We start from the raw sequence: 144,179 nt of genomic DNA, 5'->3' as shown, positions 1-144,179 counted from the left end.
TACAGTAAAAGGGAATAATTATACCTGACTTCCAATCCTCCAGGACTCTACCTTGCTCCCATGCCAATCTGCACATCTTCCATATCCATTCTACTACTATCTCTCCTTGATCATATCACCACACACTCCATCAATTCCTTGGCCTAACCTTATTTTGACTTTCTTCATTGCTTCCACTACCTTCATCCAACTGATCTGTTCCTCACTTCTCACCTCCCTCCTTCTCCCAGCCATTCCCAAGCCACTTATATTCGCGTTAATTTTATTTTCTCTGTTTAATAGTTCCTTAAAGCGTCCTTTCCATCTGTTCACTTTTTCTCCCTTCTCCACAGGCAATGTATCATTTTTATATTTTACTTCCCTGCTAAGTAGGGAAGAGTAAAAGCAGAGGATGCAAGTATGTTAAGATGGATGCAGTAAGGAAGAGATGGGAGGAGTATTTTGAAAGACTGTTAAATGTAGAGGAGGAAAGGGAGGCTGAGATTGCGGCAGATGGAAGGGTGCAAGGAATAAATGTGTTGGGAGACTTGAATATTTCCTTGATCATGATGGAGGAAGTGCAGGATGCAGTAAAGGAGATGAAAACAGAGAAAGCTGCAGGTATGGACTGGTGTGCTGTGGAATGCCTGAGAGATGGTGGAGTGACTACTGTTGACTGATTAGTAGGATTGTTGAATGTGTGTTTTGTGAGAGGTATGGTGCCAGTTGACTGGGCAAGTGTTTGTGTGGTCCCGTTGTATACAGGTAAGGGTGATGTACTAGCTTCAGGGGTATAAGTCTGTTGAGTGTTATAGGTAAGGTGTATGGTAGAGTATTAACCCAAGGTGTCCTGACGACGTATAGATACGTTGCCATGTTTTGTCACAGTGACACCCAACAACGTATCCATACGTTTTGCAATTGCAAGGTCCATCATTTGCACATTTTTCAAGTTTCACGGGTGATTTTTGGTAGGCATATGTGGGAGACCCTCCTCTAGCCAACACCAGGTGGGGATAATGATTTTCTCGGCAACTCACCTGTTAACAGTGACCTGGCCAGTAAACACATGTCACACCATGGTCTCTCCAATGACGAAATTCAAGGCAAAAATGATTCCTGAGGTGGAGAACAAAGGAAGAAACAAGCCAGAGGAGGAAAGAAGCAGAAGTGATGAGGCGGTAATGTCGTAAAAGAAGGTGCTATATGTTGATGTGTTTGGTGGGAGAACAACGCTTGTATTGCCTATATTATTGTCTGAAAACCAATACACTCTTGTAGTACACATAAATTCGTACCAAATAATTAAATATCTAACCAACTGTGAAGGGTTTGGAATAGTTACCCCTCCCATAGAAACCTTTTCTCTGGAGCTTGGCCTGAGAGAACACAGTACCAAGGTGAAGGCACCATAATTCTAAACTCAACTGAGCACTTTCTCTCTGAATTTTTGATGTTTCTCATAAAAAGCAGAGGTTTTAGCCCCCCAAAAGAAACTTTTTGAAAATCTGCCGGGATTGGGGGGGGGTTATTGGTGAAAAATTTGCTGGGATGCAACGGGTTAATTAACCCTTTAACCGCGGGCATTGTTTTGACCCAACAGGCCGCCCCCCCCGTGGGGGTTCCAGCCAAAATGTAAACAAACTTTAAACCTTTATAACTCTGCACAGAATAAAGCTAGAACGAAAAATTAGGTATGATTAGAGAGTACTAACCTTCAGCTTTGCAATGATGTAGCTTCCATGATTTCGTTTACTATCACTGGACGGGCAGTGCCATTAGAAGTGACCGATCTAAAATCACTATTTTTCGCCCCACACACCATTACCAAATGCCCACCACACTCTGATAATAATACTATAAACATATATGAACACTGCACATACAATAAACACCCACTCCGTGTTCACAGAGGCAGGTAAAAGGCACTGTAATTGCCTGCACTTCACTGCCACATGAGCGCCATTGTCACTCACAAAGCTGGACATATAGTGATGCGTGTTTGGGCAGGGGTGGGGGGGAGCCCGGGAGGTTGGAAGTGAGGGCCTTGGGGGTGGGAGGAGAAAGGTGGGGGTCGGTTGGAGTGAAAGAACTTAATAGCTACTCTCCCTTGAATCAATTGGCGCCCGGAAAAAACGCGCGGTATTCAAAATATCCACAAACATTCCAGAATGACACCCGCAGTTTGGTCCAGTTTTTGCGATGTCATTCTGGAATGACACCCACGGTTAAGGGGTTAAGAGAGTTAGAGAGGGTACAGAGTGTGTGATTGGTGATGAGCAGTGTGGCTTTAGGAGAGGGAGGGGATGCATGGATCAGGTGTTTGCTGTGACACAGGTGTGTGAAAAGTATTTAGCAACAGGTAAGGATGTGTTTGGGAGTTCATGGATTTAGAGAAAGCATATGACAGAATTAATATGGAGGCTTTCTGGATAGTTTTAAGATTGTATGGACTTGATGGTAGGTTGCTAAAAGGAGTGAAAAGTTTTTATGTAAATAGTAGAGCGTGTGTAAGAGTGGGAATACTGTAAGTGATTGGTTTCCCTTGAGAGTGGGGCTGTGGCAGGGATATGTGATGTCGCCTTGGTTGTTTAACCTGCCCCATCCCAACTTTTTCTGGGCAGTGGTACGCCCCAGTCTCGACATTTTTGGACCTTTTTTTTTTGGCTCAAACATCCGCTTTTGGTGAGAAACATCGAAAATTCATAGAGAAATCGCTCACCCGAGCATTAAAATACTCGATCCAGGTACGAGTTCCTCTTTACCTGACTGGGTTTTCTAACAGGCTGGCACCAAAGAAAATGAGTTCTATGGGAGGGAAATTATTTTTGATTACTCATTATATAAATTAAATTGCCAAAACATTACCAAATATATCTGTGTAGTTTATCATTCCCCCAATGCTTCTTCGGAACCCAGTGTATTTGATTGCATATCCACTCAGTTGAGTAACCTTGACCTTGCCCTTGGCAATGAAATTACCATTTTGGGTGATTTTAACATACACAATGTTGAATGGTTATTGCATTCTGTCCGGACTGATGATGCTGGTCTAGAATGCGAGCTGTTTGCAGAAGCGTTTAATCTCACCCAGTTGGTAAAGCAACCAACCAGAATACCTGATAATCCTGACCATAATGCCCATCTCTTGGATTTATTCTTGACAAATAATCCAGATCAATACAGGATAGAGGTACTGTCACCACTTGGATCCTCTGACCACAATCTCATCAAAGCCTCATTAGTTAACCCTCCTACACCTCCCCATTCCGAACCTGTCAGGGTGACCCGATGGCATTTTGACAGGGCAGACTGGGATGGATTTAGAAATTATCTTGCTGATGTTCCATGGCAGTCTTTCTTCTCTAGTGATCCCAATACTACCCAGTCCCACATTTGCGACTTAATACTAGCTGGTATGGATTTATTCATACCAAGTCAACAGTTCACTAAAAGATCAAACTCTCCAAAATGGTTTGATGGCAATTGTGCCAGAGCAACAGCCCAAAAGTCATTAGCATATAACTCTTACTTAAAATCAAAAACATCTGAATCACTCTCCCAATTTAAAATAGCTAGAAATCATGCAAAAGCTGTATTAAATCTATCTAAATCAAACTTTCTTCAAAAGCAAGCATCAAAACTACTTAACAACCCTAATGACAATAGAATATTCTGGTCAACTCTTAATTCTTTCAATAATAACTTTAACAAGTCATCTTCCATTCCCCCACTAAAATCTTCAGATGGCAATATTACAAATGACCCACGTGGGAAAGCAGATATCTTTGCTAATACCTTTGCAAGAAACTCTACCATAGATGATACCAGCCAGAATGTCTCAATACTGGAACTTGATTCTCCCGAAATTGCCCCACTTAAAATACAGACAAGATTCGTAAAATCCATCCTAGACAATTTACCTACCAACAAAGCTCCAGGCCCAGATGGAATTCCTCCAATTGTTTTGAAAAAGTGTTCCCCTGAACTTGCCTCTGTCCTAGCCAAATTATTCATACTATGCATACGTACTTCTTTATTCCCAAATTCATGGAAAGAAGCCAATATCCACCCAGTTCCGAAGAAAGGAATTTCGTCTGACCCCTCCAATTACAGACCAATAGCTGTCACATCTTCTCTTGGTAAGGTATTTGAAACTTTAATTAATAAGCATATTGTTAAACATCTTGAATCCAACAACTTAATTAGTGATAGACAATACGGTTTTCGCTACGAAAGATCCACCATTGACATACTCAATCTCTTAACTCATACCATCCATCAATCAATTGATCTTTTTGGAGAAACTCATGCAGTAGCTCTTGATATCTCTAAAGCTTTCGACAGAGTATGGCACTGTTCCCTGCTGTCCAAACTCCCTTGCTATGGACTAACGTCTTTTGTTCCTTTGATTTCTTTTTATCTTAGTGACAGGAAAATAAGAGTAAAAGTAGATGATGTATATTCGAATTTCCACTCAATTAACGCCGGCGTGCCGCAGGGATCAGTTCTGGCACCAACCCTATTTCTGGTTCATATTAATGATCTCTTATCTGTCACTCACAATCCGGTTCACTCATATGCAGATGACTCAACACTACATAGTTCATTCACACTCAGACATCCATTTACAAAGTCTAATATCTCTACCTCTCAACTCAGTACAGCCATCTCCATAAATCAAGATCTATCTACAATCAGTGAATGGGGACAAAACAACCTTGTCTCTTTTAATGCTAGTAAAACTAAATATATACAGTTTACTAATAGACAGATATTGCCAGATTCGTACATTACCTTCAGTGCTACTAATATTCCCATCTCCAAAAGTATTGAAATTCTTGGTGTCTCACATAACAGTGCCCTCAGCTGGACCTCTCATGTCAGATCACTTGCTAAGGCCGCCTCAAAGAAATTTGGATTATTGTACAGGGTCCGTAACTTCTTCGCCGATGAGCAGTTGGCTATAATTTATAAGAGTCATGTGCGCTCCCAGCTTGAATATTGCTCACCCTTGTGGAATGGTTGTGGAGAGGTTGCATTGAGACAACTGGACAAAATTAAGAATGAAGCTGTTAGAATCATTAACAACCCTGCCATTACATATAAACTACCTCCCCTGCAAGTAAGAAGGAATGTTGCCTCCCTTGCATTATTCTACAGATATTTTTTTGGCAAGTGCTCAGACGAGGTTGCGTCCATGGTGCCACCTTTCCATGCCTTCCCTCGTGCTACACGGGCATCTGGTAGCACTCATGACTGGAATGTCACTCAACCATATTGCAGAACTTCTGCCTATCAGAATTCGTTCATTCTCCGAACTGCATCTCTCTGGATCTCGCTTCCCCAGAGTTGTTTTCCTCCAAATTTCAACCCACAACTGTTCAAATCTAACTGTTACAGATATTTTATGAATAGAGGACACCAGTAGTCTGGTGTATGGATTATTTTTTTTTCCCCCATTTGTTTTTCCTTCCTCCGTTCTGTTATTAAAAAAAAAAAAAACGTATCCACTCATGAACAGTATTTATTTATTTATTTGGTACGAATTTATATGTAGTACAAGAGTATAATGGTTATCAAACAGTAATATAGGCAATATAAGCATTGTTTCACTCACTAACTCATCACCATTCATGACCTTTTTTTCCCACAGTACCTGATCATCATTTCTGACTGTTTCTTCCTCTAATGCTCAGTAAACTTTGTCCTCCACATTGTCATCGATTGGGGAATCACTCTGGCCTTGAATGTCTTTATTGGACAGGTCACTGGTAACAGGTGAATTGCCGAGACAATGGTGTGCATGGGGGGGGATAGGTTATGTGGTGTAAGACATTGTCCCTGCTTGGCATCTTGTAGAGGAGCAGAGGAAGTTGTCCCATGTATATGTGCCAAAAATCACTTGCGAAATCACTCGCGAAAATTGAAAATTGTGCAAATTAGGGACCTTGCAATGTTGCCGCGTTAATTTGTCTCCGGGATATGAGTGCACATCATATGAGGACGTGAATTCACGTCTCCGAGACGCGGCAGGTTAATATTTATATGGACGGTGTTGTAAGGAAGGTGAATGCAAGAATGTTAGGTGGAGGTCTGAGTCTGGTGAATGCTGATGGAAGAAAGTGGAATCTGAAGCAGCTGCTGTTTGCAGATGATACTGCACTGATGGCTGATTCAGAGGAGAGATTGAGACAGTTGGTAGAGGAGTTTGGAAGGGTGTGTGAAAGGCGACAGTTGAAAGTATATGAGAAAAAGAGTAAAGTGATAAAGTGTACAAGGTTGGTAGATGGTAGGAGGATGAAGATAGTTTTGAACGGTGAGTTGCTTGAGGAGGTAGAGTGTTTTTAGTATTTAGGGTCACATGTTGCTGTGGATGGAAGAATAGATGCAGAAGTAAAGTTTAGAATGAATGAAGTAGGAAAGATGCTGGGAGGAATGAAAAACGTGTTTTGCTGTTGTTCGCTTTGAATGGATGTAAAAAGAAAGCTGTATGAGGGTGTTGTGGTACCGACTGCATTATGTAGGGCTGAATCATGGAATATGGGTGTAGCAGGGAGGAAAAGTTTGAATGTAATGGAGATGAGGTGTTTGGGAAGTATGTGTGGAGTGACACATATAGATCGAGTGAGGAATGATGAAGTGCGAAGGAGAACTGGAGTTCTGCAGGAGATGACTGATAGAGTTGAGCTGGCTTGTCACTCAGTGTAGAATTACGCGGAACTGAGTGCCACTACACTGAGTGAGTGGATGACAGGCGCCGTATCATATATGTGTGTGTGTATATATATATATATATATATATATATATATATATATATATATATATATATATATATATATATATATATATAAACAGGAGAGTTGAGGCTTGTAGAAGTGGAGAAAGCAGTAAAACAGTTAAAGAATAATAAGGCACCAGGGGAGGATGGTTTATTTCCGGAAATGTTTAAAGTGGAGGGGGATAGATTAATAATGATCTTGACCAAGCTATTCAATAAGATATGGGTGACGGGGTTACTACCATCAGTTTGGAAAAATGGTGTAATTGTTAAAGTTCCGAAGAAGGGAGACCTGAGTGAATGTGGTAATTGGAGGGGAATCTCTTTGTCACCGATAGCTTTGAAAGTTTTCAGTAGTGTGTTGTTAAATAGGTTGGAGCCCGTGGTTGAGGGTATTCTGAGGGATGAACAGGCTGGTTTTAGAAAGGGACGTGGTTGCAATGATCAGATCTTTATAGTCAGGCATTTGATGCAGCAAGTTAATGAAATGAGAGTACCGTTAAGTCTTTGTTTTGTTGATTTTGAAAAGGCTTTTGATAGTGTTTCGAGAGAGACTATGGGGAAGATCATGAGACATTATGGAATACCAGAGGAGTTTGTGAGGGTCATTATGAACATGCATGAGGACACATTTTGTAAAGTGATGGTTGATGGTTGTCTGAGTGATTCGTTTGAAGTCAAGTCCGGAGTAATTCAAGGTGGTGTTCTATCGCCTTTACTATTTATATTGGTCATTGATTACATTATGAAACGCGTTGGAACAGAAACCGGTGTAGGTATACTTTGGGGAGAGAACAGGAAACTTTTGGATTTAGATTATGCAGATGATATAGTTTTGATTTGTGATGGGCCAGAAGGATGCAGAGAGTGTTGGACTGTTTGGTGAGTGAAGGTCGCAAGGTGGGTTTGGTTATTAATTGTGGAAAAACTGAAATAATCAATATGAATATGGAAAATGCGCAGGAATGTGTAATTGGAGGTATGGTTGTAAAGCAAGTTGATAGGTTTAAATATTTAGGTACTTATTTAGCCAAGGATGGTTCTTTGAACTTTGAATTCGAGGAATGGTTAAAGAAGGCTAATCAGGCAATGGGAATGCTTAAAAATATTTGGAATAATAACAATTTTCTGTGCATACAAAAATCAAACTTTATAAGGTAATGGTTAGGAGTATCTTAATTTATGGACACGAGTCTTGGTACAGCACAGTGACTATGGAAAATAAATTCTTGGTGTTTGAAAAAAAAGCACTTAGAAGAATATTAGGAGTTAAGTGGTGGGAAAGGATACCAAATAGTAGAATTAGAGAAATAACGGGAGTGCAGCCGGTCGATGAATATGTTAGGTTCTCACGATGGAAGTGGCTAGGACATGTGTATAGGAGACAGGGAATAGTACGAGGTACACCAGGGTGGGTGGCACTTGGTAGGAGAGGTAGAGGAAGGCCAAAAGAGACGTGGGTGAGGACAATGAGACGGGAAGCTGGAGATGAGTGTTGGGAAGATCTTGAGGAGTTAGCACAAGATAGGATGTGGTGGTGTGAGTTCATCGAGGCCCTATGCATCCCCGAGGGTGCCACAGGAAATTATATATATATATATATATATATATATATATATATATATATCAATCAATCAATCAATCATTTCCTGTGGCACCCTCGGGGATGCATAGGGCCTCGATGAACTCACACCACCACATCCTATCTTGTGCTAACTCCTCAAGATCTCCCCAACACTCATCTCCAGCTTCCCGTCTCATTGTCCTCACCCACGTCTCTTTTGGCCTTCCTCTACCTCTCCTACCAAGTGCCACCCACCCTGGTGTACCTCGTACTATTCCCTGTCTCCTATACACATGTCCTAGCCACTTCCATCGTGAGAATCTAACATATTCATCGATCGGCTGCACTCCCGTTATTTCTCTAATTCTACTATTTGGTATCCTTTCCCACCACTTAACTCCTAATATTCTTCTAAGTGCTTTATTTTCAAACACCAAGAACTTATTTTCCATAGTCACTGTGCTGTACCAAGACTCGTGTCCATAAATTAAGATACTCCTAACCATTACCTTATAAAGTTTGATTTTTGTATGAACAGAAAAATTGTTATTATTCCAAATATTTTTAAGCATTCCCATTGCCTGATTAGCCTTCTTTAACCTTTCCTCGAATTCAAAGTTCAAAGAACCATCCTTGGCTAAATAAGTACCTAAATATTTAAACCTATCAACTTGCTTTACAACCATACCTCCAATTACACATTCCTGCGCATTTTCCATATTCATATTGATTATTTCAGTTTTTCCACAATTAATAACCAAACCCACCTTGCGACCTTCACTCACCAAACAGTCCAACACTCTCTGCATCTCTTCTGGCCCATCACAAATCAAAACTATATCATCTGCATAATCTAAATCCAAAAGTTTCCTGTTCTCTCCCAAAGTATACCTGCACCGGTTTCTGTTCCAACGCGTTTCATAATGTAATCAATGACCAATATAAATAATAAAGGCGATAGAACACCACCTTGAATTACTCCGGACTTGACTTCAAACGAATCACTCAGACAACCATCAACCATCACTTTACAAAATGTGTCCCCATGCATGTTCATAATGACCCTCACAAACTCCTCTGGTATTCCATAATGTCTCATGATCTTCCCCATAGTCTCTCTCGAAACACTATCAAAAGCCTTTTCAAAATCAACAAAACAAAGACTTAACGGTACTCTCATTTCATTAACTTGCTGCATCAAATGCCTAACTATAAAGATATGATCATTGCAACCACGTCCCTTTCTAAAACCAGCCTGTTCATCCCTCAGAATACCCTCAACCACTGGCTCCAACCTATTTAACAACATTCTACTGAAAACTTTCAAAGCTATCGGTGACAAAGAGATTCCCCTCCAATTACCACATTCACTCAGGTCTCCCTTCTTCGGAATTTTAACAATTACACCATTCTTCCAAACTGATGGTAGTAACCCCGTCACCCATATCTTATTGAATAGCTTGGTCAAGATCATTATTAATCTATCCCCCTCCACTTTAAACATTTCCGGAAATAAACCATCCTCCTGGTGCCTTGTTATTCTTTAACTGTTTTACTGCTTTCTCCACTTCTGCAAGCCTCAACTCTCCTGTTTCTATATTTACATCTTCCTGAGCAGACGGTATATCCTCTTCTGGTGGTATTGGTCTATTAAGAACTGTCTCAAAATGCTCTTTCCATCTATTTTTAATATCTCCATCTTTGGTCAATAAATTTCCCTTCCCTGTCTCTAACTGGTATTTCCTTGCGTTTACCTGCATTACCACTCAGTTCTCTAATCGATTCATATGCTATTCTTTGACTCTGTCCATCATTTTTGTTTATTAAGATTTCAGTCTCTGCAACCTTTTCATCCACACATCTTCTTTTATCTCTCCTAGCTAACCTTCTTACTTCTGAATTCAAACTCCAGTACGCAGCTCTTGCTAATTCAATCTCTCGTTCATCAACGCATTGCATCTCACTCCTCAATTTAGCCTCACCTCTCTTTTTTATCATATCCCACGTTTCCTCTGATATCCATTTCTTTCTCCTGAATCTATGTCTCCTTCCAATCGTACATTCAGCAGTCTCATGCAAAACTTTGTTCACATCCTCCCACATCTCATCTACACTTCTCTCCCCTCTTCCAACGTTTCCAACACCAAAACCTATTTCTGCATTCTAATCTGAATTCCTCCTTTTCTTCTCCTTCCCTTCTAAGCTTAACAATATCGTATCTACCAACACCAGATTTTTCCTTCTTCTGATTTTTAAGTTTAAACCTTATTTTTGCAATGCTGAGTTGATGGTCACTACCAATATCCGCTCCCCGTTTAACATGAACATCTAGCAGAGAACTTCTATGCCTCCTACTGATAGCGATGTGATCAATCTGATTTTTATATTTTCCACACGGCAGACACCCAAGTTGTCTTGTGTATATTGCAATGCTGAAAGAGTGTGCCCCGATGACTAAGTCATTTGCTAGACAGAAGCTTCCAAACCTCACTCCGTTTTCACTCATCCTACTGCCAACTCCCATCTTACCCATACATGCCTCAAATCCCTCATTTGAGCAGCCCATTACTGCATTAAAATCTCCAACGCAGATCAAAACATCATGTCTAGGTACCCTTCCTACTCCTTCTTGCAACTTTTCATAAAATGTGTCTTTCCTTTCATCGAGTGCATCATTAGTAGGTGCATAACACACAAACAGACTGATGTTGCCATGATTTGATTTAAACCGTGCGTATAACAATCGCTCATCTATAGGATCCCACTCACATAATGCCTTATTTGCCTTACAACCCAGCAACAATCCTACTCCCTGATAATGCATTCCGTCCTGTCGGCCAGATATCAATAAACGTATACCATCCTCCAAATCCAACTTATCAACTCCAGTTAATCTAGTTTCTGTCAGAGCACAAATATCAAGTCCGTAATTTTGAAAAACCTTCACTAACTCATCGATTTTACCGTCATGATTTAGCGTTCTCACATTCCAGTTACCAATTTTAATTGTATTTTTTGCATTAACAAATGAATTAGATTGTAATTGAGGCAACCGTGAGATTCTTAGCACCCCCTGCCCATTTAAGGGCTGCACGGGACTGGGGGCCATTATTGTTCTTTCAGAGTCCATCAAGGTTTCTTTGGCTAACTTCCTGAACACCTCGCCATTGTGTTGCAGTCGCAGTAGGCAGCTAACTTATATATATATATATATATATATATATATATATATATATATATATTCTTATTATGGGATAGGTTTGGTGATTTCAAGGACAATATTCTTTAGAGTGTTTGAGAGTAAAAGCTGTCTTTCTGGTGGCTTGAAATGTTCTGGGTTAGCCTGACTGGCATCATCTGACGGGTTGTGTAAACAATCAGAGCAAGTCAGGGATTACATAAAGGTTTCCTTTATATGATAATAAACGATGTGGAAATGGGACGCTAAAACCAATATATCATACGTGACTGTTTCCCAGGAATCCATTTACTATGTAATGTAGCAACCATACAACAATTTTGCGCCTGGTGGTCTACTTGGCTAAGGCGCTCCAACCCGATGGTGACTGTGTTTCCGTTTGAGGAGAGTGAGCGTTTATTGTTCAAATATTTTCACTCAGTGGCGTGTGAAGTTCATCACAATTACCATTAATGTTGGAATGAGTAGCCTAGCCCAGGTCCTTACCGTCCTGATGGAGCAAGACAGGCTTCGATGATGATGATGATAGTTATTATTGTCCCATCATATAACAATAAGCATGTCATCCCCAACTTATTTCAATAAAATTTTTTTGTTTCCAATATTGGTATAAATATTTTAACCAATGTAATTACACACCAATGCTGCAGTAACCCGACAAGGGTACGAATACTATTTAAAATATTTTCATGTCCACAGCTCTGTTCCTCCACACAGTTGAACACCCAATCCATCAGCGCCACCTCGACCTTCACACATGTACACACAGACCTTTGTGTGTGTGTGTGTGTGTGTGTGTGTGTGTGTGTGTGTGTGTGTGCATATGAACGGAAAGATCTTTTACATGTTTGATTGGTGGTAAGCGGTGGAGACCATCATCCACTCACTAAATGAAGTGCTGCCAACTTCTTCCTTCACCTTTATTATTTTATGTGTGTCTACCCTCCTCTCCTTCTATATTCCTCACACTTCCTGTCACTTTTTATTATTATTCCTTCCTCTTCAGGTTATTCTACACTTATTGACAAACCTAATGATTTCCTAAAACAAAGGAAACCAGTCACAACGCTGGGTGGTAACCATATAAATAAATAATGGGTTGATGTGAAGCCTACTAGGGTCCCCTCTGCTAACTTGGTGGGGAGTTGCATATGTGCGCTCATCATGGATGCAAACATCCCAATTCTTTCCCGCACCTCACTGTGTCGAGGAGCTGCAAGGGAACTTCGGCCCACTCAACAGAACGGGCCTGCGGGGCAGGTTGCTTGCCTGCGGTTGATGCGTCTTCTCGGCCACACAGACCGGAGAGGTCAACAACAACACAGTGTTTGAGGGACTATCGAATGCGAAGTCACACGAAAACAAAATTAAGTGAAGTGTGGTCACCACCGTTATACAGAGTGGTCAACATTTACCCGAACCACAGAATCACAGGGACGTAACGCTGCAATTGTGAGGTCGCGATATCTCTTGCTTTTTGCTGTAAACCAGTGAATTTATTCCCTAACATGAATGCTACTGTATATTGTTTAGGCTGTTGTAAAACCAGTTTCTGCCATAAAACACATCGACCTTATACTTGTTTTACTCTAACCTGGCCCTAATTTTCGTCATCTTGTAGCTTATTTCTCATAGCTCAAAGGCAGAAGAAGACAATACATCGATTCTACAACCTTTTCAAAGGAATTCTTTGTGATTAGTCTCACTGTCTAGTGTTAATGTATCACAACAACTCAGCATTCAGCACCACTACATGACAACTTTAGGTCAGGTTGGAGTAAACCGAGTATAGTTTATTGTAGCAGGTCGTCGAGATAGTGACTCGCAGTCCAGTAAGGACAGGACAGACTCGATACCCCCCATCTCGTGTGGCCCAACCGTACAGACAGAGAAATAAGTGTCTTCCCAAAGTGTGACGAATACACAGCGGAAAAACGGAACCATCTCCAACACGCACTAGTTATAGCTATGGTTGTCATTGTATTTCACAAGATGTAAATTTTCCTCAGACGTAACTGGGAAGATACTCGTATTTGTTTCTTTGACTATACATATACAACAATTTTATCATCAATCGGCCCAGAAATACAAGTGTTTGGTCGTGACAACGAGCGTTGGTGAGAATACCAGCACTAACAAGAAACAAGAAAAAATATATCTCCCCTTCAGAAAACGCAACACTGCTTCCTAGTACTAACAACAAGCAATATCTCTCTCTCTCTCTCTCTCTCTCTCTCTCTCTCTCTCTCTCTCAGAAAATTTATCTATTTCAGTGTTCCACAGTCACAAGTGTTGAGAGACGGACAGGGATTATAGTGGTTTGTGTGGCTGAGTGTCTTTTATTCTCCTTCCCTTCACACCTTTCTCCTTCACCCTTAAAAATAATATAGTTTCAACCCGCATCATTTTTATTTTCTTCCTGAGGCAACGAGGCGCATTTTTCAGGTTAGGAGAGTCCCCTGGCAGTGACTGGATCCTTCAACGGTGTAATTATTCCCACCTCCAGTTAGAAAAGGTCATCATAAACTGAGAAAGAAACTGCCAAGAATTCGAAATATTTTCATCATCATCATCATCATCATTATCATCATCATCATCCGGATCTCCTTTCCCACCCTAGGGCAGGGGTGAGCAGCAACGTCCGGACAGCCCAAGTTTGCCCAGTCCAATGGGCCACTCATCCATTCACCCATCATTCAAGCCCCCGGAATCCTGGTTCTATCGGATACGCTAAAAGCATTCACCACGCTCTGTAGCTTCACATAATCGTATCTGATAGAGTTAATCCAGACGCTGCCACGTTAAAGAGGGGTGCCAAAATCCCTGATCATGCACTTCTTACAACATTCATCCAGCCAGCTCGAACTTCTGTCAGTTTCCTAGCCTGACCGACTTCCAAACTTTTTTTCCTAACACATTCATCCACCATAATCTCTCCAACTTCTCCTTGGCCTAGCTCGCCTCCCCCCTCCTTCGAATGCGCTCAGATATAACTTTTTCACCACTCTATTGTTATGCATTCTCTCCACATGATCATCCCATCTTAGTACACTCTCTTCAATTCTGGTGTCCACCGACTTCCTCATTCCGCATCTTTCACGAATCACATTATTTCGTATCCCGTCCACACTCTGTACTCCACATACATTCCTCAGCAATCCCATCTCCACTCCTCTTAAACTTGACTTTTCATTTTCATGCCACACCATAGTCTCACATCCATATGTTAAAGTTGGCACTAACGTTCCTTCATGTAGGCCTCGTTCAGCTGCAGCACTCAAGCCACAGTTTTTATGAAGGCCTTCAGTGCACCAGCTACCTTTCTTCCTTGTGTCACTCTACTTTCAACTTCTATTGCACGTTTTCCTCTCTTTTCTACCACTATACCCAGGTATTTGAACTGTCTAACCAACTCCTGTCTCTCTCCATTCATTGTTACATCGAACTGGGAGTCACATTCTCTCTCAAAAAACATCACTTTACTCATTTCTACATTTACTCTCAAGGCACGAAGCTCACAGACATCAGAAAAACTCTACACTAGCCCACCCAGTTCTTGTCCGGTATCTTGCAAGCAGTACTGCATCATCAGCATACAACAAATTTGAGGTGTTTCATCCATCACCAGTCATTATCAACGCCATCTCTCTTTCCATTACTCGTGTTTTTACTTCTCTCATCACCCCATCTATATATATATTGAACAACCATGGGGACATGACACAGCCTTGTCGCACGCCCACACCGATGGTGAACCATTCACTTAGATCCACATTAACCCTTACACATGCTTCATTACCATCATAAAAACTCTTGACGACTCCTACCAGCTTACCTTCTACACCGTACATGCGCAAAACTTTCCACAATCCTACTCTGTTTACTCTGTCATAATAATAATAATAACATTATTAATAATATTATTAATAATAATAATAATAATAATAATAATAATAATTAAAGGGGAACTAAATAAGTGCAACATCCAAACCACCAACTGGTCCAAGGGCTACACATTTGACTTCACTTGCGACCTTGACTTCGACCCAGTAGCGTAGCCAGGTCTATATAACTGGGGGAGAGGGTCATGTGAGGCCAAGCTCTGTTCTTGGGGGAGGGGCACTGTTACACAGTCTTCATATATTAAATAATCCTTAAGTTCAAATTGAATTATTTATTCTTGCTCTACCCTCGACCCTTCCTCCAATTTTAATTAAAATCGGATAAAATGGTTTGAGTTAATCTCTCCTGTGACTTTGATCTTTGACCTATTCCTCTTAAAATCGATTATCTTCATCCTTGGCTTCCCTTAAGTCTTTGCATAAAGATTGTCACAAATCTATGGAGAACTATTTGAGTTATAAGGTCTTGTATTTGACAGTACCTTGACTTTTGAAGGATTGTTCTCGAAATCAAACTCCATCATCCTTGCTTTATCATTAACCCCTTCACAAAATTTGTTCTAAAATAAAATCCTTAACCTGTTGTTGCCATGTGACACTGATCTTTTACCAATTGTTTGCAACAAAATAGGTCAACCCCTTGACTTATCCTCAACCCTTCCACCAAGTTTGATCTAAATTAAGTCAGAGCTATTTTGGATTATTTCCTCTCGCACAGACCCACGCACAGAAACTGATAAAATTATTCACACACACACACACACACACACACACACACACACACACACACACACACACACACACACACACACACACACACACACAGAAACACGTGTACTTGCTGTTAATAAATAATCTTCGCATCTGCGTCTGATGCAAGGGTGGAGTTGATGGTAAATACTACGTTGAAAGGACACGAGAGAAGGGAGAGAGAGGGGGGTATGAGGCAGAGTCGGGGGAGGGGACGGGAGAGAAGGAGAGGAGATGTATGTAACATACATATATATATATATATATATATATATATATATATATATATATATATATATATATAGATATATATATATATATATATATATATATATATATGGGTAAAAGCTGTCTTTCTGGTGGCTTGAAATGTTCTGGGTTAGCCTGACTGGCATCATCTGACTGGTTGTGTAAACAGTCAGAGCAAGTCAGGGATTACACAAAGGTTTTATCTGTATAACAATAAACGATGAAGAAATGGGACGCTAAAACCAATATACTATACGTGACTGTTACCCAGGAATCCATTTACTATGCAAGGTGGCGACCATACAACAATTTTGTGCCTGGTGGTACTTGGGTAAAGCGCTCCATTTCTTATCATTGCTTTCAAACAACAGCAACCTTTGTTCTCTGTTGTACCCGTTCAAGCACTTCATCCTCAGAACTTCCATTCCTTACTCATCACATTACGCAAGTACTTAAATGGACTCTCATTGTAAATTTCCTAATCATCCAACCTCACTTTGCATTCAGTGCCTTTCTATCACAACTTTACTCTTCCCTAACTTCACCCCTAGATTCCGTTTCTTACATATTGTCTCAAACTAATTTACCAAGCCTTGCGGTTCCCCTTCGGCTTCACATAAATAAAGGGTCATCTGTAAGCAGAGGAAGAGGAATTTCCAAACGCTGCTCTCTCTCATTAGGGTCGTGCCAACATCCACTGCCCTACATGTATCTCCTTTACAACCCCATCCATTTAGAGAGTGAATAACCATTGAAACATGATACATTCTTGTTTCAATCACACATTTAAAAAGAAAAATTTACTCAATTCACCAACCACATGCACTGCAACCTTAGCGTCCTCATACATACTCTTCACGGCATTCAGCGTCACATTTACTCCTTATATTCTTAATATTTTTTAAATTCCTTGTCTATCCACTGTCATAAACTTTCTCCAAATCCATGAAGGTCGCATACAATTTCTTTCCCTTCTCTAGAAAGTTTTCCACTAAAGAACTAAGGATGAATATCTGATCTACACAACCTCTTCCCTTCATAAAACCTCCCTGTTTTTCTCAAACTAATTCCCCTGATATTTCACTAATTCTGTCAATAAGGATCCTACCATATACTATGCTCAGGAGACAGACACCTCTATGATTACCACACACTTCTTTTCCCCTCTTTCTCTCCTTCTCCCAGCCATTCCCAAGCCACTTATGTTCGTGTTAATTTTATTTTCTGTGTTTAACACTTCCTTAAAGCGTCCTTTCCATCTGTTCACGTTTTCTCCATTCTCCACAGGCAATGTACCATTTTTATATTTTACTTCCCTACTAAGCAGGGAAGAGTAAAAGCAGAGGATGCAAGTATGTTAAGATGGATGCAGTAAGGAAGAGAATCTTAGTGGCACAGGGGCTTACACGCCATTATGGCCGTTTTTGAGTTAGCTATGGCAACACATTCAGCAAGTCTTCCCCTAGCACGTTGTACATCGTGTGAAAGGAAACTCGACCATCCAGCAGGGCTACAGAGGGTTGAACGTGGTGTATCATGTGCTGTGAAACCTTCCTATCAACTCCAGACCTCAGTCCACATGCGGGCTTAAGCCCGCGAGCCTACCGGCCAATGAGAGGCCTTCTTGCAGCCGCCATTATTTTGATCCCGCTGCTAAACCATTCCTGTGCGTTCTACTGTCCCCGCCACGGCAGTCACACTTCCCCGCCACACGTACAACACTTTCCCAGGATTACTGTCTTATTTTAGTGTTGTTTTGGTGGATAATAATAATCAAAATGGACACCATTAGTTCTGAAAGTGACGTGGATACACCCGAGCAGTCATTGAAACGACAAAGAAAGCCTGAGACATGGGCACAGAACATTGAAAAGAAAAAAGAGACATTGGGCATTCCTACATTAGTAGAAAGACCAAGCAACAGGTTCCTGCTCGTGTTATCGGTTCCCCTTGCCAGTGTAGTGGAAAGTGTTTTAAGAAAGTTGGAAAAGAAAACATTCATCATATCTTTAATAATTTCTGGGGCATGCAAAGCCATGATGTGCAGTCACACTATATTCATAGTAGAGTGAAACTGAAGGAGGTAAAGCGTGGGCGAGTGAAGGGGAGGGAAAGCAGAAGGAAGGCAACAAGAGAATATTCTGTGCTTGTGAGTAATGTGCCCATTGTTGTCTGCAAGCAAGCTTTTTTGAACTTGCATTCTCTTTCCGATAAGCGGGTTAGGAATGTCCTAAAGACGGCAGCAGAGTCAAGCACAGGAACTCTAACACCTGGCCAAAGGGGGAGACATGCACCGAAACACAAGATAAGTGAGGAGGCAGAGAAACTTGTGACCGAAAACATTAAATTGCTACCTACATGCAACTCTCACTATTCAAGAGCAAAGAGCCCAAGAAGAATGTATCTGCCCCTTAGTTCGACTTTCGCAGGTGTCTATGAGGCCTATGTGCAGGATCACAAGTCTAAAAACATGGAAGACCTCATAGTGTCGTCGTTTAAGTTCAAGGATATGTTGCGTTTTTACAACATTGGTGTGGCACCCCTTAGGTCTGACACTTGTAATTACTGCAACGAGTTTAAAGTGAAGATGGATCAACTTGTACCTGGCAAAGACGACGAGGAGATAACTCGACTTAAGCTGGAAAGAGTCCCCCACATTGCCCATGCTAAGGCCTCTCATACCATTATGAAGACTTACAAGAAGGACCAAATCCCAGCTGTTGCCGTCATTCCAATCGACCTGCAACAAACACTGGCCACGTCCCGACTGTCTTCAGGTGTACAGTATTACAAGCGAAAGATGTGGACTTATAACTTTGGGGTGCATGATATCAAGAAACAGAAAGCTTATTTTTATATCTGGAATGAGGCAGAGGGAAAAAGAGGGTCGATTGAGGTGTGCAGTTGCCTTAAATATTACGTGGAAAACTATGTGCCAGAGAGTGTGGGTAAAATCATTATCATCTCAAATAACTGTAGTGGTCAAAATAATGATATTAATATAGTGCTCTCATACCTGAGCTGGGTTCATGGTGGTAGGTTTTCAGCAGTCGAACACTACTTTATGGAGCCAGGACATTCATACTGACCATGTGATCGGGATTTTGGAAACTTTGAAATAAATCTAAAGGGACAAGAAATTTACACCACACCTCACTACATTACTTTCATGAAGGATTGCAGAAAAAATAACCCATTCACTGTGATTTCTATGACTCATGACTCCTTCTTTGACTTTAACATACTTCAGGACAGTGTAACAAAAGCTAGTCAGAAGGGTACTGGGTTCAAGAATGCCAAGAAGTTTGTGGTTAGTAATAATAACATGATGGGGATAGAGGTAGTGGCTGGGTATGGGAGTTATCATGCACCTGTCTTCATGAAACTGCAAAAGGGGCACTCTTCAGTGTATGACCCCTCAAGATTCAACCTTCATGACGTCCAGCTCCCTCTAAAGTATCCAATTGTTGTGCGTCTTGATGAGAATAAGCTTTGGGATGTGAAGGAATTAACCAAGTACATCCCTCAAACACACCTGGGATTCTACAATGACCTTTTTGCTGCACAAAACCACCTGGAGGTGGAGGTTGAGAATGGCAGTGGAGACACTTACACCGACGACGACATCCTCGACTATTAACTCCCCCCCCCCTCCCTCCAAGCATATCTTTTATCCTAGGACTATTCTGTACAATGATGAGGTTTATGAAAATAATCATAATGTCTCATATTCCAGGAAAGAAGCATAAAGTAGTGAACCAATATTAATATTTACAATGTTTACAATAATCATTATTTACAAAAAGAATTCCAAAAATAGGAGTAGTCATCATGAAACTGTAACAGCTTCCTTATTTCTAAGTAATATGTTCTTTTGATTAGGTTACTTGTCCTCCTATATGAGTGTTGAAAATGCACAAACAAATGGGAGGGAAGTTTTTGTGTTTTTATATATAATTTTGAGTTTTTATTTTCATGGGAATGAGAAATATATATATATATATATATATATATATATATATATATATATATATACCATTAAAAAGGACTTTTTAAGCACTTTATTTTCATATATTATTCATTGGGTTTATCATAAAAACAATGCAGTGACCATTGAGCAACTTTAACCTTTAATTAATCAAAACTAATTGCATGGCGCATAAGCCCCTGTGCCACTACACGCCTCATATTTGATGGGAGGAGTATTTTGAAAGACTGTTAAATGTAGAGGAGGAAAGGGAGGCTGAGACTGCGGCAGATGGAAAGGTGCAAGGAATAAATGTGTTGGGAGACTTGAATGTGTCCTTGATCATGATGGAGGAAGTGCAGGATGCAGTAAAGGAGATGAAAACAGAGAAAGCTGCAAGTATGGACTGGTGTGCTGTGGAATGCCTGAGAGATGGTGGAGCAACTACTGTTGACTGATTAGTAGGATTGTTGAATGTGAGGTTTGTGAGAGAGTGCCAGTTGACTGGGCAAGTGTTTGTGCGGTCCTGTTGTATACAGGTAAGGGTGATGTACTAGCTTCAGGGGTATAAGTCTGTTGAGTGTTATATGTAAGGTGTATGGTAGAGTGTTAACCCGAGGCGTCCTGACGACATAAAGATTCGTTGCCACATTTTGTCACAGTGACACCCAACAACATATTCATACGTTTTGCAATTGCAAGATCCATCATTTGCACATTTTTCAAGTTTCACGGATGATTTTTGGTAGGCATATGTGGGAGACCCTCCTCTACCCAATGCCAGGTGGGAATAATGATTTTCTTGGAAACTCACCTGTTAGCAGTGACCTGGCCAGTAAAGACATGTCACACCATGGTCTCTCCAATGGCGAAATTCGAGGCGAAAGTGATTCCTGAGGTGGAGAACAAAGGAAGAAACAAGCCAGAGGAAGAAAGGAGCAGAAGTGATGAGGTGGTAACGTCGTAAAAGAAGGTGCCATATGTTGATGTGTTTGGTGGGAGAACAACGCTTGTATCGCCTATATTATTGTCTGAAAACCAATACACTCTTGTACAACACATAAATTCATACCAAATAATTAAATCAAATGTGAAGGGTTTGGAATAGTTACCCCTCCCATAGGAAACCTTTTCTCTGGAGCTTGGCCTGAGAGAACATGGTACCAAGGTGAAGGTACTGTTACCTGTACCATAATTCTAAACTCAGCTGAACACTTTCTCTCTGAATTTTTGATGTTTCTCATAAAAACAGAGGTTTTAGCCCCCCAAAAGAAACTTTTTGAAAATCTGCCAGGATTGGGGGGGGGAGGTCATTGGTGAAAAATTTGCCAGGATGCAGCGGGTTAATTAAGAAAATTAGAGAGGGTACAGAGTGTGTGATTGGTGATGAGCAGTGTGGCTTTAGGAGAGGGAGGGGATGCATGGATCAGGTGTTTGCTATGACACTGGTGTGTGAAAAGTATTTAGGAAAAGGTAAGGATGTGTTTGGGAGTTCATGGATTTAGGGAAAGTGTATGACAGAATTAATATGGAGGCTTTTTGGATTGATTTAAGATTGTATGGACTTGATGGTAGGTTGCTAAAAGGAGTGGAAAGTTTTCATGTACATTGTAGAGCGTGTGTAAGAGTGGGAATACTGTAAGTGATTGGTTTCCCTTGAGAGTGGCGCTGTGGCAGGGATGTGTGATGTCGCCTTGGTGTTTAATATTTATATGGATGGTGTTGTAAGAGAGGTGAATGCAAGAATGTTAGGTGGAGGTCTGAGTCTGGTGAATGCTGATGGTAGAGAGTGGAATCTGAAGCAGCTGCTGTTTGCAGATGATACTGCACTGATGGCTGATTCAGAGGAGAGATTGAGACAGTTGGTAGAGGAGTTTGGAAGGGTGTGTGAAAGGAGAAAGTTGAAAGTAAATGAGAATAAGAGTAAAGTGATGAAGTGTACAAGGTTGTTAGATGGTAGGAGGATGAATATAGTTTTGAACGGTGAGTTGTTTGAGGAGGCAGAGTGTTTTAAGTATTTAAGGTCACATGTTGCTGTGGATGGAAGAATAGATGCAGAAGTAAAGTTTAGAATGAATGAAGTAGGAAAGGTGCTGGGAGGAATGAAAAACGTGTTTTGCTGTTGTTCGCTTAGAATGGATGTAAACAGAAAGCTGTATGAGGGTGTTGTGGTACCGACTGCGTTACAGGGGGCTGAAACATGGAATATGGGTGTAACAGGGAGGAAAAGTTTGAATGTAATGGAGATGAGGTGTTTGGGAAGCATGTGTGGAGTGACACATAAAGATCGAGTGAGAAATGATGAAGTGCGAAGAACTGGAGTTGTGCAGGAGATGGCTGATAGAGTTGAGCAGAGAGTGTTGCGATGGTTTGGGTTTGGGGAGAGAATGGATAATGAGTGATTGGTGAAAAAGATAACTGGATCTGATATGAGAGGTGTAAGGCTGAGAGGAAGATCACGAGTAGGATGGATGGACAGTGTGAAAAGAGCGCTGCATGCGAGAGGCGTGTCTGTTGAGCAAGGAAGAGTGGCTGTGCATGAGAGAAATGATTGGGGAGAAATTATGAATCAATAAATGATGACAGCCCTGAGGGGATATTCTCCCTCATTTGGTCTGAGCAGTTGATCAGGTCAGGTTGTGGGTAAGGGAATGGGTCTATTATGATGTGGCAGGGGTACACCAGCTCTGCTGTCGGGCCCTGCTGCAGATGTCACAGATTGCAATGTGCAGTTGACCCTCGTGTGGTTTGGCGGGGTGAGGACCTTTGGGGCTAAGATGCGAATGAATGTGTTTAAGTGGATGAGTAAATTGGGAGTGTGTCATCCTGTCTCGGCTACCTCCCTTTCCTTGGGGAAAGCAGCCTAGGTATATAGATAGATAGACTAACTACTAACTTCTTTATCATCGAGTCTAACTCTCATTACCTCTTTCCAAACATTTTCTTTTATTTCCTCCACTTTACACTTAAATTCCTTCCAAATTCCTCATCCACTCTCTTCTTACCCTCTCTTACTAATCGTTTCACCTCACTTCCTCTGTAAATATAACTCTCTCTTTCGTCTCTCAACTTTCTCCATGCCTCTGTTACCCATCCATTCTGTATATTCTTTCTTCCTTTCCGTCACAGTTTCTCTAACCTCTTCATTCCACCATGCTGTTACTTGCACCTCGTTTTCGCCTTCTCATCACCCCACACACAACCTCACATGCTGCACAGATTTCTTCTGTGAATATCTTGCACACATCTTCCTCCTCCCCCATCTGCTCCAGATCATATTTGCCTAAGCGCTCCTCCACTTCTCTCTTATATTCTGTCTTTGTTTCTTCCCCGTGCAATCTTTCTACCTTCCTTGTATGGACCGCTTCCCCCTGTCCTTCCCTCCTCTATTCCTCCATTGCACTTGAAAATTGCCTTTCACCACCACCAAATAGTGGTCAGAAAGCCCACTCTCCCAACCTCTGTATGCTCTTACATCCATTACTTACCTTTTCATTCTGACATCCACACACACATAATCAGTCATTGCCCTCTGTTCATTCAGTTCACCACCCTCCCTTTTCATCACACGCCACGTATACCTGTAGATCATTTGGTGCCTAAAGAGGGTACTGGCTATCACCAACCCCCTCCCCGCATATATCTCCACTAGAGCACTGCCATTCTCATCCATTTCTGCAGGCACAACCCACTCACCAACCACATCATCCACCGTCACATTCCTTACTCTTCCGTTCATATCTCCAGTCAAAACACGTTCTCATTCCCCTTAAACTTTTTCATGCACGCTTCCACATTTCCCCAGAACTCTTCCTTCACTCTGCTTGCACGATCTTGTGTTGGCTCATACACACACACACACACACACAGTCGCTCACGTTTGTATTCCCACTATTCAGTCTTATCCACACAATCCTTGAACCAAATAATTCAAGCTCTCTTAATTCTGTTTCCATCTCTTGCACACAACAATACATAAGTCCTCTTTTCCCATCTCATCCTCAACAACTCCCACACATACTGTATACCCCATCCATACTTCCACTCTCACACTCTTACCTCACAAGTTAGTCACAGTTAATCCACATATGTCCCCTTTTGCGTTCTAATGCACCTCGACATTCTCTCTCTCCTCTCAACTCACCATTCGCACCCATTACATTTCATGTTACAAATCGTACCAAGTCGTCGCTTGTTCTACTGTCTTGATCCGAGGCTTCCTGTTTGCATTATTAATTAGTTGTTTTCGGGGGAGGGGCACTAACTCTCCACCTTCCCATTTGCGGGGGAACACGTGTTGGTTGGTTATAAGGTTACCACCCAGCGCATTAAACGATTTGCTTGTAAACAGGAAATTATTTGGCTTGTCACTCAGTGTACAATTATGCGGAACTGAGTGCTACTACACTGAGTGAGTGGATGACGGCCGCCGTATCATATGTGTGTGTGTATATATATATATATATATATATATATATATATATATATATATATATATATATATATATATATATATATATATATATATATATATATATATATATATGTATATATATTGTTACATAGCCTAAGATTTCATCATCCCTTGTAAAATTCTAACTTTGATACAGTTTTGTTCATGATTGCATCATCCTTTGTATGATCCTAATGTACAGTATGCTGCATGTTTGTTCATGATTCGCCACGTGGCTTCCATAGTGACCAGGCTTGTGTGTTCTACCTCACTCCCCCCTTCTCCCCCTTATAGTAGAGTAAGTCGTTCTTTCTGTTGTTCAGAGCAGGATTGTTAACTCTTCGTCCTCTATGCCTTCATTTGCTCATCCTTCTTACAAGTTGAATCAAGCTCTGCCGGCCTCCTATGTAATGAGCTCAGTCTCTGCATTAGTTGCCACTTAGATCAACTCCTCATTCTGTTCACATCTCTGTCCTCCCCTGTACAGTATATTATTATTTTTGTGAGTGCTCAGGAAGTCTCCAGCCATCTAGCTGCTGTATAATTTGAGTATAAGTGTTATTACCATTTTTCTTGTACTGCATATCCTAAGGCGTTCATTCGTAAGCCTGGTAAAGTTTTTATGATTCATATTGGTTCCATGCTGTCAGCCAGTATTAGTAATATTTTGTATCTGTAATAATATCATATCTTGCTTTAACTGAGCATTATCCGGTTGTCTCATTTTATCAGGGCTGACTTAGATAAATTTGCTCTTACTAATTTTGTGTTAATAGAGGCTATTGCAGTTAATCATAGATGTAATCTGTTTTGTCATTACATTATCCTTATGAGTCCTGAATGTTTAGTTGTTAGTTTGACCATTAAACTTTAACTTGTAATTTTACCTAAGTCTTTTGTTTTGAACCTGGAACTTTGCGGGACAGTAGTGATTTTAGTATTCTCACTTGAAGTGTTCATTATCTCTCTCTGTTCTGTAACATCAATTTGGCGACCTCTTATCAGGATATTCAGGATATTATCATAAGGATATTGCCTGATATTTTGTGACTGTGATTTATTCAGGATGTCTACTATTACTACTCTTGATGAAGCCAGAGATTTTTTGTCAAATGTGCAAACAGTGTGTGATGTAGAAAACAGAACAAAGAATGAACTTAAGCTTGTTGCTCAACAATTGGGAATTGCTGTTCACTCTCATCATTCTAAAGATCAAATTGTTGGCATGATTAATAAAAGCTTGTTTAATGTAACTCCTCCAGATGAGCAAACGCAGATTGAAATAGCTAAGTTTCAGCTAGCCCTGCAGGAGGCTCGTGCTAAGGAGGCTGAGTTTCAGGCACGTACTAAGGAGGCTGAGTCTCAGGCTCGTATTCAGGAGGCACAAATTGAACTTGCTAGGATTCAGGTAGACCATGAGTATCGCATGAAACAAGGTGGAACTGGATCATCTAGCTCTAATGATTTTCTATCTATCTATCTATATACCTAGGCTGCTTCCCCCAAGGAAAGGGAGGAAGCCGAGACAGGACGACACACTCCCCATTTACTCATCCATTCAAACTCATTAATTCGCATCTTAGCCCCAAAGGGGAGAACGGACAGATCCTCACCGCACCACACCACACAAGGGTCAACTGCGCAATGCAATCAGTGACATCAACAGCAGTGCCCGACAGCAGAACTGGTTTACCCCTGCCACATCATAACAGACCCATCCCCTTACCCGCACCTGACGTGACTAGCTGATCAGACCAAAAGAGGGAGAATATCCCCTCAGGGCTGCGTCATCACTTATTCATTCACAATTTCTCTCCATTTATTTCTGTCATGCACAGCCACTCTTCCTCGCTCAACAGACATCCCTCTCGCATCCAGCGCTCTCTTCACATTGTCCATCCATCCTATTCGTGGTCTTCCTCTCAGCCTTACACCTCTCACATCAGATCTAGTTATCTAGTTATCTTTTTGATGTGGCTAAAAATGTTAAACTTGTCCCTCGTTTTAATGAATCTGATTTAACAAAGTATTTTAAGTTGTTTGAGAGGGTAGCTACAGGTTTTAATTGGCCCAAAAAGTATTGGCCAGTACTCCTGCAGAGTGTTCTCACCGGTAAAGCTCAAGTAACTTATGCATCTTTGCCTCAGGATCAATCTGATAATTATGATGTAGTTAAGAGCTTGATTCTTAAGGCCTATGAGCTTGTTCCTGAAACCTATAGAGTAAAATTTAGGACAACTTATAAGCAAGATAAGCAATCCCAAGGTGAGTATGCAAAAATCAAAGAAGATCTGTTAGAGCAGTGGTTAAATTCTAAGAATGTAAATTCTGATTTTGATAAATTAAAGCAGATGATTTTGCTGGAGGACTTCAAAAGGTGTATTAATAAAGATGTAAGCCTATATCTTGATAAGAAAAGAATAGATAATTTGTCTGATGCTGCAGTTTTAGCTGATGAATATGTTCTCACTCACAAGAGATATTCTAAAGAAAAAAGGAAAGCTGAGAGTAAGTACGTTGCCTCTACTCAGAGTACAGGTAACAGGAAAGAGAATAAAGATGATGTTTCTCAGGAAGTAAATACCAGCTCCACCTCTAGATTTCAGAAAAGTAAATGTACTTATTGTAGTAAGCTTGGTCATACTACAGAGAAATATTTCAGGAGACAGTGTGATGTGAACAAAAAGGAGTCTTTAAATATTCAGTTATTTGGTCTAGTGTCCACCCTTGAGAGTTCCCAGAATTCTTTAACCGAGTTAACTGAACCTGCTTTGAGGGGTAAATTAATTCTCATGATGAAGCTCCTCTTTTGAGCAGTAACGTGGGTGACACTCTCAAGAGTTCATGTGCTAATTTCCTGTCTGATGGTTTTGTCAGTTCTCTGGACAGTAATGACAGGAAATCAGTTAAAATATATCGTGATACAGGTGCTTGCCAATCCCTTATGCTGACCAGTGTTCTAGGCTCTAATGTTAATTCCTCTGATGAAACTGCAATCTTACAAGGTTTAGGGAATAAATACATCTCTGTCCCTCTGTGCAGAGTGAATTTAGAGTCTGGTTTTGTTAATGGTTCCGTTATGGTTGGGTTGGTTGATGTCAGGTGTAACTTTCTTACTAGGAAATGATATTGGTGGAAGTCAAGTGTGTCCAGCTCCTCAGTTGTCTAGTGAACCAGTGACTGCGACCCAGGATTGTGATGTCCCTGATGTGTTCTCTGCATGTGCTGTCACTAGGGCTAAGTCTAAAGTTACTGGTGACTTAGAGGATAATGATGATGATGATGTTATCCTAGCTGACACTACTCTTGCTAATTTGGACCACTCACCAGATGAGGCAGTACCCCGAAGTGTTGATAATTTGTCTCGTCAAGAGTTGGTTGAGTTGCAGGTTGCTGACCCTGAGTTAAAAGGTCTAGCTAACTCTGCTTGCAGTGAGGAAGAGTCAGCTGGTGCTTCTACTTGTTATTATATAAAGTCAGGAGTACTTATGAGGAAGTGGAGACCCCCAACAGCATCAGCCGACTGTGATTGGGAGGTTGTACATCAAGTTGTCGTCCCTCGTGTTTGTAGGCAGGATATCATTAGAGTGGCTCATGATTCCAGTTTGGCAGGACACCTTGGAGTGAGGAAGACTGTGGCACGCATTTTGAAACATTTCTACTGGCCAGGTATCTTCAGAGATGTTTCCTGGTATTGCAAGTCTTGTCACACCTGTCAAGTTGTGGGGAAGTGTAATCAGACCGAAAAGGTTGCACCTCTAGTTCCCATTCCTCCTTTTGAGGCGCCATTCACCCGTGTGTTGGTGGATATTGTGGGCCCTCTTCCTAAGACTTCTTCAGGATTTTCTTATGTGTTGACCCTGATTGATATGGCTACTTGTTATCCTGAAGCCATTCCACTTAGAAATATCTCACCAAAGAACGTGGTTAAGGAAATGCTAGGGTTCTTCACCAAGTTTGGTCTGCCCAAGGAGATACAGTCAGACCATGGAAGTAATTTCATGTCAAATGTTTTCAAGCAGTCTCTGAAAGAGTTGGGCATCACCCAGATCACGTCTTCAGCTTACCATCCCCAGACCCAAGGAGCATTGGAGAGATATCATCAAACACTCAAATCGATGCTCAGGAAATACTGTTTGGAACATCAGAAAGATTGGGATAAAGGTCTTCCATTCGTTGTATTTGCCACAGGAGAATCTCCAAATGAATCACTGGGCTTCTCACCCTTTGAACTACTGTTTGGCCATGAAGTAAGAGGACCCCTTAAGCTACTCAAGGAATGCTGGCTGTCGAAGGAAGATGACGTCAACCTGCTGGAGTATGTGATGAAGTTCAAAGAACGGCTGTCCACTGCTTTACAGCTGGCGAGAGAGAATTTAGGAACTGCTCAGGAGAAGATGAAGACTTGGTATGATAAGAAGTCCAGGTAACGCCACTTTCAGCCAAGAGATCAGGTTTTGATTCTGCTACCAGTGCATGGGAAACCTCTTCAAGCCAAGTTTAGTGGTCCTTATTTCGTGGAGAAGAAACTCAGTGATGTCAACTATGTCATCGCCACACCAGATCGTAGAAAGAACAAACAACTTTGTCACATCAACATGCTAAAGTTATATCACAGGCGGGACGAAAATAACCCAGTCTGCACTGTAGCTGTTCCACCCGAGTCTGCAAGTGAAGTTCTCCCATGCAGTATGAGCCTTAGTGATAGTTTGGGGAAGAATCCTGATATCATGAATGATCTCCAGACTAAGCTTTCTCATCTAGCTCCCGAGGAAAAGCAGGAGTTATCGGCATTACTGCAGGAGTACCCGCAAGTGTTCCGTGACACTCCAGGAAGAACCACTGTGTTGATGCACGATGTCTTTGCCAATTAAACTGCCTCCTTACCGTGTGAACCCAGTGAAAATTCCTCTCATCCAGAAGGAGCTTGGCTACCTGTTGGACCACAAGATGATTGAGCCCTGTCAGAGCGAGTGGAGTTCTCCTGTCATTCTAGTCCCTAAGCCAGGTGGGTCACAGCGGCTTTGCATCGACTACAGACGTATTAATCAGATAACCAAAACAGACACTTACCCTCTCCCTCGCGTGGAAGATTGCATAGACAAGATCGGAAAGGCTAGGTACATAAGGAAGTTTGATTTGTTAAAGGGATACTGGCAAGTACCTATGACTGAACGTGCTAGGGAGATCTCATGTTTTGTAACACTAGGAAAGACTTTTGCATGTTCTGTAATGCCATATGGTATGAAGAATGCACCAGTCACTTTTTAGAAGCTCATGAATGTTGTAACAGAGGGTTTGGCAGGGTGTGTTGTTTATATTGATGATGTATTAATCTTCAGTGACAACTGGAAAGATCACCTATACCATGCCAGTAAATTTCTTGAGCGTTTGGTTCAGGCTAATCTTGTAGCTAATTTATCAAAGTGTGAGTTTGGTCAAGCTAAAGTTCAGTACCTTGGGTACATAATTGGTGATGGACACGTTGCACCACCAGGAGCTAAGGTTCAGGTTATAAGTGATCTTCCCAGACCTAAAAGTAGGAAAGAGCTACAAAGATTTTTGGGAATGGTAGGTTATTACAGGAGATTTGTTCTTAACTTTTTAATTCTTGTATCACCACTTACAGACCTACTGAAAAAAGGAGTTAAATTTGTCTGAACCGATAACTGTGATTCCTCTTTCAGTAAACTTAAAGCTATCCTATTAAGTCAGCCAGTGCTCGCTACTCCAAATTTTGCTAAGCCTTTTAAAATGGCTGTTGATGCACGTGATACAGGAGCTGGGGCTGTTTTGCTGCAAGAGGATGACCAGGGTATTGAACACCCTGTATCTTATTACAGTAAGAAGCTCACTCCACCTAAAAGAACTACTCAACTATTGAGAAAGAGCTTTTGGCCTTGATTTTGGGTTTACAGCATTTTTCATTTTATTTGTGTTCTGGTTTTGACCCCATAGTCATTTATACCGATCATAACCCACTGAAATTCCTTAGTAAGTTTAAAGATAAAAATCAGAGATTGACAAGATGGAGTCTACTTCTTCAGGAGTATTCATTAGACATACAACATGTCAAGGGGAAAGAAATATTGCAGATTGCTTATCTAGACTTTAGACAGATTGTTTTTAGAGTAATAAGAAATTTCCTTTGTAAATTTCTTTTTCTTTGTGGGGAGGTCTTACATAGCCTAAGATTTCATCATCCCTTGTATAATTCTAACTTATGATACAGTTTTGTTCATGATTGCATCATCCTTTGTATGATCCTAATGTACAGTATGCTGCATGTTTGTTCACGATTCGCCACGTGGCTTCCATAGTGACCAGGCTTGCGTGTTCTACCTCACTCCCCCCTTCTCTCCCTTATAGCAGAGTAAGTCGTTCTTTTTGTTGTTCAGAGCAGGATTGTTAACTCTTCGTCCTCTATGCCTTCATTTGCGCCTCCTTCTTACAAATTGAATGAAGCTCTGCCGGCCCCCTATATAATGAGCTCAGTCTCTGCATTAGTTGCCACTTAGATCTACCCCTCATTCTGTTCACATCTCTGTCCTCCCCTGTACAATATATTATTATTTTTGTGAGTGCTCAGGAAGTCTCCAGCCATCTAGCTGCTGTATAATTTGAGTATAAGTGTTATTACCATTTTTCTTGTACTCTATAGCCTAAGGCAATAATTCGTAAGCCTGGTAAAGTTTTTATGATTCATATTGGTTCCATACTGTCAGCCAGTATTAGTAATATTTTGTATCTGTAATAATATTAAATCTTGCTTTAACTGAGCATTATCCGGTTTTCTCATTTTATCAGGGCTGACTTAGATAAATTTGCTCTTGTTTATTTCTTGTTAATAGAGGGTATTGCAGTTAACCATATATGTAACCTGTTTTGTCATTACATTATACTTATGAGTCCTGAATGTTTAGTTGTTAGTTTGACCATTAAATTTTAACTTGTCATTTTACCTAAGTCTTTTGTTTTGAACCTGGAACTTTGCAGGACAGTAGTGATTTTAGTATTCTCACTTGAAGTGTTCATTATCTCTTTCTTTTCCGTAACAATATATATATATATATATATATATATATATATATATATATATATATATATATATATATATATATATATATATATATACATTCTTATTATAGGATGGGTTTGGTGATTTCAAGGACGATATTGTATAGAGTGTTTGAGGGTAAAAGTTGTCTTTCTGGTGGCTTGAAATGTTCTGGCTTAGCCTGGCTGGCATCATCTGACGGGTTGTGTAAACCATCAGAGCAAGTCAAGGATTAAGGCCCTCTCCCACTTCGGCGAAAGTGGGGAAGATAAAGTCACAATGTGTCAAAAATCCCTAATCGTGGGTATTCGTCATCAAAATCTTGTCCATTCGTGGCATGGCGCCGATACGTCGCACGAGGTGGAAATTTGTCGTGCGGGACCACGACGTTTTCATGCTGCATGAAAACGTCGTGGCCCTCCACGATTTTGTAAAATTTAGCAGATTAGTTGTAAACAACAAGGCGACGCCTCGGCGACATCGGCGATTACCCTGGGTATAAACCGCGTATGATCGCCCACATCGGTGAGGCATCGGCGGTGAAAAAAAACGTTGAGATGTCATACGGTCATACGGCGAAGCGTCGGCAATGTATCGGCGATGCATCGGTGAGGTTAATACGACATAGCCTATGTAAACCGTACGATATGTACCGGGTTGTGCGACAGTAATATTTCATCTTATGAATGTCGGTGATATATCGCCGACATTTCGTGGATGAACCGTCGATTAATCGCCTTAAATACGCCGATGACGGCGAGGCACCTGCGATGGCCTCGGCGTTTTGTCTGCGAGGTGCGTGCGATGCATTCGCCGACACATCGACGATACATCTTCGACAGCACACCGCCGTTGTACCTTTATCGCCATTGAGTCGCCATAAAAAAAAACGGTAAAATTTGAATTTAGAATAATGCTTGTGCATTACGCCGACATATCAGCGATATGTCGGCTACTAGTCACCAGTTATATCGTATACTCCGCCGAGGTTTCGGCGTTTTGTCGTACTGGTGTCGCAGGTATTACGCCGACACCACGATTCTTGGTCAGAATCGTCGACACATCACCGACTTCAGCCACGATTTTCATCGTGGCTTCATCGTGCCTATTTACGCCGAAGTGGGAGAGGGCCTTTACACAAGGGTTTCCTTTATATGACAATAAACGATGTGGAAATAGGACGCTAAAACCAATATGGCATACGTGACTGTTGCCCAGGAATCCATTTACTCTGTAATGTGGCAACCATACAACAATTTTGCGCCTGGTGGTCCACTTGGCTAAGGCGCTCCAACCCGATGGTGACTGTGTTTCCGTTTGAGGAAAGTGAGCGTTTATTGCTCAAATAGTGTCACTCAGTGGCGTGTGAGGTTGATCACAATTACCATTAATGTCGGAATGAGCAGCCTAGCCCAGGTCCCTACCGTCCTGATGAAGCAAGACAAGCTTCTATGATGATGATGATAGTTATTATTGTCCCATCATATAACAATAAGCATGTCATCCCCTACTTATTTCAATAAAATTTTTTGTTTCCAATACTGGTATAAATATGTTAACCAATGTAATTACACACCAATGCTGCAGTAACCCGACAAGGGTACGAATACTGTTTAAAAATTATTTTCATTCCCACAGCTCTGTTCCTCCACACAGCTAAACATCCAGTACATCAGCGCCACCCCGACCTTCACACATGTACACACAGACCTGTGTGTGTGTGTGTGTGTGTGTGTGTGTGTGTGTGTGTGTGTGTGTGTGTGTGTGTGTGTGTGTGTGTGTGTGTGTGTGTGTGTGTGTGTGTGTGTGTGTGTGTGTGTGTGTGTGTGTGTGCATATGAACGGAAAGATCATTTACATGTTTGATTGGTGGTAGGCGGTGGAGACCATCATCCACTCACTATATAAAGTGCTGGCAACTTCTTCCTTCACGTTTATTATTTTATCTGTGTCTGCCCTCCTCTCCTTCTATATCCCTCACACTTCCTGTCACTTTTTTATTATTATTCTTTCTCTTCAGGTTATTCTACACTTATTGACAAACCTAGTGATATCCTGAAACAAAGGAAACCAGTCACAACGCTGGGTGGTAACCATATAAATAAATAATGGGTTGATGTGGAGCCTACTATGGTCCCCTCTGCTAACTTGGTGGGGAGTTGATTATGTGCGCTCATCAGGGAAGCAAACATCCAAACTCTTTCCCGCACCTCTCTGTGTCGAGGCGCTGCAAGGGAACATCGGCCCACTGAACAGGACGGGCCTGCGGGGCAGGTTGCTTGCCTGCGGTTGATGGGTCTACGCGGCCACACAGACCGGGGAGCTCAACAACAACACAGTGTTTGAAGGACTATCGAATGCGAAGTCACACGAAAACATAATTAAGTGAAGTGTGGTCACCACCGTTATACAGAGTGGTCAACATTTACCCGAACCACAGAATCACAGGGACGTAACGCTGCAATTGTGAGGTCGCGATATCCCTTGCTTTTTGCTGTAAACCAGTGAATTTATTCCCTAACATGAATGCTACTGTATATTGTTTAGGCTGTTGTAAAACCAGTTTCTGCCATAAAACACATCGACCTTATACTTGTTTTACTCTAACCTGGCCCTAATTTTCGTCATCTTGTAGCTTATTTCTCATAGCTCAAAGGCAGAAAAAGACAATACTACGACTGTGCAACCTTTTAATCACTGTCTAGTGTTAATGTATCACAACAACCCGGCATTAAGTCCTTCTACATGGCAACTTTAGGTCAGGTTGGAGAAAAAAGAGTATAGTTTATTGTAGCAGGTCGTCGAGATAGTGACTTGCAGTCCAGTAAGGACAGGACAGACTCAATGCCCCCCATCTAGTATGGCCCAACCGTACAGAGAAATAAGTGTCTTCCCAAAGTGTGACGAATACACAGCGGAAAAACGGAACCATCTCCAACACGCACTAGTTATAGCTATGGTTGTCATTGTATTTCACAAGATGTAAATTTTCCTCTGACGTAACTGGGAAGATACTCGTATTTGTTTCTTTGACTATACATATACAACAATTTTATCATCAATCGGCCCAGAAATACAAGTGTTTGGTCGTGACAACGAGCGTTGGTGAGAATACCAACACTAACAAGAAACAAGAAAAAATATATCTCCCCTTCAGAAAACGCAACACTGCTTCCTAGTACTAACAACAAGCAATCTCTCTCTCTCTCTCTCTCTCTTTCTCTCTCAGAAAATTTATCTATTTCAGTGTTCCACAGTCACAAGTGTTGAGAGACGGACAGGGATTATAGTGGTTTGTGTGGCTGAGTGTCTTTTATTCTCCTTCCCTTCACACCTTTCTCCACCCTTAAAAATAATATAGTTTCAACCCACATCATTTTTATTTTCTTTCTGATGCAACGAGGGGCATTTTTCAGGTTAGGAGAGTCCCCTGGCAGTGAATGGATCCTTCAACGGTGTAATTAATCCCACTTCCAGTTGGAAAAGTTAATCTTAAACTGAAAAAGAAACTGCTAAGAATTCGAAATATTAATCATCATCATCATCATCATCATCATCATCATTATCATCATCACCATCATCATCATCATCATCGTAATCATCATCATCATCATCATCATCCGGACCTCCTTTCCCACCCTAGGGCAGGGGTGAGGAGTAGCAACGTCTGGACAGCCTAAATTTGCCCAGTCCAGTTGGCCACGCTTCCATTCACTCATCATTCAGGCCCCCGAAATCCTGGCTCTATTGGATACATCTAAAAACATTCACCACGCTCTGCAGTTTCACATAATCGTATCCAATAGAGGCAATCCAGACGGTGCCACGTTAAAGAGGGGTGCCAAAATCCCTGATCATGCACTTCTCACAACATTCATCCAGCCAGCTCGATCTCCTGTCAGTTCTCTAGCCTGATTGACTTCCAAACCTCTCTTCCTCGCACATTCATCCACCAGAATCTCTCCACCTTCTCCTTGGCCTACCTCGCCTCCCCCATTTGAATTCGCTCAGATATACCTTTTTCACCACTCTATTGTTATCCATTCTCTCCACATGACCATACAATCTCAGTACACTCTCTTCGATTTTGGTGTCCACCGACTTCCTCACTCCACACCTTTCACGAATCACATTATTTCGTATCCCCTCCACCCTCTGTACTCCACATACATTCCTCAGCAGTCCCATCTCCACTGCTCTTACTCTTGACTTTTCATTTTCATGCCACAGCATAGTCTCACATCCATATGATAACGTTTTTGAGTTATAAGGTCTAGTATTTGACCTTACCTTGACTTTTGAAGGATCGTTCTCGAAATCAAACTCCTTCATCCTTGCTTTATCATTAACCCCTTCACAAAATTTGGTCTAAATCCTTAACCTGTTCTTACCATGTGAGCATGATCTTTTACCAATTGTTTGCAACATAACAGGTCAACCCCTTGACTTATCCTCAACCCTTCCACCAAGTTTGATCTAAATTAAGTCAGAGCTGTTTTAGATTATTTTCTCTCGCACAGACCCACGCACAGAAACTAACTGATTAAATTATTCACACACACACACACACACACACACACACACACACACACACACACACACACACACACACACACACACACTTGTGTTTGCTGTTAATGTATACTCTTCACATCTGCATCTGATGCAAGTGAGGAGTTGATGGTAACTACCGGTGTTGTAGTCAAGGCCAGGCACCTCGAGACCAAGACCAAGACCAAGACCAGACCCTCCGAGACCATGACCAAGACCAAGACCAGACCCTCCGAGACCAAGACCAAGACCAAGACCAGACCCTCCGAGACCAAGACCAAGACCAAGACCAGACCCTCCGAGACCAAGACCAAGACCAGACCCTCCGAGACCAAGACCAAGACCAAGACCAGATCCTCCGAGACCATGACCAAGACCAGATCCTCCTAGACCAAGACCAAGACCAAGAATTTATGTGTCTGCTGACTGAATGAAAAGTAGCTGCAGCCTGCAGGTGCTGCACTGCTGGTCAGTTTTCACGGGCGTCTCAGCCCCTCAAGTGAGTGCACTAGTACCCCAATCACCCAGTTGCAGATTATGTATCGATGTGATACTCAACACCTTTTAAACGAATATAAGGTGATTATCGCACATGGGTTGAATGAGGCCGAGGAGTTTCTGGGAAGACAATTGCTAAGAAGAATGAAAGAGAGAAGAGGGCAATGGGGATTATTCCCAGGGCCAAAACTCAAGAGTATGGAGGGACCAGGGCCCACACTAGGACTGTGACAATTTTGCTCTTTTTCTGGCCCGTGTGAAACGTTTTCCAGGCACCCCAGGGCGCGATCATAGCTCTCTACGGTCCTGCAAACTGATGTTACAGCTTTTGAAAGTTTTTTAAGTTTTTAAACTTTTGAAAGTACGGTTTTGAAGTTACAGTGTATGGTGTTGCATACTTAGTCAGTGCCACCGTACTCGTGGATAGCTGTATCTTCCTCATGCGAAAGTTGGTTTTCGGAAGACTAATTTTCGCACTTCTCTTTGAGCTTTGCCCGTGCCCGAACGTTCCATACACAGCATATTCATCTTTCGTTTCTCGTGAACTGTCGAGGAGAATAATTACACAAGAGCCCGAAGGGGTTTCGGGATACAAAGGTGGGAAGCAAAAAATTTTCATAAATATAAACTATACATTTTACATCCATAAGTGCTCCAAATACTTCTTACGGTCGTTTCCACTATTTACTTAAGAGAACAGTTGTCACTAACTTTCCCCCTTGAAAGGGGCCTTCATTCGAGTCTGCCCACTGCCCTTCTTGCTACTACAGATGATTTATCCGCCCCCAGGTGGCCTCCCCACTTTAGTGGGGCTGGAAACGCCACTGGGCCATATGGCCATCGACCCCCCCTCATAGGTGAATACGTTGTATGAAATACGAGGGTGGCTGTGAAACACTAGAAAATATTCTTATTTCTTCTAAAAAGGCCACAGAAGTCACTGCAGGCCTCCGTGATAGCCATTTGGAAGCTCTGAAGGGTCATAACTAGAAAAGGTTGGAAGCCACTGATGTCTCACTAGGCCCCCATCACTCCAAAATCCGGGCTACGCCCCTGTAAAGGAGGAAATATATTTACAAAATTTAATATATGTGAACAACTGGACATGTAGGTAAAATATTTCTAGTTCCATTGCTTCATTGGCATGAAGTAACAAACTTAGGAAAATGGAAATTTTTGTGGTTACATTTTCCGAGCGAACTAGCTGAACCTGTGGTGTACGTGTATGAAGGATGCGGGGACTGCATACACCATACACGTATATGAAGTACACGGAGGTGAACAGAGCTGCAAACATGCTTATGTGCAAACGGAGATTATCACTGGGAGAATGGCCACGTCATGCATGCTTTCTCAACTCACACACTCTATCGGCGCTCACAGGGCTCAGTTCATGCATCATCACCGTAGTGCTAGCCAGGCAGTATCTATAGACAGTACAATGCTGTATGGAGCACAGAGAATCGAATCAGCCATGATTTTTCTCCATGTATGATCATAAATTCCGACCTTCCCCACGCCGTGATGCACTTTGTAATGTTGGTCTCGACCTGGTCTCAAGCCAAAACTCCGAGACCAGAAGCTTCGAGACCAAGATCAAGACCAAGACCACGTCAAGTGAGACCAAGATCAAGATCAAGACTGCATCAAAATGGTCTCGAGACCAGACTCGAGACAAAGACCTGTCTCCAGACCTACAACACTAGTAATTACTAAGCTAAAGGGACGCGAGGGAAGGGAGAGAGAGGAGTGTTGCTGTTGCGAATATTTTCCCCACAACTCTGGTGGGGAATGGGCAAACAAGAGAGCCCGTCAGGGAAAACTGCAGAGAAAGCCCTCGTAGGAGAGCGTAGCGGGGCTGGCAAATGGCTGACAAGGAGGCAACGAAGGCATGGGAAGGCGCGATGTTCAAACGAGCACACGATCGTTGGTCGAGGAGGGCAGAGCGTGATGGCGAGAGCATGATGGAAGACACAGCGTCGATGTAGGGGGCACCAACGAATCTGCAGATGGAGACCGGCTTGACGCTGCCCTCAAGCCTCTTGCTCCTGGTCGAAAGGGCGATAGAAACTCGCCCAGCTCTCCAGCAACAGCAGGTGGAAGTGAAGAGCGGAGACCCGGTCCCGATCGTCACGAGGGCACAACCCCGGTCCTGGTGGTGGCGGAGGAAGGGTCGTCAGCCGGGTAGTAGAGGGCATAGGAGCCTCGACCTCCTGGTGGACCGACCAGGGCACTCCCTCAGAGACAAGGACAGGCCCGACCCTCGGCTGGTACGGCTGCTGTGGAGAGCTGGTCCCTCCGTGAACGATGGTGATGTTGCCTCGACGAGAGGTGGGCTGCGAGCGAGAGGAGGGTATGAGGCAGTGTAGGAGGTGGGGAGGGAAAGAGAGGAGATGTATGTAATATACATATCTATCTATCTATCTAACTATCTATCTATTGCCAGACGCAATAATCCCGTAAGGGGTGGACACAAACAAGTTCCATCCATGTCGCCCTGTCCCCCACCATTTCGCTGCCCTGCTTCCAGCTCACACCCGTCCCTCATATAGCTCTCCACTCCATCCCTCAATCTCATATTTGGCCTCCCCCTCCCTGTCTCCCCCTCCACCTCACTCACATACACTCTCCTCGTCAGTCTTTCACTCTCCACCCTCTCCAAATGTCCAAACCACCTTAGTGTGTTTCTCCTAACGTTTCCTATCACATCCACATCCACACCACAATGCTCCCTCGCATCCTCATTTGTCAGCCTGTCTCTCCATGGGACTCCACATGCTCCTCTCAAATAACTAATTTCCGCTGCTCTCACTCTTGTGTCCCTCCAACAACGTCCAAGCTTCACTTCCATACATTAGAGTTGGTATCACAATACTGTCATGTAATAACTTTTTCACTTCCATGCTCACTTCCCTGTTTCTTACTACTGTCTTCAAGGAACCGGCAACTTTTTTTTCCCTGTTACACCCTTTCAAGCACTTCACCCTCTAAACTTCCATCCTTACTCATCACACTACACAAGTACTTGAACGCACTCACATTTTCCATTTCCTCCTCATCCAGCCTCACTCTACATTCACTGACTTCATTTCACTCGAACACCGTAATTTTACTCTTCCCTATATTTACCTTTAGATTCCGTTTCTTACACACTCTTATAAACTCATTCACCAAGCCTTGCAGCTCCCCTTCGTCTTCACTTAACAACACAATATCATCGTCAAACAACAGTACAGGTAGTTTCCAAATACTGCCCTCTCTCACTATGGCATCTCCAACATCCACTGCCCTACCTTGTATCTCTTTTATAACCCCATCCGTATACAGATTGAACAACCATAGAGACATGACACATCCTTGTTTCAATCCAACCTTCAGATAGAAAAATTCACTCAATTCACTATCCACACGCACTGCAGCCTTAGCACACTCATACATACTCTTCACGGCCTTCAACAATTTCATATCTACCTCATATACTCTTAATACTTTCCATAATCCTTGCCTATCCACCGTGTCACATGCTTTCTCCAAATCCATGAAGGCCGCATACAACTTCTTTCCCTTCTCTAGAAACTTTTCCACTGAAGATCTAAGGATGAATATCCGATCAACACAACCTCTTCCCTTCCTAAAACCTCCCTGTTCTTCTCCAACTAATGTCTCTGTTATTTCCCTAACTCTGTCAATAAGTATCCTACCATATATTTTTCCCACTACATTATGAAGACGAATTCCCCTACGATTACCACACACTTCTTTTTTCCCTTTTCCTTTGTACGGGGGAATAATTATACCTAACTTCCAGTCCTCCGGGACTCTACCTTCCTCCCAGGCCAATCTGCACATCTTCCACATCCATTCTACTACTATCTCTCCCCCATGCTTCAGCATTTCACCACACACTCCATCAGTTCCTGAGGCTTTCCCCATTTTGACTTTCTTCACTGCTTCCACAACTTCCATCCTACTGATTTCTTCCTATCTACTCACATCCCTCCTTCTCCCAGCCATTTCCCAGCAATACTTTCATTCTCTATGTTCAAAAATTCATTAAAGTGTTCTCTCCATCTGCTCACCTTTTCTCCCTTCTCAACTAGTAATCTACCATGTTTATGTTTCACTCCCCAGCTAACTTCTTTGGCACCCTGTCTAGCTTACTTTACATCTTTCCAGAACATTTTCTTACATTCCCTCCACTTTACACTCAAGTTCCTTCCAAAATCCTCATCCACTGTCTTTTTACTCTCTCTTGATCTATTCACCTCTCTCTTCCTTTCTACATATAACTCTTTCGTCTCTCAACTTCTTCCATGCCTCTGTTTCTCATCCACTCACTATATGCTTTCTTCTTTTGTGCCACGGCCTCTCTCACCTTTTCAGTCCACCAGGCTGTTCCCTGCACCCACTTTCGTCTTCTCTTCACCTCACACACCACCTCAGATGCTGCACAGATTTCTTATGTGAATATCTTGCACACACCCTCCAGTCCCCCATCTGCTCCAATTCACATTTACCCAATCGATCTTCCATTTCCCTCTAATAATCTGACAGTTTTTCATCCTTTTGTAACTTTTCCATTCTCCTTGTATGTACTTCTTCCTCCTGTCCTTCCCTTCTTCTATTTTTCCATTTTATTTGGACTTTAGTTCTGACCACCACCAAGTGGTGGTCCGAAAGTCCATTCCCCCAACCTCTATATATTCCTACATCCATTATACACCTTCTAATCCTTTCATCCACACACACATAATCAATCATTGCCTTCCGTTCACAACCCTCCCTTCTCATCACTCACCATGTATACCTGTGGATCATTTGCTGCCTGAAGAGGGAAGCCATCACCAACCCCCTCCCAGCACAAGTGTCCACTAAAGCACTGCCATTCTCATCCATCTCTGCAGGCACACCCCACTCACCAACTACTCCATCCACCTTCCCATTCCCTAACTTTCCATTCAAATCTCCAATCAAAAACACTCTCTCATTCCTTTCAAACTTTTCCATGCATGCTTCCACATTTGTCCAGAACCCTTCTCTCAATCTGCTTGCACGATCTCGCGTTGGCACATACATACAATTGCCCACATTTGTAGTCCAACTTTCAATCTTACCCACACAATCATTGAGCCAACTGATCCATACTCTCTTATATTTTCCTTCCATCTGTTACTCACAACAATACACACTCCTTCTTTTGCCCTCTCATTCTCACCTACTCCTGCGCATATACCCCTTCCATACTCCCATTCCCTTACATTCTCACTTTCATTTAGTTTCAGTTAACCCACATACATCCACTTTCACACCCTCAAGCACATGAACAATCTCTCTTTCCTTCACCTCATCATTTGCACCTCATTCATTCCAAGTCGCCATCCGAATCGTGTCCTTTATTCGGTCCTTTGTCGTCAACTTTTGGTCAGTCCTGGTCCGAGGCTTCTTGTTCGTATCTTTAGTTATTTGTTTTCCGGGGAGGGGCACTAACCCTCCACCAACCCACTTGTGTCACGTAGGGAACACGTGTTGGTTGGTTATAAGGTTACCACCCAGCGTTGTAAATGTTTTCCCGGTTTACTGGAAATCATTTGGCTTGCCACTCAGTGTAGAGATAACCTAAAAACAAAGTATCACTACACTGAGTTGGTGGATGATGGGTGCCCCCACCTAACACACACACACACACACACACACACACACACACACACACACACACACACACACACACACACACACACACACACACACACACACACACACACACACACACACACACACACACACACACACACACATATATATATATATATATATATATATATATATATATATATATATATATATATATATATATATAGAGAGAGAGAGAGAGAGAGAGAGAGAGAGAGAGAGAGAGAAAAAGAGAGAGACAGAGAGAGAAAGAACGATAGAGTGGAGGGGGGGATTCAGCAGCGGAGGAGGAAAAGGAAGGACGGGAGGGACGCAACGTATGAAGGAAGGAATGGAGAGACGCAGGTGGATGGAAGAGAAGGGAGTAAGGCAAAAGAAAACGTAGACGGGAAAGGTGGGGGGTTGGGTGGAAGGGAGGAGGTGAGGTAAAACTGTGGGAAGGTGGTAAGGGGGTGATGCTGCTGTGGGAAGGAAGTTAGGCGGACGTGTAGGAAGGTGAAGATAGGGAGATGCTGCTGTGGGGAGAAGGTTAGGCAAAACTGGAAATGGATGGGGAAAAGAGAGAAGCTGTAACACAAGATGGACGTGAGATGTGGCAAAATTAGAGGAAGATGGGGAGGGGAGAGACGCTGCCACGTTGTGTGGAAGGAAGGAAGAGAAACATAACTGGAGGAAGGGAGGGTGAGGGTAGATGCCAGTACAATGGAGAGAAGGGATGGGGGGTTGCGGGTGAAGAGAGGAAGGCGAGGAGGGGAGTGAAGGTGGTGTGAGGTTGGAGGGAAGTGGTTGGTGTGGCATGTAAGCAGCAGTGGCCAACTCAGTCAGTCACTGGATCATCCACAGTCTGGTTCCCTCAAGCCAAGTACTCACCTCCACTGCACTTCTCTCTTCAAGTCCTCAGCTCTCAACCAGGTGATGCCTCCACCTGTTGTGTACGTCACATTTCCCTGTGTTACCTATATTGTTTTCCGTCCACAGAAATTGATCATCCGCTGTGGAAGACTCATTCCTCGTTGTCAGTTCTTCTTTCCTCATGTCTAACTCCTAACTTTCATTTTACTGAAGGTATATTACAGTCACAACCAGCACCAGTTCCTTCAGAGTTTATAATTATGATGCAGTGTTAGCTTTGAAAGGAATACAATATCTTCTAGACAACTGATAACATAGTGCAGTGCATATAAGTTGAACTGTTAAATACCGGAAGGCAGCACTACTTAAAGCACACACACACACACACACACACACACACACACACACACACACACACACACACACACACACACACACACACACACACACACACACACACACACACACACACACACACACACACACACATATCTATATCTATATCTATCTATCTATCTATCTATAGTTGTATATATAGTTATTTTCTTATTGATTCATTTATTTATTTATTACTTATTTATGACTCGCGAGGGCGAAGCCCTCGCGAGTCTCTCGTCAAATAGTGGCCTTTTCTCACATACGAGCGGCCCAACCCGACCCGACCGTAACACTTTTGAGAAGCATATATCTCAGCAACCACAGGGCCTGTCACGGCGTGGTTTGCACCATACGATAGTCTCATTCTTTAAGATTTGTTTTTAATGGGTTCATCACACCCCGGTGGAGCACGTGACACGTGACACGCGCCAAGAGCAGTATGTCAAATATCTTCAAACGAGGCCCACAGGTGAGAGAGTTTGTTGTGAGGGCATGAAACTTGGCAGGTAGATAGCTATCAATATACTCTAGGCATCCTCGGGGTGTAAGGCGATATTTCAGTGTTTTCGGATTTAAATGCCCTCATTTGTACCACATCAAGAAAATTTTTTTACTGCTATATATACTGTACGTACATATATATATATATATATATATATATATATATATATATATATATATATATATATATATATATATATCTATATATGACTCTATCGGATACGTTTATGTGAAGCTACAGAACGTGGTGAATGTGTTTGGCTTATCCGATAGAGCCAGGATTCCGGGGGTTTGAATGATGATTATATGGAAGCGTGGCCCATTGGATTGGGCAAATTTGAGCTGTCTGGACATTGCTACTCCTCACCCTGCTCTAGGGTGGGAAAGGAGGTCCGGATGATGATGATATATATATATATATATATATATATATATATATATATATATATATATATATATATATATATATATATATATATTGTTACGGAACAGAGATAATGAACACTTCAAGTGAGAATACTAAAATCACTACTGTCCCGCAAAGTTCCAGGTTCAAAACAAAAGACTTAGGTAAAATTACAAGTTAAAGTTTAATGCTCAAACTAACAACTAAATATTCAGGACTCATAAGGATAATATAATGGCAAAATAGGTTACATATATGGTTAACTGCAATAGCCTCTATTAATACGAATTTATCAAGAGCAAATTTATCTAAGTTAGCCCTGATAAAATGAGAAAACCGGATAATGCTCAGTTAAAGCATGATATAATATTAATACAGATACAAAATATTACTAATAATGGCTGACAGTATGGAACCAATATGAATCATAAAAACTCTACCAGGCCTTACGAATTAACGCCTTAAGCTATACAGGACAAGAAATATGGTAATAACACTTATACTCAAATTATACAGCAGCTAGATGGCTGGAGACTTCCTGAGCACTCACAAAAATAATAATATACTGTACAGGGGAGGACAGAGATGTGAACAGAATGAGGAGTAGATCTAAGTGGCAAATAATGCAGAGACTGAGCTCATTATATAGGGGGCCGGCAGAGATTGATTCAACTTGTAAGAAGGACGCGCAAATGAAGGCACAGAGGACAAAGAGTTGACAATCCTGCTCTGAACAACAGAAAGAACGACTTACTCTACCATAAGGGGGAGAAGGGGGGAGTGAGGTAGAACACGCAAGCCTGGTCACTATGGAAGCCACGTGGCGAATCGTGAACAAACATGCAGCATACTGTACATTAGGATCATACAAAGGATGATGCAATCATGAACAAAACTGTATCATAAGTTAGAATTATACAAGGAATGATGAAATCATAGGCTATGTAACACCTCCCCACAAAGAAAAACGAAATTTACAAAGGAAATTTCTTATTACTCTAAAACAATCTGTCTAAAGTCTAGATAAGCAATCTGCAATAACATTTTCTTTCCCCTTGACATGTTGTATGTCTAATGAATACTCCTGAAGAAGTAGACCCCTTCTTGTCAATTTCTGATTTTTATCTTTAAACTTACTAAGGAATTTCAGTGGGTTATGATCGGTATAAATGACTATGGGGTCAAAACCAGAACAGAAATAAAATGAAAAATGCTATAAACCCAAAATCAAGGCCAAAAGCTCTTTCTCAATAGTTGAGTAGTTCTATTGAGGTGGAGTGAACTTCTTACTGAAATATGATACAGGGTGTTCAATACCCTGATCATCCTCTTGCAGCAAAACAGCCCCAGCTCCTATATCACTTACGTCAACAGCCATCTTAAAAGGCTTAGCAAAATTTGGAGTAGCGAGCACTGGCTGACTTAATAGGATAGCTTTAAGTTTACTGAAAGAGGAGTCACAGTTATCGGTTCAGACAAATTTAACTCCCTTTTTCAGTAGGTCTGTAAGTGGTGATACAAGAATTAAAAAGTTAAGAACAAATCTCCTGTAATAACTTACGATTCCCAAAATTCTTTGTAGCTCTTTCCTACTTTTAGGTCTGGGAAGATCACTTATAACCTGAACCTTAGCTCCTGGTGGTGCAACGTGTCCATCACCAATTACGTACCCAAGGTACTGAACTTTAGCTTGACCAAACTCACACTTTGATAAATTAGCTACAAGATTAGCCTGAACCAAACGCTCAAGAAATTTACTGACATGGTATAGGTGATCTTTCCAGTTGTCACTGAAGATTAATACATCATCAATATAAACAACACACCCTGCCAAACCCTCTGTTACAACATTCATGAGCTTCTGAAAAGTGACTGGTGCACTCTTCATACCATATGGCATTACAGAACATGCAAAAGTCTTTCCTAGTGTTACAAAACATGAGATCTCCCTAGCACGTTCAGTCATAGGTACTTGCCAGTATCCCTTTAACAAATCAAACTTACTTAAGTACCTAGCCTTTCCGATCTTGTCTATGCAATCTTCCACGCGAGGGAGAGGGTAAGTGTCTGTTTTGGTTATCTGATTAACACGTCTGTAGTCGATGCAAAGCCGCTGTGACCCACCTGGCTTAGGGACTAGAATGACAGGAGAACTCCACTCGCTCTGACAGGGCTCAATCATCTTGTGGTCCAACAGGTAGCCAAGCTCCTTCTGGATGAGAGGAACTTTCACTGGGTTCACACGGTAAGGAGGCAGTTTAATTGGCTTTAAGTCTCCAACATCGACATCATGCATCAACACAATGGTTCTTCCTGGAGTGTCACAGAACACTTGCAGGTATTCCTGCAGTAATGCCGAAAACTCCTGCCTTTCCTCGGGAGCTAGATGAGAAAGCTTAGTCTGGAGATCATTCATGATATCAGGATTCTTCCCCAAACTATCACTCAGGCTCATACTGCATGGGAGAGCTTCACTTGCAGACTCGGGTGGAACAGCTACAGTGCAGACTGGGTTATTTTCGTCTCGCCTGTGATGTAACTTTAGCATGTTGATGTGACAAAGTTGCTTGTTCTTTCTACGATCTGGTGTGGCGATGACATAGTTGACATCACTGAGTTTCTTCTCCACGAAATAAGGACCACTAAACTTGGCTTGAAGAGCTTGCCCATGCATTGGTAGCAGAATCAAAACCTGATCTCTTGGCTGAAAGTGGCGTTACCTGGATTTCTTATCATACCAAGTCTTCATCTTCTCCTGAGCAGTTCCTAAATTCTCTCTCGCCAGCTGTAAAGCAGTGGACAGCCGTTCTTTGAACTTCATCACATACTCCAGCAGGTTGACGTCATCTTCCTCCGACAGCCAGCATTCCTTGAGTAGCTTAAGGGGTCCTCTTACTTCATGGCCAAACAGTAGTTCAAAGGGTGAGAAGCCAAGTGATTCATTTGGAGATTCTCTTGCGGCAAATACAACGAATGGAAGACCTTTATCCCAATTTTTCTGATGTTCCAAACAGTATTTCCTGAGCATCAGTTTGAGTGTTTGATGATATCTCTCCAATGCTCCTTGGGTCTGGGGATGGTAAGCTGAAGACGAGATCTGGGTGATGCCCAACTCTTTCAGAGACTGCTTGAAAATATTTGACATGAAATTACTTCCCCGGTCTGACTGTACCTCCTTGGGCAGACCAAACTTGGTGAAGAACCCTAGCATTTCCTTAACCACGTTCTTTGGTGAGATATTTCTAAGTGGAATGACTTCAGGATAATGAGTAGCCATATCAATCAGGGTCAACACATAAGAAAATCCTGAAGAAGTCTTAGGAAGAGGGCCCATATTATCCACCAACACACGGGTGAATGGCGCCTCAAAAGGAGGAATGTTAACTAGAGGTGCGACCTTTTCGGTCTGATTACATTTCCCCACAACTTGACAGGTGTGACAAGACTTACAATACCGGAAACATCTTTGAAGATACCTGGCCAGTAGAAGTGTTTCAAAATGCGTGCCACAGTCTTCCTCACTCCAAGGTGTCCTGCCAAACTGGAATCATGAGCCACTCTAATGATATCCTGCCTACAAACACGAGGGACGACAACTTGATGTACAACCTCCCATTCACAGTCTGCTGAATCTGTTGCGGGTCTCCACTTCCTCATAAGTACTCCTGACTTTATATAATAACAAGTAGAAGCACCAGCTGACTCTTCCTCACTGCAAGCAGAGTTAGCTAGACTTTCAACTCAGGTTCAGCAACCTGCAACTCAACCAACTCTTGACGAGACAAATTATCAACACTACGGGGTACTGCCTCATCTGGTGAGTGGTCCAAATTAGCAAGAAAAGTGTCAGCTAGGATAACATCATCATCATCATTATCCTCTAAGTAACCAGTAACTTTAGACTTAGCCCTAGTGACAGCACATGCAGAGAACACATCAGGGACATCACAGTCCTGGGTCACAGTCACTGGTTCACTAGACAACTGAGCAGCTGGACACACTTGACTTCCACCAATATCATTTCCAAGTAAGAAAGTTACACCTGACATTGGGAGTGTCTCAACCAACCCAACCTTAACGGAACCATTAACAAAACCAGACTCTAAATTCACTTTGCAGAGAGGGACAGAGAAGTATTTATTCCCTACACCTTGTAAGATTACAGTTTCATCAGAGGAATTAACATTAGAGCCTAGAACACTGGTCAGCATAAGGGATTGGCAAGCACCTGTATCACGATATATTTAACTGATTTCCTGTCATTACTGTCCAGAGGACTGACAAAACCATCAGACAGGAAATTAGCACATGAACTCTTGAGAGTGTCACCCACGTTACTGCTCAAAAGAGGAGCTTCATCATGAGAATTTAATTTACCCCTCAAAGCAGGTTCAGTTAACTCGGTTAAAGAATTCTGGGAACTCTCAAGGGTGGACACTAGACCAATTGACTGAATATTTAAAGACTCCTTTTTGTTCACATCATGCTGTCTCCTGAAACATTGATCCGTAGTATGACCAAGCTTACTACAATAAGTACATTTACTTTTCTGAAATCTAGAGGTGGAGCTGGTATTTACTTCCTGAGAAACATCATCTTTATTCTCTTTCCTGTTACCTGTACTCTGAGTAGAGGCAACGTACTTACTCTCAGCTTTCCTTTTTTCTTTAGAATATCTCTTGTGAGTGAAAACATATTCATCAGCTAAAACTGCAGCATCAGACAAATTATCTATTCTTTTCTTATCAAGATATAGGCTTACATCTTTATTAATACACCTTTTGAAGTCCTCCAGCAAAATCATCTGCTTAAATTTATCAAAATCAGAATTTACATTCTTAGAATTTAACCACTGCTCTAACAGATCTTCTTTGATTTTTGCATACTCACCTAGGGATTGTTTATCTTGCTTATAAGTTGTCCTAAATTTTACTCTATAGGTTTCTGGAACAAGCTCATAGGCCTTAAGAATCAAGCTCTTAACTACATCATAATTATCAGATTGATCCTGAGGCAAAGATGCATAAGTTACTTGAGCTTTACCGGTGAGAACACTCTGAAGGAGTACTGGCCAATAATTTTTGGGCCAATTAAAACCTGTAGCTACCCTCTCAAACAACTGAAAATACTTTCTTAAATCAGATTCATTAAAAGGAGGGACAAGTTTAACATTTTTAACCACATCAAAATCATCAGAGCTAGATGATCCAGTTCCACCTTGTTTCATGCGATATTCATGGTCTGCCTGAATCCTGGCAAGTTCAATTTGTGCCTGAGCCTGTGCCTGTGCCTCCTGAATACGAGCCTGAGACTCAGCCTCCTTAGCACGTGCCTGAAACTTAGCCTCCTTAGCACGAGCCTGAAATTCAGCCTCCTTAGCACGAGTCTCCTGCGTGGCTAGCTGAAACTTAGCTATTTCAATCTGCGTTTGCTCATCTGGAGGAGCTACATTAAACAAGCTTTTATTAATCATGCCAACAATTTGATCTTTAGAATGATGAGAGTGAACAGCAATTCCCAATTGTTGAGCAACAAGCTTAAGTTCATTCTTTATTCTGTTTTCTATATCACACACTGTATGCACATTTGACAAAAAATCTTTGGCTTCATCAAGAGTAGTAATAGTAGACATCCTGAATAAATCAGTCACAAAATATCAAGCAATATCCTTATGATAATATCCTGAATATCCTGATAAGAGGTCACCAAATTAATGTTACAGAACAGAGAGAGATAATGAACACTTCAAGTGAGAATACTAAAATCACTACTGTCCTGCAAAGTTCCAGGTTCAAAACAAAAGACTTAGGTAAAATTACAAGTTAAAGTTTAATGCTCAAACTAACAACTAAACATTCAGGACTCATAAGGATAATGTAATGGCAAAACAGGTTACATATATGGTTAACTGCAATAGCCTCTATTAACACGAATTTAGCAAGAGCAAATTTATCTAAGTCAGCCCTGATAAAATGAGAAAACCGGATAATGCTCAGTTAAAGCAAGATATAATAATATTACAGATACAAAATATTACTAATACTGGCTGACAGTATGGAACCAATATGAATCCTAAAAACTTTATCAGGCTTACGAAATAACGCCTTACGCTATACAGTACAAGAAAAATGGTAATAACACTTATACTCAAATTATACAGCAGCTAGATGGCTGGAGACTTCCTGAGCACTCACAAAAATAATAATATACTGTACAGGGGAGGACAGAGATGTGAACAGAATGAGGAATAGATCTAAGTGGCAACTAATGCAGAGACTGAGCTCATTATAAAGGGGGCCGGCAGAGCTTGATTCAACTTGTAAGAAGGATGCGCAAATGAAGGCATAGAGGAAAAAGAGTTGACAATCCTGCTCTGAACAACAGAAAGAACGACTTACTCTACTATAAGGGGGAGAAGGGGGGAGTGAGGTAGAACACACAAGCCTGGTCACTATGGAAGCCACGTGGCGAATCGTGAACAAACATGCAGCATACTGTACATTAGGATCATACAAAGGATGATGCAATCATGAACAAAACTGTATGATAAGTTAGAATTATACAAGGGATGATGAAATCATAGGCTATGTAACAATATATATATATATATATATATATATATATATATATATATATATATATATATATATATTAGGGTGTTTCATATTTTGTGAAGTGCAATAATTTTATCAGCACGGGTTTGCCTTTGAACCTTTCCTATAAAAAGTGCTTCATGCAAAATCTTAGCGAAATCGGACCATGTTAACAGGTCGCACACTTTTGATAGTGAAAGGAGTTTCATGGTTAGGGTAGTAACTTTCCCTTCTGAATAACATGTTGAGTGTTGACGTTATTTTTTTTTTTTCCGATGATGTCTTCCACACGAAGCAAGAACCTTCTCTGGCTCCTGGAGAAGTCACCAAATCCAGGTTTCTTGGGAACTCGCCTGCCCTCGCGGGAAGATGTCCTCCTGGTCTTCCTCCACTACCATCAGGTGCAGAGGGAGACCCTCCCAGAGGCGGCCAAGAGCACCTCTCTCAAGCTGCAGGAAGTGTGGGAGAAAGCAAATCTCCCTGTCAAGGCGGAGAACGTGATCCGTCGTAACATCAGGCACCTTCACAACGAGTACGTGAGCCTCAAGAAGGAAGCCAAGCGGGAGACACCTGCCGCCGTGACAAAGAGGGAGATTTGGAAGGGCGACCTACAAGATGTCTTCGATATCGCAAGTGGTAAGATCGCGGAGACCAATGTCCCAGAAGAAGATTTGGCCTTTCTGGAACTGCAGAGGGAGGACAGACAGTCCTGTTCAATGGGTAGTGTCAATAAACTCCATGCGTCCGCTGTTGCCAAGAAGGCTGACGTAATGAAGAAGGGGCAGATGAGGAAGAGGAAGCAAGAGGCGGAAGTGGAGAAGTTGTTCAAGAAGGTTGCCCTGGAAGAAACTTCCGATTCATCCTCTGTTTTTTCTGAATCATCTGTGTCGGATGAGGACTTCCAAGGCTGCCCTTCTCCCGCAAAAATCCCACGGAGAAGGCCGTCGAAGAACCCAATGACCCCAGGCCTGACCACGACTTGGGACCATGAAAACCTTTCATGTCGCCAAGCTGCTGTGTCCTTCGTTGCTGCAGCCTCAAGCCTGGGGCATGATGTCTCGGAGATCTCCTGCTCTGCCTCCACGGTGCATCGCATGAGGAGAAAGAACAGAGAAACTGAAGCAAAGCGCATTGAAGAAGAAGCCTTCTGTGATCCGCCTTCCCTTGTTCTCCACTGGGATGGCAAACTGATTCAAAGTGCTGCCACATCTCGGATCTCAGAGGAGAGGATTGCTGTTGTGCTTACTGGGACCAACTTCGAGGAGCTTCTTGGAGTACCTATCGCCATTGATGGTAGCGGGAGAGAAATAGCAGCTACTGTCCTTTCGCTGCTGGAAACGTATCAGATTGCTGACAAGATCATCGGTCTCTCATTTGATACGACTGCGTCCAACAGTGGCATGATTAGCGGAGCCTGCACCATAATTGAACAGTCCCTTGGAAGACCTCTTCTTTGGCTGGCATGCCGACATCACATTCACGAGGTGGTACTGAAGAACACCTATGAACTCCTCTTCGGCCCTCCTCCAGGTCCCGAGATTCCCCTCTTCAAGCGATTCCGAGAAAAATGGGACTTCTTGGACAAGACATCCGTCGGTACCCTCAGCGAAGAACAACCCCTGGATGAGTCGAGCGAATCACAGAGGCTGAAGATGATAAATTTCCTCAGGAGAGTCATCCATGACGGAGCACACCCAAGGGAGGACTATCTCGAACTCCTTCAACTCTCTCTTGTCTACCTGGGAGGATGGAGCGGGGATCTGCCTCGATTTAGGGCCCCTGGAGCCTACCATCAAGCAAGATGGATGGCAAAGGCTATTTACATCCTCAAGATTGCCCTGTTTTCGAAACAACTGAAGCTGACGAGGTCGGAAAAATGCGGAGTACGACGACTGGCCTGTTTCATCAGTCTCATTTACGTCAGATTCTGGCATGAGGCAGCTGTCCCAAACTTTGCACCGAAGAATGACCTGGAGTTCTTGGCGATTCTCCAGGTGTTTGTGGATAGAGAACTTGGGTCAGTGGCAGAGAAGGCCCTCCGAAGGCACCTCTGGTACCTCTCAGAGCAAGGAGTGGCCCTAGCATTCTTTGACGAACGAGTGTCTCGCAATGACCAGGCGGCCATGGTCAAGAACCTAAGCCGTCCAGCAACCTCGAAAGCACTCAAGAGACTTCAAAAGAAGAACTTCACTCTCCCTAACTGTCTTTCTGAATTGGTGACAAAGCGAACACTGGAGACCATTGGCGTCTTTGCTGGGAGGATGGTCACTACCAAGAACGTGGAACATGTTTTGCAAGATCCACAAACTCGAGCCACCGTCCGAAGCCTGCAGGTCGCCAATGATGCAGCAGAGAGAGGAGTGGCATTGATACAAAGACTCCAAGCCCGAACCAAAGACGAGCAACAGAAGCAGTTCCTCCTCAAAGTTGTTCATTATGACCGCAAGACCGTCAAGAGAACAAAGGCTGGAGTGACCGCTAAGTTCCCTCCTGCTCCTTGAGCCCCATCCACCAACGATTTGATTGCCCTTCTCTACTTGCAGAATTGTTCTCCATTTCTTTGTTTTGCATTTTTTTCATAAGTTTGTTTGATAATTTTCAGTTCAATAAACGTTCATTGCAAATTTTTTGTCTTCTTCTCCATTTGATTTTTTCGAAGTTTCACTTGAAATGTGGTACTATGTCAAACTGTGCGACCAGTAAATATTGACGAATCAAACCAAATATTTGCATATTTTATTTATGGGTCATAAGAAACAAGGGGACACCCGTGCTGACAACTTTCAACACATTTAATTTTTTTACCCCAGGGAGTGAAACACCCTAATATATATATACACTCTCTCTGTATATATATATATATATGAATAATCAAGCAGCATTCTTTAAAAACCGCCACTAAGGAGAATTTGGATGGGTTCCAATGAATACATTAATGGCATAGGTAATGATATCCCCTATTTGGTCATCTACTATTACAAATTGTAATAACATTGAAGATAATAATAATCATGATGATGATGATGATGATGATGATCATGTACCCTGTGCAGGTGCCACTCGGAGTCCATGATGCGGGTTTTGGCAGGGGTGGCTGTAGTGGTGATCACCCTCATGGCCCTGGTTGTGGGAGACAGCCACTGTAGTGACGATTACATAATTACGGCCATCTTGTCTCTGACTGGCTCAGTTTTAAAGCTTACATTTGGTAAGTATCACTCAACTTCATATTGCCTTTTTGTCCCTGATATGTCTTGTCCTGGACAACATATTCAACAGCCTGTTTCCTGAGGCTCCAGAATCCTCCTACGTGTCACAGCTCCACTTATCATAACTCTTCTCTACTACACTTGTAGTCGTGGGCAAAAATTCGCCTAACTCATTTTTCCTCTTGTACACTGGGCTCTGCTCTCGTGGCTGACATTAAGCGAGAGTGGTTTAGCATGTTCCTCTAGCCATAGATGATTCCCTTTCATATAATACGTCAGAGGAAAGTGAAAGACATGCCTTGCGTGTGAAGCTGATGGAGTGAAACTGTAGGTGAACTTTTGTCCCCAACTGTACAATACTGGGGAAATATATTTAAAAAAAATCGACATGGTTGCGACGACAAGGACAAATAAAGTAATATTTTTCTGCCACCGTTCATCATTATCATCATAATCATAATTATCATCATCATCAGTGTAATTATCATCTTCATCATCATCATCATCATTATTATCCTAAACCTAATTCCCATCTATTATAGTTCACTCACTTTAGCTAGGCTGAGATCTTCGTTCTTTGTGTGTGTCTGTGTCTATTTCTTGAAACCAAATGGCAGAACAAGACAATGCTATGACCTTGCTGCTTTTTTTTTTTTTTTTTTTAGCACTTTTTCGTGACTAGCATCACATATTCTGGTGTTAATCTCTTGCCTTGGCTTAGCATTCAGGATTAAGTAATGCCAGTTTACGATCAGTTAACGTATGCAAAGTATAGATATAGTGAGGTAGGATACAGAGTACAGAGAAACTCAAGAATAAAAAAAAAAAAAAAAAAAAGCAGAACAATGATGCAGCGTGCCCACTGAAATGATCCACATAAGCATAGACACATCATCCTAATCTTTGTTCTAATTCTTTTCGCAATAAAAAAAAAATTCCTTCTCTTTGCTCTTGCGCATCATCACATACGTCTGTGGGACAGAGTCCTTCCGACGACTACCAAGATAAATGTTTCAACCTGATGACATGCTATTACTTTGTGTTCTTGCTTCACAGGGTTATTATATTTAGTTTAGGACAGACTTTTTAGCTGTAGAGATCTGATACAGCCTTCATTTACCCCTTCTGTATAAGGAATCTGACATAAAGTTAATAAAAATTGACTGCAGGGAGCACGAGCAAGGTGTAAAAAGATGTCACCAGACTGAAGTGGTTAAAAGAAAAAGAAGTTGGAACTCAGTGTCATGTGCACCTGCAGATCGACGTCATTCACCCTGTTCAAACCCTTTTTCCACTCTCTGGCTTCCTTCACTTCTATAGCTAGTTTCCTAACACACTCGTTTACCATAGTTATGCATTTCATAGGCACACCACGATTCCTTCTTCCACCAAAGTCACACATATAGGCCTATAACATTTTCACCGCCCAGTTAACGTCCACATCAACAGTCTTCATTACTCCACATCTTCCATGAAAATTTGTTTCTTCCCTATCAGTTCTAGTAACTCACACATATTTCTTTACAGAACCAGTTGCACTGCTCTCATTCTTGGTTTTCTTATACTCGCGCCATACCAAAGCCACACAGTCATGTGTTAATGTGGGCACTGCCACAGCTTCATGCAGTAATCATGCAGTCTCCATATTCAGTGCTCTGTTGCTTATCAAGGCCTCCATAACATCGGCCGCCTTTGTACATTGAGCTACTCTCCATATATTTCTTACACCTTTATCTTTCGTTTTGCGCTGTAGCGAAGTACAGATACTTAAATCCTTCAACCTGTTCAGATTTCTACCCAATCACTAGCACATGACGCTGAGAAATACCTTTTCTCTCAACAGTACCCATCACTCTACTTTTACCTACATTTACTTTCAAACTACACCGCATACAAACAATAAAAAAAAAATCTCTGAGTCAAACTGCAATGACCCTGCTCTTAGCAAGTAACACATTCTTTTTTGTGAACATCAGATCTGGAACACTCTCTCCACATGTGTAGCAAGCAACACATTTTCTTCTGTGAACATCAGACCTGGAACACTCTATCCGCCACTTGTAGTCATCTACTTCTTTCCCTCTCTCTATAGCACTAGTTTTCATGAAAGTCATAACCCCAGCCACGTATAAGTTGAACAATTATAGGGATACCACACACCCTATCTCATTTCAGCACTGATACTGAATCACTGACTCACATATCCTTCTACTCATACTTCATCATCATCATGGAAATTATTTAATTAATATGTTTCTATTTACCAGTCACGGTACTTTAGAACAGACTGTTTATCTTTAATGCCAAACATATCTAGAAATAACACTGCTTAAAGTATTATTACAGACTGATTACTGAGAACATATCCACAGCCATGCATTCGACATACACATGTTCAGTGTTTTATATATATATATATATATATATATATATATATATATATATATATATATATATATATATATATATATATATATATATATATATATATATACACCAGTGGCAGGACACAGTTGATACAAGGCGGATCCCTGGCTTTGGGGAACGCCTCATAGATATACGAGGTACCGTCTTAGATGGCGTGGACCATGGAACCCCCTATAGATATATGGGGCTCCACCCATTATACTGCATTAGGTGTTACAAGAATTACATCTCACTATGCCACCGAAAATGAGTAGGCACTCTCTCTGCAAGTCAGAGACCAGGAAATAAACCAAACAAAAATACATGAAAATCCACACATTCAGTATAAGAAGCCTCGCATAATATGAAAATCTAGAAGCCTAAAGGACAGAATTGTAAAACCTTGGTTGGTATATTGTAGGTCAGAGCGAGAACCAATGAAAAGAAAATTTAATTCCACTCCAAGACAGCAAGAACTTTATCTTACTACAGAGGAAGGCAGAATGAAGGACTTACTAGTGTAGGATTTCTAACAGAACTCATGCTGAGAATACTCTCAAAATCAGCGATGTGACAGACATAATAGCACGGATGGTAATTAAACTAAGCAAAATGTACACCCTGAAAGTTTGTCCATCTATATTTATTGCCAGACGCCTTAATCCCGTACGGGGTGGCCACAAACAAATCGCCTCCACGTCGCCCTGTCCCCCGCCATTTCACTGCCCTGCTCCCAACTCACACCCCCCTCTTATACCTCTCCACTTCATCCCTCCATCTCATCCTCGGCCTCCCCCTCCCTCTCCCCCCTCAACCTCAGTCACATACTCTCTCTTCGTCAGTCTCTCACCCTCCATCCTCTCCACATGGCCCTGAAGGTAATACAGGTATATGTACCCATCCATCAAAGCACAGATGAAGAATCAAGGATATTGTATGACGACATATCCCAGACTATGGAAGAAGAAAAGACCCGTTATACTGTACTGATGGGAGACTTCGAGACCGACGTTAGTAAATCGAAAAAGGAGATGCATATATGAGAAAATTTGGAGTAGGAGAGAGGAATGACAGAAGTCAAATAGTGGTAAATTTTGCTGCATTGTCTAACATGAGAATAATGAATACATTCTTCCATAAAGGAAGAGGAAGAAAATGGACCTGGAGAAGCCCAAATGGACAAACAAAGAACGAAACTGACCTCATCATAGTGGATAAGAAAAACACGATCACGAATGTCAGAGTTATCAGTAAAGTAAATATAGGAAGTGACCGTAGAATGGTAGGCTACACTTTCAAATTCAATTGCAGGAATGGAAGAAAGAAGTTGATTATAAAGAAAAAGATACGTCCAATAAAATTAAAGCCATAACACAGACGCCTTTCAGTTAGAAAAAATTAAATTTCAGGCCCTATGATGAGTGTGACATTGATGAATTGAATACTAGACTAACAAGAGTGTTAAGGGAATCAACGGAGGTAGTAGAGAAGACTCATACAACCAAAGCTAACAAGTATTCAAAAATGACCCTCAAGCTCATGAAAAGAAGAAAGGAGATGAAACTAAAAACAAAGAAAGATGAAACAGAAACTGCAGAATTAAATAAGCTAATAAACAAGAGGCAAAAGAGAGAGAGAGAGAAAAAAAGATCAGATCAAAGAAACCATCAAAAACGGAAAAATTCTGAAAAAGGTTCAAAGCAAAATTGCACTAGGAAAGCAACAATTTATATCACTAAACAACAGAAATGGTAAAGTTATTTAATACAAATAGAAGATGGTGAAAATGAGATGAAGACTTTTACAAAGAACTGTATGCATCAAAGACAATAATACCAATAGATAACTTTTCAGTTGGCACAAATGGAAATACCAGAGTTAAAACCAGACGAAGTAAACATCTCTTAAAAGTATGGAAAGAGGGAAGGCCCGAGGAGATGGAATAGCAGCAGATTTTTAAAAATCGGATGCAGAAGCAGAGGTACAAAACCGGTGCGCCCGCTTATTTACTCAGTGTATAAAGAAGAAAATTCCCCCCGAATGGTGAAATGCAAGTTATTTGCTTTACAAGAAAAGGAACTCAAAATATCTTTGCAATTATCGACATATTAGCTTATTATAACTTGTTTAACCCCTTAACCGCGGGACGTCACTTTCGTGATGCTCGGCCATAATTAATCATACTGCGGGGCGTCACTTTTGTGATTCTGTGTTATTTTGAATTATCCTGGGCTCTCAAGTGGTGGCTTATATCATCTATCAGTACTGCCAATGTCCAACACTAGTCAGCACTCCAAATCTCATCTGTACTCCCATCCATTGTTGACATTTTAGCGATTTTACCCCTTTCGTGACTCCCCTCCCTACCTGCCCTCCATTACCCTGTCCTCTCACCTCCCACGCCGCACTGTGCTACGCAAATTTCCCCCAGATTTTTCCACAGATTTCATCCATTGAAATGAGCCCTATGCCCTATACTTATACAAAATATTATATACCAAAAAAAAATCAGGTAAGTGATAGTGTTATACACCAGGAATTGGCTAATTATCACCTGACAACACCTCACGTGCATTCATTCGCTACATTACCACTGTAATTTCCCCTTTGAATTATGCCTTGTAATCAATGTCTATGATAAAAATATATATCAGAAAGGAAGGGAAAAGCCTAAGTGACATTTACATTCACCTGGAACTGCCTATTTCTTTATGTATTGCCGAGATTTTCTACCTATAAAAAATTAGCATGTAAGTTAGCAGCAGTCAGCCTCAGTGTCATTGGCAACCCTTCCCTTCTCAGATAAGCTGCGGCATTTAGTTCCTTGTCCTTCGCTGTAGTGAAACCATGTCGCACTCAAGCCCCGCCATTCCTGCTGCTTCTGCGCCCATTGCAAAGGGCCCCGTGACCTCTACCCCTAAAAAAAGTAGTGAGGGAAGCAGAAAAGGCCTTAGTGACTCTGCAGTGGCACGTGAACTTGCAGAATTGTCCATGGTGATGATGGACAGTGCTTTTGACGATTCGGGTGAATCGTGTGATGAGCCAGGTGAAGTTATCGTGCCAGAAAGTGCTACAACGAGTGCTTCAGTGTCGGAAGTAGTCTCTAGCTCCAAGGGAAAGGAGTCTTTAGTGCAGCAAGGCAAGGAATTTGGAAAGGGAGTGAAAAGGTGGCGTGTTAGCCCCAGAACAATGCCCCCACGTGACCCAGCCCGCCATGAGTCACGAGTGCATTCACCTCCCCATTCCCCAAGCCCCACTTCACTCATTTCTTCATCATCGTCGGCTGAGTTATCTCCAGAGTCTTCGTCGTCAGAGTCACCACCAGCATCAACAGTGAAGGCAGGCCGTAGAGGAAGAGGTAAATCAAGGACAGTGAAAAGTAGTGTAGTTAGTAGGGTAAGGGCTGCTAGTGCTGTACGGCAACCCAGGGTCAGTGCGAGTGACCTTGAACGAGATAAATCTGGCTCACAGCCAACCTCCACCACCACCACCACCACCACCTGCCCTACACCGCCACGACAGGGAATCCTGGACGCCTTTGCGTGGACGGAAGGGTCAGATTTTGTGCCTGAACATCTCCATTTTGATGAGAGTTCCTCAGGAGTTCAACCTGCCTTCACTATTGACGAAAATGCTGAGTGTGTGGACTACCTTTTGGCCTTCCTAGATGACGAAGTCATGCAGCACGTATGTGATGAGACCAACAGGTATGAATCACAACGTGCTGCAAGTGGTTCAGGTGCAGCCAAGATGCAACAGTGGTCCATGATGGGAGTGCAGGAGCTGTATGTGTTCTTTGCCCTCATGCTTCTCATGCCACACTCCAAGAAGCATGAGTTGGAAGAATACTGGTCCATGGACCCCTTACTACCCTCACCCACCTTCAATAAGTACATGGCCAGAGATCGCTTCCGGAACATCATGGGAAACCTGCACTTTGCCGACAACGATGTACCTTCCCAAACCGACCCACTCTGGAAGATCCGGGAGATTCTGAGCAGAATGAAGGATAAGTTTGTGTCATTCTTCCACCCCTTTCAGAAGGTTGTCATTGACGAATCCTTGGTTTTGTTCAGAGGACGTCTTCAGTTTGTTCAGTACATTCCAAGCAAATGCCATCGCTTTGGAATTAAGTTCTTTGTACTGTGCGACTGTAAGACGGGGTACATCCTTGACTTCGTCATTTATTCAGCCAGCACTGTCGATCTGGATAAAACACACCCCCTTGGCTACTCAGGCTGTGTAGTGAAAGTGCTCCTAGAAAAGTATTTTGGTGGGAATCATATGCTGTATACAGACAACTACTATACAGCACCGAAACTTGCCAAATACCTTTCTGAGCATGGCATTGGCTCCTGCGGCACTGTCAAAAGTAATCGTGCCCACTTCCCCAAATTCACAGAGGCAGGAACCTCGCAGTGAGGAGGCGTGCACCTACGCAAGTCTGAGAAGATGCTAGCAATACGGTGGCATGACAAGAGGGTCATGCACATGCTCACCACCGTACATAAGGGGGAGATGACAGAAGTGGGAAGGTCGACCGTAGGACAGGCGAACCTGTGATGAAACCTGATGCTGTGTTGGACTACATTATCAACATGCGGCTGGTGGACAAGTCCGACATGATGATTGGTGAAATCGACTGCCTCAGGAAGAATACTAGGTGGTACAGGAAAGTTTTTCTGCATCTCATAGATATGACGATGCTGAACGCCTTCATCCTGTACAAGACGAAGGTCAAGCCACCCAAGTCCTTCTCTCTGATGTTGTTCGCCAGGACTTGTGTCCAGCAGCTGCTAGAAAGATATGGTAGGGTGACAGCAGCAACTCCAAGGCGCCATCCAGTAACACATCCCGACCGACTTGAGCAGAGGGCGTATATGGATCGGCACAGACTTGAGCTTATGCCTGCCACAGGGAAAAGGAAGGCTGCAATTCGCAGGTGTCAGGTGTGTGCACATACCACCCGCCGCACACCTGAGCACAAACGCACCTCTTGGCAGTGCGCTGAATGCCAGTTCCCCTCTGTGTTACCTGCTTCTTCGATTACCACAGCCAAAAGCAGTTCTAACAGTGCAAGTGTGAAAGCAGAATAATTTGGAAATAATGTGTAAATAATGTGTAACTAATGTGTAAATAGCAAGTGAAAGCAATGGATGTTCAGTACATATGATTGAACAGTGTATTATAGTTTTATCTTACTGAAAGTGACAGTGAATAACATAGTGTAAGTAAAATAGAAGGGTAAATATTGAAAATAGAATAGAAAATGTAAATAGTAATGTAAGTAATTAGTAATATAAGAATATGAGTACAAATAATTTATGTTATAACAGTGAAAGTGAATCCGTGGCTCTCTACGTATTTTACTGAATGAAAAATTGAATGACTTCAGTGACAATAAACTAATATGACTGAAGGAAACTTATGGAGAAAGACTCCAGATATATATAAGTGTGATATAGTAATAGAAATATAAAGTGTGAAAGGTTTTATGAATAATAAATGACAGAGTACCAAGAGCGTACTACCGCAAGTGCGACGATCAGACGCGCTCGTAATTTCCATTACTTTCACAGTGGTTTTTTTTTGGAGTATGGATCCCAAACTACTTGAAAATCATAGAGTAGTGTTTATAGTGTTTATATCTGGCTGTGGTAATCATATTACGGGTTGTCGGGAAGTGTAAAGTGGAGACTTCCTTACCCAACTTCAGAGGTCTCCACAAGTCCTACGGTAACGGACGAAGGCTCAACAAACATTGCAGGAGAAAGCTGAAGGTATGTGCCATAAGCATATATAATTTTAATATTCTAGGACTAATAACTGATTTTTGGCAAATATTTTTTGAGAGTCTGTCGGAGCCCGAATAACCCCGCGGCACACGCAAAACATTGGTAAACATGCCCGCGGTGTAGGGGTTAAAAACTGTTCACTAAAGTCCATACGAACATAATAACAACAAATTTGGGTGAACAAAATAAATAACCTCGTGAGGAGCCAGGATTCCAAAGTGAGTATTCTATTACTGACCATTTACAAACATTGAATTAGGAAAATGAGAAAACTACAGAATGTAGTAAGCCACTTTGCTTGGGTTTTGTCGAGTATGAGAAGAACGTCGGCTCAGTGTAGCACAAATGAATTGTAAATTCCTTCTTGGAAGAAGGAGTAAATGATAACATTGTAAAAGTTGCTGGAAACAAAATACAAAGAGGGAATTGCTACAGTAGATTACATAACCTCTCAAAAAAATAAGACTGAGAAAGACGTGCATAAGGGAGATGCAGTTTCATCAAAATTATTAACAGCGTGCCTGGAAAGCATTTTCAGAAAGTTAGAATGGAAGAACAAAGCAGTTTACTTAGATGGAGAATACCTAGACTACTTAAGATTTGCAACTTACATTGTCATTATTTCAGAAACAGCAGATACATTGCAAGAAATGTTAGAGATATAGACAAAGAAAGTCAGAAACTATGGTTAAAGATGAAAGCGTTATTAAAATAAGTACTGAAACTCACGCAGAAGTTAATGAGTACAATTATTTGGGGCAAATGCTAAAACTGATGAAAGACGAAAAGAAAAAGACACATTACAATTGGATGGAAAGTTTTCTGTGAACATTGAGACATCATGAAACGGCTTGCCAGTAAGTATGGAACGAAAATGACATAACGAAAGTATAATTCCAGTTATGATGTACGGCTGTGAGGCCTGGAAAGTGCCAAAGTCAGTAAAAAACAATTAATCCTTTCTCAAAGAGCAATAAAAAGGTGAACGGTGGAAACATCTTCCGGCGACAGGAAAATATCACCTTGGGCGAGAAAGCCAACTAAAGCCAAAGACATTACTGAAGTCAAAAGAACAGAATGGAGGTAGGCAGGTCATGGGCAAGAATAAGGGATAATAGATGGAGCAATATGGTGACTGGATGGACTCCGAGAGGCAGCGAGAGTAGCAGAAAAAGGCCAGACAGAAGGTGACGAAATAAGACAGAGAAGTTTGCAGGCAAAACCTGGTAGACACTGGCTAAGTCAGCGAAGTAGTGGAGAAGGTTGAGAGGGGCCTTTGTTCAGCCGCGATCTTGTAATGGCTCTTGATGATGTCGTCTGAATATTTATCTACCTATCTGTCTACATATCTGTCAATCTGTATCCACCTATCTATCTCTCGATCTATCTATGTGTCTGTCTATCTATCCATATATATATATATATGTATATATATATATATATATATGTGTGTGTGTGTGTGTGTGTGTGTGTACAGTATACACTAGCAAAGGTAATCAGCGTTGCGGGCCAAAAAGGCGAACACTCTAATTCTATTGGTTCTGGTTCAATCTTTCTTTGTACTCCAGAAAGACCATATACCTGTTATACTTTTGAAGAAGGACTATAAGTGGTCCAGGAACTTTCTATTTCAGCCTTTGCGGACAAATGCACAGTATTTGTGCGCACTTGTTTACTATTACCAGTCACCTCAAATGACCCCCAACAGGTGATCTCAAATGACCCCCGACCGGTGACCACAAATGACCTCGGAGGTCAACCTCACATAGCCTATGTCTGAACTAGAGGTCATGTGAGTCTCCACTCTGGACTGCCGGGTCCAGTCGTTCGAGCGTGTATTACCGGTGACCTCAAATGAGCCTGACTGGTGACCTCAAATTACCTTGGAGGTCAACCTCACATAACCTATGTCCGAACTGCAAGTAATATGCCAAATATTGGGCTGCTGGATCCAGTCATTTGAGCGTGAATTATCAGTGACCTTGGATCACTTCAGAGGTCAACCTCACAATGCTTATGGCAGAAATGGAGGCCACGTGAGTCTCCATGCCAAATATTGGGCCACAGGGGTACCCGGCGTTGCCCGGGCCAAATAGACGAACACCCTACCGGACCTCAAGTGACCCAGATCTGAATTTTGACTCCCCTAAAACATTCCTTGTGTCACCCTGATTCAGAACGCATATGAGTCTGGGGGTCTCTGGCCCTTGGTTTGGGAGTGATTGAAGGACAAACAAACATACAAACAAACAGTGCAGATATGTATACAGTATACACACACACACACACACACACACATATATATATATATATATATATATATATGTAATGGAGATGAGGTGTCTGAGGAGTATGTGTGGAGTGACGCGTATGGATCAGGTGCGAAATGATGAAGTGCGAAGGAGAACTGGAGTTGTTCGGGAGATGGCTGGTAGAGTTGAGCAGAGGGTGTTGCGATGGTTTGGGCATATGGAGAGAATGGATAATGAGCAATTGGTGAAAAAGATAACTAGATCTGATGTGAGAGGTGTAAGGCTGAGAGGAAGACCACGAATAGGATGCATGGACAGTGTGAAGAGAGCGTTGGATGCGAGAAGGATGTCTGTTGAGCAAGGAAGAGTGGCTGTGCGTGACAGAAATAAATGGAGAGAAACTGTGAATGAATAAGTGATGACGCAGCCCTGAGGGGATATTCTCCCGCATTTGGTCTGATCAGCTAGTCAGGTCAGGTGCGGGTAAGGGGATGGGTCTGTTATGATGTGGCAGGGGTGAACCAGTTTTGCTGTCGGGCTCTGCTGTTGATGTCACTGATTGCATTGCGCAGTTGACCCTTGTGCGGTGTGGTGCAGTGAGGATCTGTCCGTTCTTCCCTTTGGGGCTAAGATGCGAATGAATGTGTTTGAATGGATGAGTAAATGGGGACTGTGTCGTCCTGTCTCGGCTACCTCCCTTTCCTTGGGGGAAGCAGCCTAGGTATATATATATATATATATATATATATATATATATACAGTAATCCCTCTAACATCTGAACGCCCAATATCCGAACATCCTCACTAACCGGACATAATCGTCCCGGGATCCAATATTCCCAAAATGGGCCAAAAACCGCAAAAAATTCGAATAAAATCTGACTTTTTTCCCTCCCGTAATTTGAAATTGCTGCGTGGCACCGATCAGCTGTTACACCGTGGTCCCTTCACCCCTTCCTTCCTCCCCCTCCCCCCTCCCCTGTCAGGGTTGCCATTTGGTATTTTTCATTACCAAGTGTGGGCCAATTTGGTAATGAAAAATTCGTTTGATAATGAATCAGAATAATGCATTACCAAATGGATTTTTCACATGTATGAGGATACACAGGATGGAGATGGTGGATTGTTTGCTCTCTCTGTTTAATCTGCTACCCTACATAGCGTGAAAATAATCAAGATGGTGTTAATTATAAGGAGAGTGATTACATGTATTTCCACTTGTATATATAATTAGTGAAGAATAAATGCTAGCTTTACGAATTTGGTAATGAAAAGTTAAATTTGGTAATGAAAGTTGAGGAGATTGGTAATGTGGCCATTGCGATCTGGCAACTCTGTTACCCCGCCATCATCAACAGTCACAGCCAAACTCCGATCGAGAGCAGATGCTTATAGCAGTGCAAGCTACAGGTGTTTGTTTTTTGTGAATAAACTGCAATACCTCGCCACTAGAACACACGGGAATTTACACTGTTGTGCAGTGTTAAGAAATTAGAATTTAGGGTGCAGAGGATTAACTGTGGACTGCAAACTGACGGTTCAAACCAGTCCAGGAGCCAGGGACTTGTAAGTACCCAGAATGTTTAATATTGTATAAACTCACCTCTAAAACCTCATTTTATGGTTCTTTTGCATTTATTTCAGTCTTTTATGTCCCTTATTGGTGTGATTTGGGTCTTAAATAGGTGCAATGCATGTCCAGAGGGAGTTGTATAGGTGTTTTTCTGAGTTAGGGTCCATAAGTACAAGTCCAGGAGGCTGGGGTCCAATATCCGGACAGGATCACTATCCGGACATGCCTTTGGCTCTATTATGTCGGATATTGGAGGGATTACTGTATATATATATATATATATATATATATATATATATACATATATATATATATATATATATATATATATATATATATATATATATATATATATATATATATATATATATATATATACAGAGGTGGGCGCCCGGTTCACAGAAAGTACCGTCGGTAACAGTAACGGTACTTGGCTAAAATTGCAGTGTCACTACCAGTGCCGGTACAAAAAAAAAGTACTGAGTACCGGCTCGGTACTCGGTACGTGAATATGATTAAACTTGCTCAGTATTGATTTTTTTTTTTTTTATCACACTGAGGACCCACAGACCAGTCCTGTCAACAAAGCCGGACCTGAGGAGAGATGAAAAATGTTGTCAGACAATTGTCATAGTCACATTAACTATGGGGTGATTATAGTATAAGGTTTTGCGACCGTTCAGTCCTTTAATTTCAATACACAGATCACTAAACTTTTACCAGCCACTGTCATTCACATTCTCATACACCTTGTTTAGTGTTTATCATAATAAACACAATTTTATGTCTACATCATGTCATTACATGCACAATAATCTTATTAATAATAACACTGTGCACTTCAGTATTCTTTTCCAGTGTTACCCTTGAGGAAAATGGGCAGTTCAAAATGATAGTCACTGAGTCCCGCCCATTTAGATTTGAGCACGTCCTTCCCCAGTGAAAACAGACGTTCCACAGTGCACTGGATGGTATTAGCGTGTTATAAGTTACAAATAAGTCTCTGGAATCCTTGCAAGGAAAGCAGTCCTTGTTGATTTTATGTTTCTGGGGTTTCTCCAAATATTTCTTTACTAGCTTTATCCCAGTCTTCCTTTTCTTCCTCCCTTTTACACAGAGGGGTTTGAAAAACTCTTCCTTGAGATCCTGCTCGTCATTATCATAAGTGGTGCTGCTCTCCGCGTCCTCTAGCCTGCTCTCCATTGGTGAAACAATCTTCTCCACCCTCCTCCTCATTTTCTTTATGTCTTAGGAGGCAGACTCAGGTAACCACGCCAACCACGATAGCTTGAAATGGGGATGAAAGGCATCAGCAAACAGGCAGACAATGTTCTCGAAACGATCGTCGAACCTGCCTTCCACACCTCAAATCACTGCATTCACTAGAGGCTAGCACACCGTCAGATCGGTGTTTCCCTTCACCTCTTAATTTCTTCAGGCTCATGGTCAGGGTCGGCAGCAGCACTGCCATGTAGGCCTTCTCCTCACTTTTTTTTTTACACGATGCGTGAATATAGATAAATAAAATGTACCGGTACCGAGTACTGACAAAATATGCTTAAAAATGTACAGTTGGTACCAATTTCGGTACATGACGAAAAAGTAAAGTCACTACTGCTACTGGTACTCGAATTGTAACTCGGTAATGTAACTCGTTACTTTTGTATCTTGGTACTGCCCATATATATATATATATATATATATATATATATATATATATATATATATATATATATATATATATATATATATATATATGGAGCCTCTGTGGTACAGTGGTAGAGTGTGCATTTTCATACACGGGTAAGCTAGGGTTTGCGCCCCACCACGGTAATAACCTTTGGGAGTGTTCACCAGCCATGTACTACTTTGGTGGACACAACGGGTGCTGTGGTCGAACCAGTGTCTCCTACTGTAAAGTATGCTTGCACCCACTCGGCTTGCACAGGTCGACTACACTTGGTTCACAGACTACACACATCCAAAGCCACTACAACACTACAAGTACACTTACAAGCACTTCTCACCCTACATACAATCTCTTCCAGACAGCCTAAGCCACTTGGTAGAGATACATTGGCTGTATCATCCCGACTTCGGTTGGGATACTCAAACGGTTGATGATGATGATGATGATGATGATATATATATAGCTAGAGCTGGCTTACAGAGCAAGATTCCGGAGCCACGTACAGGCTCGAGGAGAATCCCTACAGCAGCTGGCTCATGACCGGCAGAGTATGGCATGCAAGGTGTACCCTGGGGCAGCATATAACCTGTTGGCTATTCTTGATAATGCAGAGTTGAAAGTGCAAGTGAAGTAGGCATAACCTAGCAGCATGCAAGAGGCACTAGCCAGGGGTCTAGAATTTGAGTCCGGTCCAGTACATCCACTTCTCAGGCCAGTCATAGTGGGGGATTCAAGGCTTTAGAGGCAGATACAAGAAGCGGAAAAATTTGAAGGAAGTTGCTGGTACTGTGAAAAGCCAGGACATAAGAAAGAGGACTGCAACAAGTGGAAGAGGGAACAGAAGACCAGGGGAGATTGCTGGTTCTGCAGGAAGCCAGGACACAAGAAGGACAATTGTTACAAATGGAAGAAGGTGCAAGAACAGAGCAGTGCAAGGAAATCTACAAGTGTAACAAAAGTGTGTTGGATATGTAGTAAGGTGAGACATTTCACTTCTGAGTGTCCGAAGAAGAAAAAGGAGGATAAGAAAAAGCCTGGAGAAGACCAGAAGGAAGTGGAAAACTAGTGGAGGCTGGTGTTACGGGGCAACCACCAGCCGGTTTTTCCCAAGTAGCCCCACCACCGACAAAATGCAAGAGAACTGCAATCGACAGCGCAAACAGATGGAAGAATAGACAGAAAGAAGTGTTCCCTGGTGACTGATTTGGCCTCATAGCAGATTTTTGTGAGGCCTGATATGTTGCATCATCAATATCTTTTGTGTCATCAGAACAACTGTGTGGCATAACTGGGCACTGTGCAGAACTGAGGGGACTCCTGGACATCCGGGACTGAAATGGCTGAGCTGGAGGCGATGCTTCCAGTCTATGTAGCCGAGATGTAGGATCCTTGCCTTCTTGGTCTGGACTATCTGATGTCCATGGGATGTGAGCTGAACTTCTGCTTCATGAGGCTGAAGGTTCGAGGAAAGCCTGCTCCTGTCACTGCAGCAAGACGTACCAGCTCTGGTGGCGAGGTGAGGGTGCTCCACACTACAGTGATACCCCCAAGGTCAGAACTACTGCTTCAGTGTAAGGTGGGTGGCTTTTTTGACGGTTGTCTAGGGGTAGCGGAGCCTGATATACAGTGCAAGATGAAGGCCATAGTGATGGTGGGTTATAATTTGGTGGAAACAGGTGCAGGTGAAGTGCTGGTTGTGGTGATCAATTTCTCCCATGAACCACAGATCACCAAGGGAGAAATTCTGGGACTGTACCAAGCGATTGTCCCTGAATGGCATCAGAGGAAGGCCTGTAAAATTGTGTTGTCAAAGAAGATGGGTATCTGCCAGACCACTTACAAGACCTATTTTCAAGCAGTTGCCAGTGCCTGGATGGCTCACAAGTGCTGAAGTTCAGGCAGCTGCTGACGAAGCTTGCTGATGTCTTCTCCAGCAAAGACCTAGGCCTGGGTTGTACTGATCTGGTGGAGCATAGTATAGGCACCAGGGATCACCGCCTGATGAAACAGCCAGTGTGGAGGATGGTGCCAGCCCAACGGCAAAAAATGGAGAAGGTAATGGAGAATCTTCAGAGTCAATGAGTGATTAAAAAGTCCAGTAGTCCTTGGGTGTGAGTAGTGGTTCTGGTAAGGAAAATGGATGGCTCAGTAAGGTGCCACGTAGTTTATCCAGCCCTGAACGAAGTGACGGTGAAGGATGCATACACCTTGCCAAGAACTGATGACACCCAGGATGCTCTGTCAGGTGTCAAGTGTTTCTCCATCCTAGACATGAAGGCAGGATATCATCAGGTCAAGGTTGCAGAGAAGGACAAGGAAAAAACAGCCGTTTCGTGCAGGCTGGGTTTATGGCAGTTTAAGGCGATGCCTTTTGGCCTAAGCAATGCTCCAGCTACATTTTACCATCTAATCATGGATTGTGTACTGGAAGGCCTGCACTGGCAGATGGCCCTCATCTATCTGGATGATGTAATTGTGTTTGGACAGACTTTCGACCAGGAATTGGAGAGGTTATCAGAGGTGTTCAACAGGATCTGAGTGGCGCACCTCAAGCTGAACCCCAAGAAGTGCTACTTGTTCCAGTAGGAAGTGAAGTACCTGGGACACATTGTAGGCAAGGGCGGGGTCTGTACTGATCCAGAGAAGGTGGCAGCTGTGAAAAACTGGCCGGTTTCAACTTGTGTGAAGGAGCTATGAAGTTTCCTGGGCATGTTTACCTACTATCGGCGTTTTGTCAAGGACTTTGCAACAATAGCTGCACCTCTGCACAAGCAATCGGGGAAGAGACAGAAGTTTATGTTGACTGCAATGACTCAGAAAGCCTTCGACGAACTCAAGCATGCATTGGCAAGCTCTTCAGTATTGCCGTACCCTGATCAGAGTCAGCCATTTATCTTGGACTGTGATGCTAGAGACCATGGTATTGGTGGAGTCCTGTTGCACAAGAAAGATGACAAGGAGTATGTGGTAGCATATTACAGAAAGAAGCTCAGCCCACCAGAGCAGAACGACTGTGTGACCCATAAGGAGCTATTGGCAGTGATGAAGAGACTTGATTTCTTCCATCCCTACTTGTATGGGTCCTACTTCATCACCAGGACAAACCATGCGGCACTCAAGTGGCTGGGGACGTTAAAAAATCCAGGAGGACAACTGGCATGCTGGAACGGGAACCTGGACCAGCACAATTATGAGGTGCAGCATCATCCTGCGTGGGTACATGGCAATGCTGACAGCCTCAGTTGTCAGCCTTGTGACCCAGAGTGCCGGCAGTGTAGTAAAAAACAAGATCATAGCAATAAATGCACCCGTACCGCTGTGACAGGGCCAGCATCAGAGGCAGAAGACCTGAATAGGATGCAGATGGAGGATGCAGAATTACAGCCAGTACTAGAGTGGCTGCAGCAGAGTACAGAGTGACCATCTTGGGAAGAGGTTTCTAGATTCAGCCCTGCGACAAAGAGCTACTGGAGTTAGTGCGACCTTCATCGTTTGAAGAACGGGCTACTGGATCATCAGTGGGAGACACCTGATGGCCTAGCAAGTACTGGCAAGTGGTCATTCTGAAGAAAATGAGGTCTGGGATCTTGGATGAGCCTCATAACCAGATCACTAGTGGGCACCCAGGAGAGAAGAAAACTCTTAAGTTGGATTCAACAGAGGTTCTACCGGACTGGATGTTGAGGGGTGGTGTCAGGCCTGTGATGTATGTTGTGCCATGAAGGGACCCAAGAGATGTGGTTGAGCCCTCCAGCTGTACCAGATGGGTGCACTGATGGAAAGAGTAGCGGTGGACATTGCTGGACCTCTGCCTCTCACTGAAAGAGGAAACCATTATACTGTATATGTATCACCATGGACTACTTCACAAAGTGGCCAGAAGCCTATGCCATCCCTGGTCAAGAAGCTGCGTCTGTTGCTCAGTTGTTGGTTGACCAGTTCTTCTGTCATTCTGGGATGCCACAAGAGCTACATTCTGACCAGGGTAGAAACTTCGAGTCTGCTGTGTTCCGTGAGTGTTACAAGTTACTGGGAATCAAGAAGACCAGGGTGACCCCACTAAGGCCACAGTCAGATGGGATGGTGGAGAAATTCAACCGGACCCAGGGACAAGAACTGGCTAAGTACTGCATAGAAGGACAAACAAAATGGGACCAGAAATTACCTGCATTGCAAACTAATGTTGGGCCACAAGTTACACTTACCCTTTGACTTGTTAGGGGGAAGACCACCTGGTGAAGAGCTGCTTACAGACACCTCCAGTTATGCAAATCATGTTCAGGAAAGGCTGGGTGAGTTATATCATCAAGTGCAAGGAGCCCTTAAGTTTTGAGGAGAGGTGATGAAGTGCAAGTATGATGCCAAGGCAGAAAAGGTGAGCTTCAAGGATGGTGGCCAAGTTTGGTAATACAATTGTCAGTGGAAGAAGGGACAGTCACTGAAGCTGCAGAACCCATGAGACGGACCTTTCACTGTGTTGGACGTCCTATCAGACGTAATGTACCGGTTTCAGGGAGGGAGAAAACCTTGCCCAAAAGTGGTACATGAGAATCGTCTGTGGCAGCGCCATGGGCCAGGACAGTATAGCTGGGACATCTCTGAGGAATCGTGCTCACCTGTAGCTGAAGATATTGAGGAGGATCAATTAGCTGAAGTACAAGAGGATGGTGACAGTTTCCCTAGAGAAGAAGTGCATCAGGAAGGGGACCAAGTCCTTCCAAGACAAGTGAATGTGTGGAGGTGCAGGGATGTCATCAGAAGCGGCATAGGAGAAGACCTCATAAGTTGAAGGATTATTCTGTGTATAATTAAATGTTTACTTTGAATTAAGGATTATGTTTGCATCCATTGTGTAGTTTTGTCGGGATGACAAAAGAACTAGGGAAGGGGGAGTGTTGAGAAGCAGGATTTTCTAGTAGTTGCTCACTGTTTCTCGTAGTTCTGTTGCAAGTCATACTTGCTAGTTAGCCTGCTGTTTGTGAGTGTAGATATTTTGTAAGTTGTACATTAATTTTTACGTTCTTTTTCCCTATAATGTTTTATTTACGTGGTTGTTTGTTAGATTATGTAATTTAAGTTTGTATGCTAAATAATTTAAAGTGTTATGCAGTGTAAGAAAACTCTGGCATGTTTTGGATGTTTCCGAGTTGGTAACTGTTGTAATCGTTGCTGTCGGGAATACACAAGAACTGTGGAGAAGTGTGGAACACTCTAGAATGTAGGAAGCTTATATAAGGATGGGGAAGAGACTTGAGCAGGATCCTTCAGTTTCAGTTCAGTCTGCATATAGTTCAGTCTCAGTGCAATGCAGTTTGTATATTTTCAGTACTTGTGTAAATAGTGAAGTGTTGCTGGCAAATAATGTGTTATTGCAGTTTGTGTATCTTTGATGCTTTTGAAACGAGTGAAGTTGGAAAGCAGTGTAATTATTTGGAAAATAAAGACAGTGAACTTAAGAGGCCAGTGTTTATTTACAATGCTTCAGTTGGTCTTGTTGCGCACCGAAAGGCTGCCTCTAGGAAGAACAACTCATTGAGTGACGTCCTTCCTATACTGTACTACTGTTGGAGCCTGTAGCAGTATGGAACAGGGACATAACAATGATGTATTTTTAACAAATAATTTATATTTTTCTTTTGAGTAAGTTATGATTCGTAAGCAGATTTCAGCACGTTCATTCTGGCCTTACAAGATCAGTGACCCATTTAATTCATTCTTTGACCAAAGATAGTTGGAATGGAGGGCTGAACTGACGAAAAGCTAAGAAACCCATTCCAACTTCATAAATAATACTCATAACACTTAATGTAACCTATCTATCTATCTATTGCCAGACGCCTCAATCCCGTTTGGGGTGGCCACAAACAAATCGCCTCCAAGTCGCCCTGTCCCCCGCCATTTCACTCCCCTGCTCCCAACTCACACCCCCCTCTCTCATATACCTCTCCACCCCATCTCTCCATCTCATCCTCGGCCTCCCCCTCCCTCTTTCCCCCTCCACCTCACTCACATACACTCTCTTCGTCAGTCTTTCACCCTCCATCCTCTCCACATGGCCAAACCACCTCAGTGTGTTCCTCATAACGCTTCCTATCACATCCACATCAACACCACAACGCTCCTTTATATCCTCATTCGTCAGCCTGTCTCTCCATGTGACTCCACAGGCTCCTCTTAAATAACTCATTTCCACGGCTCTCACTCTTGACTTGTGTCCTTCCAACAATGTCCACGCTTCACTTCCGTACGTTAGAGTTGGTATCACAATACTGTCATGTAGTAACTTTTTCACTTCCATGCTCACTTCCCTGTTTCTTATCACTGCTTTCAAAGAACCAGCAACCTTTCTTCCCTGCTGTACCCTTTCAAGCACTTCACCCTCCAAACCTCCATCCTTACTCATCACACTACCCAAGTACTTAAACGTACTCACATTTTCCAATTCCTCACCATCCAACCTCGCTGTACATTCACTGACTTCACCTCTCTCAAAGACCATCACTTTACTCTTCCCTACATTCATCTTTAGATTCCGTTTCCTACACACTCTCTCAAACTCATCCACCAAGCCTTGCAGCTCTCCTTCGTCTTCACTCAACAACACGGTATCATATGCAAACAACAGTACAGGGAGTTTCCAAACACTATCCTCTCTCACCAGGGCCACTCCAACATCCACTACCCTACCTTGTACCTCTTTTATTACCCCATCCATGTACAGATTGAACAACCATGGAGACATGACACATCCCTGTTTCAACCCAACTTTCAAAGGGAAAAATTCACTTAGTTCACCATCCACACGCACTGCAGCCTTCGCACCATCGTACATACTCTTCACAGCATTCAACAACTTCCCATCTATTCCATATATTCATAACACTTTCCACAATCCTAGTCTATCCACTCTGTCATATGCTTTCTCCAAATCCATGAAAGCCGCATACAACTTCTTTCCCTTCTCTAGAAACTTTTCCACTAAAGATCTGAGAATGAATATCTGATCTACACAACCTCTTCCCTTCCTAAAGCCTCCCTGTTCTTCTCCAACTAATTTCTCTGTTCTTTCTCTAACTCTGTCAATAAGTATCCTACCATACACTTTTCCTATTATACTAAGAAGACAAATGCCCCTATGATTACCACACACTTCTTTTTCCCCTTTTCCTTTGTACAAGGGAATAATTATACCTGACTTTCAATCCTCCGGGACTCTACCTTCCGCCCAGGCCATTACTCTTTATTCAAGATATCTGTATGAGTGACTTGCATAGTTCCGTCAGATGAAAAGAGTACGACTGTATTAAGTAATATTAAGTAATACATTTTTTTGTTACAGCAAACTTATGCGAGACGCGGGAATGTAAGATATGTGTCTCGGACCTGAATCCACTGTTCTTCAGTAACAATACTGCATTGAGAGGTAAGACAGTCGCACCCTTCAGTGCATTATACTTCACCCAACTTAACTACCTGCAGATTTTCCTTATTATTATAGCATACCTAATGCAGCTGAATGGCAGGATACGACAATACCGAGGCCAACACATTATCCATAACACCTCTTTGTGACATGCACCATATTCTAGCGTTAATTTATCTTTACAGCTCGACATCTATGGTTAGGAGATGGTAGTATGGTTAGGAGATGGACCGAGTATAATGAAGTATTGATATTGCAGGTTGTGTCCATTGCTCCTTCTCTATTGATTTTTCTTTCTCTCATCATTTTTCTCATTTCTCCTCATCCCGCATCTCACGTCATCCATCATACTATCATTACCCATAGATGGAAGGGCAATTGGGACAGAGGAGACCAATATTACCCAGGTAGCAATGTTTATTATGCTATTATAACTTTAAATTTATTTTTAAGCCCATTTCAGGTAGCTCAGTGGTAGGAAAAGGCAATATTATGTTCTGCATTCATTCCACGGCACTTCTTTATGACTCTCCATTTTCTAGCATTAGTATAACATAACTCAGTATTCCAGATGGATGAGTGGTAATGTTAGGCCAGGTTAGAGTAAAAGGAGTATAGAAATGGCATTGCCGTAAAAGTGGAACCACCTTTGCTGTCGATGGTGTAAGAACCCTGTTATTTCTCCCAGCATGCACGCGGTTCAGCCCTGCTGTTCCATAACATATCTAGATTTATTCTTGAGGGGAGGTAGTGGCCGAGTCGGTAGAGAAGGGTGTGCTGCCCCAACGGACGAGAATTCGAGCCCCGACTGAGGCTGGGAACAGTTTATAGATTTGAATTTCGTTAAATCATACTTTAGTATCCATCCATAAAATTCGCTGCCATGTCAGGAAAATATCCCCATTAACCCTATCAAGTTTTTGGGCCGGGCAGATTATGTCTGTGCAAGAGTCAGCCACTCACGGTGACCCGTATCTTCGCGGCCTGATATTTTACTTTGATCGCTCTGTGTAAATACACTTTTCATGATAGAATGTTGGTTTTGGTGTCATTTTAAAGCTGAATAGTTGTACTTTATCGCAGTAAGTTAGGCAAAAAGCAAAAAGCAAAAATTTTATACCTTGGCATAGAAAAATATTTGGCAAAAAATAATGAGTAAAGATATATAAATTTGGTTTAAACCATGAAAAAATACAATAAATCAACTTTACAGTGATATATAAATTATGGTAATTTTTGCATTTCATTATGCAGTAAAGCGAAAGGAAAGAGATGGACAATTTTATTTTAGTCTCTGCCGCATATTCGCTTTGCGATGTATTTTTTTGATCGGTCAGTGGAAATACACTTTTTATGACAGGATGCTGGTTGTGGTGTTATTTTGAAGCTGAATAGTTGTACTTTATCGTTGTATGCTCATAAAAGGAAAACAAAGAAAATTAAAAGTCAAAGTGACGAGTTGAAGTTAGGCAAAAACCAAAAATTTTATACCTTGCTGTAGAAAAATATTCACCAAGAATAAAGTTATAAAGAAACAAAGCCATGAGTCAGACCAGCTGTGCAGTACCGCCACACACAGAGCAACCATTCCGTGACAACCTGCTCGAGCTTCTTTGTTATGATACATAAATGCAATTTATGGTGAATATTTTATAAAAGTTTCTTAAAATGACGATTAAAAGAGTCATCCGAATCTCTGAGGTTGGATTTGAAATGACGATCGAAATAGTCATTGGAATCTCAAAGGTTTAATCTCAGTACACCAGCTTTGTCTGAGACAGCCCTAGTATGTATAAGAGATGGACGGTGAGTGTTAGCGCTGATATGGTGACAGGAAGTGATGCATGAGACGTAAGAGAACTGCCGGGTCTCAGAAAACGGGTTTTTAAACCTATGCTCAGAGCTGAACACATAAACATATTGAGCCCTCTTGTACCGAAAGGGTCAGTGAAGTCTACATCTAACTCTATCCTTTTTTTTTTTTTTTTTTTTTTTTTTTATGTGTCCGACTCTGGGCAAAGGCTTCAGGGCCTATATCTCGGGGGCAGTAGCCTATCCCAAGGCCCAGTAGTCCTCCTACACCTCCACATGTCACCACTTCGGCGCTAACACCCACCGTCCATATTGAATACATGCTAGGGCTGTCTCATACAGGACTGGTATATTGGTATTAGCGGGGGTATTTTTACGACATGTCGGCTGCTCGAAAAGCCTCTCCTAAATTGAGTACATCGTATGAAAGCATCAAGAACAAAATATCCTGAACCACGGCAGTGGATCATAATAGGCATCGCCCAGGAATTTGCTGAAAACGCTAATAGAACAGTCACCTAAAGACCATCTTAGACAGCAAACCAATTCTTGAAACAACCTCCAGAGAGTTCCTTGTCACTAGTTTAGGTCAGCCAAACATTGATAATGTGGAAAAGAAGTGTTATAAGAAGTACATTTGAAATTTGCCAGTTTGTTCATAAATTATTATTCATAGTATTGTTTCACAGGTCTACACGAAAATCTGTTCGGTATTTCGGGATAAAAACTAGCCAGTCGTACTTAATGGGGTCATTGCGCGTGTCTGTGACCTATTATATAATACCTAATGGAAAGGTGATCATCCATCTTCCGGATACATAGAGATTCCTCTACGCCATTTCAAGCACGTGAGAAGACATTCAAGTACGGAATTATGCCGTCAAGTATCAAAAGTGCATCACTAGCAGCATGACTATATTAAATTTTATATTGTACTACGTTATTACTAAGTGGAAAACTCTAGCTGGTAGATTACTTTCGCTGGCAATGAAGCACAACTGTGCATCATTAACACGCACCGGTGTGATTTTACACAGTTACATTAACTTTTAACTCAAGGCTTTATTTAGCTTTCTTTAGTTCATCCCTGAAGTTACAGCAGGCTTGTGTGTAGACGTCACGTAAGACAACTGAAAAGCTCAGGTTTGTGCTTTGCGTTCTAACTGGAAGTGATCACGTTGTGATATCGTGACCAGTTCTTAAAGCGGACTAACACCAAACTTGGATCAGTTTTTTCAACGTTATTGGAATTCATGACAGTAACCATCTCACGAATCAACTGAAGGGGAGCGCAGAGGAGGGGGAAGAGGAAGAGATGGAGTAGAGGGACGAGGAAGAGACGGAGGAAGGGTACGAAGACAGCATAGGGGAGGCAAAAGTGTCCCCTACATCGATTATCACGGTAACTAATGTAGTGATGTTGCATGTTCAATTTCACAAAAAATATAAAAAAATACCCACTACTATGGAAAATAGTCGTGCAATGCAAACAACAGCAGATTTTGATTCTGTCTTGTCATTTTGAATATATAGGGCTCCAGATTTTACTCAATGCAACATATTAAAAATTATTTTTGTTTAATCAGTTTGCAAAATATAGAGATTCTGAAATAATCAATGTCCACTCTAAGAGGCCTCACAACTATATTAAACAAAATGAAGACCAGAATTTGAATAACAACCAACAATCAGTGTGTGCAAAAGCCACAACACCACAACAATGAAAATTACTAGAAAAAGCCAAATGTTTAGTGTCATAACATAAAAGCTTTATTGGTAACTGAAACAAGAATTTTGATTGTTTAATTCATAAATGGATTATATAAAAAAAAAAGGTAAGCAAACTAGGTTAAGTAAAAAATGGAAATTTAAAAATGGGGAATTGGGATTGCTAAAAAAAAAAAAAAAGTAAACAAACAAGGAAGGATCACTGAAGAGCATGCAAAACCAGCAGGGATTCAAGTAATGTTGACAATGTAAACCCGCAAATTCCTTTTGACTCTTTACAATTTGTTAAAACCATAGTCAAAAGGAATTTGTGGTTTTAAATTGTCAATTTACTTGAATCCTTGCTGGTTTTGCATGCTCTCCAGCGATCCTTCCTTGTCGGTTTACTATTTTTAGCGATCCCTATTCTCCATTTTTAAAATACTAATTTTTAATTTACCTAGTAAGAGTACGTCAATTGAGTTAAGGTATTCAGCCTTGTGGACTCGCTCCATTAGCTTTACACTCAAGGCATGTTTTTGACTTTCCCCTCTGACATAATTATACTATGAACGAGAATCATCTATGGCCAGAGGAACATGGTAACAGCATAGGAGTAAAGTAAGAAAATGCAGCTTCTTTTGCAGATAATGGATTTTATTTGTCAGTTTAGCATTATTACCTTGAATTATCCGGAAATATCTTTTCAGAGTATTCTCAGATTTAGATATATTTTTTTAATTTATATTTTTCCCATTCAGTCACTGGACGTCTTTTTTCATTGTATTCTGACCAACTCCTGACTATTTTATTCAGCTCAGGATGGACTCTTTACATTGCAGGGGTTAGAAACAGCATCAGTGCAGACATTCAGGACGAGAAGCCTTTACTAAGTTTAATAAAATAATTTGAAGGTTGGGATAGTTAAAAAAAAAAAAAAAAAAAGAGTCACTTGAATTCAGTGATTAAAGATTAACTTTGTGGTAAAATATAAATAGTAAAACTGTGCAGTGAAGTCGATCTGTTTGTAATTATCTGAGCAACCAAACAGCTTTTTCCTGCTGTGTTGTATTCTGAAATTTTTGCTCATAAGACCAGACCAGTTTGTGATAACCACATTTCTCTCCAAATGTGTGTCATTCTGATATTTTTGCATGCAAGACCAGACAGCTGTGTGATATCCACATTACCATCGTGGTGTGCCTCATTTTGAAATTTCAACTTGATGATGCTTTGGTACACGATGGCTTGCTTTGCTCTTTTCACAGGCTTCTTTAGCCAAAGTACTTTGTGTATTACTTCCATCGTTTGGCCCTGTGTTTCTCAAACTTTTCATTTCATTCCCCACTTGTGAGGATCCTAACATCCCCCCTTCAGTTTTGTCTCAAGTCCCTCACAAATGATTACGAAAAAGAAAGTGTTTTGGTCCTCTCCATTTATTTTAATGCTTACAATTCTCAATCAGAATACATATTTGTTACATATCAATAGGATGGATGTCACTGTTTGCTTTCAGTAAGTCGAATGATTCGAGGTTGAGTCACTGACAATGCACATTTCATATATGGGGCCACATCTAACCGGTATTGGATTTTACATTTTATGTGCAAAAGGGAAAAAAAAAACAGATTCACATACATACGTTGTGGAAAATGGCAAAAGGACTGTAAGTGTGATTTCACGGACACACTGATTTGCTACTTACACTAGCCCGTCATGGGTCCCGTAAAATCTTGCCGTGGCCTGCTTGGTGCCATGGTTCCCAGTTTGATAACCAGCGGCTTAGCCCAACCACAGATTTAGCCATTCAGGCAGACATCACGCCAACCTAGGCACATTCAGTGTATTTGATGCACGGGGAAGTTGAGGCACAAAAAGCTAATGTGAAAGAAGAGTTCTGGACAAATGTGGAAGTGTGCATGAAAAAGTTTGAAAGGAATGAGAGAGTATTTTTGATTGGTGATATGAATGGTAAAGAAGGGAATGTGAAGGTGGATGGAGTAGTTGGTGAGTGGGGTGTGCCTGCTGATATAGATGAGAATGGCAGTGCTGTAGTGGACATTTGTGCCGGGAGGGGGTTGGTGATAGCCAATACCCTCTTCAGGCACAAAATGATTCACAGGTATACATGGCGGGTGATGAGAAGGGTGGATGGTGAAATGAATGAAAGGAAGGCAGTGACTGAATATGTGTCCTTGGATGAAAGGATGCGAAAATGTATAATGGATGCAAGAGCATATAAAGGTTGGGGGAGTGGACTTTCTGACCACCACCAGAATAAGGTCCAAGTAAAATGGAGAAATAGAAGAAGGGAAGTACGGAAAGGTTACAAGAGGATGAGAAAAAGGCAGATTATAAGAGAGAAGTGGAGGAATGATTGGGCAAATATGAACTGGAGCAGATGGGGGAGTGGAAGTTGTGTGCAAGATATTCACAGAAGAAATATGTGTAGCATGTGAGGTGGTGTGTGGGGTGAAGAGAAGAATAAAGGGGGTGCAAGGAACAGCATGGTGAAATGAAGAGGTGAGACAGGCTGTGGCACAAAAGAAAAAAGCATATAATAAACGGATGACAAATAGGGGCGTGGAAGAAGTTGGAGACGAAAGAGAGAGTTAAATGTAGAAAGGAAGAGAGAGGTGAAAAGATTAGTAAGAGAGAGTAAGAAGAGAGTGGATGAGTAATTTGGAAGGAATTTGAGTGTCAAGTGAAGGGAATGTAAGAAAATGTTCTGGAAAGAGGTAAAGAAAGACAGACAGAGTGGCAATGAAGTTAGTAGGGGAGTGAAAGATAAAAACGGTAAATTACTAGTTGAGAAGGGAGAAAAAGTGAGCAGATGAAGAGAACACTTTAATGAATTGTTGAACATAGAGAATGAAAGTTATGCGAGTATAAGTGGCTGGGGAATGGCTGGGAGAAGGAGGGAGGTGAGAAGACAGGAAGACATCAGTAGGATGGAAGTTGTGGAAGCAATGAAGAAAGTCAAACTGGGGAAAGCCCCAGGAATTGATGGAGTGTGTGGTAAGATTCTGAAGCATGGGGGAGCAATAGTAGTAGAATGGATGTGGAAGATGTCCAGATTGGCCTAGGAGGAAGGGAGATTCCCGGAGGAATGGAAGTCAGGTATAATTATTCCCTTGTAAAAAGGGAAAGGGGAAAAAGAAGTGTGTGGTAATTGTAGGGGCATTTGTCTTCTTATTGTAATAGGAAAAGTATTCGGCAGGATACTTATTGACAGAGTTAGGGAAATAACAGAGGAATTAGTTGCTGAAGAACAGGGAGGATTTAGGAAGGGAAGAGATCATGTAGATGAGATATTCATTCTTAGATCTTTAGCGGAAAAGTTTCTAGAGAAGGGAAAGAAGTTGTATGCGGCCTTCATGGATTTGGAGAAAGCATATGACAGGTGAATAGACAAGGGTTGTGGAAAGTATTAAGAATATATGGAGAATGTGGGAAGTTGCTGAATGCTGTGAAGAGTATGCAAGAGCATGCTAAGACTACAGTGCGTGTGGATAGTGAACTGAGTGCGTTTTTCTATTTGAAGGTTGGGTTGAAACAGGGATGTGCCATGTCTCCATTGTTGTTCAATCTGTATATGGATGGGGTTATAAAAGAGATACAAGGAAGGGCTGTGAATGTTGGAGTGGCCCTAATGAGTGAGGGCATTGTTTGGAAACTACCTGTATTGTTGTTTGCAGATGATAATGTGTTGTTAAGTGAAGACGAGGAGGAGCTGCAAGGCTTGGTGAGTGAGTCTGGGGGAGTGTGTAAGAATCGGAATGTAAAGGTGAATGTAGAGAAGAATAAAGTTATGGTCCTCGAGAGAAATCAAGTCAGTGAATGTACAGTGAGGTTGGATGATGAGGAAATGGAAAATGTGAGTGCATCTAAGTACTTGGGAAGTGTGATGAGTAAGGATGTAAGGTTAGAGGGGGAAGTGCTTGAAATTGTACAACAAGGAAGAAAGGTTGCTGGTTCCTTGAAGGCAGTGATAAGAAACAGGGAAGAGAGCATGGAAGTTATTACATGACGGTATTGTGATACCAACTCTAACGTGTGGAAGTGAAGCTTGGATGTTGTTGGAGGGACAGGAGTCAAGAGTGAGAGCAGCGGAAATGAGTTATTTGAGAGGAGCCTGTGGAGTCACATAGAGAGACAGACTTACAAATGAGGATGTGAAGGAGTGTTGTGGTGTGGATGTGGATGTAATAGGAAGCGTTGGGAGAAACACATTGAGGTGGTTTGGACATTTGGAGAGGATGGAGAGTGAGAGACTGACGAGGAGAGTGTATGTGAGTGAGGTGGAGGGGGAGAGGGGGAGGGGAAAGCCAAGGATGAGATGGAGGGATGGAGTGGAGAGGTATATGAGAGAGGGGTGTGTGAACTGGGAGCAGGGCAGTGAAATGGCGGGGGACAATGTGACGTGGAGGCGATTTGTTTGTGGCCACCCAATATGGGATTAAGGCGTCTGGCAATAGATAGTTAGACAGATATTTAGATTGAAAAGAGGAGCTGAATCGATAGAGAGTATGCAAACAGCTTCAGGGCAGAGATCATGCCAAGTCAGCCCTTCAGGCAATTGCTTCTTTCATTACTGCCTCTAATGAGATCCAGGGCCGCATCTTTAATTAACTGCATTCGTGCAACAAGTCCTTCAAGCTAAATTGAGTCCCTGGTCAGTGTCGTATTTATGGCAATGTGCAGGTTGACATACTTGCAAAGTCGGCTGTAGAACTTGAGAAGACGTAGGACTTTCCTCGTGATGTACGGTCGTGTCTCGCCCTCGAAAATCAAATCAAATATGTGATCTTTGGAAAGGTTGGTGGACCAGGCTTAGTATTCCAACTTGCAATCCATATAGATAGATAGATATATAGATAGATATATATATAGATAGATATAGATAGATAGATAGATGGATAGATAGAGATAGACAGATAGATAGAGATAGATAGATAGATAGAGATATATAGATATATATAGATATAGATATATATAGATATAGATATAGATAGATAGATAGATAGATATATTTATCTATCTATCTATCTATCTATATCTATCTATCTATCTATCTATCTATATATATATATATATATATATATCTATCTATCTATCTATCTATCTATATATATATATATATATATATATATATTTTACCCCTGGGGTAGGGGGGGTTTTCAAGAATACTCCCCCAGTATCCCTGCTTGTCGTAAAAGGCGACTAAAAGGGTTGGCGGAGGGTTTGTGCCCCTCCCCGGAAAACAACTAACTAAAAAAACAAACAATAAGCCTCGGACAAGCACTGACCAAACGATGACGACCAAGGACCGGACAAAGGACATGGTTATCGGAACGTGGAATGTAAGCGGAGCGAATGATGAGGTGAAAGAGAGAGAGATTGTCCAGGTGCTTGAGGGTGCGAAAGTGGATGTATGTGGAATAACTGAAACAAAATGGAGAGGAGAAAGTGTGACAATGGGAGTATGGATGGGGTTTATGTGCAGGAGTAGGTGAGAATGAGAGGGCAAAGGAAGGAGTATGTATAGTTGTGAGTAAAAGATGGAAGAAGAGCATAAGTCAGTATGGATCAGTTGGGTCAAGGATTGTGTGGGTAAAGTTGAAAGTTGGAATACAAATGTGGGCGATTGTGTGTGTGTATGCACCAACGCAAGATCGTGCTAGAAGAGTGAGAGAAGAGTTCTGGACAAATGTGGAAGTGTGCATGGAAAAGTTTGGAAGGAATGAGAGACTGTTTTTGATTGGTGATATGAATGGTAAAGTTGGGAATGTGAAGGTGGATGGAATAGTTGGTGAGTGGGGTGTGCCTGCTGAGATAAATGAGAATGGGAGTGCGTTAGTGGACATTTGTGCTGGGAGAGGGTTGATGATAGCCAATACCCTCTTCAGGCATAAAATGATCCACAGGTATACATGGCGAGTGATGAGAAGGGTGGGTGGTGAACTGAATGAAAGGAAGTCAATGACTGATTATGTGTGTGTGGATGAAAGGATGCGAAGATGTGTAAAGGATGCAAGAGTGTATAGAGGTTGGGGGAGTGGACTTTCTGACCACTACTTGGTGGTGGCCAGAATTAGAATGCACGTAAGATGGAGGAATAGAAGAAGTGAAAGACGAGAGGAAGGAGTGGTTGCTAGGAGAGTGGAAAGGTTACAAGAGGATGAGAAAAAGGCAGAGTATAAGAAAGAAGTGGAGGAACGATTGGGCAAATATGAATTGGAGCAGATGGGAGACGTGGAAGGTGTGTGTAAGATATTTACAGAAGAAATATGTGCAACGTGTGATGTGGTGTGTGGAAGGAAGAGAAGACGGAGGGGGGTGCAAGGAACAGCGTGGTGGACTGAAAAGGTGAAACAGGCTGTGGCACAAAAGAAGAAAGCATACAATGAATGGATGAGAAATAGGGGCGTGGAAGAAGTTGAGAGGCGGAAGAGAGAGTTATATGTAGAAAGAAAGAGAGAGGTGAAAAGATTAGTAAGAGAGAGTAAGAAGAGAGTAGATGAGGAATTTGGAAGGAATTTGAGTGTAAAGTGGAGGGACTGTAAGAAAATGTTCTGGAGAGAGGTGAAAAGAGTAAGACAGGGTGGAAGTGAAGTTAGCAGGGGAGTGAAAGATAAAAATGGTAGATGACTAGTTGAGAAGGGAGAAAAAGTGAGCAGATGGAGAGAACACTTTAGTGAAGTATTGAACATAGATAATGGAAATCATGCGAGTGTAAGTGGCTAGGGAATGGCTGGGAGAATGAGGGAGGTGAGAAGACTGGAAGAAATCACTAGGATGGAAGTTGTGGAAGCAATGAAGAAACTTAAATCGGGGAAAGCCCCAGGAATTGATGAAGTGTGTGGTGAAATGCTGAAGCATGGGGGACAGATAGTAGTAGAATGGATGTGGAAGATGTGCAGATTGGCCTGGGAGGAAGGTAGAGTCCCGGGGGATTGGAAGTCAGGTATTATTTTTCCCTTGTACAAAGGAAAAGGGGAAAAAGAAGTGTGTGGTAATCATAGGGGCATTTGTCTTCTTAGTATAATAGGAAAAGTGTATGGTAGGATACTTATAGACAGAGTTAGAGAAAGAACAGAGAAATTAGTTGGAGAAGAACAGAGAGGCTTTAGGAAGGGAAGAGGTTGTGGAGATCAGATATTCATTCTTAGATCTTTAGTCGAAAAGTTTCTAGAGAAGGGAAAGAAGTTGTACGCGGCTTTCATGGATTTGGAGAAAGCATATGACAGGGTGGATAGACAAGGATTGTGGAAAGTGTTAAGAATATATGAAGTAGATGGGAAGTTGTTGAATGCTGTGAAGAGTATGTATGATGGTGCGAAGGCTGCAGTGCGTGTGGATGGTGAACTAAGTGAATTTTTCTCTTTGAAAGTTGGTTTGAAACAGGGATGTCATGTCTCCATGGTTGTTCAGTCTGTACATGGATAGGGTAATAAAAGAGGTACAAGGTAGGGTAGTGGATGTTGGAGTGGCCCTGGTGAGAGTGGATAGTGTTTGGAAACTCCCTGCAGTGTTGTTTGCAGATGATACTGTGTTGTTGAGTGAAGACGAAGGAGAGCTGCAAGGCTTGGTGGATGAGTTTGAGAGAGTGTGTAAGAAACGGAATCTAAAGGTGAATGTAGGGAAGAGTAAAGTGATGGTCTTTGAGAGAGATGAAGTCAGTGAATGTACAGCGAGGTTGGATGGTGAGGAATTGGAAAATGTGAGTACGTTTAAGTACTTGGGTAGTGTGATGAGTAAGGATGGAGGTTTGGAGGGTGAAGTGCTTGAAAGGGTGCAGCAGGGAAGAAAGGTTGCTGGTTCTTTGAAAGTAGTGATAAGAAACAGGGAAGTGAGCATGGAAGTGAAAAAGTTACTACATGACAGTATTGTGATACCAACTCTAACGTACAGAAGTGAAGCGTGGACATTGTTGGAAGGACACAAGTCAAGAGTGAGAGCAGGAGTCACGTGAAGACACAGGCTGACGAATGAGGATATAAAGGAGCGTTGTGGTGTTGATGTGGATGTGATAGGAAGCGTTATGAGGAACACACTGAGGTGGTTTGGCCATGTGGAGAGGATGGAGGGTGAAAGACTGACGAAGAGAGTGTATGTGAGTGAGGTGGAGGGTGGAAGAGGGAGGGGGAGGCCGAGGATGAGATGGAGGGATGGGGTGGAGAGGTATATGAGAGAGGGGGGTGTGAGTTGGGAGCAGGGCAGTGAAATGGCGGAGGACAGGGAGACTTGGAGGCGATTTGTTTGTGGCCACCCCAAACGGGATTGAGGCGTCTGGCAATATATATATATATATATATATATACACTAATTATGGCTTTGTGGAAATCGCCCACCACAAGGGGCATTAGGCCAAATATGACTAAAAGCTAAACACACAGTAGCAACTCACTCGCTTGGCACAAGACGGTCAGTTTAGGGGGTCAGGCGTGGAGGCAGCAAAATATTAAATGCTCGTAAATTGGCTAGACGGACTTCCTCCTGACAATCAGAATGGGTGGAATCCCCTCACTCAGGTCGGCTGCCCGGAAGCAGATCGTAGAACGTAGAGAAAGTCGTGGCTCCAAGCTGGTATGACCAGGTGTGGGTGTCGAATGTCAAGAGGTGACGGTAGGTGGTCACATCTAGCCGATCCTTAGTTTTCATGGTAGGGGGGTGAGATAGGCTGCCCTTCTCTGCCTGAGGAGGGAAGGACTGATCAACCCCTTCCACAACCTAGGAGCTGATCAACGCATCCTTGGTCATGGAGACAGTGTTAGAAGAGTCCCTCCCCTTCTAGCCACGTCCTGAGCCGGGTCAGTGATCGATTGGGAAGGCGTCCTGTTGAGGGAAGCCAAAAGCCATGGCCTCTTCTGTGTTGTGCGGTGGTTTGGAGGTTCCAGCTGCCGGCCCCAGTGCTCTCGGTGGCGAGGGGCAGCACGTGCATCATGGGGGAAGCACTCAGGGATGAGAAGGTGAGGCAGCCCATGCTCCTGAAAGATCTTGGGGAGGAGAACGCACAAAGCCCCCTTATCACCCCCACAAGAAGCCTCTGCCATCGCGATGCACATTTCCACGATGTTGCTTATGACCAGAGGACTTCCATGACCCCTGGCCTGGCGTCCCCGGGATGAAAGATGTCGCCGTGCATGGCAACACCTCCCAACACAGTAACGTCCCGAGCCTCAGGACCCTTAGGAGTACCGAAAAGACTAAACTCCACCATCCCCAAGGGAGCATTGGAGGTGCCATAGAACAGGTTTAATGACAGCCTGGTGGTGCATGAAAACATCAACACCAGTATCCTGGCACTTGATGAAGCCGTCCCCCCCCCCCCAACATTACACCAAACCACAGTCCCAATGATCTTCGTCTGGGCTGCCAGAGATTGTTGTTTGCTGTTTGCCCCCCTCAACGGGTCGCAGGCAGCAGCAGGTGATGTGGCCTTCATTGTAGCTCAAGCTACTCTCCCTCTCTCTCTCTCGATCTCGGTCTCATATACTGATGTCCCCAATATTGGTTTCTGTGCTTCGACTGGCAATCAGCAGGTGATGGGTGCTGATGTGTAATGTAGCAAGGCATTACCTATCTGCAGTCCGTGGTATTCTGTTGGTAGAGGTACAGTACTCTCCCTATTAGTATAAATGATTTAGATAGATTTAACTACTTGTATTTTTAGGCTTAGGTGTCGGGTAGCAATTTGTTTAGTAGGTTTATTAATAATATGTTCTTGAACTAGGGGTATGTATGAATGTGTGTATATATGAATATATAAATCAATCAGTCTATCTATCTAATATCTATCTATCTATCTATCTATCTATCTATCTATCTATATATATATATATATATATATATATATATATATATATATATATATATATATATATATATATATAATTGCCTTAATGACCTGGGCCTCTGGCCTGAAGGTCGATAAGCAAAGAAAAAAAAAGGGGAAGGGGGGAAAATCACGCCAGGCTGCTCTCACTCAGTTTATTAGACGCATGCGGCAGTAAAGGCAAAAACAGCTAAGTGATACATAGCTTGAAAGAAGCTGAATTCATAAGGAATATATGAACAGGTGCAGACGATGCACAGCCTGTAACAAACTTCACATCACCTTCCAAATCTTGTCACCCATTCCTCTGCAACCATCATTTTTCACACTAACCGTAGCTGCCTGCGATTATCATCTTAGTAATACCATAAAGTGTCTTTTTGATCCTTTTTCTGGCTAGTCTGGTGGAGTTTTGCAACAAAGAGAAATGAGGGATTAAGAGAGATAACATAAATATTGGAAAACGTATCTTCTCACGGTTCGGACAACTCTAGTATTATATTCCAGCAAAGGCCAGACCATTTTATTCAGCCGAAGGTGAGTCATATCGGCGTGAGAGTAGTGCTGATGCCATTAACTCTCAAGAACGGGATAGCTCTGGTGTTTTACTTAACACCAGATCCTTTTATTCAGCCGTTAGTAAGTCAGACAACACTGAGAATATTATCACTATCACCGCTAACCCTCTCATGGTCGAGGCAACTCTCGTATTATCTTGCATCTAGCATCAGACGCTTGTACTGAGAGTCAGAAGAACCTGAGTGTTAAAACAAAGTCTATCACTCTTCTACTTTGCAGACTGTATGGTTAACGCCCTCCAGACCTGCGAGGAAAACTGCATCTCATTCACTAAAGAATGTGGCAAAACACTGCCAGAGGTGAGTCCCATGCAGAGTCACAGTTAAAAAAACGATAAATGTTAAGTTATTTTGCCTGGGGTAAGTGTCACGTATAGCACGAGTTAAAAAACTGAAAATTTAATAATAATTGTTTATGCCCGCGGTAAATGCCATGCAAAGCCACAGATATGAGACTGTGAAGTTTAGTTTTCCTTCGTTGCACCCACGTCCGTCGGTTATTTCAGTGTGCTCTACTGTGTGACATTACATCCCCAAATTAGGGAGCTCTTCCCTAAACATTTACTTTGTAAATGTGTCTTATGTGGGGTTTCAATATCGTCCCGTAAGTAATTTCTCCAATCATGACGAGCGATCTTCAGCCTGGGATAGCTCCCATTCCCAGTGGTGTCAAGGCAGCTATGGTGGCCTAAACCACACCTTGTCCCTAAGGTACGCTGCTTTTCAAGATTTCAGGGGCTTCTTGAGTTAGGTTAAGTTTGGAATAATGATTCTCGGTGTGTCTGGGGGGACTTTCCCCCCGAATAAAACAAGGTTAGATTTAGCTTGTTTATGGTAGGTTAAGTTAGAATCGGATGGGATTTTAATATACTTTGATCAACTTGGATTTTATTCCGTATCTAACTTCGGAGTCATGTGGGGATAAGAGTCATTTGCAACAAGATTAAGTCTCATAATTAATGAAATTATGTTAAATCTTAAAAAATAAAAAGTGAAAATAAGAAGAAAAATTAAACTAAAAGCAGCTTACCTTAGGGAGGTGTAGTTTAGGCATCTTCAGCTGCCTTGACACCGTTGTGATTGGAAATATCACAGGTTTAAGGTCGTGTGTCTTGACTGGAGAAATTACTTATGGGACGGTATGGAAACCCCAATAAAGACTCAGTTGGAACGTCAGTGCCATAGAAAAACCCACTAATTCGGGGATAAAATGTCATACAGCACACTGAAAGAACTGACGGATTGGGGTGCGACAGAGGAAAAATTTCCGATTGTACTGTACAATGTTATTATACCAGAAGTTAGGTGTCACGCAAAACCAGAGTTATAAGACTGAAATGTTATTATGCTAAACATTTTCAGCATCGGCCAAGCTATGAAAGTCAATGTAAAAGTACAGATTCATTAGAAAGGTTTGTAGGAGTAGTAAAGGGTAACGTTTATATGTATTTATGAAACTGTTGCTTCAGAAAGATCATTGACACCTTCAGACACACACACACACACACACACACACACACACACACACACACACACATACACACACACACACACACACACACACACACACACACACACACACACACACACACACACACACACACACACACACACACACACACACACACACACACACACACACAAGCTGGACGGACGTGTGACGCCGGCGCTCCGTGCCGAATCATCACGGCCAGTGGCATTACCTAAATTTGCAAAGCTCAGTACCAGGTTAGACTAAATGATTGTTCATTATTAAAAGGAAAAAAATAATAAGTTTAAACAAAGGCTTGTTCAAACAGGAAATAGAACCAAGACGAAAGAATAAGCTGAGTCATCTCTGAGGTTTGTTTAGACTACAACAACACGGAGATTGTAAGTATATGCTTTGCACTTTAAGTATTGCAAAATGGATACATACTTTAGTAAAGCAAATTTGGAAAAGAAAAGGGATAAAGGTAAAAAGCAAAATGATGATTTCTACCAAGAACTGGTTGAAGTAGAGACTCACAATAGACTGGTTGAACGTGTAAACAAACTAGAAATGGCTTTCAAAAATGAAATTGATAAAATAAAGAAGCAGATGCACTTGCAAAAGGAAGAAATAGAAAAACTAGGAAGGGAGGCCAATAAGAAAGACACAACCATCAGTGAACTAACAGTGGAATTGAGTACACTTAGGAAGAAAATGAGTAAAATGGCAAGTACAGTAGTCAATCACGAGAGTGTTATGGAAGAGTTCAAAAATGACAGAGACAATTAGGCAAGTTAGCAGTCTTATTGACCAGAGCAGTGATATTGAGGAGAAGATAACACAAGTGAATGAAGCTGTGCAAAGCTACAAAAATGATGTAGAAACCACGTATGCTGAAATGGTGAAAGTAAAGAAAGACTTAGAAACAAGGGTGGAGGAAAAAAGCATTAAAAAGGAGGTGAAAAGAATAATCCAAAACAATCCAAAGTTAGTCAGAGATTCAGTAGAGATAAACAAATCAATAGTAATCACTGGTATAGAAGAGGAAGAAGTTAAAAACAAGATCACAAGAGACAAAAAGATGACAAATGTAATGAACTTACTGAAAGAAGTATCAGAGGAAATCTGTAGTAAAGACATAGAGGAACACAAAAGGTTAGAGAACTACGAGAAAAGCAAGACAAGACCTCTAAAGGTGACTTTCCAGAGTGTAAACACTGTGGAAGAGATACTAAAAAATGCAAAGAATCTTATGGAAAAAGAGAAGTTCAAAAATGTATGGATAAAATGATGCCTAACACAAGAGGAACTGGAATTACTGAAAGAGAAAAGGGAGGAAGCAAAAACAAAAAATGAGGGAAGATCAGAAGAGGAGAAGAAGAAATTTTTTTACAAAGTAATAGGATTGCAGGTACGAAAATGGTACACAAACAGGATGGAAGGAAAAGGAGGAAGGTAGTAGAACCATGTCATGACAAGTATATAAACAAGATGATAAAGTTGATGTACTCAAATGTGGATGGAATGGTATCTAAATTACTAGAGATGAATGATTATGTCAGAGAAAATGAACCACAAATAATATGCCTAACTGAAACAAAATTAACACCAAGGATATCCAATGACATACTAAACTTAGAGGAATACAATATATGGAGAAGAGACAGAAATCTAAAAAAAGGAGGAGGAATTATAATATTAATTAAGAAAAATCTAAAAGTCAAGGAAATAAAACTAGATATACCATCACAAGTAGAACTGATTGCAGTAGAGATCGACACATCTGAAGGTAAAGTAATTGTAGCCAATTTGTACATGCCACCCAGATCAAACACATGGGAAAGAGACGAATATGAGGACCTGGCAGAGAGTACAATTCAGAGTATAAGATCATTGCTACATAAAATGGAAGAGAAATCGGAAAGAATTATACTAACTGGGGACTTCAATACAAATATAAATTGGAATACTCTAGATATAAATAGCCAAGAAAGCTGTTGGGACCAAAAGCTCCTGGATCTCGTACAAGAGTTTTTCTTAATGCAACATGTGAGGGAAACCACCAGAAAAAGAGGACTTGATGTACCTTCAGTGCTAGATCTAATATTTACTAGGCAAGAAAATGATATTGACAGTTTAATATATCACCCTCCACTCGGCAAAAGCGATCATGCAGTACTAAATTATAACTTCAGGATAGCATATGACATAGTAAACAGCAATGACAGTTACAAAAAGAGCCTAAACTATAAAAAGGGAAATTATCTAGACCTAAAGAAGTATTTCTTAGAAGTTGATTGGGAAAATGAGCTTAGAGGACAAGATTTAAATGCTGTATATAAAAAATTTCGTGAATTTTATGAAATAGGAGTCCAGAAGTACATCCCACAGCACAAAGAAGCAGATAAGAAATTACAGAAATGGTTCAATACAGAATGTAAAAAATCAAAAGAAAGAAGAGATTTGTTGTGGAATAGATACAGAAGACGCAATAGTGGAAGGGCGTATAATAATTACAAACAGGCAAGAAACGACTATACAAGAATAAGGAGGGAAGCCCAGAAACAGTTTGAGGAGGATATAATAAATAAAAGTAGTGATCAACCAAAGCTATTTTACAGCTATATCAGAAGCAAAACCAAAGTAAAAGATGTAATACAATCCATTACGGACGAGGGAATCACTTATACACAAGAGAAGGATATTTGTGAAGCACTAAAGAATTTCCAATTAGTTTTTACAGAAGAAAAAAATTTTGAGAGGGACTATGTGGAACATGCATGTCCACACATACTACCAGATATACAAATAGCAGAAAAAGTCATACAGGAGGAGTTGAGTGGATTAGACAGAGGAAAAGCAAGTGGTCCTGATGAAATTTCATGTTGGGTATTACGAGAATGTGCAAAGGAGTTAAGTAAACCATTATTTTTAATTTTCAAGAAATCCTTGAGTCAAGGTAAACTACCTGATATTTGGAAAAAAGCAAATATTGTCCCCTTATTCAAGAAAGGAAATAGACAAAATCCACTCAGCTATCGACCAGTATCACTGACCAGTGTTGTAAGCAAGGTATTAGAAAAACTTATAAGAAAAGCTTGGGTAAATCATCTAGAAGAACACAGTATGATAACAGAAAGACAATTTGGTTTCAGAAAAGGAAAATCATGTGTTACTAATCTGTTGATCTACTATGACAGAGTAACTAACACAATACAGGAAAGGGAAGGATGGGTGGACAGTATCTATTTAGATTTCAAGAAAGCTTTTGACACAGTACCACACCAAAGACTTTTATGGAAACTGTACCATCAAGGAGGAATTCGAGGAAAACTTTTTTGTTGGATGCAAGACTTTCTCATAAAAAGAGAAATGAGGACAGTACTTAGAGGAAACTACTCATCATGGAAAGAAGTGACTAGTGGAGTACCACAGGGTTCAGTGCTGTCACCAATCATGTTTTTAGTGTATATAAATGATATAAACAGTAACACAGGAAATGAGAGCTATATGAACATGTTTGCAGATGATGCAAAAATACAAAGGAGAATTACTAACACAGACTCTTGTAGGGAGCTACAAGAAGAATTAAACAAACTTCATGAATGGAGTAGTACATGGCAAATGGAATTTAATGTGGACAAGTGTCATGTAATCAAGTTTGGTAAAAGTGGAAAAAGACCTGATTGGGATTATAAGTTAGGAAATAAAACCCTATACACATCAGAAAGAGAGAAAGACTTAGGTGTGATTATCAATAACAGACTATCTCTGGCTGACCACATCAGCGAGAAGGTACGGAACATGTATACACTGCTTGCAAATATGAGAATAGCATTCACATACATAAATGAAGACATGCTAAGAAGGATAATAACATCATTCATTAGACCAACCCTGGAATATGCATCAGTAGTCTGGAGTCCTCATCTCAAAAAGCATATAGACAAGATTGAAAAAGTTCAAAGGGCCGCTACAAGATGGATACCAAGCTTAAGGGACCTAAGCTATGAAGAAAGACTAAATAAACTGAATCTACCAACACTACAGGAGAGAAGGAAAAGAGGTGACATGATAATGCTATATAAGTGCATATCAGGAAATGAGAAAATAGACATAAATGATTACTTAACATATGGAGAAGCATCAGCAAGAGGACACTGCAAAAAACTGCATAAGAAGAGAGGTGATAAAGACGTAAGGAAATTTAGTTTCCCAAACAGAGCAATTGATCAATGGAATGCACTACCGAATGAAATAGTGTGTGCCAAAACAATTCACAAATTTAAGGATATGTACGATAAATATGGTTTAAGACACAGGACAGTACGAGCTTGACTCATTCCTGTAAGGATACAATTAGGTAAGAACAATTAGGTAAGAACACACACATACACACACACACACACACACACACATCTTATCCTTCTCGAGGGTAACATCGCAAAATAATGGTTGAAATATTTAGGGATTTTTTTTTCCTAATTATGATACAGATCGCATTAAAAAATCCTGCTTATAAATTAATAAACAGCATTTAGTGGAGTGCAGCTTAATTGATTAAAGTTCTATCTGGAGTTATAAACACTGGAATATGTATGGCTGTGTACTGTCACGAATCTATTTCACAGCAGTTACTAATTCCACAGTCATTTAATTATAACTCTAACACAGTTTACGAGTACTTTCATCTTAGAAATACACGTCCTGCTGGCGACACAAGGTGTTACCCAATGTGCCTCCGCCATGCCTTTGGTACACCACACAACCTCCATTCCAGGTTTCATTGTGGGTTTAACCCGTCACGTCCTGAGGTTTTCCACACTTCCAACATCCCCCAATCCCGAGGTATTTTCGAAAAAAATTTTTTTTGGCTAAAACCTCTGCTTTTGGTGAGAACCCTCGAAAATTCATTGAGAAATCGCTCACCTGAGGTTTAAAATACTCAATCCAGGTAGGAGTTCCTCCTTACCTGACTGGGTTTTCTAACATGCTGGCACCAAAGAAAACGAGTTCTATGGGAGGGTAACTATTTCATGCAACTCATAAACGGTATTTATTTATTTACTTGGTACGAATTTATATATAGTATGAGAGTATATTGGTTTTCAAGCAGTAATATAGGCATTATAAGCATTGTTTCACTCACTAACTAATCACCATACCTGACCTTTTTTTGCCACATTACCTGATGATTATTTCTGACTGTTTCTTCTTCTAATGCTATGTAAACTTTGTCTTCCACATTGTCATCGATTGGGGAATCACTCTGGCCCTGAATATCTTTACTGGCCAGATCACTTGTAACAGGTGAATTGCCGAGACAATGGCGTGAGGGGGGGAGGGGGGAGGTTATGTGGTGTAAGGCATTGTTCCTGCTTGGCATCTTGTAGAGGAATAGAGGAAGGTGTCCCGTGTATACGTACGAAAAATCATGCACGAAAATTGAAAATTGTGCAAATTAGGGACCTTGCAAATGCACGACGTACCGGTACGTCGCCGGGACTGGCAAATGCAAATCGTTGCAAAGTACCCATACATCGACGGAATGGGGCGGGTTAAGTGAGGCTCAAGATAAACTAAGATGACTCCATATGACCATGACCTTTGACTCCTTGATCCTGCTGACTTAATCAGATCATTGCCCCTTCATACTGTATCAGTAACAAAAGTTTGGTAGAAATATGTCAAAGGGTTCAGGATATATCTCGCCCACACTCATATGACCTTGACCTTTCATCTTGTAATCTTGTTTACCTGTTCATTTAATCGTCCCCTCATAATGGATCACTGATAAACGTTTGGTCGGAATCCATCAAGTGGTTCAGGAGATGCTACACCCAAACCCACATAACCTTGACCTTTGACCCCTTGACCTTGCAGACCTAATCATTTCATCATCCCTTCATAATATATCACTGAGAAAAGTTTGATCAAAAACCGTTGAGGGGTTCACGAGATACCGCGCTCACAATGATAAACTAAGTCAAACCCATATGACCTTGACCTTTGACCCCTTGACCTAGTTGATTTAATCAGTTCATTCTTTCCTCACACTGCATCAATGACAAGTTTGGTGGGAATTCGTCAATGGATTCCGGAGATTTCACATCCAGAAAAGAGTTATGGACTTACACACACATGCACCCACGCATGCACACACAGACAGACCAATCACATAATGCCTCCTTCACCGTAGTTGGGCAGAGGCATAATGAATTACAGTGTAAGATTATACGTGCATAAATTTATGATCCTCTTACACAGTCAAAAGAACTAAAAATTTTTGTGATTAATTTGGTGGTTTGTTGCCTAAAAAAATATCGAAACAAGAAGCGGTGCCAAGGCACAGCAAACCCGTCCCTGGCAATCATTTTACTGTTGATGTATAAACACTACAGGATATCAAGTCAAAGATGTCACATATCAAATTTGGAGTAAATCGAGTGAAAATTTACGATTTTATGACCATTTGAAATTTTAGGCCTGATCCACCTGACACTGACCCTATACCGCTAACCGGGGGGATGACCCCCCTGAGGTAATGAGGCATGTTATACGATGCAAATTTGAAAGATGCACCTTCAGGGTTTCGTTTCACGTTGACATGACGAATTTGAAACGAGTTATGGCGAAAAACTATTTTTGCCCACCCCTCTTTTTTTTTTTTTTTTCATTTTCTGTTCGTACAGCCTAGGCCTTGGCCCAATTAAGCCCAAAATTTAATCAGGTGATCAGAATATCATAGCCCATCATCCCTGTAATTTTAGTAAAAATCGCACGAGTAGATTTTACGTAAAGTTGTTAACAGACAGACAGACAGACAGATGGATGGACAGACAGACACAAACAGACCGAGTGAGAATAACACACGTCCCCCAGCCCCTCCTGGGTGGGACCTTTATATATATATATATATATATATATATATATATATATATATATATATATATATATATATACAGAGAGACAGACAGACAGACAGACAGACAGAAATCCTCTGCTGCCTGGCGTGCCTCTGGGTGTCAGATAGAGGAACATCTCATAGGTATATGAGGTATATTATCTTAGATGGCTTAGATCATGGTGCCGTACCCTCTACTGATATATAGGACTCCACCGAATATACTGAATAAGGTGACAGAAAAAAGAATATGCATCTCACCAGAAACTATGTGGCATGGCGGTAAGATAAATGCCATAATACCCGAACCAAACATGAATTCTACTGGTAATAATTTTACACACTGACCCCATTACCTCTTGTGCTTTAATATGGTACCAGAAGTGTGTAGCCTGTCTCGACGAAATAGAGAGCAGGACAATAAATAAAATGAAATTCATGCAAAATATGTAGGTACAATGTAAGGAGTGTAACAGAAGATTACAAACTTGATACCATAATGACTGAATTTGAAAACATTAGGTGGAATATAATAGGCCTGAGACAAATTCACAGAAAAGAAGAAAAATTAATTCAGCACCAAGACAGAAACCACTTATTTTACTGCAGAGGACGACGGAATGGACGACTTACAGGTGCAGGACTTCTAATTAATGGAAATTTTGCCGAGTACATTGTTAAATTCAGCAGTATCTCTGACAGAATAGCATGGATTGTAAGTGAACTATACAAATGATATGCCCTGAAAGTAATACAGGCATTTGCACTCATCTCTCAAGGTTTAGGTCTAGAAACAGAAACAATCTATGGTGACATTTCACAGATTATGGAAGAAAAAAAAAAAAGATATACTATATGCATGGGAGATTTCAATGCAAGAGTTGCGAAACTGAAAATGCAGAAGCATGTATGAGAAAATTTGGAGTAGGAGAGAGGATTTACAGAGGTTAAACTGTGGTAAACTTTGCTGCAATGTATAACATGAGAATACTGATCAAATTCTTTCACAAAAGAACAGGAAGAAAATGAACCTGAAGAAGCCCAAATGGAGAAACAAAGGATGGAGCTGACTCCATTATAGCATTAAGAACAACATATTCACTAATGCTGCTACCATCAAAAAGTAAATAGAGGATGTGACCAAAGAATGATGGGTTTCACCACCAAATTCAAAGCCAGAAGTGGAGGAAAGAGGCTGATCAAAACTAAAAATTATGCCCAATAAAAGTAAGCAAAAACAAAGCAGCCTGTCAGTTACGAATAAAAAACAGATTTCAGGATCTAAGTTATGCCGAGTGTAACATTATGAGTTAAATGGGGCATCAGCACAGGTTGTAGAGAAAGCTTATACAACCAAAGCTAAGAAGCATTAAAAATGACCCTCGAGTTCATGAAAAGAAGAATGGAGATGAAACTAAACACAAAGAAAGATGAAATAGAAAGAACAAAATTAACCCACAAATGCCAGGCAATACTTAACCTGCCTTGTGCCAGTGCTGTTTTAAAACTGTCTGACATAATGCTGTGGCCAGTGCCAGTGCCATTTTAAAATGGTTTAAAATATAAAAAACTTCACTGTGACCACATTTTTCAAGATTCGCGGGTAAAAACTGGAAGGTATGTAAGGTAACTATTCCTCTACCATCCCCCAGGCTGTCAAGGCCATACACTCACTCGCTCCCCCCCTCACGCTTGCTCTGCCTCACTCTGCCTGTGTGCCTCAGCCTCACCCAGTGCTGTACATAGTGAAGGCATTTGGTAAATATTTTCATGTAAGTGTAAGTCATAAATATTTTCTTGTAAGTGTAAGGACTATATAGTGAAATCAAGTTCTAAATACCTTCTTGTAAGTGCCAGGACTGTACACAATGAAGTCAGGTTGTACCTATCTTCAAGTAGGTGTAATATAATGCATTCACAGCGAGAAAGACACACAAATTGTGATAGATGCTGAAGTAATAAGTAATCAGAAAAGTGTACTGAACATTGCTATACCTTCCCAGCATAAATACCTGAGTATACCTTACATAGAAAACGGCTTTCTCTCACGTATGTGGTGAGCGTGAGAGAGTGGCTATACCTTTACATGAGTATGCAGGAATCAATAAAACTCATTTCCAAGCCTTGGTGAGCATTTTAATGGCAAAATTTGTTGTTTCCCCATCAAAATCTATCATTTTAGCCAGAAAAAAAAAGGTTGAAAAATGGCCGGCACTGGGGTGACCCATTGGGCTAAAAATAGCCGGCACGCAGCAGGTTAACAAAGTCATCACCTCAGTATGGGCAATTTTTCAGAAACAACAGAAAACTGCTTGTTTTCAAACCTTAATATCTCAGAAACTATAGCACTTAGGGAAAAGAATTAAAAACCACTTTACTCAGCATCTCTTCATCTTGCAAATGAAAGTTTCTCCAGGTCTCTAGGTCTTTGCATTGATGAGTAATGTTGTGGGGAAGAGAACTATTTTTTTGTGGTGGGAGCAGCTTGAGAGTAGGACGTGTTCGTGCATCTGTGGGCTGGGCCCACTATGGCTTTGCTCTCAACCTGACAAATTACTCCACTACTAGAAAAAGTAGACTGTTGCATTCAAGGCATGCTCTATGGCACTATCCTTAGCCCTTTTCTAGTATCCTTGAAAAAAGGCTTGGCAGGGGTGGATGATGCAATTGGCAACATGTAGTTCATACGGAATCAGACAAAGACGCACCTGAAGAAAGCATTGTACACCAGGCAATGGCAAGGAACAGACTGACTCTTGCCTGTTTGGTATAGAAGGACTCCCTCCCTACCCTTTGGTGGCGAGATGAAATGGCGGCCAGTTCAATTGATGGCAGGAAGACACTTACTGTATAGCCGCTACCCGACAGCCCTTTAGCAGCCCAATTGTGACATGTACGAGTATAACGTTACCCAGCGGATATGGGTTACATAAGATTATCAACATGAGAAAAAGAGATAAAAACAAGAGAGGATCATAGATCAGGTCAAAGAAACAATCAAAAGAAGAAACAGTCTGAAACATGTCAGAAACACACTGACCCTGGGAAAGCAACAAATTATATCCCAGAAAGAGAATGATTTTGGAGTCACCAGTGACGAGAGAAGACGGTGAAGAGAGCAGAGGAATTTTACAAAAAAACTGTATGCATTAAAGAAAATAGTAAAGATACTGTCGGTAACACTCCAGATTATATAACTTGGATTATTGTACAGAGTCCGTAACTACTTCGCCGATGAGCAGTTAGCTATAATTTATAAGAGTCATGTGCGCTCTCAGCTTGAATATTGCTCACCCTTGTGGAATGGTTGTGGAGAGGTTGCATTGAGACAACTGGACAAAATTCAGAATAAAGCTGTTAGAATCATTAACAACCCTGCCATTACATATAAACTACCTCCCCTGCAAGTAAGAAGGAATGTTGCCTCCCTTGCGTTATTTTACAGATATTTTTTTGGCAAGTGCTCAGACGAGGTTGTGTCCATGGTGCCACCTCTCCATGCCTTCCCTCGTGCTACACGGGCATCTGGTAGCGCTCATGACTGGAATGTCACTCAACCATATTGCAGAACTTCTGCCTATCAGAATTCTTTCATTCCCCGAACTGCTTCTCTCTGGAACTCGCTTCCCCAGAGTTGTTTTCCTCCAAATTTCAACTCACAACGAAGTCTAACTGTTACAGATATTTTATGAATGGAGGACACCAGTAGTCTGGTGTATGGATTATTTTTTTTCCCCCATTTGTTTTTCCTTCCTCTGTTCTGTTATTAAAAATAAAAATAAAAATAAAAACTGAAATACCAGAGGTAAAATTAGACAAAGTAAAACATTTATCTTAAAACAATGAAAAGAGGGAGGGCACCAAGAGAAGATGAAATAGAAGCGCATTTACATCTCGATGCAGGAGTAGAAGCTTAACACAGTCTAGCTCACTTATTTACCCAGTGTATAGAGAAAATGAAAATTCCCAATGCAAGGTGCAATGCAATAGTTATTTTGGTATACAAGATAGGCGACTGAAAATGTCCTAGTAACTATTGACTTATTAGCTAATTGTCAATTATTTACAAACTCTTCACTAAAATCCTTACAGACCGAATATCATCCAATTTGGAAGACAACTAACCTCGTGAGCGGGCAGGATTCCTAAGCGGTTATACGACTGCTCATCATTTACACACAATAATTCAGTGATCTGTGAAAATTACAGAATATAATATACCGCTGTGCTTGGGTATCGTTGATTACAAAAAGGCTTTCATTTCAATGGAGCAAAGAATAATCATAAATTCATTCCATAAACAAGAAATTCTCGCAAACATTGTTAAATTACTCAAAAACATAGTAAAGAGAGATTTTTTTTTTATGCAAAGAAGAAGGAACCAAAGGCCATGAGCCCACATGATAGTTCCCTCAAGAAAAAACAAAAGCAAGATAACAGAGGCCAAATTCAAGATCCATTCATTTCGAGATGCCTGGAGACATTGCGTTTGAAGCAATGGAGTTTATACTCGGTAGGAAGCACAGAATGAGGAAGACAGTTCCAGATTTGACTTGTTGCATGCGTGAGTGACTGGGAGAAAAGGTTAAGCCACGCATTAGAAAGCTGGACATTGGACCGTACAGGAATGCTAGTTCATTGCCAGACGGCTGCAACACACCTGTCATATTGGTGGACCAATGTATCAGTAAGTTAAGAGATGCATAAAGATGCAACAGTGTAGTGAAGAGACAGAATCAGAAGGGAGTCAGTAAGAGGAGGAGAGTTAATGAAACGAAAAGCCTTTGACACCACCTTGTTGGAAAGAGCTGTATGTGGGGAGCCTCCCCACACAAGAGAGTTGTACGCAACACAGGGGCGAATAAAACTCGTGTATAAAATCAGTAACTGTGTGGGGGTAATTAAATATCGAGTCGACTTAGCACACCTAATGTCTTCGGAGCAGATTTAACAAGAGAGGTAATATATTATTTCCAACATAAATCCCGGGAGAATGAAACCCCAGGTATGTTTAAAGATGATGCAGGATTGATGTCCATATTGTTATAAATTGGAGGATACTCCTGCAGATGATTTAGATGGGTCGAAAAATGTATTAAGAACAAGATTACTTTTCCCCAGTCAGAAATATGAGACAAGTCAGACATTAGGTGTGCCACAGCCTCATCCTTTGTCTGTTGAAGTAATTGCTGAGATGGACGACACAAGAAGCGAAAGGAAAAATGAACAATAGAGTGACCAGCATATGAATGGATAGGGTTAAATGTACGACTCAGAAGGTTATTCAACAATTGAAGGAAGCGAGTTGGTGATAGGACAGAGCCCTGAGCAACACCACTAAGGATAGCTGTAGAAGAATGGTGGCCGTCTACAACATCATCTATAGAACAACCAGAAAGAAATCCAGAGATGAAGGCACAGATAGAAGGATAAAAACCGTAAGTGTCCAGTTTGGAAGATTAGCCAGACTCGATCGAAAGCATTTGTTATGTCAAGTGCAATGGCAAAGCTTTCGTCAATGTCCTGATCGGAGGATGTGTTACTTACAGTACTTTGGTGATAGAAACTCCGTGTACAAACAGCTAGTTAAGGAGTTTATTATGCGCTCTGACAAAAATAGTCTACCCTTCTTGAGTGTCTGCTCAGAACTGATGCAGTAACGCCTTCGCCCAGGCTTGGGCTCTGGGAAAGCGTGCAAGGTCAGCAAGTTTAGTGGGGGCATGTATGCATTGTGGGGGGGGGCATATGTACATCGGGGGTAGACATATTGTAGGGGGGGTACACTACTGCCCCAGGTAGCCGAGATGGTGTCTCCTGACACCAGGAGATATATGGTGTTTGATTATATTACTAAGGCAGGGTCAGGGAGGTTTGTACAAGGAATAAGTATGATACAGGGGCAGTAGGGGAGACATGGCCATGTTGAGGGGAGGGAATTAGGAGGATATATACATATAAGATATACAAGGATTAATAGGTATGTGTCCAGTATGGGTCGAAGTTATACATTGACATAATGGGGATTATACAATAATATCTTGATACATGATAAACAAGGAGTACAGTAGATATGAGGATTTTTGTTTTTCTTCGTTCATTTTTTTTTTTTTTTTTTTTGCTAGTTTCTGTAGGATACACTGTCACTCAATAATGCATTAAAGAAATACCATCAGTTTCTAGTAGGAAGAGTTCTGTTCACAGTTTGGTTTAATTGTCAGATGGCATTGGTAGTCACTGAATGTGAGGGCACTAAGTACGGGGAGTTTCTACGTCATGTGTAGGGCGTACTATGCCTGTAGCGACTCTGATTTCTTGGAGTCGGCGTTCCATTTTCCTGACACAACAATGCACTGGACATATGCTGAGTAGAAAACCTATGAAAGCGATAACCACAGGGGAAAACACAACTGTTTGATGAACCCATGAATGGCTGAAGGCCAGAGAAAATTGATCCATAATGAAGTCACTGTCATTGAGCAATGTTAGCATGCGCAAGTTAGGGGAGGTGACGGTAATGTTGGCAGATGGTAGGGTTGAAGGCATGTCGATTGTTTGAAAGATGTCATAGGAGTGTTTACGGACAGCTTGGTGATAGCGAGTAGCGTAAGTGATGACGGACTCTGATCTGACGGTACAATAGTCTGGTGCTTTGTAGAGACCACTAGCGGGGATGGATCGAACCAAAGAACCAGGACACATGATTGTGACAGAGATGGGAACAGCAAAGAAGAAGTACTGGACATGGTTGAGGTGAGCATGGTGGACCGGGGGTTCAGGAGCTGGTAGAAAGGAACAGGCCGAGTAGATGGAAAGGTTGCGAACTAAAGCAGACTCACAGGGTGTAGCACTGCTAGGGAAGATAGCAAAAAGGTGGGCAGCACAGAGACGAGAGGTCGGAGTAAGAGAAGAACATTTCTGGAGGTCTGTGGAAGGAAGGAAGGCAACTGAAAGATGATCATGGGAGAGGAGGAAATATTCTGAAGGAACAGATACCCGTAACAAGGAGTTGTTGAGGCGGAAAGGGAATGGAATGATATGGAAAAGGTTAAAGGTTATGGCAGAACAGAGAGGTATATGGACGACGACGTATTTGGTGAGAAGAGTGGCTTTGAGAAGAGGATAATAATATTCGAAGGAGGAGTAGGGGAGGACCTGGGATTGACCGAAGGTGGAGTGAGCCCATTCCAGGACAGAACGGAGAGCTGAGACAGGTACTAAGTCGGCAGTGACACGTCCATTTATAGCATCGACTAGGATATGAACCAAGGTAGAGACTTGAGACAGGAGAGAGAGTCAATGGCCAGGTGGAGATTATCCATGTTGAGTTTGAGGTAGAAGAACTGAGAGATAACATTGAGATCTGAAAGGTGTTGTCGTAAGATATCAGTGAAGTTGTTTAGAGTGGACGTTACTTCAGTTAAGTGGGCCTTAATCTTCTGTAACATAGTGTGTTGGATTTTGATGACTCGGCGTTGGGATTCTAGGGCTGAAGCTAAATGAGCGAGATCAGATTTGAAGCCAGAAATTTCATGGGCTGTAGCAACGCCAAACAAGTCACAATTAGAATCTCACCTCCAAAGTCGAAGAGACCTCGTTTCACACGTTACGACCAACGGGTGTCTGAAGAGAAAATGTGTCATTGGGCTCAGTGAATTTGTTACTTATGTATTGCAATTGCCAGGAGAGTGGTAGGAAAAGGATATAGAGATACTGATTTGGATTGTGTGTCCCCATGATGGCATTGAGATGGGTCTTGATTCCGTGGACCTGGTGCGCGTAGGCAGGTAGGGCAATGGCTATGTCGGCCCGGGGCGCAAGATCGTAGCGCAGGGAGACTACCTCGCCTCCTGAGCCGACCAAGGCCCTGGGACTTACTCCACCATCGTCCTAACCCGACCTAGACCCCAGGAGGGTCAGCACTGCCAGGACGTAGATCGCTAACATCGTACCTAGAAAATCAGGGTAGAGTTAATGGGAGAGGTCTTGAAGAGGTTGATGGGCAGAGCTCAGTTTGGACTGATAATGATTGGTTGATGAATGAGTAGGTGTAGGTGGAGATGAAGGAGATTGAGGGATGTGTGGAGGGGAAGGGGGGTCAGGAGGTTGTGTAAGTGACTCTTCCAACACGAGGCCACGGGGTGCTCGCTTTAAGTCATCGACGTGGACCCATCTGGTGTCCTTAGTGGACAGGTCCTGGAGGTGAAATTTGTTGCCTTGTTGAGTGAGGACGCAGTGGGGCCCTGTAAATTTGTCATCCCACTTAGAGGAACGCGTATGGGAATGAGCAAAGACAAGATTGCCTACATTGATAGTGATAGGAGAGGCAGATTTATGTTGGTGCTGCAGCATGTCCTCCTGAGAGGAAGCCAAAGTGGATTGGACATACTGGTGGATTGTCTGGAAGTTGGCCAATTTTAGTTTAACATAATCATCCATGTTGTAGATGGGTTCTGGCTTTGAGGATAAGAGAGAGTATGGGAGGTCCTTGTCAAAACCAAAGAGGACGAAGAAGGGAGATTCGGCAATGGATGCATTGATGGAGCTATTGATTGAGGATGCCACTTGGAGAATCCAGTCATCCCAGGACGAACTATGGGAGCCTAGATGTCTAAGGCACTCTAAGATTTTTCGGTTGTGGCGTTCTACAAGGCCATTGGAAGCCGGATGGTTAGGCACAACATTGCACTTACTGATATGAAAGCGGCGACAGATCTCATCTAGAAGGCTATTGTTGAACTCTGTAACGTTGTCAGTAAGAATGGTATGAGGAGTACTGAATGAGCAAATTACATGATCTATAAAGGCACGTGCAACGCTCTTCGTGGTCTTGTCGGAGAGGGGTACGAGGATACAGTAGCAGGAGAAGAGGTCGACTGCACGAACAAGTACTCAGAGCCAGATTCCGTGAGAGGTAGTTTTAAGAGATCGATTGAGACAGTTTCCCATGGAAGTGACGGGATTGGGTATTGTAAGAGCGGTGCAGGTAAGCCGGTTGATCCTTTGTGGCGGTGGCAGGAGAGGCAAGAGTCACAGTGGGCATTGATATCGCGGCGCATGGTTGGCCAATAGTATTTGAGACGTGCTTGGCGCAAGCATCGGTCTTTACCTGGATGGGAAGCTTGAGGGGTATTATGAACAATGTGAAGAACCGTTGGTATCAGGGCAGTGGGGACAACAAGTTGGCATACTTCGCGATTGGACATGTCTGTGCCTGTTAGTAGTGTTTTCCTGTACAAGAGATCATCATCTAGCATGAACTTATCTAGTTATACTGGCAGAGTAGGTAATGTCGAGGCATCGCCAGATTCTAGGAAATAAATGACTTTGGACCATATGGGGTGTTGGCGCTGAAAATTTTGAACAACTTCTGACGTTATTGTAGTGTTTTCAGTTACTTCGGGCTGCAGTGATGTTATAGCTGCTGCTACATGACGTGATAGTGCGTCTGCGACTGCATTCAACTTGCCTGGTACATATTGAAAAGTGGGATTGAAGTCCTGGATGATGACGGACCATCTAGCTAGCCTACCTGTTAGGTTGCAGTTCTTGAACAAATCACATAGTGGAAGGTGGTCTGGTTGGATATGCACTGGATAACCATAGACTATATCTCTGAAATGTTTCAAAGACCAGACTACCGCTAGCGCTTTGAGATCTGTGACACTAGTTACGTTCAGCGGTTGTAAGGGTGCGACTAGCATATGCTATTACGCGCTTCCTTGATGCTTCATCGAGTTGCATCAAAACGGCACCAAGTCCAGTGCCTGAGGCGTCTTTGCAGAGAAGGAAGGGTTTGGTACAATCAGGGAATGCTAGAACAGGGGCATTTACAAGAGCTGTCTTTAGCTTTTGGAAACCCTGTGACTGGTCGTTAGTCCAAACAAAGGACACATTCTTCTTGAGTAAGTGGGTTAGAGGAGCGGCGATCTTTGCATAATCTTGTATGAATCTACGATAATAGCCACTGAGGCCCAGGAAACTTCATACAGCTTCGGTAGTGGTAGGTTCTGGGAAGTTAATAATTGCTTTAGTTTTATCTTCATTAGTATGAATGCCTTGTGCATCTATGACATGGCCTAGGAATTTGATTTTCTTTCACAGGAAGTCACATTTACTGAGATTGATTTTCAGGCCTGCGAGCTGGAGGCGTTCAAAGACTTGCTGGAGCTTGGTAAAATGGTCAGGGATGGATTTACTCACAACAATGATATCATCTAGGTAAGCAAAAAGAGAGTGTCCCATCATACCTCTGAAGACTGAATGGATAAGTCGCATGAACACGGAATGAGCATTTCTCAGACCAAAAGGGAGTCTCTTAAACTGAACATGTCTGGAAGGGGTGCTGAAGGCTGTAACTGGGCGAGAGGACTCTTCCATTTCGACCTGCCAGTAACTGCTGAGGAGATCTAAAGATGAAAAGACTACGTTATTTTCACCAAGGGATTCTAGCAAATCAGTGAGGACGGGTAACGGGAAACGGTCTGGAACGGTGACAGAATTGACCTTACGATAGTCGAACTGGTCTAAAGTTGCCGTCCTTCTTTGGTACTAAGAAAGTGGGCTATTCCATGGACTGACGGAGGGTTCAATAATGTCCTGGTCTAACATGTTCTGTACCATTTGATCTGTTTGCTTTCTCTGGCTGTGAGGAAATCGATACGCTGGTATGTAAATCGGCTGAGTTCCTGGTCATAGTTCAATCGTATGTTTGACAAGGTCTGTTCTGCCCATCGGTTCACCGGGTAAGGCAACCACGTTTCTGTACGAGGTCAGAAGGTCGAGGAGTTGTGGCGTATTTTCTGGGAAATCCATGGAAGTGAGATGTGAGAGCATGTCGGGTGAATATGTCGGCGCAGATCCCAGAGAGATAATAGTACATACACCGATTGGCATACAATCATCAGTCTGAATAGTAGGAATTGAGGAATCCTGGCACACCTTTATGGCCGCTGGGTATACTAGGATGTCTCCAATCTTTACACCACTTTTAAGTTTTAGTGGAGCATTTGTGACATTGAGTAAATACAGGTAGCATAAACTGTCCTCTAAGACTGTACACCACACTGACTCATAAGTCAAGCCATTCACACAACACGTCTCAGGTAGTGTTAGTACATCCACTCCTTCTTTTGCACCGGCAACACAAACAGAGACTTTGGTGAACTCATGAGGTAACAAAATTGCGCACGTATTCGTTACTGCACGTTCTGTCTCTGCGTGTTGGAGAAGATCATTCACACTGTGTGAGGTAGGGAACTGAGACATGTCTGAGTCAGTGATAGTGTTGTTGGGAGAGGAGGTAAGAGCCATTTCCGAAGGCTGAGAGGATGTATCAGTAGAAATTGAGGAATTTATGTCCTTGCTCGCAGTCAGTAAAGGAATGATCTGTATTCTCAGATGATGATGGTGGTGGTTTGGGCTGGTCTGGACTTTTTGGTAGTGATAGGAACAGAGGTATCTGAAGGACTGATTTGATCGTAAGAACAGGACGGAGACATTCCATACTGTATACTGGGAATCCAGAAATGTCTATACTACCACAGGCAGGTAATAATGCAATGGAGTGTTGTGCCATGGTGGAGAAACCAATGAGGGCATCTGCGGGATACTGCAAGTCATTAGTGACATGAAAGTCAATTGGGATAGGGGGCAAATCTCTGTGTAGTTTGACTTCTAGGGTGACTCTTCCCTTAACCTTAAACTCTGAGCCTTCGACACCACATAGGCAAATGTCTGGTGGTTCTAGGAAACTGATGTGGTTGTGATGTCATTGAATAATATGTAAGGAATTGTCAGAGATCAGATTTACTATAGATCCTGTGTCCAAGAAGAATGACGTTGGTATGTCATGACTGCATCCAAGAATGACTAAACCCAAGGATGTTATGGGACCAACATGGCGGATGGGGAGTTGGGTTTCTGGTTCTAGGTGATATTGGGCCGATACGGGCGCTGCGCTTCCCCCGACTGGTGGCGGTTGAGGTAATGACATTCCTCAGTGGGGTGAGTCGTGCTGGATTTGTGGTATTTGCATTTTGGATGACGGGAGCGGGAAGGTGTATGCTGTCTGGTTTGGGAGTGACAACGTCCGTATTTACGGTCGCAACTGGATTCTCGATGTCCAGGATGACCACAGTGCCAGCAAAGAATCGAAGATGGTCTGTTTCATATGATGTTAGATTGATCATGACCTGCGATAGGAGAACGACGCATGGCAGGTCTGCCATGTGTGGTGGGACGGGAGCGAGATTGGTCTGGGGTAGTGAAGGTGTGACAGACTGAGGAGGCCAAGGGTTGGGTGGTGCCCTGTTGCTTGTAGTTCGAAACTGTTCTTTCATGAATGGCTTTAGCCCGCCCCATCCCGACGTTTTCTGGGCAGTGGTACGCCCCAGTCCCGACATTTTTGGACCTATTTTTTTTTTTGGCTGAAACATCCGGTTTTGGTGAGAAACATCGAAAATTCATAGAGAAATCGCTCACCTGAGGTTTAAAATACTCGATCTAGGTACAAGTACCTCCTTACCTGACTGGGTTTTCTAACAGGCTGGCACCAAAGAAAACGAGTTCTATGGGAGGGTAACTATTTTATCCACTCATAAACAGTATTTATTTATTTGCTTGGTACGAATTTATATGTAGTACAAGAGTATATTGCTTTTCAAACAGTAATATAGGCATTATAAGCATTGTTTCACTCACTAACTCATCACCATTCATGACCTTTTTTTCCCACATTACCTGATCATCATTTCTGACTGTTTCTTCCTCTAAAGCTCAGTAAACTTTGTCCTCCACATTGTCATCGATTGGGGAATCACTCTGGCCCTGAATGTCTTTATTGGCCAGGTCACTTGTAACAGGTGAATTGCCGAGACAATGGCATGCAGGGGGGGGGAGAGGTTATGCGGTATAAGGCATTGTCCTTGCTTGGCATCTTGTAGAGGAATAGAGGAAGTTGTCCGGTGTATACGTGCCAAAAATCACATGCGAAATCACTCGCGAAAAATAAAAATTGTGCAAATTAGGGACCTTGCAATGTTGCCGCGTTAATTCACGTCTCTGGGATATGAGTGCACATCATGTGAGGACGTGAATTCACTTCTCCGGGACGAGGCAGGTTAGTGTGAATAATTTTATCTCCTGGACTGAAACCTATTTCCAAGGCTAGCTCTCGCTGTGTAGGAGTAAGCCAGTGAAGGAATCTCAGGTAACCGATTAAGTCAGCAAAGTTGATGAGTGAAACCACTGGAACGCCATTTTTGTGTTCTAACCATTTCGTGCCTACCAGCAATTGGAGCATCTCACTACTAGTTGCTTTCATGGCGGCGGCGGCTTTGCGGAGCTCGGCATGTTGTGCTGGGACCCTCAAGTCCTCATCCATTTGGTTTAGGAGATTAATGAATCCCATGAGAGACACGGTATTTGAATGCTGGCAACAAAGGGTGATGAGTTCCATACGATAATCAGCAAAGGTATTAATGCTATTGAAATGGCCTGCACGGATCGCGGATCCGATGTCCGACTTGCCATGGTGCAAGCGACCCATGAGGTAGGCTACTTTGAGCGATGCATCGGTAATCTGCTGATTGCGGATGTCGGTTTCGACTTCTCTGAGGAAATCATAGACAGATCAAGTTGGGTTCTGGCCGGTAAATTTGGGACGATTGGCATTGTCGAGATAGACAGATTGTGGAGGGGTGGCCATGGCTGGAAGTGCGGAAGTGGTGGAAGGAGAGGAGTGGGATTGAGAGAAGGTAGTGATAGTTAAGGGCAAGCAAGACGGGGTATGAAGTAAGGCAGGAGAGTGAACGATAGGGGAAGGAGAAGAAGAAGAAGAGAGTGTAGAGGTAGGGGTAGAGGAAGAATTATCTAGATTTAAGAGTGTAGGATGGGTAGTAAGTGGTTCTGCAGGAAGTGAAACGGGAGTCTGAGGTACAGGTCAGTGGTACTCTTTGCCACTTAAGTTTTTTTTTTTTCTATGCGAGGAAGAAGGAACCAAAGGCCATGAGCCCGCAGTAACAGTTCCCTCCAAGAGAAAAACAAAATACAATAGAGAGCCAAATTCAAGATCCGATCATTTTGAGATGCCTGGACACACTGCGTTTGAAAGACTGGAGATCATAGGCAGCAGGAAATACAGACAGAGGGAGACAGTTCCAGAGCTGACCTGTTACATAAATGAAAGACTGGGAGTAACGGTTAACTCTTGCATTAGAGAGTTGGACAGAAAAGGGATGAGAGTTTGCTGCCAGACGGGTGCTACGCGCCCGTCGTAGAGGTGGAGGAATGCAAGCAGACAGTTCAGAGGAGCAGTGACCATTAAAGTAGCTATAGAAAATAGATAAAGATGCAACAGAGCGGCGAAGAGACAGAGGTTGAAGGGAGTCAGTAAGAGGAGGAGAGTTAATGAGACGAAAAGCCTTTGACTCCACCCTATTGAGAAGAGCCGTATGTGGGGAGCCTCCCCACACATGAGAGTTGTACTCCACACAGGGATGGATAAAACCCCTGTATAGAGTCAACAATTCTGCAGGGGTAAAGAAAGAGCAGAGTCGGCTTAGCACACCCAATCTCTTGGAAGCAGATTTTACAAGAGATGTAATATGATTTTTCCAAGATAAGTTCCGAGTAAATGAAACCCCAAGCATATTCAAGGATGATGCAGGATTAAGCTGAATATTATTAAACATTAGTGGGTATACCTGTGGAAGATTTTGTCGGGTTGATAGGTGTAAGAACTGAGTCTTAGATGCATTAAAGACAACCATATTATTTTTACCCCAGTCAGAAATACGAGCCAAGTCAGACATTAGGTGTGCCATAGCCTCATCCCTTGTTTGTTGAAGTAACTGTTGAGATGGGCGTTGCGGGAACCGAATGGAAAGGTGAAGGGTGGAGTCATCAGCGTATGAGTGGATAGGGTTAGATGTACAGCTTAGAAGATCATTGATGAATAAAAGGAAGAGAGTTGGTGATAGGACAGAGCCCTGAGGAACACCACTGTTGATAGATCTAGGAGAAGAACGATGGCCGTCTACAACAGCGGCTATAGAACGACCAGAAAGGAAACTAGCGATGAAGGCACAGATAGAAGGATAGAAACCGTAGGAGGGCAGTTTGGAAATTAAAGATTTATGCCAGACTCGATCGAAAGCCTTTGAGATGTCAAGTGCAATGGCAAAGCTTTCGCCAAAGTCCCGAAAGGAGGATGACCAGGAGTCTGAAAGGTAGGCGAGAAGATCGCCAGTGGAGCGTCCCTGACGGAACCCATACTGACGATCGGAAAGAAGGTTGTGATAGGAAAGATGCCTTAAAATTTTTCTATTAAGAATTGACTCGAAAACTTTTGAAATACAGGACGTTAAAGCAATTGGACGATAGTTGGAGGGTTGGGAGTGGTCACCCTTCTTTGGGACTGGCTGAATGAGAGCAAACTTCCAGCAAGAAGGAAAGGTACAAGTTGACAGACAAAGGCGAAAGAGTTTGCCTAGGCAGGGTGTAAGCACAGAAGCACAGTTCTTGAAAACAACAGGAGGGACCCATCAGGCCCATATGCCTTGTTAGTACTGAGGCCAGTGATGGCAGAAAATACATCAACTGAAGAAATTTTAATGTCAGCCATGAGGAAGTCAGAGGGGAGAAGTGATGGAGGAACAGCACCGGAATCGTCTAAGGTGGAATTGGAGGAGAAAGTCTGTGTGAAGAGATCTGCTTTATCTGTAGAAGAAATAGCTACAGAACCATCAGAGTAGAGAAGAGGAGGGAAGGATGATGAGGTAAAGTTGTTAGAAAGATTTTTGGCAAGGTGCCAGAATGAGCGGGAAGAATTCGAGTTGGAGAGTTGAGAGCATTTAGTATGGATGAAATTATTTTTAGTAGAGCGAAGAACAGACTTGGCACGATTCCGGGCAGAAACGTAAAGACGATGTGATTCAGGGGTGGGTTGGCTCCGGTACCTTTTGTAGGCCTTCTCCTTGTTGCGGACAGCATTAGAACAAGCGTGATTAAACCAAGGCTTTCTTGCGTTAGTCAAAGGATATGAGAAAGGAATGTATGCTTCCATGCCCGAGAGAATAACCTCTGTAATGCGCAAGGCACACTCAGATGGCTCACGGCCATGGAAGCAATAATCATTCCAGGGAAAATCAAAGAAGTACTGTCTGAGGGCCTCCCAGTCCGCGGCTCCAAAATGCCACAGACGACGCTTCCCTGGAGGGTCCACAGGCCGTACCGGAGTGATAGGACAGGTTAAGGTAATAAGGTTGTGATCGGAGGAGCCCAACGGAGAAAAAAGATTAACAGAGTAAGCAGAAGGATTAGTTGTGAGGAAGAGGTCAAGTATGTTGGAGCTCTCTCCAAGGCGGTCAGGGATACGGGTAGGGTGCTGTACAAGCTGCTCTAGGTCATTAAGGATAGAAAAGATGTAGGCTTGTTCACCAGGTGGATCCGTGAAAGGAGAGGAGAGCCAAAGGTGGTGGTGAACATTGAAATCTCCAAGAATGGAGATTTCAGAGAAAGGAGAAATGGACAGAATGTGTTCCATCATAGAAGTAAGATAGTCGAAGAATTTTTGATAGTCAGTAGAATTAGGGGATAAGTAAACAGCACAGATATATTTAGTCAGAGAATGACAGGAAAGCCGAAGCCAGAGTGTGGAGAATTCAGAAGAATCAAGTTCAGGAACACGAGAGCAAGATAAGTCGTTGTGTATGTATACACAACAGCCACCTTTGGCTTTGAAATGAGTATAGAGAAAGTAGGAGGATACAGAAAAGGGTTTGCTGTCAGTTGCTTCAGACAGCTGAGTCTCCGTTAGAAAAAGAAGGTGAGGTTTAGAGGAGGAGAGGTGGTGCTCAACAGAGCGAAAGTTAGATGAAAGGCCGCGAATTTGCAGAAATGAAGAAGAAGAGAGTCAGACAGTGGTTCCAGGCACCTCGAGTCGTCACCGGGAGAGGGGCAGATGTCGGGGGCATTTATGGTCCCCCCCCTGGGGACTTCGAGGCTTGGTGAATCAACGCCTTTATGGTGAATTTTGAATAGGAAGTGTAGTGTGTACTGTGCATGTAGTTTGGTGAAGATAGTTAGAGAAATTTGTACTGGAGAGCATGCTGGCCTACTCTCTGTGTAACTGATACACTGAAAAAGTTCAGCAAAGGGGGATGGTCAGGAACTAGTCCTGAGGGCTGATGAAATGGGAGCTCCTGCACTCCCTGTCATCGGCTTTCCATCCACCTCGGGAGTACTGCCCTGCTCGACTGGTGCTACAGTCTACTCCACAGAGTGAGTGATCATGTTAGAGTCGGTCGATGGTGTATGATCAGGTGATATTTCCGGGTCGAGAGGGCTGGTGTTAAGCGGTTAATGGAAGATGAGATGCAGGATGAAGATGGATATATAGGTGGAAATGTATAATATAAAGATGAGAGAATGTAATACATGAGTAGGTGTGAAAACGAATGAAGGTGAGGGGATGGAGGGTTTAAATAAAAGGCGAAGGATGAGATGGATAATAAATAATGTAGGTGAAGATGAAAACGGGGTAATGGAAGTGAGATGGAATATTTACAAAATATCCAATCTGTAGAGAAAATCGAGGATAATCTCTATAGAATGGTAAGGTATACTATAGTTACACAGTAGAGACGGGATTGACGAGATGTATGACGTGCAGGTGTGGCTGGACAGTGACCATTAACCCCTTAACCGCGGGGCGTCACTTTCGTGACGCTTGGGAGCAAGGGATCATACCGCGGGGCGTCGCTTTTGTGATTCTGTGTTATTTTGAATTCACCCGGGCTTCCAAGTGGGGGCTTGTATCATCTATCAGTACTGCCAATGTCCAACACTAGTCAGCACTCCTAATCTCATCTGTACTCCCATCCATTGTTGACAATTTAGCCATTTCTCCCCGTTCTTGACTCCCCTCCCTACCCCCCCTCCATTACCCTATCCTCTCGCCTGCCCGGCCGTGCTATGCTAAGTAAATCTTCCCTGGAATTTTTCACTGATTTCATCCATTGAAATAAGCCCTATGTCCTATTCTTATACCAAATAATATATACAAGAAAGAAATAAGGTAAGTGAGAGTGCCAAACACCTGGAATTGGCTAATTATCACCTGACAACACCTCACGTGCACTCGTTCGCTAATTTTCGCTGTTTTTTTCCCCTTGAAATATGCCCTATAATCTATTTTCGTAATAAATATACATGTAAGGAGGGAAGGGAGAAGCCTAAGTGATATTTACATTCACCTGGAACTACCTAATTTATAATGTATTGTCTAGATTTCCTGCCAATCATATCAGTGCTAAACAAAGATGTTTCAAGATCTAACATTGGTAGCTCTGAAAATATATCTCCTAAGTAGGCCTCTAATCTATTTTCGAAATAAATATACATGTAAGGAGGGAAGGGAGAAGCCTAAGTGATATTTACATTCACCTGGAACTACCAAATTTATAATGTATTGTCTAGATTTCCTGCCAATCATATCAGTGCTAGACTTAGCTGTTTCAAGAAGTAATATTGGTAACCCTGAATAACCCCTTAGCAGGCCTCCACGCTAGCCCTTCGTTATCAGGGTACTCTCAACTTCCGAAGTGAGAGTACGTATGTTTCTTCTTGCTGACTTCAAGGCCTTTTTTCACCCCCATGCAAATGGCCCTGTGACCTTTACCCCCTACTAAACCTCGTGTGGAAAGAGGTAAAGGGCTGACAATTGATAAAAGAGTGACTACGATCTTTCTATTGAGTAAAACAGTGCAAGTGGAATTGTAAATAATGTGTAAATAATGTGTAAACAGCAAGTGAAAGTAATGAATGTAAATATACGTGAACACTGGAAAACAGTTTTATAAGTTATTTCAAGTGACAGTGCACAACACAGTGTAAATAAAATAGAAATGTAAATAACGTAAATAAAATACAGTACGTAAATAGAAATGTAAATGAGTAGTATTATAAGAATACGAGTATATACCCTAGGAGTAATGAAAGTGAAAGTTTCACTCTAGCATGTCTGAATGCTATGAGTTATGAGAGTGAAGATGAAAGTGACATTCACTCTCAATGCCAGTATACAGGACGAGAAAGTGAATGCTACGTATTTTACTGAAAGAAATTGAATCCCTACAGTGACAATAAACTAATACTACTGAAGGAAACTTATGAATAAAGACTGTAGATATATATAAGTGTTATATAGTAATAGAAATATAAAGTGTGAGGGGTTTTATGAATAATAAATGACAGACTACTAAGAGCGAACTAGTGCCAGTGCGACGATCAGTCGCGCTCGTAATTTCCATTGCTTTCACAGTGGTTTTTTTTTTTTAGTATGGATCCCAAACTACTTGAAAATTGTAGAATAGTGTTTATAGTGTTTGTATCTGGCTGTGGTAATCATATTACGGGTTGTCGGGAAGTGTAAAGTGGAGACTTCGTTACCCTACTTCAGAGGTCTCCACAAGTCCTACGGTAACTGACGAAGGCTCAACAATCATTCCAGGAGAAAGCTGAAGGCATGTGCCATAAGCATATGTAATTTTATTATTCTAGGACTAATAACTGATTTTTGGCAAATATTTTTTGAGAGTCTGTCGGAGCCCAAATAACCCCGCGGCACATGCAAGTCATTGGTAAACAAGCCCGCGGTGTAGGGGTTAAAGTAGCTATAGAAAAGAGATAAAGATGCAACAGAGCGGCGAAGAGACAGAGGTTGAAGGGAGTCAGTAAGAGGAGGAGAGTTAATGAGACGAAAAGCCTTTGACTCCACCCTATTGAGAAGAGCCGTATGTGGGGAGCCTCCCCACACATGAGAGTTGTACTCCACACAGGGATGGATAAAACCCCTGTATAGAGTCAATAATTCTGCAGGGGTAAAGAAAGAGCGGAGTCGGCTTAGCACACCCAATCTCTTGGAAGCAGATTTTACAAGAGATGTAATATGATTTTTCCAAGATAAGTTCCGAGTAAATGAAACCCCAAGCATGTTCAAGGATGATGCAGGATTAAGCTGAATATTATTAAACATTAGTGGGTATACCTGTGGAAGATTTTGTCGGGTTGATAGGTGTAAGAACTGAGTCTTAGATGCATTAAAGACAACCATATTATTTTTACCCCAGTCAGAAATACGAGCCAAGTCAGACATTAGGTGTGCCATAGCCTCATCCCTTGTTTGTTGAAGTAACTGTTGAGATGGGCGTTGCGGGAACCGAATGGAAAGGTGAAGGATGGAGTCATCAGTGTATGAGTGGATAGGGTTAGATGTACAGCTTAGAAGATCATTGATGAATAAAAGGAAGAGAGTTGGTGATAGGACAGAGCCCTGAGGAACACCACTGTTGATAGATCTAGGAGAAGAACGATGGCCGTCTACAACAGCGGCTATAGAACGACCAGAAAGGAAACTAGCAATGAAGGCACAGATAGAAGGATAGAAACCGTAGGAGGGCAGTTTGGAAATTAAAGATTTATGCCAGACTCGATCGAAAGCCTTTGAGATGTCAAGTGCAATGGCAAAGCTTTCGCCAAAGTCCCGAAAGGAGGATGACCAGGAGTCTGAAAGGTAGGCGAGAAGATCGCCAGTGGAGCGTCCCTGACGGAACCCATACTGACGATCGGAAAGAAGGTTGTGATAGGAAAGATGCCTTAAAATTTTTCTATTAAGAATTGACTCGAAAACTTTTGAAATACAGGACGTTAAAGCAATTGGACGATAGTTGGAGGGTTGGGAGTGGTCACCCTTCTTTGGGACTGGCTGAATGAGAGCAAACTTCCAGCAAGAAGGAAAGGTACAAGTTGACAGACAAAGGCGAAAGAGTTTGCCTAGGCAGGGTGTAAGCACAGAAGCACAGTTCTTGAGAACAACAGGAGGGACCCATCAGGCCCATATGCCTTGTTAGTACTGAGGCCAGTGATGGCAGAAAATACATCAACTGAAGAAATTTTAATGTCAGCCATGAGGAAGTCAGAGGGGAGAAGTGATGGAGGAACAGCACCGGAATCGTCTAAGGTGGAATTGGAGGAGAAAGTCTGTGTGAAGAGATCTGCTTTATCTGTAGAAGAAATAGCTACAGAACCATCAGAGTAGAGAAGAGGAGGGAAGGATGATGAGGTAAAGTTGTTAGAAAGATTTTTGGCAAGGTGCCAGAATGAGCGGGAAGAATTCGAGTTGGAGAGTTGAGAGCATTTAGTATGGATGAAATTATTTTTAGTAGAGCGAAGAACAGACTTGGCACGATTCCGGGCAGAAACGTAAAGACGATGTGATTCAGGGGTGGGTTGGCTCCGGTACCTTTTGTAGGCCTTCTCCTTGTTGCGTGACAGCATTAGAACAAGCGTGATTAAACCAAGGCTTTCTTGCGTTAGTCAAAGGATATGAGAAAGGAATGTATGCTTCCATGCCCGAGAGAATAACCTCTGTAATGCGCAAGGCACACTCAGATGGCTCACGGCCATGGAAGCAATAATCATTCCAGGGAAAATCAAAGAAGTACTGTCTGAGGGCCTCCCAGTCCGCGGCTCCAAAATGCCACAGACGACGCTTCCCTGGAGGGTCCACAGGCCGTACCGGAGTGATAGGACAGGTTAAGGTAATAAGGTTGTGATCGGAGGAGCCCAACGGAGAAAAAAGATTAACAGAGTAAGCAGAAGGATTAGTTGTGAGGAAGAGGTCAAGTATGTTGGAGCTCTCTCCAAGGCGGTCAGGGATACGGGTAGGGTGCTGTACAAGCTGCTCTAGGTCATTAAGGATAGAAAAGATGTAGGCTTGTTCACCAGGTGGATCCGTGAAAGGAGAGGAGAGCCAAAGGTGGTGGTGAACATTGAAATCTCCAAGAATGGAGATTTCAGAGAAAGGAGAAATGGACAGAATGTGTTCCATCATAGAAGTAAGATAGTCGAAGAATTTTTGATAGTCAGTAGAATTAGGGATAAGTAAACAGCACAGATATATTTAGTCAGAGAATGACAGGAAAGCCGAAGCCAGAGTGTGGAGAATTCAGAAGAATCAAGTTCAGGAACACGAGAGCAAGATAAGTCGTTGTGTATGTATACACAACAGCCACCTTTGGCTTTGAAATGAGTATAGAGAAAGTAGGAGGATACAGAAAAGGGTTTGCTGTCAGTTGCTTCAGACAGCTGAGTCTCCGTTAGAAAAAGAAGGTGAGGTTTAGAGGAGGAGAGGTGGTGCTCAACAGAGCGAAAGTTAGATGAAAGGCCGCGAATTTGCAGAAATGAAGAAGAAGAGAGTCAGACAGTGGTTCCAGGCACCTCGAGTCGTCACCGGGAGAGGGGCAGATGTCGGGGGCATTTATGGTCCCCCCCCTGGGGACTCCGAGGCTTGGTGAATCGACGCCTTTATGGTGAATTTTGAATAGGAAGTGTAGTGTGTACTGTGCATGTAGTTTGGTGAAGATAGTTAGAGAAATTTGTACTGGAGAGCATGCTGGCCTACTCTCTGTGTAACTGAGACACTGAAATAGTTCAGGAAAAGGGGAAGGTCAGGAACTAGTCCTGAGGGATGATGAAACGGGAGCTCCTGCACTCCCTGTCATCAGCTTTCCATCCACCTCGGGAGTACTGCCCTGCTCGACTGGTGCTACAGTCTACTCCACAGAGTGAGTGATCATGTTAGAGTCGGTCGACGGTGTATGATCAGGTGATGTTTCCGGGTCGAGAGGGCTGGTGTTAAGCGGTTAATGGAAGATGAGATGCAGGATGAAGATGGATATATAGGTGGAAATGTATAATATAAAGATGAGAGAATGTAATACATGAGTAGGTGTGAAAACGAATGAAGGTGAGGGGATGGAGGGTTTAAATAAAAGGCGAAGGATGAGATGGATAATAAATAATGTAGGTGAAGATGAAAACGGGGTAATGGAAGTGAGATGGAATATTTACAAAATATCCAATCTGTAGAGAAAATCGAGGATAATCTCTATAGAATGGTAAGGTATACTATAGTTACACAGTAGAGACGGGATTGACGAGATGTATGACGTGCAGGTGTGGCTGGGCGTAGCGGGGCTGGGGCAGGGCGGGACGGGGCGGCGCTGGAGGGACAGCTGGTCGGAGATGAGAGTGGCTGGGGACGAGACTGGAGCGATATGTTGGATGAGTCTTGGAAGAGGCGGAACTTCTCGCTGGGCTTAAGTCGAGACGGGAAGAGACGCTCCGATGAGTCACCGGCAGGGAGTTGCCGTCCTAGGAGGCTCACTTAATGCAGATGACATGTGAGGGCAGGGTGTGGCGGCGTCGGGGCCGGTGGTGGGGGTGAGGGCAGATGTTGGTACAATGCAGGTGTAGAGCTGTTGAGTTGCAAATTCAGAGAATGGCGGTGGGCAGACAGTGATAAGTGGCACCGTGGGGGCAGGATTAATGATGAGTTCGGAACAGGTGCTGGGATCAGGTGAAACAGGTGTGTAGGTCGGCGCTGGTGACACTTGCGGTCAGGAACAAGGTGTGTGGGTGGGGTTGTTTGAGAGGTGAGCACTGGTGAGAGAAATTGTACACCTGGAGGCACAGCCGGTTATTACACCACGAGAGGCACTGAGGAGGGGTGAGGCTGTGAGATGCGAGATGTCGTGTATCTTTTGGTGGCACTAAATAGTGTAGAAGGCGGTCAGAATCTGATGGCCCGAAACACCGCTGCTACCAAATGTAACTTGCAATACTTTGGTGATAGAAACTCCATGTACAAACAGCTAGTTAAGGAGTTTATTACGAGCTCTGACAAAAATAGTCTGCCCTTCTTGAGTGTCTGCTCAGAACTGACGCAGTAACGCCTTTGCCCAGGCTTGGGCTCTGGGAAAGCGTGCTAGGTCAGCAAGTTTAGTGGGGGCATGTATGCATTGGGGGGGGCATATATACATCGGGGGTAGACATATTGTAGGGGGGGTACAGATGACCAGTAGTCTGAAAGGTAGGTGAGAAGATCGCCAATGGTGTATCCCTTGCTGATTTGAAATACAGGATGTTAAAGTAATATGGGCAATGGTCAGAGGGCTGGGAATGGTCACCTTCTTTGGGACAGGGTGAATAAGAGCAAACTTCCATAACAAGGAAAGGTAAAAGTTGCCGAACGAAAGCGAAAAAGTTTACCTGAGCAGGATGTAAGCACAGAAGCACAGTTCTTGAGGAGAACAAGAGGGAACCCATTAGCCTTGTGTGCCTTGTTAGTGTTGGCAGAAATACATCAGTTGAAGAAATTTTAATGTTAGCCATGAGGAAGTCAGAGGGGGAGCGGGGTAAGAGATGGAAGAACAGCACTAGAATCGTCTAAAGTCGAACTGGAGGAGAAAGTATTAGTGAAGAGTTCTGCTTTATCTGTAGATAAAACAGCTACAGGGCCACCACAGTGAAATACAGTAGGGAAGAATGATGAGGTAAAGCTGTTAGAGAGGTTTTCGGCAAGGTGCCAGAAGGAGTAGGAAGAGTGTGAGTTGGAGAGGACAGAGCATTTAGTACGAATGAAATTATACTTGGTAGAGCGAAGAAGAGACATCACGATTCCAGGAGAGAGAGAGAAAAAAAAAACATTCAGGGGTGGCTTGGCTTCGGTACCTTTTGTAGGCCCTCTTCTTGTTTTAGACAACATTAGAACAAGCGTGATTAACTAAGTTCCTTTTTTTATTAGTCACAGGATAAGAGAAAGGAATGGATACTTCCATGTTCGAGAGAATAACCTCGAAAATACCCAAGGGACACTCAGATCGCTCATGGTCAAGGAAACAATAATTATTCCAGGGAAAATCAAAGAAGTATTTTCTGAAAGCCTCCCAATCAGCAGGGCCAGTGTGCCATAGCCGCCACTTCTTGGGAGTGTCCATAAGCCATACTGCAGCTACAGTAAAGTTACATAAAGACTCGGGAAAAAAAAAATATGATTGAAAAAATCTTGTAAATCAGGTTATACAATTTCACCGATATTATTTACAGCATGCTTGACAATATTTTCAGAAAGCTAGATTGGTAGAACAAAGGAGTAAACATAGATGGAGAAACTTGGACCATATACGATTTGCAGAAGTTATTGTCCTAATCTCTGAAACAGCAGAGACATTGCATGAAATGTTATTAAATTACCTCAATATTGAAAGTGTCAGAGTAGGGCTAAATAAGAACTAGAGAAAAACTAAATGAATGTTTAATCCAAATACTCCAAAGAGAGTTCATTCGAATAAGAGAAAGACATTCGTGAAGAGGCTGAAGAGTACAGATACTTGGGGCAAACACTAAATCTAATGAAAGACCATGATAACGCAATAAAATGGTGCAATGCAATTGAATGGAAAGCTTTCGGTATACAAAGAGACATCATGAAAAGTACTTGCCAATACCGGTATGAATTAGGCCTAAATGTAAAGCATATTATGAATATATAACCCATGCTATGGTGTATGGTTGAGAGACCTGGATACTGACAAAATCTATGGAAGACCAACTAATGGAAAGACCAGTGCTGGGAGTATCTTCCAGTTAGAGAAAAGAATCAACTTTGGTGAGAGAGCATTGTAAAGTCAAAGACATTTTAGAATTTATATAAGAACAGAAGTGGAGGTGAGTAGGTCATGTAGACAAGAATGAGAGATAACCGATGGAGCATATATCCCATTGGATCCCAGAGCTGCTGGGCGAGGCACTGTACTGGGAAAGTATTAAGTGTACCCCCTTCCGCCTATCGGCTCATAGTCGCGAAGCTCATAGGTCCCTCCCTGTGGGTTCCCTACTTTATTAAGGTTTGAAAATTCCCCTTTCCGTCCAGTACTGGGGATACTGAGCTCCAATGGGATAATATATATATATATATATATATATATATATATATATATATATATATATATATATATATTTTTTTATATATCTATATCTCTCTCTCTATCTATCTATCTATATATATCTATATATATATCTATATATATATATATATATATATATATATATATATATATATATATATATGTATGTATATATATGCTCATCATCATCATCATCATCAGCCATTGCAAGTCCACTGATGAAAACAGGCTTCTCCCAATTATTATTCAACGAATTCCTTGACTAAGCAAGTCTCTGCCACGTTTTGCCTGCAAACTTCTCTCTCTCATCTCTCCACCTCCTGTCTGTTTTTTTTTTCTGCTGCGCTTACAATCCTTTGGTGTCCAGTCAGTCAGCCTCTTTCTCTATTGGCTATCCATTATTCTTGTCCCATGACCTGATCACCTCCATTTCTGTTCCTTTATACCTTCTATAATATCTTTCACTTTAGTCTGCTCCCTCACCCACATTGATCTTTTCCCGTCTCCTAAAGATATTTCCAACATTGACCTTCCCTTCTCACATTGAGATTGGATTAGTTATTTTTTCATCGATTTTGTCAGTTTTCAGGTCTCACAACTGTACGTCATAGCTGAAATATACATTCGTTATATACTTTTCGTTTCATAAACACCTGCAAGCTACTTTTCATGATGTCTCAATGTTTACTGAAAGCTTTCCATCAAACTAATGTTGCTCTTTATTTCACTATCATGGTCTTTCGTTAGTTTCAGTATTTTCCTCAAGAAATTGTACTCCTCAACTTCTTCATGAATTTCTTCCCTTATTTTGATGATGCTCTTCATTGTATTTAGATTAAACGATGTATTTGGATTAACCATTAGTTTTACTGTGGTTCATCTTTAACCCTACTTTGAGACGTTCTCTGTTCAGGTTATTTATTTTATTTTGTTAATGCCTCTACTGTTTCTGAAATTAGGACAATGTCATCCTCAAATCTTAAATTGTTTAGCTTTTCTCCGTCTATGTTTAGTCTTTTGTTCTCCCAGTCTAGCTTTCTGCAAATACTTTCTTAGCATGCTGTAAATAATTTTGGTGAAACTGCATCTCCTTGATGCACGCCCTTCTCAAACTTTAATTTTTTCCAAGTCTGTGTGTAATTTAACTCTAGAAGTTCCCTCTTGTTGTATGTTTTCGAACAGTTTTACATTTTCCTCATTCACTCCAAGTTCTCACAATGCACTTTTAATTGCTGTGTGTTCCACTGAGTCGAAAGCCTTGTAATAATTAACTAGAGAGACACTCAGTCTAGCGCATCTCTCCAACATGGGCAAAATCTGTAATACGATCCGTATCGGTTCCAAAAGTTAATAGATTGTTTCTTGGGACGTGGGCTATCTACCCACCAAATTTGGTAAAAATTTCTTGGTTTTTTATTAATCCTGCAAACAAACAAACAAACAAACAGGGGTGAAAGCATACTCTCCTTGTCGGAGAAAACAAAATCTAAGCACATTGGTTTATTACATTCTGTACTTTTCTCAAATAGCTGATTTATTGTAGGCAGATGATCAGTAGTCTAATACCTCCTTTAGAATCCTGCCTGTTCATAGGGTTGATTTTCATCCAAAATTGTTATTCTGTTCTTAAGGACTTTAGTGAAGAGTTTGTAAATAACTGATGATGAGCAAATGGGTCGATAGTACGAAGATCTTTTTGCTTTTTTGTAAAGCAAAATAACTATTTCATTACACCATGGTTTGGGAATTTACTTCTGTTTATATACCCATTAAACAAGTGGCCAAGCCTGTTTTATACTTCTACTCCTGCATTCGATATTAAAAATGCTATCATTCTATCTTCTCCTGGAGCCTTCTCACTTTCCATACATTTAAGAGAAATGTTGATTCCGTCTGGTGTTACCTCAGGTATTTCACTTATGTCCACTGAAAAGTCAGCTACTAGTACTATTGTTTTTTTATGCATACAGGTCTTTGTAAAATTCTTCAACTCTCATCACCATCCTATCTCTGCATTTAATGACTTGACCATTTTTGTCTTTCAGTTATAAAATTTGTGGCTTTCCTATTGCCATTTTACATGGGACCTGTTTCAGTTATATAATTTGTTGCTTTCCTATTGCCATTTTATTTCGGACCTGTTTCAGTTATAAAATTTGTTGCTTTCCTATTGCCATTTTATTTCGGACCTGTTTCAGTTATATAATTTGTTGCTTTCCTATTGCCATTTTACTTGGGACCTGTTTCAGATTTTTCCTTTTTTGATGGTTTCCATGAGCTCATCCATGTTTCCCTTTCTTTTTCCTTCTTTCTGTCTCATGTTGATAAGCTTATTTAATTCTGCTCTTTCTATTTCATCTTTTTTTTTTTTTTTTAGTTCCTAAAAAGAGACAGGCTAGAGAAAGGGATGGGGGACTGAGTTATCCCCGTACCCTGAAGATTGGATCTATGAATGTGCGTGGATGTAGTACGATTGAGGCTAAAAGGGAGGAGATTGGGAGAATGTTTGTGAGAAGAAAGTTGGATGTGTTAGCTCTGAGTGAAACGAAGATGAAATGGAAGGGTGACTCTATGTTTGGAAGTGTGAATGGGAGATTGTCAGGTGTTGATAGAGGATGAGCAAGAGAAGGTGTGGCCTTGTTAGTGAGTCCGGTAGTACGGCAGTGTGTGATGGAATGAAAGGTGGTGTCATCGAGACTGATGTGGGTGAAAGCAAAATTTGAAAGTGAGTTGTGGGTGTTTGTGAGTGCATATGGGCCTGGTAGTGAAAGGGATGAAGAAGAGAGGGAGTCTTTCTGGAATGATGTTGTTTAGTGTTTGAAGAGTTTTGGGGCGAATGTGAATGTGGTAATGATGGGAGATCTTAATGCTAGAGTGGGAAATGTAGCAGTTGAAGGTGTAGTTGGTATGCATGGTGTGCCTGGAAGAAATGAACATAGGGAACGAATGATAGGGATGTGCTTTGAGCGAGAGATGGTGATTGGAAATACGTTGTTTGAGAAGAAAGATATTTATAAGTATACATGGGTGAGACAGGAGGGTGGAAGGGTTGTTGATAGAGCATTGATGGACTATGTGGTTGTGTCCAGGAATGTAATAGGAAGATTGTTGGATGTGAGAGTTCTGAGAGGGGAGGGTGGAGGTATGTCTGATCACTACCTGGTGGAGGGAACGTTAAGAGTAGGTAAGAGATGGGTGAGAGCTAGGAGGGTTAGGTATGGCATGGAGGTTTTGAAAGTGAGTGAGTTGGATAAAAGGGAGAAAATGATCGAGTATCGGGAGAAATTGAAAGATGAGTGGAACGCAGTGAAAGATCAGGAAAATGGCAGTGTGGAGGAGGAACGGCAGTTGTTTAAGAGTGCTGTGGTGGGGCATGCAGAAGAGGTGTGTGGTGTGAGACGTGTGGGTGGTGGTGTAAGAAAAGGAAGTGAGTGGTGGTGCGAGGAAGTAAGTCTGGCTGTGGCTGAGAAGAAATGTGCATATGAAGTGTGTCTGCAGAGGAATGATGAGATGTCGTTTGAGAGATATAAAGAAAGGAATAGGGCGAGAAGGGCTGTGCGTGATGCTAAAGTGGCAGTAGATGAGAGATGGGGTAGGCAGTTGACTGGGAACTTTCCACAGAATAAGAAATGTTTTGGAAGGAGGTGAAAAAGATGCGAAATGGAGAGTCTGGGAGGGAAGAGCGAGTAAAAGCAGAGGATGGAAGGATATTAATTGAGATGGATGCAGTAAGGAAGAGATGGGCAGAGTATTTTGAAAGATTGTTAAATGTAGAGGAGGAAAGGGAGGCTGAGATTGTGGCGGATGGAAGAGTGCAAGGAATAAATGTGTTGGGAGAGTTGAATGATTCTTTGATCACGAAGGAGGAAGTGGAGAAGGCAGTAAAGGAGATAGAAAAAGGGAAAGCTGCAGGTATGGATGGGTGTGCTGTGGAATGCCTGAAGGGTGGTGAAGCGACTATTGCTGACTGGTTAGTAAGATTGTTGAATGTGTGCTTTGTGAAAGGTATGGTGCCATTTGACTGGGCAAGTGCTTGTGTGGTCCCGTTGTATAAAGGTGAGGGTGATAAGTATGAATGTACTAGCTTTAGGGGTATAAGTCTGTTGAGTGTTGTAGGTAAGGTATATGGTAGAGTGTTAATTATGAGAGTTAGAGAGGGCACAGAGGGAGTTATTGGTGATGAGCAGTGTGGCTTTAGGAGAGGGAGGGGATGCATGGATCAGGTGTTCGCTGGGAGACAAGTGTGTGAAAAGTATTTAGCGAAAGGCAAAGATGTGTTTTGGGCATTCATGGATTTAGAGAAAGCGTATGATTAAATTGATAGGAAGGCTTTGTGGACTGTTTTAAGATTGTATGGACTTGACGGTAGGTTACTAAAAGGAGTGAAAAGTTTTTATGTAAATAGTAGAGCGTGTGTAAGAGTGGGTAATACTGTGAGTGTTTGGTTTCCCGTGAGAGTGGGGCTGCAGCAGGGATGTGTGATGTCGCCGTGGTTGTTTAATATTTATATGGATGGTGTTGTAAGGGCGGTGAATGCAAGAATGTTAGGTGGAGGTCTGAGTCTGGTGAATGTTGGTGGTAGAGAGTGGAATCTGAAGCAGCTGCTGTTTGCAGATGATACTACACTGGTAGCTGATTCAGAGGAGAGACTGAGACAGTTGGTAGAGGAGTTTGGAAGGGTGTGTGAAAGGAGGAAATTGAAAGTAAATGAGAATAAGAGTAAAGTGATGAAGTGTACGAGGTCAGTAGATGGTAGGAGGATGAATATAGTTTTGAACGGTGAGTTGCTTGAGGAGGTAGCGTTTTAAGTATTTGGGGTCACATGTTGCTGTGGATGGAAGAATAGATGCAGAAGTGAAGTTTAGAATGAATGAAGTAGGAAAGGTGCTGGCAGGAATGAAAAAAGTGTTTAGATGTCTTTAGCTTAAAATGGATGTAAAGAGAAGGCTGTATGAGGGTGTTGTGGTACCGACTGCGTTATATGGGGCTGAAGCATGGAATATGGGTGTATCAGAGAGGAAAACTTTGAATGTAATGGAGATGAGGTGTCTGAGGAGTAGGTGTGGAGTGACACATATGGACTGAGTGAGATATGAAGTGCGAAAGAGAACTGGAGTTGTTTGGGAGATGGCTGATCGAGTTGAGCAGAGGCTGTTGCGATGGTCTGGGCATATGGGGAGAATGGATAATGAGCTATTGGTGAAAAAGATAACTAGATCTGATGTGAGAGGTGTAAGGCTGAGAGGGAGACCACGAATAGGATTGATGGACAGTGGCAAGAGAGCGCTGGATGTGAGAGGGATGTCTGTTGAGCAAGGAAGAGTGGCTGTGCTTGACAGAAATAAATGGAGAGAAATTTTGAATGAATAAATGACGATGCAGCCCTGAGGGGATATTCTCCCGCATTTGGTCTGATCAACTGATCAGGTAAGGTGAGAGTAAGGGGATGGGTCTATTATGATGTGGCAGGGGTAAACCAGCTTTGCTGTCGGGCCCTGCTGCGGATGTCACTGATTGCACTGTGCAGCTGACCCTCGTGCGGTGTGGTGCAGTGAGGATCTGTCCTTTCTCCCCTTTGGGGCTAAGATGAGAATGAATGTGTTTGAATGGATGAGTAAATTGGGAGTGTGTCGTCCTGTCTCGGCTACCTCCCTTTCCTTGGGGGAAGCAGCCTTGGTATATAGATAAATAGATGAGTACGAGTGTATGTTTTAAATTCTTGTTGGCTTTGAACTATTAACTTTTCCTGTTACCTCTCCATTGATTCTCTTAGCACTTTTGTTAGTCTGTCATTCAACTTATCAATGTCACAGCTTAACTTTTAGCCTGAAATATGTTGATTATTTTTACCTGCAAGGCTGCTTTGTTTTCGTCTACTTTTACTGGGCATATCTTAATTTTTGATCATCTTTCACTTATGAATTTGAATCTGGCTATGCAACCCATCATTCTATGATCACTTCCTATATTTACTTTGTTGATAACTGTGACATTTATGATCGTCATGTTCTTATCTGCTATAAAAGTCGATTTCATTATTCGTTTCTCCATTTGGACCTCTCCAGGTCAATTTTCTCTCAGTTCTTTCGGGAAAGAGTGTGTTCAATATTCTCATGTTATATATTTCAGGAAAATTTACCACCATTTATCCTCTTTCATACCTTTCTCCCACCCCGAATTTTTCCATACATGTTTTTCCTTTTCCTTTTTTTTTTTTTTTCTTTTTTAATATCCCAACTTTTGCATTGATTGAAGTCTCCCATGAGCACTGATGGTATATGTGGTCTTTTCATCTTCCAGATGTCATCATAAAATATTTCTGTTTCTCTATCTGAGCTTTAAGAAGTCGGTGCATATACTTGTATTACTTTCTGGGTTTATTTTTTGCTTTATGTAATTACAATCCATGCTACTGTCAGATACACTGATGGATTTAACAGTGTTATCTGCAAGACTTCTGTTATTTAGAAATCCTACAATACCAACTCTTTTATATGTATATATAAATGTGTGTGTATGTGTGTGTGTGTGTGTGTGTGTGTGTGTGTGTGTGTGTGTGTGTGTGTGTGTGTGTGTGTGTGTGTGTGTGTATCAGGGTGTCACTGTACTTCCCTATACTTGGTGGAGCATATTCAGGAGGTGATTCTAATGCTGAATTTGAGTTATTAATGTTGTGTCAACATAGGATCAGTTCTCAGCCATTGTGTAGTTACAATTATTAATAATAATATTATAGACAAAAATGGTTAGCTTCATGATTCATCCATAAGGTGGTTAGTAAATGTACCTCCGTAATGGTGGAGAATGGGACCTATGATAATATAGCATTTTTTTCTCAACATCAACCTTAGAATTACCCTTGAAATTATTGCTTAAAGTCCCGAGACATCCAGTGTACATATCATCCATCCATCGCCCAAACCTTTGTTGTCCCATCAGGAGTGTAGTTGTCCGGGGCTTAGCTTATGTCCCAACATGTAAAGCGAGGGTGACCTGTCCCACTAATGGCATTTTATGAGCAATAAACTCCAACAATCCCTCTGATTTAAACCGTTACTTGCTCAGTCAGGTTGGAGCGCCTTAGTTCATTAATCCACAAGACGTTATGTGCTCTAATGGTTACCATCCAATGGAATAAGTGGTTTCCTGACTTACAGGAAACCATTTGGTTAGTCATTCACAGCAGAGCCACCTCAAAGCAGCAGTATACAGAGTGAGGGGACGGTGGACACCCCTACCTACCACAAATTGTATTACTGAGGAAAGAAATAATAACTTCGTTGATTATTATTCTCGTACAGAAAGAGAAACAAGAAATTTTCATTATATTACAATTATCTTAAGAGAGCTTGTCCACCTAAGGGAAACATGATAATAGCAGATTTAAAAATGATTGTATACGTCTGTACTATACACAGTGACCAGAGACTTAAAATTAATTTTAATGTCTGTTCTCCACACCACACCAGTTATAATAAGTAAATACTTGTTTTCCACACAAAGATCCAAGAGATAAAATAATTGTATATGTCTGTTCTCCACACCAAGACCAAAGAGTTAAAATAAATGCAAATGTGTGCTCACCCTAAGAACCAAGAGATAAAATGATTGTAAATGTTTGTACTCCACGCCAACAGCTTCAGGCCTGTCTCGACCTGGACCAGGCTTAGTGCCAGTGCCTCCCACAGATGCCAACCCAGGAACACCAACAACCACAACCAACAACCCGCATCCCAGCTCCTACATGCAATGAAACTCCTTGTGTTTTGGTTGTTAGTAGTAGTAGGACTAGTAGTAGCAGTAGTAGTATTGGTAGTTGCAATCTCATGCTCATTTCAACATGAACTCGGTAGACTGCATGCCGAAATTACCCTTCTTCCACGTTCCACCATCCTCCTTGGGGGGTTAGGGAGGTGAGTCAGGGACATTTGCATAACTGGCCAGCTCCACCACCTGCTCATATCGATGTCACCACACGAAGGCATCCCTCTTTAGCACCTAAGTTTCGGCACATCTGTCCTAAAGACCTATGGCTGTTGAACGACATTTACGGAAAATGTCGTATAAAGTCCTCTCTCTGTCGATGGTACAGAGGCTATCCAAAACTGGCAGTAGGTAGCACTGCCTCTTTTATAACGTATATGGGACCTGGTCAGTGGGAATTACGAGATCATGTGGTGGGAGGCATGATCCGGACCCCTCCCTGGGTGTAGGGATACCCCCCCTCCCCAGGCCATCTCTCCATCACCCTTTGCCTCCTTGGATCCTACTTTCTGTGTCCCCTCCTGTCCAAACTACCCACCATACCCCTTCTAGACCATATTGGGTGTGTGTGGCAAATATATTCCCTCCCTTTCCCCTCTCTCTTGATGCACCCCCACTCCCTCCGCCTCCCTATTCCCCGTTATTTCTCAAGGACGTCCCATCCTTGCTCACAGAGGAGTGACTTTTTTTTTAAGTCAATTGTGCAGTAACCATTAAATATTTGAGAGTGAAATATACCTTTGCTGGTGTGTAAAATGAAGCTCTTAAAATCCATCAGACCAAAATTTACTTAGGTGTAATTTTTTCCTCTCTTTGTATTCACGAAGTGCGACAATTATTTTTGAAGCTCTTTTACGATCGATATTGCGGGTTACGTACGTCATAAGAGAGTGAAACATACATTTGCAGGTGTGTAAATTCAAGCTCTTGAAATCTGTAAGAAAAAATTTTACCTTAATGAAAGTTTAAAGATTGGACCCTTTTTGCAGATGATAGGGGGGCTGGGAGATTTGGTCTTTAGGAGTTTCTTCTGAATAGCTAAGAGAACAATAAAGATATAGTGGATCTTTACATTACAAAGTGATATTCAAGAACTACAATGATGAATCTGCACGAGAGATTTGTTTATAAAAATACGTTATATCTGAAAGCCAAGTTGTTATAGTAAAATTTGTTAGTACGATATATTGAAAGCCAAGAGCTAACTAGAATATTAGCACATGAGCTTATGGCTACCAACCTACATGATATGCTAGAATATTAGTGTCTAAAGATATATTCATTATTCAGCAACATAAATATGCAATAGTTTCAAGATATAAGAATATATTAAACAATAATGGTGTTTAAGAATACTTAGTTTTAAGATTATATTCAACATGTTTTGAGATATGCTGTAATTATATATTACTGTAGAGGAATATATTCAAAAACCAAAAACAAGTATTGTATTGGAATATTAGTTACCTGTGAATCATTCAAGAACCAGCAGTGCCCAGAGAATTAGGGTTTCAAAATACTGTACAGTATATTCAAGAACCAGGAAAATCTATCAGAACAGAAAGGCGTCATAATACACCCCTGAACATAGAAGACTGCATATATTTAAAATCAAGATGTACTGTAGTATTTGGTTGCCAAGATACATACATATAAACTTGAGGGTATATTGGAATATTATGTTGTGCTGATACATTCAGCAACTAGAATGTTTATTGAAAGATTTTATTCTAAGAATACAGGTAACAACCTAGAAGACACACAAGAAGATAAGATTTTGTAACTTTATTAAAAAACAATTTGTAATGAAATATTATGTAGTCAGGATATATGTAAGAACCTAAACATATAATATTTCTTGGAATACTTGATTATAAGGAAATATTTGGGAACATGAAAAGATTGGAAAAACATTAGACTATATATTATTTGAACTTCAGGTAAATATACCTGAAGATCAGGTTACAAGGTAAATAAGGAAGATAATACAGTGTTTTATGGTTGCAGATCTTTCATGTAGTGACCAGTACCCGATATGGCATAATATGAAGTTTTTCAGTATTATATCCTCATTCATTCATATATTGTTTCATTACCCAGCATTATGGAATGTATTATTATACTGTCACAGTGTTAGCCCCTTCAGCCACAGGACGTCTTTTTAATACTGATTTTTTTTTTTTTTTTTTTTTTTTTTAGCTTAATGGAGACTTCCATGGTTGAGGAGGAATGGCCACTTGCAAGTTTTCTGCTACAAGGAAATTTGAATGATCTACACTAATAATTATCGTTGTACTAACACAAATCGCGTTTAAAATGGTAGAAATACCGTGTGAAAAACCTCTAACATAATATCAAACACCTGTTGAATAACTGTATGCTTCAACTTAGCCGCACATAAGGAAAGTACAGTATCGAGGACCGTTCACCGCTTCACCATGTTTTAAAAAATTCTTATCTTCTTTATTTACAACTAAACTGAAACATAACATTGCTCAGCTACTACTTGATCATGTGTCAAAGCTATTCAAAGGTATTCATTTATTTATACGCGATTTATGCTGATACTACGAAAATTACCATTGCCTATATTTTCAAATTCCTAGTGGTCCAAAACTCATAATTGGCTAGTTTCATCCCATTTATCTTGGCTTTTTTTTTTTTTCCGTGTACTTTTCCAGCTTATTTTCCGGAACCCAGTACCAGGTAAACACAGTAATATTATTAGACATCCCTTCCTCAGCACTTCTTCGTGACTGGCATGTTTCTATGTTAGTTTCTTTTTATGGCTCAACATTCAGGATGGACAGTTGACAATTTTAGGCCAAGTTAATTATTAAAGCACAGTGGAACTCGTTACTGACCCCTTCAAGGCGAAAATTTCTACAAAGCCAAAAGAAAGAAAAAAAAAACGTAGGATGCATTATCAAGGGTTTATTTTCATCTATCGGAACTGGGCCACTCCCACTAATTCAATGCTAAGTCATACAGCCGTTTTCTCAGTCGCCTAAGCTCCCGAATCGGCCACCCGCTCCCTAGCCTCGGACGCCAGCACCCAGTAACTGAGATTGGTTTTCTCAGTCAATGAATTTCTCGGGTGCGAGCGCCCGAGCCTCGGAACCTAGCGCCTGAGTGACCAGCATTGAGCTGGTAATACTGACCAGGCCCGCCTGTGGTAGTTAGCAGTACTTTACTACCAAATAGTGATGAATCATATTTAATTTTGCATAAATATAGGTATATTATATTTGGGGTAGTTTTGTGCGTAGCCAAAATCAATTAAAAAGCGTGTTTTGAATGATTGGTCAGCAAGAGGAGCCAAGGTCACTCACTTACGGAACATTTATCCACATTATCAATGGTTTAAGGCATCTTAATTAAGGCAGGAAACATGATTTGGTATTGTTTTAAGCGTATATCTGAATGTACTATAGGTACACATTACTTTTTCCAACCGCCTGCAGTGGTGACTTGCAGCCATGGCAGACGATGGAGCTGGTTTGTTGATGATAGCTAGTATTATTGTGGCTGCACCATACTCTTTTAAGACATTTGAGAGTGTACAAATTTTTAACAATAGTCTCCACCAGAACATCGAAATAATATGTACTGAATTACCCAGTACATACCACACGTATTTTCATATATTATTTTTAAAAATAAACATAGATTTTACAGTAGCCTGCCCAGTTCGGACGGTGTACCTGCCCGATTAACAGTCGGGTGCTTCCACCCGATTGTTCCAATAATGGCCGTGTCACAGGCGGCCGGAAACGCCACTGAGAAAACCAAATCGTTCTCGGGAGCTAGCAGACGACCTCGGGTGTGCAGTCCGAGGCGACTGAGAAAACGGCGGATAGTTGCAAGTTATTTACTTAGTCCTAGTCATGAGGTAGGAATGAATGAGTCTCCTTGGTTACTAGCCAAATCAATCCTCCATTCGGGCTACACTTGGCTATCAACTGAGCTAAAACAGGCTAGGGAACTTTGTCGGGTTGGTATAAACGCCGTGTAGAAAACACGTGATCGTAATGAAGGGTTTAATTTTGCAACACATAACACCCCTACCTCCATGCTCAAAACACAGAGCCACATCATATAGGCCTTACCAGCTGCCTTTGCCTCTTAACCTTTTGAATCCGCTGACTTATGTTATATTGCCCTTGCAATATCCCCACTACTATATTAAGTTCAGCAGATGCTTCTCCAACTGAACCGGTTTGGTCTTACCTTCATTAACCACTTGAGTTATACATATATCTCCTTATGCTTAATTACAGCTCTGGTTCTGGTTTGTGTAAATAAAAAAAAAATAATAATAATGATGCAAATGATGAAGTGAAAGACAGAGAGACTGTCCAGGTGTTTGAGGGTGCAAAAGTGGATATATGTGGATTAACTGAAACTAAATGGCCATTGTGATAGTGTGAGAAAATGAAGGTATGGAAGGGGTATATGTGCGGGAGTAGGTGAGAATGAGACGGAAAAAGAAGGAGTGTGTATTGTGAATAAGAGATGGAAAGAGAATATAAGAAAGTATGGATCAGTTGGCTCTAGCATTGTGTAGGTAAGATTGAAAGTTGGACTACAAATGAGGGTAATTGCGTGTGTGTGTGTGTATGCATCAATGCAAGATCGTGCAAAGCAGAATGAGAGAAGAGTTCTGGACAAAAGTGGAAGTGTGCATGGAAAGTTTAAAAGGAATGAGAAAGTTTTTGATTGGTGATATGAATGGAAAAGCAGGGAATGTGAAGGTGGATGGAATAGTTGGTGATTAGGGTGTGTCTGCAGAGATGGATGTGAATGGCAGTGCTTCAGTGGACATTTGTGCTGGGAGGGGGTTGGTGTTAGCCCGTACCCTCTTCAGACACAAGATACATAGGTATACGTGGCGAGTGATGAAAAGGGTGGGTGGTGAACTGAGTGAACAGAAGAAAGTGACTGATTATGTGTGTGTGGATGATAGGATGAGAAGGTGTGTAATGGATGCAAGAGCATATAGAGATTGGTGTGGTGAGAATCAAGGTCCAAATGATATGGAGGAATAGAAGAAGGGAAGGACAGGAGGAAGTAGTTCATACAAGCAGGGTGGAAAGGTTACAAGAGGAGGGAAAAAAGGCAGAACATAAGAGGGAAGTGGGGAAGCAATTGGGTAAATATGGATTGGAAGGTGGGGGACGTGCAAGGTGTGTGCAAGATATTCACGGAAGAATTCTGTGCAGCATGTGAGGTGGTGTGTGGAGTGAAGAGAAGACGAGAAGGGGATGAGAAACAGGGGTGTGGAAGAAGTTGAGAGACACAAGAGTGAGTTATATGTAGAGAGGCAGAGAGAGTGAAAAGATTAACAAGACAGAGTAAGAAGAGTGTGGATGAGGAATTTGGAAGGAATTTGGGTATAAAGTTGAGGGAATGTTAAGAGAATGTTCTGCAAAGAGGTAGAGAGTTAGACTGGGTGTCAAAGAAGTTAATTAGAAAGTGAAAGATAAAAATGGTAGATTACTAGGGAAGAAGGGAGAAAAGGTGAGTAGATGGAGAGAACACTTTAAGGAATTGTTGAACATAGAGAATAAAAGTAATGTAAGTATAAGTGGCTGGGAGAAGGAGGAAGAAATCAGTAGGATGGAAGTTGTGGAAGCAATGAAGGAAGTCAAAACGGAGAAAGCCCCAAGAATTGATGGATTGTGTGGATAAATCCTGAAGCATGGGGGAGAAATAGTAGTAGAATGGATGTGGAAGATGTGCAGATTTGCCGTGGAGGAATGTTAAGTCCCGGAGGATTGGAAGTCAGGTATAATTATTCTCCTGTACAAGGGAAAAGGGGGGAAATGAGTGTATGGTAATCATGCGGGCATTTGTCTTCCGGGTGTATTAGGAAGAGTATATGGGCTTAGGGAAATAAAAGGAATTAGTTGGAGAAGAACAGGGAGGCTTTAGGAAGGGAAGAGGTTGTGTAGATCAGATATTCATTCTCAGATCTTTAGTGGAAAAGTTTCTAGAGAAGGGAAAGAAGTTGTATGCAGCCTTCATGGATTTGGAGAAAGCATATGACAGGGTGGATAGACAAGGACTGTGGAAAGTATTAAGAATATATGGAGCAGATGGGAAGTTGTTGAAAGCCGTGAAGAGTATGTATGAGGGTGCGAGGGCTGCAGTGCGTTTGGAAAGTGAACTGAGTGAATTTTACTATTTGAAGGTTGGATTGAAACAGGGACGTGTCGTGTCTCCATGGTTGTCCAATCTGTATATGAATGGGGTTACAAAAGAGATACAAGGTAGGGCAGTGGATGTTGGAGCGGCCCTAGTGAGAGAGGGGAGTGTTTGGAAACTAGTACTGTTGTTTGAAGATGATATTGTGTTGTGAAGACAAAGGGGAGATTCAATGCTTGGTGGATGAGTTTGAGAGAGTGTGTAAGAAACGGAATCTAAAGATGAATGTAGAGAAGAGTAAAGTTATGGTCTTCGTGAGAAGTGAAGTCAATGAATGTACAGTGAGGCTGGATGAGGAGAAAAAGGAAAATGGGAGTGCGTTTAAGTACGTAGGTAGTGTGATGAGTAAGGATGTAAGTTTAGAGGGGAAATGCTTGAATGGGTACAACAAGGAAGAAAGGTTGCTGGTTCCTTGAAAGGAGTGATAAGAAACAGGGAAGTGAGCATGGAAGTGAAAAAGAGGAGCATGTGGAGTCACTTGGAAAGACAGACTGGGGAAGTGAAGGAGCGTTGTGGTGTGGATGTGATAGGGAGCGTTAGGAGAAACACACTGAGGTGGTTTGGCCATGTGGAAGTGAAGGAGCGTTGTGGTGTGGATGTGATAGGGAGCGTTAGGAGAAACACACTGAGGTGGTTTGGCCATGGAGAGGATGAAGAGTGAGAGACTGACGAGGAGGGTGTATGTGAGTGAGGTGGAGGGGGGGGGAGGGAGGGGGAGGCCAAGCAGTGGCGTACCCAGAAAGTTGAGAAGGGGAGGGCCTTTTTTTTTTAAATATTTTTAACTGTGCAGACCATGTCTTTAGCGAGCGCAGCGAGCCCGTACAGCTGGGGGGTTGGGGGGGCGCTGTAAGCCCCCCCTCCCAAAAAAATTTGCATTTTGTCCAATTTTATGATAATTTTGAGGCCATATGGAATAGGTATATGACATAAATTTAGCATATTCTAAAATCATTTTTAAGTGCTCTGTGGCACTGAGTTATGATTCAGTCTCTCCAATAACCTTATACTACTTAAATTCAAACACTCACATTTCAATCAAACAACTTTACAACTGTAATAAAATAATAATAACATTAAAAAATTATGAAAATTTAATCACTGTATTAGTCTCAATTACAAACAGTTTATATATATATATATATATATATATATATATATATATATATATATATATATATATATATATGTATATATGTATATGTATCTATCTATCTATCTATCTATCTATCTATCTATCTATATATATATATATATATATATATATATATATATATATATATATATATATATATATGTATATATATATATATATATATATATATATATATATATATATATATATATATATATATATATACATATATATATATATATATCTATTGCCAGACGCCTCAATCCCGTTTGGGGTGGCCACAAACAAATCGCCTCCAAGTCGCCTTGTCCCCCGCTATTTCACTCCACTGCTCCCACCTCACCCCCCCCTCTCTCATATACGTCTCCACCCCATCTCTCCATCTCATCCTCGGCCTCCCCTCCCTCTTTCCCCCTCCACCTCACTCACATACACTCTCTTCGTCAGTCTTTGACCCTCCATCCTCTCCACATGGCCAAACCACCTCAGTGTGTTCCTCATAACGCTTCCTATCACATCCACATCAACACCACAACGCTCCTTTATATCCTCATTCGTCAGCCTGTCTCTCCATGTGGCTCCACAGGCTCCTCTTAAATAACTCATTTCCACTGCTCTCACTCTTGACTTGTGTCCTTCCAACAATGTCCAAGCTTCACTGCCATACGTTAGAGTTGGTATCACAATACTGTCATGTAGTAACTTTTTCACTTCCATGCTCACTTCCCTGTTCCTTATCACTGCTTTCAAAGAAACAGCAACCTTTCTTCCCTGCTGTACCCTTTCAAGCACTTCACCCTCCAAACCTCCATCCTTACTCATCACACTACCCAAGTACTTAAACGTACTCACATTTTCCAATTCCTCACCATCCAACCTCGCTGTACATTCACTGACTTCACCTCTCTCAAAGACCATCACTTTACTCTTCCCTACATTCACCTTTAGATTCCGTTTCTTACACACTCTCTCAAACTCATCCACCAAGCCTTGCAGCTCCCCTTCGTCTTCACTCAACAACACGGTATCATCTGCAAACAACAGTACAGGGAGTTTCCAAACACTATCCTCTCTCACCAGGGCCACTCTAACAATATATGTATATATATATATATATATATATATATATATATATATATATATATATATATATATATATATATATATATATATATATATATATATATATATAGTATATATATATATATATATATATATATATATATATATATATATATATATATATATATATATATATATATATATATATATATTGCAAAACGGGGGGGCCATGGCTGCATGGTTCCCCCCCCCCCCGTCGGTACGCCACTGAGGCCAAGGATGAGACGAAGGGATGGAGTGAAGTGGTATATGAGAGAGTGTGGTGTGAGCTGGGATCAGGGCAGTGAAATGGTGGGGGACAGGGCGACATGGAGGAGATTTGTTTGTGGCCACCCCTTAAAGGATTAAGGTGTCTGGTAATAGATAGAGAGATTCTTCTTCTTCTTCTTAGCCTACCTACCTACCAGGCAACTAACAAACTGTTTACTTTCCCATCTACCAACCAACCAACTAACCTGTCCTACCTATATACCAGTCAGCCAACCAACCAACTAACCTGTTGTCCTACCTCCCTAACTACCAGTACCTACCAACCAGCCAACCTTCCTACTTACCCACCTCTTTACTAGTACCTACCTACCTACACACCAGTACCTACCAACCTCCCAGTCATCATTTTCTCTCTCTCTCTCTCTCTCTCTCTCTCTCTGACTTACAAGCCGCCTCGGATTTATATAATTACATATTTGTACACATGTAATTAATACTAATTTTGGCCTTTTCTTAGTCACTTTCTTCATTCTTCATTGTTTTCGCCTTCTTCATTAGCGTAATTATCCATTTCTGTTAGTAGTACCAATTCCCAACATCAATTTTTGCTCTCCCCTTTTCCCTTTCTCATTTCCTCCGGCCATCGTTTTACTTTATTGCTTCACTAAATTAATACACACACACCCACACACACACACAGACACACACACACAGACACACACAGACACACACACACACACACACACACACACACACACACACACACACACACACACACACACACACACACACACACACACACACACACACACACACACACACACACACACACACACACACACACAGACACACACACACACACACACACACACACACACACACACACACACACACACACACACACATGCGTGCATGCAATAGGGACACAGGCAAACGGTAATCACAGCATACATACACATTCCAACTGAAAACATTAAAACCAACTTGATCGAAAGCAGTAAGGAATCATGTCGATTTTTTTTTCCGTTTGTTTTTTCGCTTCCCTTCCCCAAAAGTAAGCAGGTAAACAACATCAGTAACCCATAGAGAGAGAGGGGGGGAAGGGGAAGGTGTCTCCCCTCCGTCACCATCTGAGGGGTTGTGGGGTTCCAGTTTACATTGTACAGCAGCAGTCTTTATTTCTTTACTTGCCTTGTGACCCACCTCTCCCTCATCATCCTTGCACCTAGATATATGCATAAGTGTTTAAGCTGTCACCGGTAAAGGGTGTATTTGTATGTATAATCAGTACATCAGAATAAATTCTCTTGTTTGTTTTATGCAAGAAAAAAGGAACAAAAGGCTGGAAGCCCGCAAGATTGATTTTTAGTTGGCATGGTAGCAATAATCGCTTATAGTACCTCAACCGTTCCTAAGTTTGATTTCGGTATTTTCATACTACAGATTGCTATATGTTTGTTTTTTCATTAGCTGTGGCTCATTGCCTGAAAGTTTGGATGTTGGGGAAATCGTGTTGTTTTCTTTACACTGTTTCCTTGAATAGCGTAAGAATAAAGTAAAAAAAAAAAAAAAAACTGGACCTCGTTGCGACTATGTTGTCTTCGTGGTCTTTGTATCTCCGTAACTCCATCCCCCGCCTCACTTCTCGCTTCATTCTCCTCATCCTACCTCTCTCCTTCCCACTATTACCTTCTAGTCCTCCCTTCCTCCAACCCCCATTAAGACCCACACCGTGACCCCCATCCCTCCCCCCTACAAACACACCAATCTCCACCCCCTCCCTCTCATTGACGACATTCCTCTGCCTCATTTTTTAAACTCTCCTTCTCCCCATAACTTTACTGTTCCTCCATCTTACAGTAGCCTTCTTAATGTTATCCTTCACTCTAATTTACCTCTTCCCCCTCCTTCTCCTCCTCCTTCTCCCACTTCTTCCTCTTCTTCTACTTCTTTTCTCCTTCTTCTTCTTCTTCTTCTTCTTCTTCCTCACGTCTTCTTTCATTTTCTTTCTGTTTTCTTTCTTCTCTTTTTCTTTATTCTTTCTCTCTTCTTTCCTTCTTCTTTTCTTTCCTTTTTCCTTTTATTCTTTACTTTTCTGTTACTTTTATTTCTTTTTCTTTTCATTTTCTTTTTCTTCCTCTTCATCTTCCTCATATTCTTAATCGTATTCTTATCTTCCTCTTTGTCGTCGTCATTGTCTTTGTCGTTGTCCATTTGTCGTTTTTCTTGTACTTTAATTCCTTTGTTTCCCTATATCTGCTTTTAAACTTGTCCATGTTCAATCTCCTATATTAACTTTCAGTCTGCCTTCTCTCCATTTTCTTCCTTGAGTGTACTCTTCTCTTCCGCCTATTCCCCTTCTTTCCTTCTCTTTCCGTACCATATTTCCGTAGCTTCAGTCTCTTGTTGACACTTCTTTTTTTCCCTCTCCAATTTTTCTCCAATCTTCCATTTTACCCATCCTTCGTCTTTTTGTCACCTCTCTCTCTCTCTCTCTCTCTCTCTCTCTCTCTCTCTCTCTCTGTCCTCAACTACCCTTTCCGTTCACCTTTCTTCTCCTTTTTCATGTTAGTTTCTCTTTCCTTCCTCTCCTATTCTCCCTCTCCGTTTTTCCTCTCCCACTTTTCTACTCTTTCTTTTATCTCCCTTCTTCCCTCTTCCCCCTCCTCTCTCCTTCCTTCTGCTTCACCACATATTCCCCCCCCCCCAGTATTTGGCAATTTTCAATTTTCCCTCCCTCTGGTCGCTCTCCCTGCCATACACTTTGTCACACCAGCCGTACAGGACACAGCCGATAGACACAACCCGCACAAAAGTGAACCTGTGTGTGTGTGTGTGTGTGTGTGTGTGTGTGTGTGTGTGTGTGTGTGTGTGTGTGTGTGTGTGTGTGTGTGTGTGTGTGTTTTCTGTCACCCAGCTTTGGATGTAAACAAGTGAGTCCATTTACGATATTAAGTAATTATGTACGCCACACAGACAGAAGGCTGGTTCCCGGCAGCCTCAGACGTCGCTACTTGGACACTATTGCCCACCATTTCCTTTGTGATATGCATGGATATCTGATGAAGATCTGGTGGTGTGGCATTAGCGGATGTATTTGTACGCAGTGGATCAGGTAGGTAGAGGATTGAGAGACACAGTCAGGGCCAATTATGATTTTCACGTTCTACTGGTTAATTATGATTTTCACGTTCTACTGGTTAATATTCATGTGTTGACAGAGGCCTGGTATGTTCCTCGTCGCATATATGACTCGCTGTGATACGACAGTGACGGCCATGAAGTGGAATATTGGCCACCTTATATCCCTTAATGTATTTGCAGTAAACAAGAAAAGCATCCTTACTCTAGCTGTACTTAACACCCTAAAACGTAGAGCGAAGAGCTTTGAAATATTGTATTGTATGTCCTAAACTGAAATTGTAAACCATAACTATTTTCAACAACTTCTGTAAAATAATTTGGCATCGGATTCGATCTTTAGTTACTCAGTTACCAGACATTTTGAATAATGAAGAACATCCTCACTTTGGACAAATTTCATCGACTCTGTGGGCAACGTAGGTATTTTGTTGACCGCAGGTGCTCAACAGAAACAAAACTCAGCGTACAAGATTTAATAAAACAGAAACAGTGTAAATAAAAACCCAAACAGTTATCTGTATTACACACTGAGCAAGGATAAAAACATGAAACACGAATAGGCTACACTGATTAGTACCAACATAACAACAAGGTCAAAGGTAATTACATTCACTATATTGTGCTGACATACATAATACTGTACATAACCCTCCATCACAAACCACCAGGACACTATACATTTATGAATATGTATAATACTTACTATTTAATGAAAAATGGAAATGCTGGCCTGCCTCATTGATATTTACTTTTCGACATACTGAACGGATAGATTTGGTAATAG

The 144,179-nt window shown here is 41.9% G+C and overlaps 1 protein-coding gene across 1 annotated transcript; it reads left to right on the top strand.

Moving 5' to 3' along the window:
* Positions 1 to 43,452: 43,452 nt before the first annotated feature.
* LOC145391905 (uncharacterized) lies at positions 43,453 to 131,561 on the top strand. Its single transcript, XM_080266400.1, has 5 exons — positions 43,453 to 43,532; positions 54,404 to 54,558; positions 75,615 to 75,698; positions 89,854 to 89,933; positions 131,454 to 131,561. Exons 2-5 carry the CDS (start codon positions 54,420 to 54,422, stop codon positions 131,484 to 131,486), a joined length of 336 nt encoding a protein of 111 aa, XP_080122526.1. The 5' UTR covers positions 43,453 to 43,532; positions 54,404 to 54,419; the 3' UTR covers positions 131,487 to 131,561.
* Positions 131,562 to 144,179: the final 12,618 nt, after the last annotated feature.

Source organism: Coenobita brevimanus, chromosome 20 (assembly GCF_032717465.1).
Source record: "Coenobita brevimanus isolate Jiangsu-jjx chromosome 20, ASM3271746v2, whole genome shotgun sequence".
NCBI classification, from domain to species: Eukaryota; Metazoa; Arthropoda; class Malacostraca; order Decapoda; family Coenobitidae; genus Coenobita; species Coenobita brevimanus.
Note: the sequence above shows the minus strand (reverse complement) of the source record. Positions and strands in the feature narration are given on the sequence as shown.

Excerpts from the sequence above, each read along its gene's own strand:
- LOC145391905 (XM_080266400.1), top strand. The coding sequence starts at position 54,420 with ATGATGCGGGTTTTGGCAGGGGTGGCTGTAGTGGTGATCACCCTCATG. Across the intron at positions 54,559-75,614 it reads AGTTTTAAAGCTTACATTTG|CAAACTTATGCGAGACGCGG; the intron begins GTAAGTATCACT and ends TTTTTGTTACAG. Across the intron at positions 89,934-131,453 it reads GTGGCAAAACACTGCCAGAG|CTTCAGGCCTGTCTCGACCT; the intron begins GTGAGTCCCATG and ends CCACGCCAACAG.